Source organism: Martes martes (assembly GCF_963455335.1).
Source record: "Martes martes genome assembly, chromosome: 9".
Lineage (NCBI taxonomy): Eukaryota > Metazoa > Chordata > Mammalia > Carnivora > Mustelidae > Martes > Martes martes.
This window is the reverse complement of record NC_137896.1, coordinates 30,709,431-30,847,702: the sequence shown is the minus strand read 5'-3', so window position 1 is coordinate 30,847,702 and position 138,272 is coordinate 30,709,431. Positions and strand designations below refer to the sequence as shown.

At 41.9% G+C, this 138,272-nt stretch overlaps 5 protein-coding genes across 6 annotated transcripts; 2 read left to right on the top strand and 3 right to left on the bottom strand.

Moving 5' to 3' along the window:
* Positions 1-11,662: 11,662 nt before the first annotated feature.
* Positions 11,663-21,028, top strand: LRRN4 (leucine rich repeat neuronal 4; the record flags this gene model as incomplete). The annotated part of the gene is made up of 4 exons (XM_080813725.1): positions 11,663-12,314; positions 13,474-13,678; positions 17,360-17,497; positions 18,892-21,028. The coding sequence occupies 4 exons, from the start codon at positions 11,663-11,665 to the stop codon at positions 20,144-20,146; spliced, it is 2,250 nt and encodes a 749-aa protein (XP_080669851.1). The 3' UTR covers positions 20,147-21,028.
* Positions 21,029-24,207: 3,179 nt separating this feature from the next.
* On the bottom strand, positions 24,208-48,506 carry CRLS1 (cardiolipin synthase 1). The gene is made up of 7 exons (XM_080813101.1): positions 48,024-48,506; positions 45,001-45,138; positions 40,130-40,259; positions 29,465-29,550; positions 28,604-28,672; positions 26,958-27,049; positions 24,208-25,194 (listed from the first exon to the last, which is right to left on the bottom strand). Exons 1-7 carry the CDS (start codon positions 48,327-48,329, stop codon positions 25,107-25,109), a joined length of 909 nt encoding a protein of 302 aa, XP_080669227.1. The 5' UTR covers positions 48,330-48,506; the 3' UTR covers positions 24,208-25,106.
* Positions 48,507-60,993: 12,487 nt separating this feature from the next.
* Positions 60,994-107,632, bottom strand: MCM8 (minichromosome maintenance 8 homologous recombination repair factor). The gene is made up of 19 exons (XM_080813180.1): positions 107,282-107,632; positions 104,907-105,067; positions 104,505-104,588; positions 102,618-102,700; positions 101,858-102,007; positions 100,102-100,205; positions 99,138-99,336; positions 95,592-95,677; positions 87,529-87,680; positions 87,090-87,285; positions 84,810-84,840; positions 84,137-84,277; positions 80,916-81,057; positions 78,119-78,314; positions 75,139-75,358; positions 74,629-74,838; positions 73,465-73,541; positions 63,606-63,795; positions 60,994-61,303 (listed from the first exon to the last, which is right to left on the bottom strand). The coding sequence occupies exons 2-19, from the start codon at positions 105,052-105,054 to the stop codon at positions 61,211-61,213; spliced, it is 2,502 nt and encodes an 833-aa protein (XP_080669306.1). The 5' UTR covers positions 105,055-105,067; positions 107,282-107,632; the 3' UTR covers positions 60,994-61,210.
* TRMT6 (tRNA methyltransferase 6 non-catalytic subunit) lies at positions 107,391-120,651 on the top strand. 2 transcript variants are annotated; one of them, XM_080813181.1, is made up of 11 exons: positions 107,391-108,027; positions 111,676-111,803; positions 112,994-113,103; positions 113,661-113,752; positions 113,882-113,965; positions 114,234-114,358; positions 115,102-115,460; positions 115,837-115,922; positions 116,737-116,839; positions 116,942-117,028; positions 118,384-120,351. In XM_080813181.1, exons 1-11 carry the CDS (start codon positions 107,900-107,902, stop codon positions 118,573-118,575), a joined length of 1,494 nt encoding a protein of 497 aa, XP_080669307.1. In that variant the 5' UTR covers positions 107,391-107,899; the 3' UTR covers positions 118,576-120,351. The 2 variants fall into 2 exon arrangements, with proteins under 2 accessions (XP_080669307.1, XP_080669308.1); XM_080813182.1 differs by having other exon boundaries at positions 107,754-108,027; positions 113,882-114,087; positions 118,384-120,651.
* A 4,526-nt stretch (positions 120,652-125,177) lies between these two features.
* Positions 125,178-137,215, bottom strand: CHGB (chromogranin B; the record flags this gene model as incomplete). Its single annotated transcript, XM_080813984.1, has 5 exons — positions 125,178-125,567; positions 126,420-128,170; positions 132,849-132,942; positions 133,450-133,496; positions 137,167-137,215. 5 exons carry the CDS (start codon positions 137,213-137,215, stop codon positions 125,484-125,486), a joined length of 2,025 nt encoding a protein of 674 aa, XP_080670110.1. The 3' UTR covers positions 125,178-125,483.
* Between the last annotated feature and the right edge of the window lie 1,057 nt (positions 137,216-138,272).

Sequence of the window (138,272 nt, the reverse complement as noted above, 5' to 3'; positions counted from 1 at the left end):
TTTTTGGAACTATCCAAGACTAAACAAGGTGAGTTATGAGATTGTGACTAATAAAATATTCTGGTGAACAACTGAACAAACAAAAGTAACCCTGGTGATTGTTTTGTGTGTGTGTGAAAAACTCATTCTGAAAGCAATTCCAGAACAAGAATTACAAACATATTTTCAACACTTAAAAGCCTCATTTGCAAAATGACATCATGTACCACATAAATTTGTTCAAGACCAACCCTTGCCAGATACTTTTTTTTTTTTAAATTAGTCTCAGGAGTTGATGATTCAAATATCCTCCTCAAGTAAGACAAACAGGTATTTCCCATGTTCTCTCTTCTCCTAAAAAAGGAAATGATCCCAAGAGTTCTAATCTTGGGTTCTTTCTCAGATTTACTTTATGAGATTAATACTAGTTTCTCCAGCAACAAAATGGAAATGTAATACCATGTGGCTCCCGCCTAAAAGAATTGCTCAGCAACTTCCTAGAATTTATAGTGTCTCAAACAGGTTCCATAAACACTCAGCATAATTAATAAACACCAAAAAGTCATTTTGTTATTAATGTGTTATTAAGGATTAATAATCATGTACTTACAATCTATACTATTTTCGGCAATGACAAAAAGCCATCACTGTTAAAATCTGCCTTTCAAAAGAATACTTAACATACCACGTCTCTGAAATTTTCTTCTCAATCCACCTCACCACCTACCCTCAGCTGATGATTTGTAACATGATGACTTGTACATTATAAATCACAGTGATGTCATCAGATGGGAAGAGCCTCATCTTTTCACTCTTCATCTGTCTTCACAATGTCTTTCTTCCCTCCTGCCCCAGTTGGAAAAGCGCCCAATCCCCAGCCTTCTAGGTATTGTCCCCTCATGACCTCCAAAGGACTTGATTCCTGCCGTTTTTCTTCTCTCTTTGGCATCATTCACTTCTCTCCGTCTCCTGGTACATACCCATCCAGGTTGCAAACACGTTTTCTATCTGTGGAGCTTTTAAAACATAGCTACAAATTTTTTGAGTGTCTTCCCATCAAGAGATGGGATCTATGTCCCTCCTCTTAAATCTGAGTAGGCTTATGGCCTTATTGGCCAATGGAGTACAGATAAAGTGATGCTATGGGACTTCTAACCTTAGGTCATAAAAAGCCATGTAGCTTCTATTTTGTTCACAGGGTACTCCCTCTTGGAGCCCTGAGGCCACCACGCTAGGGAGGCCATGTGTAGGCACTCCAACTGCCAGTCTCAGCAGAGCCCAGTCCTCTAGTCAGCCGCACCCAGGTGCCAGACCCATGAGTAAAGCCATCCTGGGTCCTCAAAACCAGTCCATTTAACAGCTGAATATTACCAGGGACGCCAGTCAATGCATTTGGAACAAAAGAATCATCTAGCCACACTATGACCAAATTCCTAACCCTCAAAAATCATGGAATAGAATATAATAACCTTTGCTTTAAGCCACTAAGTTTTGGGGGTACTGATTGGGTAGCCATAGATAATAACAATATTCTCCACCTTATAAAAGGTTCACACTCTACTTTGCCCCCATTTCTGTTACTGCCCACAGCAAAAGTTCTCCAAATAGTTAGGAAGGCTAGTACCTATTTTCTCATGCTCTTAATTCACTCCTTTCTGGCTTCTGTCCCTCCCCCCACTAAACCCTACACTTGTCCACGTCATAAATGTCCTCCACTACTCACTCTGTCAAAACCTGGTTGGCTAGGGGTGCCTGGGTGGCTCCATAGTTAGGCGTCTGCCTTCAGCTCAGGTCATGATCCCAGCGTCCTGGGATAGAGCCCCGCATTGGGCTCCCTGCTCGGCAAGAGGCCTGCTTCTCTGTCTCCCACTCCCCCTGCTCATGTTCCCTCTCTCACTGTGTCTCTCTCTGTCAAATAAATAAATAAAATCTTAAAAAAACAAAAAACAAAAAACAACCAACAACAGCCTGGTTAGCTGTGCCCTCCTTAATACAATATTTTTCTCTCCCAACTTTCATGGTTCCAAATTCTCCTGATTTTCCTACCACCTCCCTGGCTGCTGCTTCTCAACCTGCTAGACTGATTCCTCTTCCTCTGTTCCACCTTCAGATGCTGGTTTGGTCCTCTTCTCTTCTCTCTCTGCACACCTGACGTACGGAGTCTCAACCAGTGTGCTGGCTCTAAGCACCATCCCTATGGGGATGCCTCCCAGATGTAACTTCCCCGTGCTAACCTCTGCCCAGAATTCCACAGTTGGATGTCCTGTTATCTCCCTCAGCATCTCCCTAGGTCTAACAGACATCTCAAACTTCATATGACCCGGACAGAGTCTGTGATTTTCCTCCCCCAAATCTGTTGCTCTCTTAGGCTTGTCTTTCCCAGTAAATGGCATCTCAATCCATCCAGTCCTCAGCTCTGAGAGCCTAGGGATCATCCTTGATACCTTTTCTCTCATCCCTCATGTATTAGTTTCCTATAGCCACTATAACAAATCACCACAAATTTGGTGGCTTAAAACAACATACAATATTATTCAGCCTTAAAAAGGAATGAAATTTTGATAAATGCTACAACATGTTAGACCTTGGCATAATCATCATACCTAGTGAAATAAGCCAATCCAGGACAAATACCACACAATTCCCCTGACAGGAAGTATCTAGAATAGACAAATATAGAGACAGAAAGTAGAAAAGAGGTTACCGGGAGTTGGGGAGGGGGATTATTATTATTTAGTGGGTTATTATTTAATGGGTAGAGTTTTTGTTGTGATGATGAAAATGTTTCAAGCACAGATAACAGTGATGCTTACATGACATTATGAATGTATTTAATGTCACTGAATAGTTCACCTAAGGAGTGGTTCAAGTAATATGGTTGTTCTGTATGTTTTACCACAGTAAAAACACGGACGATGTACCCATATATTCTCTCAGAGTTCTGGAGGTGAGAATTCTGAAATCAGTTTCCCTGAGCCAACTACAAAGTGCCAGGAGGGCCACACTAACTCGGGAGGGGTTGGGGACAACCCATGTGCTTGCCTTTCCAGCTTCCACACTGCATTCCTTGCATTCCCAGGCCCCTTCCTCGATCTTCAAAGCCAACAACATAGCATCTTCCTTCAGTCTCCACATGGCCTGCTCTGTCGTAAACTCTCCCTCTGCCTTCATCTCATAAAGACACCAGTTGTTCTAGCCGGGGGCCCAACCAGATAATCCCGGATTATCTCCCCATCTCAAGATCCTCCCCTTAATCTCATATGCAAATTCCTTTTGCCGTATTAGTAATATCTACAGTTTCTAGGAATTGAGCTATGTGTATCTCTGGGGGCCATGATTCAGCCTACCACACCTCACTTCCAATCCATTAACAAGTCTTACGGATTCCACTTTCACAACATATTTCAGATGTGAACACTTATCTGCACTTTCACCATCACCACTCTTGAACTGGCATCATCTCCTCCCCCGGGGGACACTTTCAACATCCCCCTCATGGAGCAGTCCAGCTTTGCTCTGGCCTACACCAGACAGAGCAACTAGCGTGACCTTTAACACAACCCACTTGCGTAATCACGTCCCTGCCCACCTCTCCCGTCTCCCACCATCCTCCAGCCACAAAGATCTGCTTTCTGTGATTCATACACAGCAGGCTCTTTCCCTTCCAAATCTTTGCTCATGCTATTCCCTGGAACATCAGTCCCCTGGCCCTTTGCATGTCGGCTCCACCTCATCCTCAGGCCTCGGTGCAAACGAAGCAATCCTTCCCCACCCCCACACTCCTCCCCACTTCCTTTATATCACATCAGCCTTTTGATTTCTTTTATAATTCTTTTTTTTAAGATTATTTATTTATTTATTTGACAGAGAGATCACAAGTAGGCAGAGAGGCAGGCAGAGAGAGAGGGAGAAGCAGGCTCCCTGCAGAGCAGAGAGCCCCATGTGGGGCTCCATCCCAGGACCCTGGGATCATGACCTGAGCCCAAGGCAGAGGCCCAACCCACTGAGCTACCCAGGCACCCCTGATTTCTTTTTTAATTCTTAACTGCAATCTGTAATTATCTTATTCACTTACTTCTTGTCCATTCCCCAATACAGGCACAGCAGCAGCAGGGGAGCTCCGGTCTTCCCAGGGACCCAGGCTGATACAGCAGCCACCTTCCCAAACACTGCCAGTGCCCAAGGGGATTGCCCTGGAGGGTCTCACACCAGCAATTAAATGCATTGTTTGGAAGTGACGCACATAGCTTCCTACTACCACTCATTGAGCAGAACAAAATATGGAAACATTCAACCATAAGGGATCAGGAAGCACAATTCTACTGAGTGACCAGATGGAGAAAGGTTGACATATGTGGCAGATAGCTCTAATGACCACCACAGGGCCTTTTACAAAATAAGCCCAAGTAATGTTTCCAATGTCTTCTCCCTACACTACTCCACCGTGACCCCCGCTAGCCTCCTGCCATATTGAACTGCCTGTTCCCTCAACCCACCATGTCTTGTCATACCTCCAATTCACACCTACTGGACCATTGTACTTGGGATGCTCTTCAAAAATAACCACTGTTCTGACCATGGATTAGTTTTGCCTGTTCTTAAACTTCACATAAATGGAACCATACAGAATGTACTCGCGCCTGCCTTCTGTTGTCTGGGAGACTCATCTGGGTGGTGGTGGTGGTTGTTTTGTGACTGTGTAGTAACCCATTGTATGACTCTACCATACTTTATGTACCCATTTTCCTATTTTCCTATTTACAGCCCTTTGGGTTATTTTCAGTTTGGGGCTTTTTTGAATGAAGTTGTTACAAACATTCTTTCGGTGGATATATATGCTCCTTTCTCTTGACTATAAAGAGTGCATCTGGGGTGCCTGGGTGGCTCCATGGGTTAAAGCCTCTGCCTTCAGCTCAGGTCATGATCCCAGGGTCCTGGGATCAAGCCCCACATCAGGCTCTCTGCTCAGTGGGGAGCCTGCTTCCTCCTCTCTGTCTCTCTGCCTACCTCTCTGCCTATTTGTGATCTCTGTCTGTCAAATAAATAAGCAAAATCTTAAAAAAAAAAAAAAGGGTGCATCTGCTGAGTCATTACATAGACGTATGCTTAGCAGTCATCAAAACAGACAGTTTTCCAAAGTAGTTGTACCATTTGACACTCCCACCAGCCCTGTAGTTGCTCCACACCCTTCCCAATACTTGGTACAGTCCGTCTTTTTAACTTTGGCCATTCAGGCAGGAGCATAGCTGTACTTCACTGTGGTTTGAATTCGCATTTCCACGGTAAGTAGCGCATGGCCACACGCTCACTGGACAACAGGCATTTTCCGTTTCAACAAAGTCTTACCATGTGTGTAGGTCGCTGCAGCAATAGGAAATAAACACCATCCAAGCTCTGCAAGGTTAACTTAAACGCTTTTGCTTTGGGAAGGATTTTCTTTAACGTACTAAAAACCTAAATAAATACGCAGGCAAACCGTCGCTGCTCTGTGCAAAATCCCGAATAAGGAAATAGAGCTGATCGGAAACCAAAGAAGGGGAGGACACAGTTAATAAACACTCATTCACTCAGCAAATATTTCTTAAAAACATGCGTTGTATCCAGGCACTGCCAGGCGCTGAGGTTCAGCAGAGAACAAGCTAGAAACTTAGTCGGCCTAGGCCAGAGCTTGCATCTCAACCTCTCGGGACAAGATAGCATGCTCATGCTGTTAGTGGCTCTTCTCTGTCTTCCGCCCATCCTAGCCTGAGAACTGCCCCTTCTAGTCCAGGTCCCGTTCATCTCTGAGTCCCCATTTCATACGCTGAGCACCTGGGGCGTGCTCGGTAGCTGAACCCGTCTGTTGCTTTATAGATGAAAAATAGGAGATAGAAGCTTCAGAGCACAGATACTGTACCCGATTTTAAAAGTAGCAGCATTCAAATGCCAACCGGGTACCTTGTCCCAGTTTCAGGACCTTTCCCCTCATGGGCTGCCTCAGGCTGTAATAAATTCCAGAACGTGTTTTATAGTAAAGCCCACGTACTGTCTTGTTCCATGTGCTACCTGACAAATAAAGCGGCAGATTCAAGTCTGACCTCTCATTTCAGGTGGGATTTTACCACTGTGGATTTTCACAGAATCGCAAATGATATATATTTTTTTAATTCTAACCATTCTACAAGTCGTTATGCTAAAAACCTAACTGCTCTTGAGGGTTGCCTCAATAGGAAAATACCATGAGTCTCAACCCATGACTATTTTATTCCCTGAAGATCATTTCTTCATAGGCAGGTGGGCCGCGTCAGCGGAGTCCACACGGAGGTCTTGGTCCCTACCACCTGAAGGCCTCTTTTCTGCATACCATTCCCTGAGAGCTGGCTGCCCAGAGACTCGATAACCTGGTACCGACTCCTCCCTCAAACCCCCTCCCATTCCTCCAGCTTATCTCTGCTGTCAGAGAAGAATGCAGCCTCCGGCTTGTACGCTTTTACGTTCCGGCTCCAGCACTCAGGGGAAGGGCCCTCAGCAGAGCCATCTGGCATCTGGAAAGCGGGGCAAGGGTGGCTGGCTGAACAGTCACCTGCCACCCAGACCAGCCCCCTTCAGGCCATCCCAGGCTACTGCAGCTGTGAACAGAGCTGGACAGAACCCCTGGGGAAGCACCAATTCTGGATCTCAGGGCCAACCTATATTATGGGCTTTATTTCTGGAGTTCTGGGGATGGGAAGGGGGAGAGCAGGATCAGAATGCCCAGAAACTCTGCCTAGCAACCTGACACTCATCAGGTGTGTTCACTTAGCCATACCTTTGGGGAACGACCCACAGTGCTGATGCCAGAGCTGGTGAGACCCGGTCCACTATGCAAACGAGCCCAGAGCCCAGTCTAGAATATGAGAATCAGGCCACCCTTCCTTGTCACTGGATTACTGGGATTCACCCCTGTGACCTCAGACAAGCTAATTGCCCTCCCTAGGGCCCAGTTTCCTCCCTCTAAAATGGACACAGAAGAGTGGAACCAGACAAGTTGTAAAGGCACTTTTAAGGCCAAGAATCCACACGTCTGATTTTGAACTAAGTCCAGAAAACAAGTGTGGCCAAGTGTGTAATTAATTCCTGGCTCTTTTCTTTTTTTCCCCCTGCAGGCTTTGGTTTCACTAACACTCTGACCTTGTGATCTACTTCCATGAGATCTTTCCTCCCCAAATCCATTAGAGTGTGGGGAATCTGGGTTGGAAAAATCTTTGTGACTCAATTCTCTCCCTCCACCCCCATCCCACCCACCAGACCCCTTGTCCACCCTCACCTGAGCTCTTTCGATGCTGGGATGTTTACTGTTCGGAGTCCTGCCCCATCCTCCCCTGGCACTGCGGAGGACACTGGGAGTCGACGAGTGGTCTTCCCACACATTTGTGCAACGTTTCTCACAAGTGCCAGGTTCAGCCCTGGGCACCAGGGCTATTGAGAACAACAACGTGGCTCAGGTCTCAGGAAGTTTAATGCCTATATTAAGGAGAAGACTTGCCAACCCACCTGATGGCCGTTAGCCTGAGTCACCTGGGAGAGGCCCACCAAGGGAGGGTCTGCCTGGGCAAAATCATGAAGCGTGCTGTTGCTGACGTTGTAGACGCCCACTCCTATCAGATTTGTTCAACTCGTGCTCAGGACAAACCAGGATTGGTAGGGACTTAAAGACACAGGAAGAACCCCTGAGCCAACAAGAAGCAGAAGCTAGTGAGTAAATGGCCCCAATTCCTCACCACTTCCTCCTGCAGGGTGCTTCCCCTCATGTCTCTCAGGGGGTCCCAGTGGGGTTGACTGAGCTGCTCATTAACACAGCTGCAGTGTCTTCCCTTCCCTGTCTCACTTCCTGCTCCCTCTCCACGCTCCTCCGGGTCACCTCCCAAATAAACTACCTGCCCCCAGGTCCTTATCTCAAGGTCAACTCTTTTCTCTCTCTTTTTGGAAGATCTTATTTATTTATTTGAGAGAGAGAGAAAGCACTGAGGGAGAGGGAGAAGCAGACTCCCCGCAGAGCAGGGAGCCCCTACATGGGGCTCAATCCTAGGACCCTGCGATCATGACCTGAGCCAAAGGCAAACACTTAACCGACTGAGCCACCCAGGTGCCCCTCAAGGTTAACTCTCAAGAGAACCCACAGTAGATATGGAAGAGTAAGCTTAAATGGAGAGTCAGGTGGTCAAGGCGGAGAGCATCTCGGCAGAGGGAGCCACCTGGGTAAAGTGATGGAGGGCAGGACATGGCGTGGCATTTGGCGTGGTATGGTAAACTTGTTCGTCCCAGGACTTTGTTGTGGGACCTTAGCATCCTTGTCCAGAGGGGATGAACCCTTCAGTCATCTTTTCCTAACCTCCCAGAGGTGCTAGAAGAGTAGGGGTTGAAGAAGAAGGCCAGGGCATCCTGAGAGGTACCCAGCAGCCCTGGCCAGGTATCTGCCTCCGTCCTGGGCCCTCGGGGGTCCAAGAAGCTGGCTCTGTTTCTTCTGAAAATGAGCTGCTCAGCTATGAAAAGGAATTTCCCAACTGTCCTGGCTTCTTGCATGAATTGGGGCTATCTAAATATTTGGAAAATGTTCTCTTATGCTTACAGGGCATATCACATGGTCAAATGTTGAGGCCTATGGAATGCAATATAAAGCAGTGGTCAAGCCATACAGACTAGCTAGTTGTGTGCTCCAGAACCTAGGCAGTGCCTGTGAACCTCAGTTTCCTTATCTGTACCATGGGAATAATAGTACACGCATATGGCACTAGGCTCTGACTATAGTAGATGCCGGATTTTTTTTTTTTTTTTTTGAGATGCCAGATTTTTAAAAGATGGCTGTGGTGACAAGCTGAGTGTACCCACTGGGGCAAAGCCAGCTGGCCACCTGGACAAGACCAGGAAGCAAACTCTGCCATGAAGAGTCTGCCACCAACCTCCCCAGCTCAAAATCCCAACTGGGCAGCCCACCAAGGGTGTGTTTGCTTGGGTTGGCTATGACAAGAGCAAACCAGATGGCCAAGCTCAGACATCAAGTCATCCTGCCCAGGCCAGGCCCTTGCCACCATGGGTGAGCTAGCCAGCAAGCAGCGGGGACAAGACGTTAGCTCAGAAGGCCTGGGGTTCTGGGCAAGTACAGGGAAATGACCTCAGTGGGGTTCCTCAGCCCCCTTGCCCCACTGGTGTGCAGAGGAGGACCCAGCATTGCTCCCTGGGATCCTCTTTTATAGGCTTATATGGGGGGGGCAGCTTCCTTTCTCTTCAGGGTCTCTGTTTCATTCAGTTTGACCCCTCTCATCTCTCATCTGAGAGCATTGCCTGAGCTCCCCCAAACCCCTCCTGGCCTAGAGGGTTGACCTGGCTGGTTTAACTGAGAGAAGTTTGGTAGGGAGGGGCTCTGGGGCTTGGGCCCTGGGCTTGCATTGCCTCAGACAGGTTTATGTGGAACAGGCCTCTCCCCTCCCCCACCTAGGACAGAAGAAGGAATGCTTCTGAGCAGCAAGACCTGGGCTGGCACTTAGGCTGTTATTTTGAGGCTTTCAGTAGAGAAGTCCTCAAAGGAGATCCCAGGAGACTTGCAATTATCCAATTAACACAACATGCCAGTTTCCGAGGTGTCCTGGGGTTCCTCAGGGCTGCTCAGATAAGGACTGACAGGAGGAAAGATCCATGAAGTTCTGGTCCTTGTCTGTGTACACAATGCTAGGGATGATTAACCACCGGCTGGGGCTGGTGGGAGGGGGGGTCAGAAAAAGAGATGGGGGATGGAGCTCAAAGGCTCTCAGACAAAACGACCAGTCTTGGATCTCTGGGGGAGGAGGGCTCTGTCTGCACTAAACAAAGCATATTTAACATCAGCACTGCTTTGGGGAGACCTGGGTAGCCTGGGAGACCTCTTGGTAGCCAGTATCAATCGCCCCAGTCACGCATGGGGCAGCAACCTTCTTTCTGCATTTCCGTCATCTTTATGTCTCCTCACAAGATAAACAGAGAAACGCACACCCACGCTGTCACCAAACTGGGGCCCAGAGAAACCAATCTAACCATTCCTGAGAACGCCTGATCTGGTTTAGTCGCAGGATTTCTCTGCCTTTAGAGCCCATGGTTCTTGGTCCCACTGCTTTGAAGAATGAAGAGGTCGACCAGATGAAGTGTAGTGCGCAGCAAAGCAAAGCTTACTGAGCCATAGTAAAAGCTCCTGGAGAGGGAGGGGCGGCCCCAGTGGCGTTTCCCCTTGGAGTTTCTAAGTTGAGGGGTTTTCATGAGCTGTGTTGGGACAGGAAGATCAGATTCCTCTCCCTCACTGCACCCCTCCTTGGCCAGGGAGAGCTGACTCCCTCCCTTTGTCAGGCTCTGGAAAGGCAGTGTAGGGAAAGGTAAAGATGGGGGAGGGCGGGAAGGAAGTGCCAGGCCTAGAAAGGGGCAGGCCCAGGCCCAGCGCAGGGGAGGAGGGAAACAGGCCTTGAGAGTGTTGACTAAGAACCACAGTCTTGGTGGGGAAGGAGGAGCTGCGGGGACTGGAGTATCTCAGGCCCTCTCAGTGGGTGGGGCCCGGAGCAGGGGTACCTGGGAAACAGGCCTCCCTCTGGAATTTGGAGCAGAGCTGCTGTCTAAGTCACGGACCTCTGAAATCTATAAGATAGAGGACTGCAAAGGGGTGCCATACTCCAAAAGGACAGCTTAGGGTGAGTATGACATACTGCCAGACGCATGGACTCCTAGTCCCAGTTTCCAGGATCCTTCTCATTGCCTGGACCCCCAACTAGCAAGAGAGAAGCCCTTCCCCTGGGTGGTTGCTCAGAAACCTGGAGGTCGGCAGAGACAGTGGTAGAGGATACACACCTGCAGAGATGGGGCCATGTGAAGTGGTTTTTGATCTACCCCTACCTGATCTCCCAACTGCTCTGAGAAATTCTGAGGACTCTAGGAACTCCACACCCAGAAGGCTTCACCCACCCCTCCAGGGCAAGGCTGAGCTCAGGGGCTCTGGCTTTCGTTGCAACGACCGTTGAATCCAGGTTCCCAAGCCTCCCAGCTTTCTGGGGGCTCTTTTCTTCCCAAAAGGCAACTCTGAGTACCATCTCAAGAAAGAGCCCTCTGAAGAGAAAGTTCTGCCCTCAGAACTCATTTTAAACCATGACCTGCAAACCAGGTCAAACGCAAATCCAACTCACCTGTGGCTGGGCCGTTCGTTCTAAGGGGAAAAACTGAGGCAACTGAGTTTTGTTGGAATTGACGAAATCTTCTGTAAGTCCCATGTTCCTGTCCCAGCAGAGCTTCTCCTGACTGAGGTCATTCACCGGCTCATTTTTAATAGACGTTTCTGGAGCCGCATCTGTGCACCTGGGGAAAGTTTACGGCAATAAGGACACAGTCTCTTCCCTCCAGAAGCTCAGGCAATGGGGACAAGGGAGGAGGTTACCTGGAAGTTCGGCCCCGAGGGGATAGATGTAGGATGCCTTCTGCAAGAAGTCACTTGTGGATGCTAACCCACAAGTGAATTCGAGGGAGAAGCATCGCTAGGAGCGGGAAGGGCACGAGGTGCCACAGGAACTCCCCCTCGTCCCTGCCCCGTCCTTCAGGGAACAGCCAGCCCTTGTGCTTCTCAGAGCGGGAGGGTAGAGCGCCACGTCTGCCCCTTCGTTCGGAGTTTCTGCGCATTGAAGGGACTGTCCCGCTGTTCTCTCCGCAGCCACGCACCATGTGGTGGGCGCTGCTGCCTCTGCTGCTGCTGCTGCCCATGGCGCTGCGCCCCTGCTGGGCAGGGCCTCCCCAGGAGAAGGGCCCTCTTTTCCGGCTGACTCGGCAGGACTCCCGGGAGAGCGGGACCGCCAACGCCACGGTCTCGCCCTGCGAGGGGCTGCCCGCCGCGGGAGCCTCGACCTTGACCCTGGCGAACCGCAGCCTGGAGCGCCTGCCCGACTGCCTGCCGCCCGCTCTGCGCAGCCTAGACGCCAGCCACAACCTGCTGCGCGCCCTGAGCGCGGCCGAGCTCGGCTCCCTGCCGCGGCTGCAGGCGCTGACGCTGCGCCACAACCGCATCGCCGCGCTGCGCTGGGGCCCTGGCGGGCCGGCGGTGCTGCACACGCTAGACCTCAGCTACAACCGGCTGGCCACGCTGCCGCCGTGCGCCGGCCCCGCGCTGCCCGGCCTCCGCTCGCTAGCGCTCGCCGGGAACCCTCTGCGGGCGCTGCAGCCCGGGGCCTTCGCCTGCCTCCCGGCGCTGCGCCTCCTCAACCTCTCCGGCACCGCGCTGGGCCGCGACCCGGGGGCGGGCATCGCCGACGGGGCCTTCGCGGGAGCGGGCGGCGCGCTCGAGGTCCTGGACCTCAGCGGCACGTTCCTGGAGCGCGGTGAGTCCGGGCGGCGCCGGGAGTTCGGAGCCGGGGTGGGCAGGCGCTCCCGGGGCGGGGCCGTGAACTTCCTCCGGGGTAGGGGGTGGGGCGGCGACCGGGGCACCGAGCTCACCGGGCGGCTCAGAAAGAGCCCCACCTCGGTTTGCAGAGCCCAACAGCCCGGTTCGAAGGGCACAGAGTGGCTAACTTCTGGAGGCCCGAGAGGTGGGGACTGTTAGTAGGGACCTCCGCTTTCCTTAGGAGGGAACCAAGGCACGGACAGGGGAATGAGCGGCCCGCGGTTTAAGTGGTGACTCCAAATCTGAGCCCGGGCATTAGGGCCCAGGGCCCAATCTTAGCCACTCTGTTCTACTGCTACCCAGCGGAGCTGACAAATGCTTGTAGAATGGGGAAGTGGGATCGATCGCTTGGAGGCTGAGTAATGAATGAAGTTAGCAAGAAACACGCAGTTAACCTGAGCATGAATTCATTGATTTTTCTACTTGGTTTGCCTCAAGTTGTTTCTGTGAACGTTGACTCTTCAAACAAGACACACGTACTTGGCATGTTTTGACTGATTCACAAGGGTGTCTTTATTTAAAAACAACAACAACGACAGCACTATATATGCTTATAATCACCTATTCCACCGCGGACAGAAAAAAAGAGCGAGAATGGAAAACAGGGAAAGTGGCACATTCTCCATTTGTTCTGAGAGCCACAAAATTAGGTGTCTGGGCCTCATCCAGCCTTGCTCCTCCCCTCCTCCTTCCTTACCACTCTCAAAAACATCCCTACTTCTGGTAGCCATCAGAGTGAAGTCTGGGGTATTTCCCTGTGAAGTTTAACAAGAGGATGGGCAACAGCGGCCTTGGAGACACTGTCCTGGGTTCAAGTCCTCACGCCATCCCTCCCCAGCTGTGTGGCCCTGGGCCATAGACGTTAGCTGCCCCAGGGCTGGAAGGCAGGCAGGCAGGCAAGCTCGTGAGTCTCTAAGGGCTCTTCGAACTGAAATGGTCTATGCTTCTGAGATTCCCAAAGCTGTTAATTGTCCATGCTCAACAATGACCTTTATGACTCACCCTTGTCTGCCGTCTCCTTCTTTCCTTAATGCTGTGCTGGCCTCATGGGTTTGTGCCTTCCTGGGTAGTGGGCAGTTTCCCCCTCTGTATTTCAGTTCAGTCAGGGTGGATCAGAGACCTGCCAAAGCTCACATCTCTCCACTTGAGGAAGATGCCCAGGCTGCGGATCCTGGAGGGGGCCATTTTCAAGATGACCCCCAACCTGCAGCAGCTGGATTGTCAAGACTCGTCTGCACTTACTTCTGTCCACACACAGCTCTTCCAAGACACTCCTCGCCTACAGCTCCTTCTATTCCAGAAGTAAGTGTTTTCTTTCTTTCTTTTTTTTAACATTTTATTTATTTGACAGACAGAGATCACAAGCAGGCAGAGAGACAGGCAGAGAGAAAGAAGGAAGCAGGCTCCCTGCTGAGCAGAGAGCCTGATTCGGGGCTCAATCCCAGGACCCTGAGATCATGACCTGAGCCGAAGGCAGAACCTTAACCCACTGAGCCACCCGGGCGCCTCCCCAGAAGTGTTTTCTAAGACACATGTGAATCCCGTAACTGATTTCTTCCCATTACACTAAATTGAACACATGTAACCATTTATAGCGCTAACCAGACCTTCATTCCTCTCCCTCTTCTCCTTTGCATCCTCCCTGGATTTCTGTTCTTCCTCCTCCTTTGGGTGATGTCTCGGTCGGGTACCAGATAGTCCATTGGCCTATAACCATGCAACTCAGTCTTGTCCAGAGTAAGAGTAAAACTCCAAACTCTCATGCGTGTAAAATTTCCTTTAAGCCCAGGCTGAGAAATTTGCTGTGGGAAGAGGGCAGGAGGCATCAGAGTCTTCTCTGTTACTGGATCCACCTGCTTCCCCCCCACCCACCTGCAGGGGTTTATGCAGATCAGCCCTTCCGAGGTTTGAATGGGTCTAGGGAGGAAATGTGAGAGGATAGAAAGGTCCTACTTGCAGTTGGGACCCAGGGTCTGTCCTTTCAGGCCTGGTTGTCCAAAGTGTCACTGCACTCACCCTCCTGACCTGACTTCTGCAGGAAGGGCAGCATACCTTCAAAAGTGAGCCCAGGGGTGCCTGGGTGGCTCAGTGGGTTAGAGCCTCTGCCTTCGGCTCAGGTCATGATCCCAGGGTCCTGGGATCGAGCCCCGTGTCCGGCTCTCTGCTCAGCAGGGAACCTGCTTCCCTTCCTCTCTCTCTGCCTGCCTCTCTGCCTATTTGTGATCTCTGTCAAATAAAAAAATAAAATCTTAAAAAAAAAGTGAAGGTGAGCCCAGTCCACCTCCTTTCCTGGGGGCCCACATCTGGACCCCTGAAGCACCTTTGCCCCTCATCACTTTCAAAACAGCCACTTCTCTCTTTTCTCTGCTAGCACCAGCCACAACCCAAATATTCACTTTGGGGTTTGGCGTGGGAACAAAGGCAACAGAACATGCAGAGCACTTAGCTCAGTGCCTGACACATGGTACATGCTGTACCGTTCGTGAAGATGATACGGTGGTGGTGAAGAAGGTGATGGGGATGATGGCCATGACAGTGATGGTGGTGACGGTGATGTTGTTGGTAATGATGGTGAACTGGGGACAGTGAAGGTAATCGTGATGATGATGGTGGTGGTAGTGATGTTGGTGAGAGGGATATTAGCCTCTTGGGCTCCGACTCCTCTTCTGAGCCTCAGACTCATATGGAAGGTATCAGATGTGGAGCCACGCTGGCCGGGCTCAAATCCTGACCCCATCCCTGGTCACAACACCCCGCCTCCGCGGACCCCAGGGTAAGAACACTTACCATCCAGTCACCACATTCAGCCAAAAGGTCTGTCTAAATCATAATCTGATTGAGTCTCCTACCAAATGAAAACCTTGCAGTGCCTTCTGTGGCCTGAAGGAGAAGGTTTAATCCCTTCTGGCTCATCTTAGGCTCCTCCACTCCCACTGTAACACCTGTGTTCCAGCCGGGGGTGGGGGAGCCAGCCACTTGCTTTCTTGGTGTTCTCAAGTGTCTCCATCTGCCCTGCTGGACCCTCTCCCCACTTCTAGCCTGGCCTACTCTCTGCTCTCCTTAGCTCACCCACAGCCTTCCCTGGGGGGCCTGTGTTAAATACCGAGTCATATTGGGTGTCCTGGCATGGCCACCTCCCACCGGTGAGGGGATGGCCACCTTCCTGGCTGCTCTGCCCACCCAGTGTGCCCAAAGCCTTCCACAGTCCCCTCTGACATGCAAGAGGGAGGGGCAATAGTTCAGCAAAGAAGTGAAAAGAGGGGGCACCTGAGTGGCTCAGTTGGTTAAGCATCTGCCTTCAACTCAGGTCATGATCCCAGCATCCTGGGATTGAGCCCCATGTTGGGCTCTCTGCTCAGTGGGGAGTCTGCTTCTCCCGCTGCCCGCTGCTCCCCCTGCTTGTTCTCTCTCTCTGTGCCAAATAAATAAATAAAATCTTAAAAGGTGGGGCACCTGGGTGGCTCAGTGGGTTAAAGCCTCTGCCTTCGGCTTAGGTCATGATCCCAGGGTCCTGGGATCGAGTCCCACATCGGGCTCTCTGCTCAGTGGGGAGCCTGCTTCCCCCACTCGCCTCTGCCTGCCTCTCTGCCTACTTGTGATCTCTGTCTGTCAAATAAATAAATAAAATCTAAAAAAAAATCGTAAAGAGGTTATTTAGGAGAGCAAATGAATCTTCTTTCACACTAGGGCTCTATAAGTTACAATGTGACCCACACCAGGATATGAGCCCTCCCGTACCTCCACGTAGGTGGTGATTTGAATTGATTTCATCGCATGCAAGCTGCACTGGTGGCAGAAAGGGCCGCCGGATAAGGAAAGGATTCATTTTCCTTATCTGTAGAATGAGCAGAATATCATTCTCTCACTGATTTGTCACAATGATGTCACTGAGATAATGACTGTAAAGCCCTGGGCAACCTTACCTGCTCAAAAAGATGACAATCTTTATCCCCTCTCCCCCTTCAGGCAAAATGAAAAATATTTCCTTGGGATGCTGAAGTGCTAAGTAATCTCTGATTCTAAGATTTCCACTCTGGCTCTGTGAAATCGGCTGAAAGCAAGCATGCATATATGTATATATTCATATATGTGCTTTACGTTTCCATGTGGACACACCCCTTTGCAATGTGACTTGGGAGCTCCTTCCATCAAGAACTGGAGTCTATCCTCCACCTCTTGAAACTGCACTTGACCATGTGACTTGCTTAGGCAAGTGGGACATTAGCAAAAGTGACCCAAGTGGAGGTTTGAAAGCAGTTGAGGATTGGAGCTTTTCCCTTCCTGGTTGGTGGGGAGTCCACCTCCCCCCCACCACCACCCTGTGCACTAGGCTGGGCTAGCGTCCTGAATGATGAGGAGTATATGGAGGGAGGCCCCAGCAAACCTAGTTGAGGCTCCATATATGTGAGGCTATCCTAGATCTTCCAGCCCCAGCTGAGCTGGCTTGGACCACAAGAACCACAGAATCAGGAGAAAGAACAGATATTTGTTGTTTTAAGCTACTAAGTTTTGGGGAAGTTTCTACTCAGCAAGAGCTTGATACACTCCAGTGAGGCATCTTTCAAAGGACTAGTGTTAAGTACCATCAGCGACAGCTCAACTGCAATAGCCCATATTCCAGAGTGTTCTCATTAAGAGCTTCTGTCATTTCTTTTGACTGATCTATAATAACAATATCTTACTTTCGGGTAGAGATGTACACTTATAAACAGTTTCATTGTCATAGACTCTTGGCGATATAACACATGGGCAGGGGAATACTGTCTCCATTTGATAGGAGGGGTGAGAGTGACTGAGTTGGTTGGTATCTCTGCTTTACAGATGACCCCCCCCCCAAAAAAATGTAGTCCAAGGTCATTAAAGAGTTTCGTCCAAAGTAGTATCCTCTAAGCCCTAACAGAGTGGTTTTGCAGTGACACCACCATGGCTCTCTGGCAATAGTTTTGAGTTTTTAAAGCCTGACTTGATTTTTTAATGTTTCAGCTGCAACTTGAGTTCTTTCCCTCCTTGGAGCCTGCATTCCTCCCAAGTCCTGTCCATCAGCCTCTTTGGCAACCCCCTCATTTGCAGCTGTGAATTGTCCTGGCTCCTCAGCGATGCAAAGAGGACTGTCCTAAGCAGGTAACACATTTACAAAGCAGATGACTAAGAGGTGAGCCGAATTCCTCACAGCTTATGGCTTGCCCTTCTTGAGCAGGTTGGCAGAGTGGCAGGGAGAGCCTGGAGGAACAGACAGGATGGTTTTAATGGGTCAGGACAGGAGGTGGGGCTTCTCACCTCCACTCGCATCTCATTGGCCAGATGTCGGTCGCAGGCCACACCTACTACAGGGGAGGCTGGGTAATGTAGTCTAGTTTTGTGCCCAGAAGGGGGGAAAATGAGCTAAGTGAACAGCTAGATTGTCTCTGCCAGGACAGGCTTATCTGTGTTCCATATTACCAACCAGTGGGTTGGGGCCCAAAGAGACAAAATGCTTGCTTGGGTTCCTGCAGCTGTTGGGTGAAGGAGGCAGGATCTATCTGCCTCCAAAATGATGCTCTTAACTACTGGGCCTCACTAGTGAGTCCCCAAGATGCAGCCTGGTCCCCTGCATCATTCAGTCCAAGGCCAATGGGCTTACAGAGCTCTTGTGGGACAGGGGAAAGGAAGTCCTTCAAGGACCACCCATTGACTGTTGGCTAGAAGAGCTGTTTTTGCTGTGGGGAGCCATGATCAGGCTGGTTACCAGGAGACCATGGGGGCTGGCTGGGGACACCCCTGGTCATGAGTACCCTCAAACGAGCTCTACCAGCCCCTCTAGCTCACTTTAGGAGACACCTCCCTTCATCCTGTGCTTTTTTTTTTTAATGTCCCACCCAAACCCAGCTGTGAAGTGGGGATCAGTCTACCCCTCACCCCCTCATGTTATCTCCAAAGATAAGGACCCCAGGCCCTTTGCAGAGAAGGGTCTCATTACAGTATTAATGAAGAGGCTGAGAGTGTAGCCTCTGCACACCACTCACTACTGTTGATGTTGGCTGCATTACTGAACTTCTCTGTGCCTCTGTTCCCCATCGTAAAATTGGGAGAATAGTGGCTACCTCATAAGGCTATAAAGATTAAATTAGTTGATACAGTAAAGTGCTATCAGTAGTCACTGGCATATAAAGAACTCAGAAAATGTTAGCTGGTGTGAGTATTATTACTAGTACTCAGCCCAGAAGTAGATAGGTGACAACAAAATGGCAGACTACACTTGGAGAATCAGAACCACCGTTCACAAACCTGCCCTGGGTTTAGGTTCTGCCACTTGCTATCTTGGGTAGTTCGTTCCTTTTGCTGAGCTTCTGTTTCTCTCTCTGCCCAATGGAAATGATGAGGGAAGCCTACTCCACAGGTTGCCCTAGGGGTCAGGGAATTGAAGGATGGAGAGTGTGTGGCCGGTGGGACCTAGCAGATATGTTGTTTGGGTTTGATGAGAGGGTTGTCTGCACTGAGGACTCAAAACACTTCTAACTGATTGGCCTCCCCTCTAGGGCAGCAGACACTGTGTGTGTACCGGCTTCAGGATCCGGAGACGCCTTCTCAGCCCCTCTTTCGCTGTCCCAGCTGCCCACTGTGTGCCATCTGGACCAAAGCACCACCCTCAATTCCAGTTCGCCCCAGGCTGTCTCCTTCACCCACCAACCGTCTACACAGGGTCTCACCACCCCATGGAGCACAGCCCCCTCCACTCGACCTGTGGAAGCTGGACAGAGTGTCACCAAGCCCCCCTCCTTCCCCGTGGATTCCGCTACACAAACCGCATGGTCCCACAGTGGCATCAAGGTGGGGACCGCCTCCTCCACGGCCATCTCCACAGCAGATTCTAGCACTTCCAGCGCTCTGCGCAAGGCTGCAAGCACAGCTGGGGCAGAGCATGGAAAGCAGGCTGATATGCTGGTCCATGCGCCTCACGTCTCAGTCTCAGCTGCTTCCACCCCCTCTGCCGGCAAACACCCTGGGCTCTTCCCCACCCCCTGGAGCCCGGTGCGGACGCCCCAGCCCGACTACAGGGCACAGGACACCCTGCAGGCGCCCCACCCGAGTCCTTCTGAGGGCGCGATTCCAGTCTTGCTGTTGGACGACTCCAGTGAGGAGGAGGAGGAGGGGCAGAAGGGGGAGGTGGGAGTGCCTCCCCAGGATGTCCCCTGTGATTACCACCCCTGCAAGCACCTGCAGACCCCGTGCGTGGAGCTGCAAAGGCGCTCGCGGTGCCGGTGCCCCGGGCTCAGCGGGGAGGACATCCTCCCGGACCCCCCCAGACTGCAGGCAGTGACCGAGACCACCGACACGTCGGCGCTCGTGCGCTGGTGCGCCCCCAACTCCGTGGTGCGCGGCTACCAGATCCGCTACTCTCCCGAGGGCTGGACGGGAAACCAGTCGGTGACAGTGGTGGCGGACATCTATGCCACCGCCCGGCAGCACCCCCTGTACGGGCTCTCGCCCGGCACCACGTACCGCGTGTGCGTCCTGGCCGCCAACGCCGTGGGCCTGAGCCAGCCTGTCCAGGCCTCGGGCTGGACGCGGGCGTGTGCCACCTTCACCACCAAGCCCAGTTTCGTGCTCGTCTTCGCGGGGCTGTGCGCGGCCTGTGGCCTGCTGCTCGTCACCACCCTGCTGCTGGCCGCGTGTCTGTGCCGCCGCAGCCGGACGGCACACCCGCAGCGCTACGACACGCACCTGGTGGCCTACAAAAACCCAGCCTTCGACTACCCGCTGAAGCTCCAGACACTCCAGACGCTCAGTTAGCTCTGCGCACCCTCCACCACTCCAGCTTAGGAACTGGCCTCCCGTGTTTAGAAAAGAAGGGACAGAGGGTCAAAGAGGACCCTGTCAGCTCAGAATGCCTCTGTGAATTTCTGTGAAGCCAGCACTCTTGCGGCACAAGGGGAACTTGCCATGAAGTTTCTCTGTCCGAGGAACCACTGCTTTCCCTGCCGCCTTCTCTGTGCCCAGAAATGTTACAGTTCACACCAGACCACTCCCGTTGCCACAGCACAGCCTTGTGTGTTATTTGTGTTTTTCAGCAATCAGTGCCCCTTGGTGTCCAGTCGAATAGACTGGGTGTGTAAGTAGGAAGAGATAAAACAGTTCACACAATTCAGTCTCTTTTGCCATACTGGAAGTGACATCCTCAAGTCATTTCAGGGATGTTCCCTCTGGTTAAGCTTCTGGCTAAAGCAGGTGGTATTCAAGGAATCAACTCCTGTAGATTCTTCATCTGAGAACTGGGGTAAGGGAGAACTACTGGTTATGTTTCCTGAGGCTGCCTGGGGTTTATTGCGTCTCTTGGCAAAAAATGTGCTTTTAGCTTTGTAGTTAAAACTGCAGTCCGCTGGGAGCCTCTGTGAAGCACAAGGATAAGCTGTCCTTTTTAAAGTCATTGTCTACTGCACCTCTCCATAGTGTAAGTGGTCAAAGAAACTACAAACTCCTTTTCTTAAGAAAGCACAATAGCGGGGCACCTGGGTGGCTCAGTGGGTTAAGCCTCTGCCTTCAGCTCAGGTCATGATCCCAGGGTCCTGGAATCGAGCCCTGCATCTGGCTCTCTGCTTGGTGGGGAGCCTGCTTCCTCCTCTCTCTCTGCCTGCCTCTCTGCCTACTTGTGATCTCCATCTGTCAAATAAATAAAATCTTAAAAAAAAAAAGAAAAGAAAGCACAATAGGACCACTTCCAGGATTTGGTCTTTTAAGAGATGAACAAAAGAGAACCTCAAGGCTCTAGCTGAAGCCAAAGCATTTGCTCTCCATTGCATCAAACAGTGCCTTCATGATTTGTATCTGGAGTGTGGGCAACGCCTTTCAACACCCCTTTTCACTTGTATACCAATGTTAAAGTGTTTTTTATAAAATTACAATGTGGCTCATTACTTCTAGATTTTAATTTTCTAAATTAGTATTTATTTCACTTTTCTGTCACTACTGGAACAATTACCACAAACTAGGTGGGTTAAAACCACAGAAATCTGTTCTTATGGTTCAGGCCAGAAAACCATAATCAAGGTATCAGCCAGAGTGGTTTCTTCTGGAGACTCAGAACTGTTCCATGCCTGTTATGGTTGCTAGCTGTCCTGGGTGCTCCTTGGTTTGCAAAAAAATCCAATCGATGCCTTCATAGTCTTATGGCATTCTCTGCGTCCAAATCTCCCTCTGTAAAAAAGTGTTTCTCCCCCCATCTTTACAGAGATATAACTGACATATAACTTTGTGTAAGTTCATGGTGTGCAACCTGATTTGATACACGTATATATTGGGAAATGATTATAAAAAGGTTCCCTTCACTTCACATGGGTACCTTTTTGTGTGTGTGGTAAGAACTTTGAAGACCTACTTTCTAAGCAACTTTCAGGTATACGTTATTAACTATAATCATTGTGCTGTCTTCTGGGGATCATTATCATTTCCAGAACTTACTCATAACTGGAAATTTGTACCCTTTGACCACATTCACCCATTGTCTCCCACCCCTATGAACCACCAATCTACTGCTGTTTCTAGGAGTTGGGTTTTTTGTTTGTTTTTTGTTTTTAAGATTCCACATATAAGTGGAATCATACAGAATTTGTCCTACTCTGCCTTATCTCACTTTGGTATAATGCCCTCAAGTTCCATCTACATTGTTGCAAATGGCAGGGTTTCCATTTTTATGGCTGAATAATAAACATCACTCTGTGTCTCTATGTATTTATACCACATTTTATCCATTCATCCATTGACACTTGGGTTCCTTTCATGTCTTGGCTATTGCAAATAATGCTGCGGTGAACATAGAGTGCATATCTTCAAGATGATTTCATTTCCTTCCAGGATATACCCAGAAGTCAAACTTCTCTTTTTAAAATTATTTTTATTAACATATAATGTATTATGTGCCCCAGGGGTACAGGTCTGTGAATCATCAGGCTTACACATTTCACAGCACTCACCATAGCACATACCCTCCAAACTTGTCTTCTAATAAGGACAACAGGCATTAGATTATGGCCTACACAAATCCAGTAGGACTTTGTCCTAACATGATTACATCTGCAAAGATCCCATTTCTAAGTTAGGTCACATTCACAAGTACCAGGGCTTAGAACTTGAACATTATCTTTTGGGGAGACACAATCCCAAACAGCATTTATTTCTGTTTAAAAAAAAAAAAAAAAAAATCAAGTTTGGGCACCTGGGTGGCTCAGTCGGTTAAGTGTCTGCCTTTGGCTCAGGTCATGATCTCAGGGTCCTGGCATCCAGCCCAGGTCAGGTTCCCTGCTCAGCAGAGAGGCTGCTTCTCCCTCTCCCTCCCACCCCGCCACCCCAGGCTCATGCTCTAATAAATAAAATCTTTAAAAAAAAAATCAAGTTTGGGTACCGGGGAGGCTCAGTTAAGTGTCTGCCTTTGGCTCCCGTCATGATCCCAGGGTCCTGGCATTGAACCCTGTGTCTGGTTCCCTGCTCAGTGGGGAGTCTGCTTCTGCCCCTCCCCCCTGCTTGTGCTCTAACAAATAAAATCTTTAATTAAAAAAAAACAAAAATCAAGTTTGATTCCCACATATCTTGCTTCCAAAATGTGCTAAGGCACAAAAACCATGCTGCAGAAACTCAATATACCCAAATCTCACCTCAATAGGTGTCTGAAGTTTTGAAAAGGCTTTCCAAAATTCTAAGATGGATCCCAAGTTTCATCAGATATGTAACCAAGAGAATTGGACTAAGCAATCTTTTAAGATACCTACCAGCTCCTGATTAAAAACTGGAAAGCAAAAGCCAAAAATGTGACTACCATAGACTTCAGACACGTAATCATCTCAATGCCTTTTTAAATTTACTAACAGGATTGAATCCATTATATGGAGGCACCAAAATGAATTTGTCGTGCTTGGCTCCATATGAATATACACTCAAACATGCCTAATACAGTTCCAGTGTTTTGTAAACTAGCAGAATTCACATTGTAAAATAGTCCAATATCCAAAACCCTCAAGAAACTTGTACCATTTTTCTAAGGGTTGAGGTTTATTAACCAGAGCCAGATTAAGACCTTCATACTAAAGAGACTACGAGCCCAAGACATGAGTAACTCCAAATAGCATCAACACTGAACCAGGAAATAAACATAACGAAGTACAAAATCCCAATTTTTTCCCATAATTACTTTATCTTGAGTTCTCTTCTCTCATTTTAAAACACCTTTGTGCTCCCACTTTACTGGTGCCAACATGTGTTCAATGTGCCTCTTCGGTGGGAATTCCACCTCCAGCCTAACCGCCACCCAAGCTATGAGACTACACAGGGGGTTCCAGAAGGGGAAAATGGCCAGCCACAGGTCATCCACCTTTTCCCTTATACACCCTCCATCAGATTCAGTGACACTGTCCCTGGCTGCAGGCTTCAGTGCATTTCAAGCCTGGGAACAAGGAAGCCAGGACGAATGCAACAGAGGGGCACGCTGATCCCAGGATGCCACTACCAAGAGGCATGTATTTTGCTTATAACTTTGCGTCTTAATTTAACACAGCTTAATTTAACACATCTTAGATACGCTCACTGCACAATTCCACAGGACACCTAGCACAGTGGGCAGCAAGAGGCCTCCACGGTTAAGAGGAAGCAACCAGCAACAGCCATTGTCTTCCTCGTCACTCTCTCCGTGTCTCCCACCCTTCCAAACAGGACGGTGGAGTGAGAGTAAGGACTTTAAGTCAGATGGTCCCAAACAAATGATTTTTACAATGCAAGTGTAAGTGATGTACTTGAATGGACTTTAGGAATAAAAAAACTTCAACAGTGAGGATCACAGCATGTTAAACAGACCACCAGCACTGAAGGCATTTTTCCAACTCTTTTATTCCTTTAATATCTTAACAAAAGATACCCCAAAATTTAAAAAACCTTTGAAAAATATACAGTTTCTTATTATTTACAGAACATGTAAGTATAGGTTCCAAAATCATACAAACGTTGCTACCTTAGAAACGGCGAAAGGCAGGATATAACTCACTGCCTCCTGGCTGGTGCAGCCTAATGGCCACGCTTTCCTATTTCAACCCCCTATGTCACCTGCTAACCTGATACACAGACTGTTAGGCACCTGAGAGGCTGGAAGACTACTGAACTTGAACTTCAATACCTTCTGCTGTGACCTTATTGTTTTCAAAACTTATTGCATTTTAAATCTCTTCACAAGTCTATTTCATCCGTCACTAAGCTACCTCTATTGTCATTATCCTAAATGATCAAATAGTAACCACGCAAACTATTAATGTGTACACAGTTCTAAAAATCAAACATAAAACTGTGTAGCCAAGTTGTGTCCAATAGATACTTAAACCCAGTAAATTCCCTGGTGCTTTGTAAGCAATCTCAACTCTGTTGAACAGAAGTGGCATCTCTTTAGTTTCCATGCTCTGGACTGTTTCTTAAAAATGTATTAAAAAGTGACTGATGGTAATTGGAATAATTTGGTACCTTAGAAATTAATCAAGAACCCTAAGATACAAAATTCTAAATTATAGTTTTATTTGTATTTAAAAATACATTGGAAATTCTGCATATGCCCATGATCAAGCTTATTTTCAATGCACATTACTTAAATTTTGATGACATGGTTTGTTCTGACAAGTCCTTTTTCAAGCTGAACACCGTATTACGGAAACTCCTGTAGATTTCCACTTGCCCTGCCACCAATGATGTATATTGCTTCCTTGCTAATGATGATAGATGGTTTTCATCTGCCTTTTATCACCTGAACAGTTTTTCGACCATAATGATAGTAACTGTAAGCTGATGCAGCTGTGGTGAAAGCCGTGAAACACCTTTTTTGGAAGAAAGAAAGAAAGGTTTAGTGGTCAAGTCTGAAACACAGTGACCATGAGAATCACAAATAATACATGTAATAGAGTTACTTAAAAAGCAAAAAGGCCATGCGTGTGATTCTTTTTTTAGCTCCAGAAATCTAAAGCTGCTGCTTTTAAGATATTGTCACACAGAATCTAGTTAACGAGCCCAAAAAAAATAATACTAGCTATTGTCACCTTTACCCAGCCGTTATTCTAGGTGTCTTATGCCATCATTTTATGTTCACAAGAACCTTCTCTTACAGAGCAGCAGACGGAGCCCCGGGGAACTTTGCTGAGGGCCACAGAACCTTGACTGAGCCCTGTCCAGAGCCCTGTGCTCTTTCCACTGCTCCATGCTGCTGATGGTGCTGGGCTTTTATTTCCTGCAGAATTCGTGCACCTGAGTCATTTTAAATAAAATCTGTTTTTTTTTTTTTTTTTAATGATTTTTCCTTAAGTGAACTGCTAGATTCACCAGATTCTCTTGGAAGTTCCATGAGTGATGCTCATGGCTTGCTGAATGCTCGTGGCCTACCAGGTTACTTTTTGGTGCACCCGTGTGTCTGCTTCCACCAGCTGAGCGAAGGTCATGGAGACTCTGTTTCTGTTTATCCCAAAGCTGTCTGTGTCAGTTAGATCATCTAAATTCACACCTGAACCAGTGCAACATACATGTAGGAAGAGCTGCTATTTCTGAAAACTAAGTGGAATACTTTGGAAATAATTTATAAATCAAGGTGAGTTGCTAAGAACTACTGTCAAAGGCAATATGATCGTTGAAAGGCTAGAGAAAAATGGTTAAAATCTAGAAAGTTTCTACACTTAGATTGCTTTGTAAATGTCTTAAGTTCTTATATCACTTTAAAGAAACAGAAAATAAAAAGTCAGAGAGGTTGTATTATGGATGTAGTTTAGTTAAGAAAGCGAAAACTCCCAGTTAGACTGATACTCAAAGAAAGGGGCATTGGTCCTCTATCAAAAGACAGAAATGAATAGAATGAGTAGCATGAATCAGAAAAAAATGTACACATATATTTTAGAAAATAAAATGTTTAGCATGTGTATCATCTTTAAAACTTCTTTAGCTAACCTGACTTTCGTTAACTAACCATTTTTGGGCTCAGACTGCATAAAACAAGGCTTTAATTAAAGTGCACTAAAATACGGTGCTTCAAGTTCAGTGTGGCGCATCTGGACTCTGACAGTTTGAATTTGACGTATTTTCAAGGAGATACATTTCAAAGCTATAAGTAAGGATAGTAACATAAAAATCAAACTCCTTTCTCAAGTTTCCTTCCCATTATGCCCTTGCACCACTAGGCTGGATGCACTTTCCCCTACCCACTCTCCTACACCCTACCTTGCTTGGGGTCCGTCCTTCATCTCAGTGGCCTCCTCCAGTCTCTCCCTGTATAAACCGACTAGGCCTCCTGCTCAAATGCCACTTCCTCCCTGAAGCTTTCCCTCTTCTCCCTACCCGGGATCAAGTATCCTTCCCTCCTCCAAAACCCCAATACTTTATCTATACCTCTCCTTCTTTTTAATTTGCATGAAAGCTCTTGTAATTTCTATATCCCATGCATGGTACTAAACTTTAGAACAGTATCAGTCATAAAATATAGCCCCCAACTTTACCCAGTTGGTGCTCCTCAAACACGGTAAGAACCAAGTAATTCTAAGACCATCGCAATAAGCCATTTTGCTGACATTCTCAGAGAGTAATTTTACACTTAGCTTACCACAGTATCTGAAGATAAATGCTGTCAGCGTAATTGAAAACTGGAGCTGCCAAAGAAGCTGCCACCAAGATTAATTGGACTGCTGTGTTTACCTTAAAAAAAAAAAAAAAAAAAAGGCATAACTGAACAGTGCCAAGGAGATCCTGTTTCAAGCTCAAGAGACAAAGGCATAGCCCATCATGCGGTAACATGACATCCTCGGCGTGCCCGGTGCTGGAATAGCCTTGCCAAAGAAGCTGGCATTCACACCCAACCAAGGGGGAACTTCACTAACTGGCTCATCTGTCTGCACAGGTGCCCTTTACAGTGAGGCTAAGGGCATCTGTCAGAAAATACTACTACCTTGAATTTCCACAGCAATTCAATAATGTTGCAATGTTCTTGGCCTTTTTTCAGTTGTCTGTTAAAATAGCCTCGTGGAATGGAAATAATAAAGCTACCTCTTCACGGGTGAAAATGTCATGAGCTAAGTGACTTGCCTGCAGTCATAGCAGGTTACAGGGCCAAACCCAGAACCCAGACTCTCTAGCCCTTCATCCAGTGCCCTTGGTTTGCCCAAATGTCAAACCCTAGGAGGTCAGAAAATTGAAATGCATTCATCTCCACGAGAATAGGCTCTGGAAGCAAGGCGTATGTTCTCTGACCCTACAAGAGAGCATGGAGAACAGAAGGAAGAAAATAGAGCCAAAAAGGTGCTGGAGACTGCCTACTCATCCTGAGAAGCGCACTGGGGAAGAGGGTGTGAGGGATGTAGCAGGGGGACATGTGCACAGAAGCACCCCTATCGTCCATTCTGCAACCAGAAGACAAGGATTCCACTTCATCTTTAAGAAATTAAATAATAAAATTGTCTCAAGAACTTCTTACACCTCTTTGAGTTCCTTTCTAAGCAGTGCTATACTCTGTTATGCTTGATACAAATGTAAGTTACTGGAATCTAAAGAAAAACAGAAAAACAAAAACCCTATAAACTCCACCCCAGGGAGTTTTACGTATAATAGTAACAATCCATTTGTCCCAAAGATGATCTGTGTCCCTAACCTGTTAAAGTACTGTCACAAGGGACAGGGCAAAAGGATGGTAACAACAAACTTATCAAGGCTACTAGGAAAACAAATGTGCCTTGAGAGGCATTAATGGTGTTCTCTTTATGCAAAGACTGGCACAGTTACCGTACTGAAAGGGGCTTGGGGCTCTGGAAAACAGGACGGACAACTAAGAGTAGGAGTTGTTTATTAGTAAATACGTTTTCCTATCCTTTCCACGTAATCATCAGTGGTGAAAACGAAGGGCCTGATTTTATGGTTTTCCCCACAGAAAGGAGGGTAATGAAAGGAACCTCCATAATTTCTCTATAGCTCATCAAGACGCAACTGTATTTCCACCTCATCCACCTTCCCAAAACAGTGACCCTAATACCTCCTTCGGACACTTAAAAGCTCAGACCACCAATGCAAAACATATGCACATACTAAGGACCCAAAAAAGCTCAAAGGACAAGAGAACTGGGTGAATGACCTCACTGTCTATCTCCTACAGTCAGCACACTGAAATAAATCTCACTGGCAGCTGCTGCAGACTGAGGCTTATATTCATTATAACAAACATTTACAAGGGAATAACTTAAAAGGATGTGTGTGTCTTACCTTGCTGATGAAGGTTGGTTTTAACCTAGCGGTGGCATAGCAAGGATTGAAATACTTAGAAAGTGTTCGCTAGCAGAGGACAAAAAGATAAAGTTGATTCAATTTATCATTCACGTTTAAAACAAACATTTTGTTATTATATGTAGCTAACAGTTACTGCATATTCACCATATGCCTGGCTCTATGCTAGATAAGCCCTTTATCTGCATCTTCTTTTATCACCCTAAATGAGCAGTGTTTATATTCCTCATAAATCATACACAGGTTACTGAAAACAGATTTTTTAAAAAATTTGTAGATTACTCAATCCTTAGAAAACTCTAACACAGTAACTATCCTGAAGTCTGCCTGATGACATCTGTTTTCTAAATAAACTCAATAAATCTCTCTTATTGCTATTTTCTTTCACAGACTAAAACATGAAATGAATAAGATCCTGCTGTTTTCTCTGGATTGAGAACCAAAAGATGAGGTGATTATGCTAGGCCTATGTGCTCAAGTATCTGTACAACAATGAACAAATATGCAAACAAACCATTCTACGTTTATACAACTGTGATTTTATAAAAATCTAGTTCCAGACAATCCATGGTTGAGGTGAAATCAGGCAGCAGAGGGACTTGGTCACACAAACATTCCTAACAGTTTGCTGCTAGGGACAGGGCAATTCATTGTGGGGGATTCAAAGAACAAGATGACAGTTATGTGTGGTTTTAAAAAACTCTTGAAAAAAGCATAAAAAAATTACTCCCATAAAGTGAACCTCAAGATATAATAGAGTGGGTCTGGTTTTTTGTTTTTTGTTTTTACGTGAAGTTATAAATAATAATAAAAGAATTTTTTTTTTTTTAACAGACTCACCGGTGTTGGAAGAGTTCGATACCTGACGTAAAAAACAGCAGCAATCAGCATTACATCTCTTGAAATTATCATGTAAGTAAGTGGAACTGAAAATCAAATATAAAATAATTTTGATTGGGATTTTGAAAATTACTGATATTACACATAAAATAAAACCTCATTCAGCCTTATGAACTGGTATTTCACAGAAGTAAAAACGTTGTAAATAAATACTTATTGATGGTTTAGGGTCCTTATAGTGAAACGCTGATTTTTATATTCTTCTCTAACCCACCCTCAAACCAAGTGAAGGACTACGTCTGCCTTTCAGAATGTCAATCCTCTTGCCTTTTTTCCCTTCTTGCCCATATTTTTAAGCTGTAGTTATTAATATTAGTGTCAGCCCTACTCAGCCCCCATATCTCTTTCGTGACCTCTCAGCCTTGTGAATTTAGAAAAATGATCACCATGCTCACTATACTTACATGCAATTAATGAGATGGTAGAGACTGGAAAAGATACTGGAAGACTCAAACTATTATGCCAACTCTGGAGCTCTGATGGCTTCCACATTCTAGGCTATTTTACAAACAGTAAAATTTGCTGTATGTAACACTTGTGAAAAAAACAAATATTTTCATTCTTGTCTGGTCAGTTCCTATCCAGGCAACTGCTATTTTTTTTCTGCTGCCCCATTCATTCAATGAATTCTAATTTTAAAAAGAATCCAATCAGTTGATAATTTTCTCATTATTCTTAAGATTCTATAGCAGGGGGGTGCCTGGGTGGCTAAGTCGGTTAAGAGTCCAACTCTTCAGTTTAGTTCCAAGTCATGATCTCAAGGTCATGCGATGGAGCCCCATGTTGGGCTCTGTGCTGAGCCTGGAGCCTGCTTAAGATTCTCTCTCTCCTTCTCCCTCTGCTCCTCCTCACCCCCTCCAAAAGATTCTATAAAATGGCCCCAAAGCCAGAGCCAGCAAAATATAGATTTAATACCCAAAGAATCGCTGCTCCCTTGTTGAGTAACAATGGGAGGGCAGAGGTCCTGTTTCATTTCACATCCTTCTACACTACAGGAGGTCTTAACTATGAAAATATATTGCTTCTAGTAGAAAAAAAAATTTTTTTAAAAGAAAAAAATCCTAAAAAAAAAAATAAATAAAAGAAAAGAAAAAGAAAAAAATCCTGACAAATTGTTTCAAACTAAAATAACAGGGTCATGCGTATCCCCCTTCCACAATACTTTCAAACAGCTCTTTTATGAATTACTTTTGAGATGATATTTATGGTCCTCTCCAGTTCTGAAATTCCTTTTTGTTTTTAATTTTTAAAAATTTTTTTTAAAAAAATTTTTATTAACATATAATGTATTATTAACTTCAGGGGTACAGGTCTGTGAATCGCCAGGTTTACACACTTCACAGCACTCACCATAGAACATACCTTCCCCAATGTCCATAACCCAGTTCTGACATTTTATTCATTCTGCAACTCGAGCAAAATCTACTTACAGATTACAATTTAAATCTGTGTTGGTTATGGCTATGATGTAAGTGTAGCTCCTTGGCCTAGTCCTGGATGACAAGACTATTTGAAAGAGAAAACACTTATCTACCACTCAAGTAATGGCATTTGAGGTGTACACAGAAGATACAGCTGTATGAGCCAAGTAACAAAACAAGACAGCCATGATTTTTAGGAGACTTCTGTGTCTGTAAAACAGATTTTTCTACAGCAGTCATTAGCTGGCAAAATCTAACCATCAGATTTTAAGATGCAGCACACTCATGCAAATTACATAGAGTAAACCTTCTAAAAACAACTTTAGAAGAAACACTTGTTAGTGTATTTCATCATCACAAGGGAAAAGAGACTAGGACTTAGTCTTAAATAAGAAGTTTCTGCAAGAGATGAGACAATTCAATACACTGCAAAGCCTTGAGTTCTTTTTCTAACTAGTAACACCCACACTACCATTTATTGAGTATCTGGCACTGTTATAAGTATTTCATACATATTGTCAGTTAATCTATACATCGATTCCACAAAATAGGGAACATCATTATTGCCATTTTACAAATAAGGAAAGCAAGCCTTAGGCAGATTATATAATCTGGCCAAGGTTGTCAGTTAGTGAGTAGTACAGCCAGTACTAGTACTGTACCACTAGTCAACAGTAGAGTAAGCAGTACAGCCGGAGACCTATTCCCAGCCTATGCTCAGGCCAGAGTGCGAGGCTCCAGCCCAGGTATGTGAGTCATGATTAGCACCTCCAGATTCCGTTTACCATCTGTAACAGCCTGGCGGAGGAAAGGAAAGTTAACAAAAATCAAGTGTTCTCCAAACTGCCCACCACAGAATCACCTTGGGAGAGATTCACAGAAATACAGATGACAGCTCCCTGGGGGATTCACATGCACAGCCAGGCTGGGACCCTGCCTCACCAGGTGGTCTCGAAGGCCTCTGCCAACTGACAGTATACATACAGGTTTTTACTTTGGTTCTTTGGGCAATTTTATTGGGTTCCCTGGCTTCTGCATTTTCTAACTGCTCCTCCTTTCTCTCTAACCTTCCCTTTTCTTTTCTTCCAGGGCTAAAACAGCTTTCATTTTGCTTATCAGAATATAACAGTGTGTTAGTGAGGGTAGAAGGGTGTAAAATGTGTCAGGGATTGCTCTAAGGTTTTCCTCCCTACTTGCTAACCCTATCTGAAATAGGCAATGTCTGCAACAAAGAGGCACATTACAGACTAATTTTATTAGGATTCAAGAGAAATAAATAAAACGAAGTTACTTTTACATATCACAAGTGGTCATTTCAATATCATAGGTTATTTCACTGAGAATAACAGAATAATTACAGAAATTGATTCAAACCAGCAATAAGAATTTGCTATACAGTAAACCAGAAATAATACAAGATACAGAAAAGAATCGTTATTTAGTAAATGAGGCAGAACAAATGCACCTAAGTACAAATTAACTTAGACTCACATCCCAGACTGCTACAAATATAACAAACCAAATAAGTTATTTTCATTCTTATCTCTCCTCCCATAGAGAGCAAGAAGAAAAGCAGAATTATTTATTATCCTAATTGAGGAAGAAAGCACAGTTCTTACTCTTGAGGAAACAAAACTGTTCAAATCAAGGTGGATGGAACTTTTACAAAAATGCAGGCAGTATAAAGGTAAGAAGATGCAAGATAGCATATATACAGCTCTCCCCCTAAAACCTGCCTAAAATGACAGTGAAGGAATGAAAAGACAAAGTCACAAAGAGAATGGGAAGAGAAGACAAATTTCCCAGTTTCACATTTGTTAATAAGAACTACTTTAATTCAAACTGATTAAAGATATCTTAAAAAGCCCAACAAATCCCAAGCAAGATAAATAAAAAAGAAACTCACATCAAAGTGATCCAAAGGGGGCATCAACAGATGAATGGATAAAGAAGATGTGGTATATATATACAATGGAATACTATGCAGCCATAAAAAAAAAACCCAAAACGAAATCCTGCCATTTGCAACAACGTGGATGGAACTAGAAGGTATTATGCTAAGCGAAATAAGTCAATCAGAGAAAGACAATTACCATATGATCTCTCTGATATGAGGAATTTGAGAGGCAGGAGAGGGGGTCATGGGGGGAAGGGAGGGAAAAAAATGAAACAAGATGGGACTGGGGAGGGAGACAAACCATATGAGACTTAATCTCAGGAAAAAACTGAGGGTTGCTGGGAGGTGGTGGGGGAGGGACAGGGTGGCTGGGTGATGGACATGGGGGAGGGTATGTGATATGGTGAGTGCTATGAATTGTGTAAGACTGATGATTCACAGACCTGTACCCCTGAAGCAAATAATACATTATATGTTAATAAAAAATAATAATAATAAAATAAAATAAGAATAAAGAAACTCATACCAAGATATATTACTATGAAACTGAAGAAAACCCCAAAGACAAAGAGAAAATCTTAAAAGCAGCCAGAGTAAAAACAGTTAACTTCAAAAAAGAAATGGATTAGCAGGTCATTTCTTTTATACCTACAACAAACATGAAAATTGAATGATATGTTAAATGTGCAGAAATGACTACCAACCCAGACTTCTAAACTCAATAAAAATATCCCTCCAGAACAAAGGCAAAATCAGGGAAAGACATATACTGCCCAGTATCCTTTATATGTAAAATTTAAAAAATAATAAAAATAAAATAGAAGTTGAAATAGAAATAGCAAGTAAAAAAGTGGCTGCCAGAAGCTGGAGGATGGGAGAAACAGGGAGAGGTTGATAAAAGCATGCTAACTTTCACTTTTAAGATCAGTAAAGTCTGAGGATCTAATGTATCATACGGTGACTGTAGTTGATTACACTGTATTGTATTAATTGAAATCTGCTAGGAGTGTAGAACTTAATATCCTCACACATACAAAAGAATAAAATGATCTCATAATACAAAAGGATAAAGGCAAAATAAAATTATTTTCAGACAAATAAAAATAAGATTGTACCACCAGTTGATGATATTAAAAGGATTTCTAAAGATGTACTTCAGATAAAAGGAAAGTGATCCCAGATGAAAGGGTTTAAGATACACCAAACAATGTAAGCCAGAAAAAATTAAATTAGAAGATACATCTAAATGAACACTATTAAAACAATACCATGTGGGTTTAAGAAGTATATAAAATTAAAGTACGGCAACAATAACCAAAGTTGAGAAAGGAGTAAATGCAGGTCAAGCACCAAACTTTGATAAGGATGAATAATTTTAAGAAAAACCAAATGGAAACAGAATATAACACAGCCAAACTGGCACACAGGGAAAACAAGTACGATGATAAAAAATCTATACAGATGTAAAAAAGCACATATGAGCCAAATGAAACACATAAAATGGAAGACTGTTATACAAATATTAGTAATCACAGTAAATGTTAATGGATTCAATGTTCCAGCAGAAAGATAAAATATTTTTAGACTGGATAAAAAGAAAGAACCCCCCTCCCAAAAAAAAAAGAAATCCCAACTATCTTCATGCTATTTACAAGAAATATCTAAAATATAAAGACACAGAGAAACTGAAAGTGATTTATCCATCAGGCAAACGCTGACTTGATCATTATTGAAGATATGGAGGGTCACACTTCATAATAAAACATTCAATTTATCAAAAAGACAAAAAAATCTAATTTATATACACTTAACAGCAGGATTTCAAAAGACACAAAGCAAATATCAGACTACAAAGAAAAATAATGGAAAACTAAACACAAAGGAAACTAACCTACTCTCAGTAACTGACAAACAAGCAGACCAAACAAAAAAGAACTCAGTAAAGATTTAAATATCAGGATTTAAAATTTGACCAAATGGATACATACAGAACATCACACCGAACCACTACAACTTTAAAAATTCATTTGAAGCACATGTAAAATGTTTATAAAATTTGACTGTAGGGGCATCTGGGTGGCGCTCAGTCAGTTGAGCATCTGCCTTTAGCTCAGGAGGTCCTGGGATGGAGCCCCAGGTCTGGCTCCTTGCTCGGAGGGAACCTGCTTCTCCATCTCCCTCTGCCTGCCGCTCTCCCTGCTTGTACTCTCTCAGTCTCACTCTTTCTTTTTTTTTTTTTTTAGATTTTATTTATTTATTTGACAGAGAGAGACACAGTGAGAGAAGGAACATAAGCAGGAGGAGTGGGAGAGGGAGAAGCAGGCCTTCCATAGAGCAGGGAGCCCGATGTGGGGCTCAATCCCAGGACCCTGAGATCATGACCCAAGCCGAAGGCAGATGCTTAACGACTGAGCTACCCAGATGCCCCACTCTCACTCTTTCTGTCAAATAAATAAAATCTTAAAAAAAAAAAAAAAAAGACCCTATACTCGCTTGAAGGGCTAAAATCGGAGCATGTTCTCTGGATATAAGGTAATTATGCTTGACATTAGTAATAAAAACATACCTAGAAAAACTCACAAATTAAGAAATAAATTTTTATTAACCCCCCTAAGTCAAAGAAAGAATTATAATGGAAACAGAATATTTTGAACTCAATAATGGCAAAAATACTTCTATTGACACAGGAGATTCAGTGAAAGGGATACTTAAGACAAAATGTACAGCCCTAAATGCTAACTTTAGAAAAGCTGAAAGGAATGAGTTAAATATTCATCTACAGCTGTGCTGTTCAATACAACAGCCACTAGCCACATGGGAAAATAAAGCACCTGAAATGTGGCTGGTCTGAATGAGAGATGCTGTAAAATGAAAACTACGCTTTTGAGAGCATAGTATGAGGAAAAACTCACTAATTTTTTATGGATTACACACTGAAATGATAATATTTTTGATTTAGTAGGTTAAATGTTATTAAAATTATTTTCACCTGTTCCCTTTTATTTTCAATATAGCTACTAGAAAATTTTAAATTACATATATGGCTCCCATTATATTTCTACTAAACAGAACCGATCTAAAGAACTTGGAAAAAGAACAGCAAGGGAAACCTGGAGAAAGATATAAAAGAGCAAGATTTAATGAAGTGGAAAGCATATCAGACAAAGCCCCAAGTTGGTTCTTTGAAAAGATTCATAAAACTGATACACCTCTGTTAAGACAATTCAAGGGAAAAAAACAAAGAAGGGACAAATAACTAATAATCAGGATGAAAAGGGGGACAGCACTGCTACATATCCTAAGGACATCAAAAAGTTAATGTGGATACCATAAAGAGTTAATGGTAAATCTTCATAAATGTTGTAATGGACAAGGTCTTAGATAAACACCACAACTTACCAAACAGACAAAAGATGAGCCAGAAAATCTGAATCATCCTATAACAAAAAAAATGAATCACCTATTTGAAAACTCTTTCCTAAACTCCAGTCCTCAGTGCTTCAATAAGTTCTACCAAACATTTAAAGAAGGAATATTGCAATTTCACACAAACACCTCCCAAGAATGGGGGGGAAAACCCTAGACTTCCTAACTCTTATTATGTGATCAGTATAAATTTAATAGTAAAACTTGTGCTCGCTTCGGCAGCACATATACTAAATTTAATAGTAAAACCTAATATATCCTTGTTGGATAATCAGAGAAAAAAACTGCAAACCAATCTTGTAAGTACTGATACAAAATCTTCAACAAAATATTAGAAACTAAATTTAGCAATATTTTCATAATCTATCATGAGCAAATCAGATTTATACCAGGAATTTCATGTTGATTTAACATTAGAAAATCAAGAATGTAATTCATAACACATTAAGAACTTAAAAAAGAAAATAAATGACTAATACATGAAGAAAAAGAATTTGATAAAATTCAATATCTAATTATAATAAAAACTCTTAGCAAACTCCCAACAGAAGTGAACTTCTGTAACCTGAAAATATCTATATAACCCTATAGGAAATGTCTTATTTAATAGTGAAATGTTGGTAACTTTCCTTTTCAAACTGGAAACAAAACACAGACACCATTCCTATTCAACACTGTACTGCGCAGTATGGAAAAGCAAGGAAAAGAAAAGGTAAAAGAACTGGAAAAGAAGAAATACACTATCATTAATTACAGACAATACATAATTGAGGATGTAGAAAATCCAAGAGAATTTACATTATTAGAGTAAGAGGTTTTAAAAATATTTTATTTGGGGGCGCCTGGGTGGCTCAGTGGGTTAAAGCCGCTGCCTTCGGCTCAGGTCATGATCCCGGCGTCCTGGGATCGAGCCCCGCATCGGGCTCTCTGCTCAGCAGGGAGCCTGCTTCCTCCCTTCTCTCTCTGCCTGCCTCTCTGCCTACTTGTGATCTGTCTGTCAAATAAATAAATAAAATCTTTAAAAAAAAAAAAATAAAAAATAAAAATATTTTATTTGATAGAGAGAGCAGGAATGGGGGGAGAGGGGCAGAGGGAGTGGGAGAAGCAGACTCCCCAATGAGCAGGGAAGCCCGACATGGGGCTCGATCCCAGAATCCCAGGATCATGACCTGAGCTGAAGGCTCAGCTGAAGATGTTAACTGACTAAGCTACCCAGGCACCCCGAGAATAAGAGTTTAACAAGTTTTGCTAGCACAAAAATCAACAACAGAAATAGAACTGATTTTAGTTATTACAAAATGAAATAGTAAAAAGCTACCATTTAGAAAAGCATCAAAATTACCAAGTAATAAATACCATGTAATAAATCTAATAAAAAATTGTTCATTACCTCTCTGAAGAAAACTAGTAACATTGTGACATTTTAAAAAGACTAAATAGAGTAGATATATCATGCTCATGGACTGGAAGATCAATATTATAAAGATAATTAATTCTTTCAAATCGAGCTACAGACTCAATGCAATCCCAATTAAAATTCCAACAGGCTTTTCTGGGGGAACTTGAAAAGCTGATTCTAACATTTACATATAAGGGGCGCCTGGCTGGCTCAGCTGGTAGAACATGGGGCTCCCGATCTCAGGGTCCTGAGTTTGAGCTCCATATTGGGTGTAGAGATTACTTAAATAAATAAATATAAAATACATGAAAAAAATAAAATTTACACACAAAATGGAAAGGGGTAAGAACATCAAAGGTGGAAGGACTTCCTCTACCAGGTATTAAGACTTTTAGCAAAGCAGTAACAATTAAGGATGGTATTAGTATAAAAACAGACAAATCAATGGGGAACTAAGACAACCCAGAAACGGACCCATGTATATACGGACATTGCAGTGAGCGTGGAAAGTACAGACTTTTCCATAAAAAATGCTGGGATGGGGCACCTGGGTGGCTCAGTCGATGAAAGTGTCTGACTCTTGGTTTTGGCTTGGGTGGTATCTCAGGGTTGTGGAACTGAGCCCCAATCTGGGCTCCCACACACAAGAATCCCCTTGTTCCTCTCTCTTTGCCCCTCCCCCTGCTTGCCCTCTCTCAAAAGAAAAGAAAAGAAAAGAAAAGAAAAGAAAAGAAAAGAAAAGAAAGGAAAAAGAAAGAAAAAAATCTGTTTTTAAAAAGTGCTGGGATAATGTGATACCCGCAGAAATAGCTAGAAAATTAATTTTTAGGAGATAACTTTTTTCTAAAATATCAACTAGAAAAAATGAAAACAAACAAAAAATCCTAAAAACTTTCCAATACAAAAAATAATCACATATAGGAAAAGGTATCAGAATGGCATGAGACATCTCAACAGCAAGATGGAATCTGGAAGTCTACAGAACAGGGTCTTCAAAATTCTGAGTGAAAATGATCTGCAATTGAAAATTATGCCCAATTAAAATCTCAATCAAGTATGGAGGATAGAATAAAGACATCGTGGACCTCTGAAACTCTGGTTGCCACACTACATTCTTATACAGGAAACAAGAAAAGGTTGCACTCCACCAAAAGGAAACTCTCAACAAGGAAGCCACGGAAACTTGGACAAATAGACCCAACACAGAAGAGAGACAACAGAAATTCCCAGAATAACAGCAAAAAAGAATTTTCAGCTTACAAAACAACATATACCAATTATTCAGGTAAATCTCACAGGAACATTATCTATTATACTAAAACCTGGATACAATTTCTTTGTTCAAAAGGGAAACATCTGGTCAACCTTTGTAAAGTAATACAACAAAATACAAAATAACTCTAAAAAATTGGAGGCATGAAAGTACGTGCACACATGCACACAGATACAAGATCATCTGGATCTTGAAAAAAATCAACAGAATGTTGCTTAGGTTCCTTTCCCCTCCACAAATTATATTAGAATGAGAGTAATCCTGCCCCTTCAACATCCCCAACCATATATAGACCAAAATTCTGACTTTCAAAGAAACACATAAACATAAACATTAATCCAGTTTATTTTTTAATTTGGCAGGGGAATTTAAAAGCCTACAAATAAAAGAGATAAAGAGCCTCTAGATTGAGAAGACTACACTAGACTGAAATGCCATTATACTTCTTCCTATCAAATGGCAATAACAACATGCTATGGAAAGACCATGTGGCAATGTTTGCTTTATTCTCGGATTCTATTTCTAACACTTGGAAATTAACAGTTTAATCTAAACCAAGGGAGAAAAATTAACAAATACAGCTTAAGTAGAAAATGAACAACCAGAAAAATGCATGCAAAATAAAAAGCAAAAGATCGTAAAATTTAGTTAGAAAGAGTATTCAGATAATGTAAAAACTATACATATTATATATATATATGTATATATATATATGATTTGAAGTTGCATAACAAGGTCTAAGTAAAACTAGTAATGTGAAATTTTATAAACATTTTCAGGATTTCAGAGCTCTCTTTTTTTTATGATTAAACTGTACTAAATAAGCAACAGACTTAAGAAAACTTTACATTGCTTTCAAAAACCAGGCACTAAGTAAGAATATAAAATACCATTTCAAAAAATTCTAAACTAATATGAATTAGCAATGCAAAATAATATTTGCTTAAATTTAACTTCAGACAATCTAAAACAACAGATTCTACTAATAAAACAAGAACATAAATTCTAAAGTAAAATAACAGCTTGACAAGCAAAACAGTTCAATGGTTTAAAATTAGGGAAACAGTTTAAAGTTGAAAAATGTATTTTTAAAACAAAAATTGTTTGTCTCTCAATCAAGAGAAGTTCTAAACTGACTAATGTCATTCTTCCCTATGCTATTTAAAAGCACGCAGGATGGCATTCTTACCTGGAATAAGATCTGCATAGGTCAAGCTAACATATAAGATACTGATAAGTATTTTATCAGCAAGTGGATCAAGAGCACTTCCCAAAGCTGATTTTTGATTGGCCCAGTTTCGAGCAATAAATCCATCCAACTGAAAATAGAAGTTTTTTTTAAAACAATTGTCATAATAGATACAGAGTAGATATCTTGAAGGTTAATAGATACCAGAATAACAAGTATATTTTCATAAAATGTTAATAAAACCTCTTCTGTTTCTTACCCTCAAACCTTCTCATTCTTTCACTGGTTTGGTCTAAAAACAATTTCACTTTTCTACAGTACTTTTCTTTCTCAAGGCCTTCCGGTATTTCTTTTATTTTCATAAGGCCCTGTTGTGGGTTGAATCCAAACACAAACTTAGAGATTTAAAGGACCCCCAACAAAGCCATAGAAAGCATGGTGGACAGAACACGGACTGGCAGCCACTCCTTTGAGCCTTGGGTTATTTCACTACAGCCAAAATAGCTGCTTTTGCTTGCAAGGACTACCTGTTAACTCTAAGACTTCGAATTTCACTCCTACCTACTTTTCTATGATAAGAACCAACACAACAGTTCTCACTGTTATTTTTTGTTTAGTGCAACTGTTAATTCCATGTTTGACTGTATGTGAATAAAAAACTCAATCCTCAGGGGCGCCTGGGTGGCTCAGCTGGTTCAGTGTCCAGCTTTTGGTTTTTGGCTCAGGTCATGATCTCACGGGTCATGCGATCCCAGCCCTGTATCGGGCTCCGCATTCAGCTCCACATTCAGCAGGGAATCTGCTTAGTAAGACTCTCTCCCTCTGTCCCTCCCGCCTCACCTGTATGTGTGTGCTTTCTCTCTCCTCTAAAATAAATAAATCTTAAAAAAAAAAAAAAAATCAAACCTCTGTACCTGGCCTACTTAAAAATCTTCATATGAAAATTACTTACTCACTATTCCTGGAAGCCAATCATATTTTAAAGCAGAGGTCATACATGGTTATCAATGGGCCAAATGGGGCCTGCATGCAGCTTTTTGCTTAACCTGTCCAGAGCTTTCAAAACCATAAATTAGTTGCCAATATTTAAATATTCAAGTCTTACCACAAAAGTCCAGATCTCTAATTTCATTTGAGAAATGGAAAGATCTGATTACCCTGGGGCCACAAGATGAATTGAAACCAACTATCTATCACCTACTCCCATTAAATAAGGGAGGTTATTTTCTGGCTTTCCAAGTCTCTACCTGGCTTTCATTCACTTTCTTTAATTTCAAGCTTCAACAAATGTTTGAATTTTCCAGTCCTATTTCCAAGGACAAAGAACCAAGGAGAAATTAACTTAGACATAATTTAACATGTACATTTTAAAGGATAAATAAGTCCTCTGTATCTCAAGTACTCCAGTGAGTGAGTTAGAGGTCTATGGTTAACAACTTCCTCTTTGGAAGCAGAACATAACTGGTTCAAGTCCTGGCTCAGCCCTTTACTATGTGACCTTGAGGAAATTATTTAGCCCAAGCTTCCCTTTCCTCATCTGTATAACCTACCTCAAAGGGTTTATTGTCTTCAGCACATAATGGAATTAATACTATTTAGTACTCAGTAAATCCTCAAGGAAAAAAAAGCAGTTACTAGCTTTTACTTCAGCCACTGAAAGAAATATACATGTAAATATACTACATGTAACAATGTCTAGAACTGGGCACTGGGGCCTTGGAAGATTCAGGTTTCAGTTCAGCTTTTGATCTCAAGGAACTTAACCCTCCACTTTTTCACTAGCATTCCAGTCTGGTCCTCCCTGTTCTTCTACCTACATTAGATTCCAAGGTGACCAACATCACCGCTCCTTTGCAGACATCTGTAACTCTCTCACTTCACTCTCTGTCCACCCTTACACAAAACCATCCATGTACTTTCTCCAGGCCTGCACCTAATCAACTGACCACTGCTCGAGAACACGTAAGTGGGCTAAACTGGTCTCACTTCAAATTCGGAATCATAAATCTCCCATGGGCGCTCAGTACTGCCTGGCAATCCCACACCTGCCTGTTTATCTTTTCTTTTCACACTGTCTGCTCACACTTCAAGCCTACTCCTCCTTCACTCCCAAAGCCTCTCACTCTAACTCATGATCATATCTATACTTTCCTTGAAAACCAGAAACAGATTGTTAGCACTCCCTTATAGTCCCACCCACAAATCCACCACCTACCTGATGTACCCAGACACATTCTCTGCCTTCCCTGATTCATGATCCTTGGCCCTCTCACCTTCTCTGATTTGCCTCTCTTCTCCCCCATCTCTCTTGCATCATCAATCTCCTCCTTTCTGTCTGGTCACTTAATTAACCAGGTAATTAACAACAAAAATTTCCCCAGTACTACCTTCCTTGACCCTACTTCTCTATACCCCTATAAAGCAAAACCTTCTCAAAGCAATGTGTATTGTCATCATACCTCACATTTGTCGCCAAACCACTCTGACTGTCCCCACTCCTCTAGAGATGGTGCTCATGAAGATCACCAATGAATTCAACATTTTTAGCATACTTGACCTCAACACAATTGAAGCACTGTCTTCACTTAACTTTTGGGACACCTGATGGCCTAATTTTCTTCCTTTCTCACCAGCTCTTCTTTCTCAGTGTCCTTCACGGGCTCCTTTTCTATTGCTTCACCTACTGCTCATTTCTCTGACCCCTTCTCTTCTTTAACCCAGCCAAAAATCACTTCACCTAGACTTAACCATTCATATGCTGATAACTCTCAAATTTATCTCTAACCCTGACTTCTTCCAACTCCAAACTACTACTACCCAACTGATTACCTTTACGTTGACAGGCACAACTCTTGGTACTTTCCTATTCTGTCCTACTCTGAGTGTTGCTCATCACAGTAATTGTTACCATCATGCACTAGTTGTTGAAAAGAAAGCAAAAAGTACAGCCTTTCAGATGTATTTCTCTCACTGCACATATGCAATCCACTGACATATCAACTCAATCTTCAAAACATATCCCAACTCACTCATTTCTCTCCAAACTCCCACCCAGACCAAGTTACTACCACTGCCACTCCCCTAGGTAACTGTAAGCCTCCTAACCAGCCTCTCTGCTTCCATTCTTGCCTTCCTACAACCTATTTCCCATATACAAAATCAATCAGGCCTTGTCATTCCCCTGCTTAAATTCCCCGCGACTCCCACTATCTGCCCAGTGGCCAATCCAGAGGCACCAAAACCTCCATGAAGTAAATGTGAAATATGGTTCCAGATAGCTCAGGTTTTCACATACACTGTATATTTAGAAAAATGTAAATGAGGCCTGAGTTCAGTGAATACTGCAATCTCATGTGGCAGCTAAAAAAAGGTATGAGCAAAAGAAGAGCAAATCCAGTAACTAAAAAAAGATCTTTTTACATTAAAAAAAATCCATTATCAATATAACGTCCTTTGACAGACCTGGAGTGTGTCTGAGTAGAGACCTTCAGGCTACAGAGATAAAAGCAAGGACAAAAAGAAAAAAAAAGAGAGAGAAAAGAAAGAAAGAAATTGTGAGAATGGGGAGAAATAGTGACAAATAGGAGCTAAACTCTGAAAAAAAAAAAGTGGGAACCATTCTGAGATGCTTATTTGGAAATGCTATATAATGCAAATGTCTTCCTTTGTTTACCCTGCAAATTCTTCACTTAATCCTATATTGTTCACCAGTTGCTAATGGGCAGGTGGAATTTTGTGTCTGTGAACCTCAAATGGAGTAGGTGACATTACAGATACTATACAACTGTTATTTATAGAAAATTAGTTTATCTTCACTCTCACTAAATAAGTATCAAGCTATACTTTCCAAACACAAATCAGTCTGAAGAGGCACCAAATCATTATTGCTTGTCTGGGTGCTCACACAGATCTCAGACCAGGCTTGTATGAGGATATAATGTATTTATTTCTACATGCGAACTCTGCCCTGATCTTAAAGTTCTCCTCTATCTTTCCACCACTTTCCTCAACTGCGTTTTTGTAGGACGTGTAATTTTAAAAGTCATTTTAAATCCCTTATGCAACAAGGTGGGTGATAAATACAAGTAATGTCACACATGCTGATGGCTGGTCAGTCCACAAAAGACTATTTCACACATATGCTGCCTTCCGTTATAAAATTATTTTCCAAGTTCTAATTTGATATAACCCGAATAAATCCTTCCCTCCTCTGAAACTGACACAGTGATATAAAAGGGCTATTTTTTCATCTGTCCATCTACTGGGGGAGTGGAAGAAGGAAGGATGCCTAATCCCTGGCCCAGGGCAGGATTTTCTGCTGGGTTAGTCAGACAGACATTGCAGAGCAGGGATCAGAAACCAAATCTGTGTGGATGCTTATAGCCTCCCACCAGCATAAACCTGAGTAGAGCTCTGACCTCTACAAGCTCCCTCCCTGGTCACAATAACTGACCCACTGTTTCCACCCCCCCACCAGCCAAACCAACTGTTGTTAAAGATCGGAGTATTTCTATTACAATAAACAGAAAAATAGTCTCATAACTTCTCTCCTTTATTTCTATCCCTAAAGCAAATACTTGGCTTCTTGGGAATTTCTAAGGGTTTTTCTTTAACAAAAAAGTTAAAAACCAAGAGTAAAAAGCACTCCTCATACGCCTCCCAATAACTTTCACTTCCTTCCTTAGATCACTTAAAAAATAAAGAGTTCCACACAGACGTTAAAGACAAGTCCTTATACAAAGTACTGGGTCAGATGCATCTTGAGGATTTCCTTCCAGGAAAAAGCAGACTAAGTCTGTGCTATTTCAGTGTACCAGAGACCCTGGGATTTGAAAGGAGAGCAAAACAGGGGGAGTACATTTACAACTTACCAAATCAGTTAGCCCAGCTAAAGCAAAAACTCCTAGTGCAATATTAAAATCCTCTTCAATAATCAAATAGCCCAAAACTGGGGCCAAGCCAATTCTTGTCATTGACAACATATTTGGGATTGTCCATGGGTTTTCATACTGAAACACAAAGACAACAAAATTTAAATTAAATGCTAGGAATTCATACTTTAACTATATTAGGAAATATTACATATTACATATTATACCAACTTAGGAGTCAAAAACTATATAAACTTTAAATTTAATACTTTGACTTTTAAAATCCATTCTGTTGTTTACAGACCATAGCTCTAAAACTGTCAGAAATACAGAAGATATGTCATATGCCCATACAGTAAAGTGTCTGCTATATGTAGAGTGTGTGTATGTGTACGTACACACACAATTTCCTAAAGAGAGAAAAGAACAAATATGTATTATTTACCATATAGGTGAAGGCTTTAATATAGGACTTCAGGATTAGAATTCAAACCTTACGGGGCACCTGGGTGGCTCAGTGGGTTAAAGCCGCTGCCTTCGGCTCAGGTCATGATCCCAGCGTCCTGGGATCGAGCCCCGCATCGGGCTCTCTGCTCAGCAGGGAGCCTGCTTCCTCCCTTCTCCTCTGCCTGCCTCTCTGCCTACTTGTGATCTGTCTGTCAAATAAATAAATAAAATCTTTAAAAAAAAAAAAAAAAAAAAAAGAATTCAAACCTTACAACACTCTGCTTTTAACAGTATAACTTCAAAAAGATCTTATACTTTAAGTAGACAGCCTAAAGGAAGTGTCAGGGGAAAACAAACAAACAAAAACAAGCCAAATTATCAACCCTAGGCATTTTGGCCTAAAATGCTTAGCAAATAACTTCCCTCCCTCCCCTGCACATACCCATCAAAAGAAGGCTATATGCTATACAGTATATGGACATATGATGAAGAGGGAAAAAAAATTCCATGATCTCATCACTGAATGGATAATTGCTGGAAGAAAATGGGGATAGAAATAGGGATTGAGACCTTTAGGAAATAAAGAGAAATCACGTAAATCTGTTCAAAACAGCCATGAAAATGAAATGTTAAAATTTCCACCAAGAATCTGAGGGCTTTAATATTCCTTAAAACTTCATTTGGAGCCAAGCTGTTTGAAGTTGGCACTAACAAAAAGGCTCTTTGGCAGCTACTATGAAGAACATTACTTACTTGCCAAACAAAATCTGTTGCATGAGAATATTTCAACTTTAAAAAGCCCCACCCTAGTGGAGCTAAGATACCCTGCCCAACAGGATACAGAAATAATACCAAGAAAACGTCTCCCTAAAGCCTGGACTTTTTCTCTACTGGTGAAGGTTGCCAACTCCTACCCCATGGGACTATCTCCTCACAAGACTAACTCTACTCTTAATTAGTAACCAATTAATCTGAACCTTAACTTTGATTTTTTAAAACAGTGACAGTTTCCATTTCTAAAGAAATCTTTTAAAATTCCATGAACTGTCCCATTAAAAAAAGCAGTTCTCTGAAGATACTAAATCTGTGTTTACAAACAAACTGGTAAGAAATGTTCACCTTAATTTGAAAAGAGAATGGGGTCGTTATGGCAGAATACTGCCATTGAAAGCTACAAAATTCTCCAGAAACAAATCACCAAACAAGAAGCAGTACAAACCTCTTCTCAAGGACCCTTTATTGAAAGTAGAACACATTATGTAATGAAATGGGAAAATTTTGGGAACATATTCCAAATTCAAGTTCAAAGGTCAGAGTGTTTCAGAACCCAGAGAAAAAAGATAAGTCTGTTTACCATAATGTGGTACCAAATAAGTCAAACACTGATCCAATATTACAGCAACTCGGGGGGGGGGGGGAGCTCACGACTGAGAAAAAGGAATCACAAAACAAAAGGTCAAAAGAGAGTCCCAAAATTAATGTCAGAAATACCCACAGGGCAAAATTAAAGACAAAGTTGCAAACAGTCAGATCATTTCATTTGGCGAATTAATCAACAGAACTATACTGTTGTTGGAACAGTGAAAGAGAGTTCTTTTTAGCTCCACATAAAATATTTTAAAGTACCTCATTAATTTCTAATCATTACATTTGCAAAAGTTTCTAAATTACAATTAAGAGAGCTAATCTCAGATTACCCAACCAGATAACCTGTGGCATACTCGACCAACTACTGCCGCTCTGGGAAGGACTTCAGCCACCATATGGCAACCTCAAAGCATCCAGCATTCAAACCCCGACATACTTTAGCTATTAGTGGAGCTGAGACCCCGGCCAGGATGTGGCCACCTCAACCCATGCTGTACAACTGATGAAAGCAGTACAGGGCCCACTGAAGACATAACAATTGAAGATGTAATAATTGCATGAGCCTTGCTAACATGACATCAAAAGCTCTCCCACATTCATGCTCTGGTGTCTTCTGCTTGGGCAGTATTTCAAAAGGTAAGCGGACAAATATTTCGTTCCATTACCTCAAAAAGAGAGTTGTAATCTTCTTCTATAATTAGAGGTTAAAGAATCCTTTAATTACGATTATTTAATTATCCTTCATCTTGTAATACATAAGGTTACCAAAGGTCAAATGATAGTGAACCAAACCTGCACAAGCCAAAAGGCTTGTATACTTTTCTAAAGATTCCTACTGACTTGCCCTAAACATTGGGGAATGGGTTCCGAGAATTAAAAACAGACTTAATAAGACAAGTGAAGGCTATTTTTACCAATGCAATATCCTGTGGCCGATCCCGCTTAAGGTGCGGACAGAAAGGAGGTAGGGAAGGAGGAATTCTAACTTGACCGCCGAGACTAAAGGTGGACTCAGCTGGCACCTCTGAAATTCATCCCAACTGAATGACCTGCCCGTTACTCCTCTTCAGGGAACGGTTTACAAGTTCTGGAACGGAAATGTCTGACTTGGGGCAGTCAGAGCACGTTATTTTCCTCCAAGTCCGACCTCCGTGAGGGCCCGCGATCCCGACCCAGGGTTGCCCCTCCGCCGTCTCTTCGGTACATACCAGGCTGGTGGAGCTCGCCTGGCCCCATCGGCCGCCCCGGGCCTCCGCGGCGGCGTCCCCTCCGGCTGCGGGCCCGGGAGTCGCCTTCCCCGCGCCGGAGCAGTGGCCCCGTGGGCTGGCCCCAGGCAGCCGCAGACCGAGCGCGGCGGGGCGCAGCCACCAGCGCTCCACCAGGCAGCCTAGGCAGCCAGGCACCGAGCGCAGCAGAGCCCCGCGGGCGCGCCCCTTGCCCGGCCGCACCCCTGGCGCCCATGCCGCGCTGCGAAGGAACCCCCACGAGCCGCGGGCCACGCGCGAAGCCAACATGGCCCTGCCGCCGCGCCGCGAGGACACAGGCGGCGAGAGCTCAGCAGCCTGGGGCACCGGCGAGCCGCCTCTCCATAGAGTGCCCACAACGTCGGGGAAGCTCAGCCGCCTCCATAGCAGTTTTCAAACGCCCGCACGCTTTGCTTATACAGGTGGCCCGGAGCCGCCAAGGACGACGCCTTCGCGACGCTTTTGCGACACCGTCGGCGCTGGCCTTCCCAGCGCCCCCGGCGGTAGCAGGAGGAGCCTAGCGTTAGGCACCGTGGGGTTGCGGGGAGCCGTAGGTTCGCGGTGCTGTAGCTTTCTCGCTGCCGTGGTCGGGAGCTGAGGTCCGTGGGGAGGGGAGCACAGGAACTAGTAGGGCTGGGTGACTGCCTGGCCGATGTGGCCCGAGAGCTTAGGAGCCGTTTCGGGTCTCGGCCTGAAGCCCTCCGAGGCCCGTTGGCCTGCAGAAGACCCCCCTCCGAGGTGTCTGCGGCGCCCCGGGAGTCCTTGTGGGAGGTTTAAATATTAGTAAAGTGTCTGGTACAGAAGTCATTAATACAAACTCCCTGCCTTTTTCCCTCTTCTGAGCGTTTAATACGCCAAAAACGTGGGTATTAGAAAATGACAGTTTACCAGGAAAGTGTTTATTACAGCTAGGTTCTAGTGCATTCTCCCATTTAATCCTTCCAGCAACTCCAAAATAGGTTTACAGATAAGGAAATTTAGGCTGAGAGAGGTTAAGAAACTTGCTTATTAGAGGAATATCCAAAATAAGAATCAGCTCATCATTGGTCAATATTATTATACACTAATTATTAATATTGCAATTATATTAATTGCTGACATATTTTGCATTAATACTGCAATGTTGCAGAACTGTTTTCTTAATTGAGTTCTGTGTCAAATTGGATTTGAATGGGTCTTGACACCTCGGCACTATTTCCCCTCCACCCCCCACCCCAGCCCTGTCTGTGATGACAGACCCACTTTAAAGTTGATCTTGAACTCTTAGTTCAGGTAGTTAGGAAAGAAAAAGACCACCTGAATTTGAAAATCATTGTAGATCTGAGTATTTATCAAAAGAAATCTTTGATTTAATTTAAATTAATTTAAAAGAAATCTTTAATGTGCATATTGAAATACTGACACTGTGAGAAAAGTTAAACTTTCTGTACTAGCAATGTGAAAATAATTTTTTTAAAAACCAAAAAAAAAATTAAAAAATGAAAAAAAAACCATATTGGAATCAAATACCTACAATTTTCATAGACAGACATTGGATAATCCTGTGAAGTGAGAATGGGCAGTATTTCAATCTCTCCTGTGCTTTTCACTCACTAAATTGCCTTTATTCACACTTTCCACTTCTTCCTAATTTAAGACAGTTTCTCACGGTTTCTTGGGAGTTTTCTTCTCTATGCTACATCTGCCTGTAATAGTTGGCACTATGTGGTCTTTTATTGTGGTAATCATTTTCCAGTATATACTTGTTTCAAATCATGTTAAGTGTATACAATGTCAATTACAGCTCAAATAAAACTGGAAAAAATGTAATATGTATGTATTATATATATAAAATACATATATATTAAGCCAACTTTACTATGGACTACTGATAGTACTGCCAAGTATAAAGTAGGACGGTAAAGGGTCTGGCATTTTGGCCTAAAGGACAATGACAGGCTAATACATAGGACTAAAAAGTAGGGGTGCTTGGCTGGCTTGGTCAGTGGAGCATGCGACTCTTGATTTTGGAGCTATGAGTTTGAGCCCCATATTGGGTGTAGAGATTATTTAAAAATCTTTAAAAAATAAATAATAATGAGTAACAGTGCTTCTAGCAATGCATTTCCCTAACATTTTAAGACAGGATAATATCCAAGTATTAATCTCTGATTTCATTTTCTAGAACATGACAGGTGTCAATAAATTAACAGGTTAATCTGGGATGAAGGATATAGAAAATGCAGAAACCCCAGAAAACAATTCCAGGTATAAGATAGTAGGTACATAAAGTAAATAAAGAGTGTAACGTATTTCCTAACATAGTTTGGAGGAGGGCAAAGGAAACCTTAAAATTCTACAGTCAGTATTTGTTTTATAGTAAGTTCATTTTCTGTTTTATAAATCTATAATTGTTCATTTCTATCCAGTAAGATTAAATAGGTGGGCAGCATACATGTCTGAGGGGATTGGGAATCTCTGTCACTGAACTTTTCCCCCAAATTGGGAAAAAGTAAGTAGAGAAGTCTGTAACAAAAATCCAAATGTAGGGTCGCCTGGGTGGCTCAGTCAGTTAAGCGTCTGCCTTCCACTCAGGTCATGATCTCAGGGTCCTGGGATCAAACCGTGACTAGTTGGCAGGCTCCCTGCTCAGCAGGGTGTCTACTTCTCCCTCTGCTTCTCCCCCGCTCTTACTCTCTCTCAAATACATAAATAAATAAATAAATAAATAAAAACCTTTTCTTTAAAAAAATCCATATGTAAACCCTAAGTCTCATGCTTGAAATTAATTTCAAATTTTTATCTCTCTACTCTTTTTATTAGAATTATTTTTTTTTAAAGAGCAGAAAATATGCTAGTCAGGTATCTTATCCCAACTTCTCTAGTCAATCATATAAGTGCCTACATTAAGAGAACCAAAGAATATGAAAAGAAAAAGGACTGTAAATAAATAACCTTGGATAATTAGCCAAGTTGACAGTATACTTTAGTTCTGTGAAAACATAAATGCTTTTAACAGCCACTAATATATATAGTGCACTAATATATATAGTGCAATCACAGCGATACTGTGTTTGGCCCGTATCCTTTAATTGATCCTTTGCTGAGGAAGTTGTAAAAATAAAAATCCCGCCCTTAGAGAGTAGTAGTATCTTGCCACATTTATGCTTTCCTTAGTAAGTTGCAAAGCACTAAAGGTCTGGCTGTGCTACCAACACATCTGAGGCTTTTGAAAAAAAAAAAAAAGACTCTATCCCAAATCTATTAATATTTTCTATCGATAAATTGACAAACTAGAAATATGTTTGCCCTCCCCTTATATCAGACATACGATGAGGCATAGGTGTGTTATTTATAATAATTTTTTTAGTCTGGGACACACTAAACTTGAGCCACTTTCTGTTTCCTGGGACCAGAAGAAAATAGTGATAATGCAAAGAAGTAGCTTTGCAAATGCATCTTACATAAATATAAATAATAGTGATTGGAAGTTAAAGAAAACCAGAAAATTGAAATTGTTTCTCTAGGAATCAAGTTAAATCTTGTAGGAGTGAGCCATTAAGTATTGACACAAAATCCAGTATCTAGTAACTAGTAAGGCACAGGTTTCAGTCATTGTAATAAATACACCAACAGCCTTAAATAGAAAGGAATAAAATGATTTGATTTAGATTCAAAACACAAGAGAGGGAATTCATTGTAGGGCCAACCTCCTCAAGACTTGCCAGAGATTGGCTCCAACAAAACTCTGTAATTTAGCTTACTCTTTAATTTATTAAGAGATTAAATTATTAAGAGATCTAAACTAGGGGCACCTGGGTGGCTCAGTCGGTTAAGTGGCTGCCTCAGGTCCGGTCATGATCCCAGAGTCCTGGGATCAAGCCCCACATCACGTTCCCTGGTCAATGGAGAGCCTGCTTCTCCCTCTCCCTCTGCCTGCTGCTCTGCCTACTTGTGCTTTCCCTCTCTCTGTCAAATAAATAAAATCTTAAAAACAAAAAAAAGAGTGAACTAAAACTATTTCTTTTTTTGTCAACTTCTAGTGCTAATTTTTCATTATTCCTTCCTGCAAAAGTACTACTGGTACTAAATCTATCAAGGCTTTACCTAAGAGTTTTTAGGCAGTCCATTCTTGTAGGAACCTCTAAAAGAAATAAAAGTGCTCACATAGACAGGCATTATCTACAAATGAGGAAGTAAAAAAGGTTGGTTTCAATATATTTACCCTCTTCCCTTTGCAATAGTTTAAAAATAACAAAGGGGTTTTTAACATTATTTAGTGTGTGACTTGCTTTATTTTCCATTCTAGTTCTCCTTCCTGTCAAGAATTTAAGAATCTTGTTGTCCTTTTTGTTTCTTAGGGTACCCTGTTTTTTTTTTTTTTTAAGATTTATTTATTTATTTATTTGACAGACAGAGATCACAAGTAGGCAGAGAGGCAGGCGGAGAGAGAGGGGGGAAGCAGGCTCCCCGCTGAGCAGAGAGCCTGATGCGGGGCTCGATCCCAGGACCCTGAGATCATGACCTGAGCCGAAGGCAGAGGCTTTAACCCACTGAGCCACCCAGGTGCCCCAGGGTACCCTGTTTTAATGTTTTTATCTATCCTTTCTATTTCAGGACAAGTGGCTGAGTTTTGGAAGGTGAGAAATCACCCTCATTAACCACCAGAAAAAAAAAATTAAACCAATGCTGTGGACTCCTTCAGTGATTTTCTTCTGAGAGAAGCCTTCAAATATGAGCACAAGGTCATTTTTTTTCCTCCACAGAATCCTAAGCATTTTAGTTCATTTTAAAGGGGTCCATGTAGGGGCACCTGGCTGGCTCAGTTGGAGGAGCAAGTGACTCTTGATTTTGGGGTCTTGAGCTCAAGCCCCACATTGAGTATAGAGATTACATAAGAACAAATCAAGGGGTTCATGTAATTACTGAAAATGGAATGCAAATATGAGAATTTTTCAAGTGTTTTGTGTTTTGGGGGGCACTTGGGTGGCTCAGCCAGTTAAGCATCTGCCTTTGGCTCAGGTCATGATCTCAGGGTCCTGGGATCAAGCTCACATTGGGCTCCCTGCTCAGTAGGCAGTCTGCTTTTCCCTCTCCCTCTGCCCCTCCCCACCCACTCCTGCACTCTGTGTGTGTTTCTCTCTCTCTCTCTCATATAAATAAATAAAATCTTAAAAAAATAAAGTGTTTCTGAGTATGTACATATTCTTTAGCTATTAATTTCCTGCACATATTTCATAGTCCTTAAGAATTGAGCAGAGTTACTATTCATATTTTTATAAACCATGTCTCCTTATAACTCAGCATTAATTTTTTTCCCAGTTAAATCAGGTTATTTAATAACCTTATTTCTGGTGCACAGGCTGATACATAGGATAAGAGGGGACAGAGCTGGGCAGCTCAGTACTGATCGCATTAAAAACAGTTGTGTTTCTTGGCAAAATTGCAGTTAGACTAGGTCCCTTCTGACATTATGGACAAAGTACAGGGCTGGATCCCTTTTGAAACATTTTTCACTGCTTTCTTATTAAAACGCAGACTTTACGCAGTAAAACTAGGTATTACCAAAGTAAGGTCAACTTGTACAGATGTCAGCCAGAGTCTGGGATGGATTTTCTGGTACTAAAGCCAACCCTCTCTTCTGTTCTTACCAATCCCAAGCCCATTTCCCAGGAGGCAAATTAGCCTAAATGTATTCTTTCCTTTTTTCCACACTTAGAAAATTGTTGTATACCAGTCATGTCCTAGATCCTAGGCAACCCGCACATGTCTCTATTCTCAGAGAACTTACATGATTGCACACTATCTAGACTCCAGCCCCTAAAGATAAAAAAAAGTCTTCTAAGAAATGTTTTCCAGATCTCCTATAGAATCGGGTAAAAGCTATAAAACATCTGCAACACAAATTCTGTGTAAAATTTAAAGGATTCCTGTCACCCAGGAGACCCACTCACCAACCCCAAGGTAAGAACCACTAGGCAGTGCTCACTCAACCCTCAGAGCTCAGAGTTCAGGTGGTCTTATGAGCCGTTTGCCGTGTTCCCAGGAGTCAGGTCTTGTGCTTGGTCTCTGCAGCCCCTAATCTCATATATTAGGTGGAGAAAACACAGGGCTGTCACCTCAACTTTTCTTTTAGAGCCATTGACTTAGCAACCCAGAGGGGCACCTGGGTGGCTCAGTCGCTAAGCATCTGCCGAGGTTCTGGGACCAAGCCCCGCATCAGGCTCCCTGCTCCGCTGGGAAGCCTGCTTCTCCCTCTCCTACTCCCCCCTGTTGTGTTCCCTCTCTTGCTGTCTCTGTTTCTGTCAAATAAATAAAATCTTAAAAACAACAAAACAAAACTTAGCAACCCAGAAATTCTCCCTTTTTGTTCTTGGCCTTGGTGAAGGTATGTGACCTTTTTCTGAGAACTGCCCGAGAGGCATCTGGTCCCTTTCGAGAACCTCTAGTCTTGCTGCTGTTTAGGTAACCTCTGATGGCACGGAACTACAGCCAAAGGGCGGGGGGCGGGGGGGAGGGGTGGTGGGAAGGCGGCATCTCATGGTGTCATAGGGGAGGTGTAAATAACAAAATATTAAAAAAGCCTGGGTGCCTCAGTGGGTTGAGCCTCTGCCTTCAGCTCGGGTCATGATCTCGGGGTCCTGGGGTCAAGCCCCGCATTGGGCTCCCTGCTCAGCAGGGACCCTGCTTCCCCCTCTCTCTCTGCCTGCCTCTCTGCCTACTTATGATCTCTCTCTGTCAAATAAATAAATAAAATCTTTAAAAAAAATGTTAAGTAAACCTGGCGATTCACAGACCTGTACCCCTGGGGATAAAAATACATTATATGTTTATTAAAATAAATAAATTAATTAAAAAGAACTTTAAAAAAATGTTAAAAACTTCCACAACTGAAATTTTAGCTGAGAGTTTTTTTTCACCAAGCGATTATCCAACATTCAGAGAGCAGGAGACAACAGAATGACATGACTTGCCTTTTTTTTCCTCTATTCCTCTAGCAGGTTTTCAGCGTCATGACTACATTTTGGCTGCTACTGTTAGAATACCATGTACGAGATGTTGTATCAGTGTCCTGTTGCTACTTGCAACACATTGCCACACGCTTAGTGCCTTCACACAAATTTATGACCTTAGAGCTCTGTAGGTCAGAGTTTGACGCAGGTCTCCCTGGGCTTTAAACGTCAAGGCACTGACAGGGCTGTGTTCCTTTCTAGGCGGTTGTTTCCTTGCCTTTTCCAGATTCCAGAGCCCACCCACATTCCTTGTCTGATGCCTCCGCCCTCTGTCGGAAAAGCCAGCGTGTTGCATCTGTTGTGCCTTTTTCCTGCAGTCTTCTCTCACTGACGCTGTCATTCTGCCTCCCTCTGCCATTTTCAAGGTTACGTCTGATTATATCAGGCCTGTCTCCCAATTTTAGGGTCAGCTGACTAGCAACCTTAATTTTCCTTTGCCATGTAACCCATCATAGTCACAGGTTCTGGGGACTAGAACCTGGGGACGATCGAAGCTGTATATACACATGGTAACTAATTCCACTGTGGAGAAAAGCTGATGATGGAAATCAATAGGTACACTCTACCTTCCCATCCCCAGGCCGACTCCCCAGAGCAAACCCTAATACATGTTGTCTGTTTTTAGTTCTTCTAATGGTTACCTCCATAACTTAAAATAAAGCCAGTATGCAGTTTGTGTGAATTAATATTGCCCTCTAACCATAAGTATTGTGTAATGATCTGGGTGGAATGCTTTGGATAAGGATGAATCCGTGAGGGCTTAGTTGCTGGAAACACAAACGACGGTAGCCACAGTAAGAAGGATTGTACAATGGAATTGGGTGCTTGTCATGTTGTTGGAAGGGTGGAGGTGTGGGCGCTCTGTGCTGGGTCTCCAGAACTAACTCCCAGGAAAAGGTTGAAGGTCTGGCTTGCCCCAGGAGCTGCTACCCCAACAACAGTGAGGAAGGTGGAGAATGGGGGCTGCTGCCATCACCCCACAGCTGCTTCACAGCTACTGCTAGGATTCTGGTGCAGAGAAATTAAATGTCTCAACTGCATATGCCATGTTGGAGGAAGATGGCTCTCTCCTCACTTCCACCTTCCAAATCCCACATAGGACGTCTCATCAGTGCAAGCCAACTTTCAACTCAGAACGCTAGCTGCAAAAGGAGTGTGGAAATGTCAAGTTTCTTTGCTTCCTAGTCTCTGTGTGATAGGAAGGCCTACCAGGAGGTAGGAATGAAGGTTGGATATCAAATCGCTGTATTCACAAGCTTCACCTCTTTGGCTCGGCAATATGCATATACAAAATTCTACCCATTCATAACCTTCTGTATAACAATAGCAACTATAACACATTAATGCAAGAACCCTATTTCCCTCCTTTATAAAAGGAGAGTTATTCATACAGGCCCATCACTGACTATGTGGTACATATTCCTCTTCTGTTTCAGCTGCATTCTCACCTTGATTACCTCTATCCTTAGGACTAAATTGTCAAGTTAATTATCACCAATCCACTTAAAACACTAGAGGGAAATAAGAGGGGAAGGTAAATTGGTTAATGTACAGTGCAGAGCTCTCCCCAACTGGTCATGAGGGCCATGAGGTTGTTGTTAATGTTTAGAACTATCTTCCTCCATTCCCATTCCTTACTCCCTTTTTACTCAGTCAGCATCTCAGCTGCTCCGAATTCTTTACCTTGTGGAGTGACTCAAAGCTTCATTCCTGAGGGGTTTGAGCCTACAGAGATCTTGCCTGTAGACTTCCATCATCCCTTACTGGTGGATGTGAATATAGTAGGAGCTGCCCCAGAAGATTCTTTTTGAGATTCAGAAATGTCCCCCATGCCCCCATTTAGAGGAGCGACTCAGTTTCCCCCTCATTCTCAGGTAAACCCATTAATCCTCTTTTTGTTTTCTACTTCCGTCTCAACTTACAGTTCAGTGGGCCCATTGCTGTGTCCTCTGACAGACGTATTCCTCCTTCAGATAGTAAGGCCTGTAGCTCATAAAGCCCAGTTTTATGGGGATGCAAAACAAAAACCTTATGGTCATTAGAAGTAACAGTGAAACTGTTCTAAAATTTGTACCTTGGTTCCTAGGCCCGTGTCTTCTGGCTGTGGGAGAAACAGAACCATAAAGTGGGCACTAGCTTGGAGAAGTTCACATAGGATGGTACCCCAGACTTGCAAGGTATTGTCACCTAGCTGGTACCATAACTGAATCCTCATGGTCCATTCCAATGTTCCCTAAGGCCAGATGCTTTGGGGTATCTGCTATAGAGACTGGGGACTTAACAGTGAAGATAATAGTAAAAAACTCCTATCCCTGTGGAGCTTACATTCTAGCCAGACTAAAGAAACATAAAAAAGATGAATAAACTACACAGTATATTAGATTGTATTGATTGCTACAGAGAAACAAAGCAGGAAGGAAGGTAGGGTTGGCGGTGGGGGCGGGGGGGGAGGGGGCGGAGTTCAGTTTTAAACAATGTCTAGGAAAGATGGCACTACGAAGGTGACATTTGACCCAGATGAGTTGGGAGGATGAGCCATGTGGCTCTCTGGTGGAAAAGCATATTGGATGGTAGAAACAGCATGTGCAAAAGCCCTCAGATAGGAAGTGTGCCTGGGATGTTCTAGAACCAGCAGAGACCATCATGACTGAAGCAGACTGAGTGAGGAACAGGGGAGCAATGGGAATCAAGGTGAGAGTGTGAACATGGGGTAAGATGTGAAAGGCGTTGTTCTATTCAGTAGCTACTCCCTGTAGCTCCACCACTCCACTCTAATCTACAGTAGTATTCTGAGTTTCCCGGGATTAGAGTTAGCTTGCAGATAATACATGACATTTATTTAGGTATATCTTGCTTACAACAGTTTGTGAACCGATCTGAAAATCTTTTTGTTTCAATAGATGAGTTGAGTCTATTTGCATTTATTAATGTGACATACTTAGGTTTAAGTTAACATCATGATTACGTTAGGCTCTTATTTTAAAAACTTTTCACCACACTGGGTGGCTCAGTGTGTTAAAGCCTCTGCCTTCGGCTCAGGTCATGATCTCAAGGTCCTGGGATTGAGCTCCGCATCAGGCTCTCTGCTCAGCGGGGAGCCTGCTTCCCTTCCTCTCTCTGCCTGCCTCTCTGCCTACTCGTGGAAAAAAAAAAAACTTTTCATGATGTAATGTTTTCTTGCTGTTTTTGTTCTGTTCTAAAATTTGTACCTGAGATTTGTTTTAATCAGGTATGATGAGTTGACAGACAAGAGACAACCACTTTTGGAAAGCATTAATTACATTTACTAAGAGAAGGGGGCATACCATGTCACAAAGGGCCACATGGGGAAGCACCCAGGTTGGTCAGGAGACAAGAGTGAGGGGAAACCTAGACCTTTATTGCTATAGTTGTGGGAAGTTTTTAGGTGGGGATGTCCTTTACTAGGGAGGAAGTGAAACACAAGTGCTGGGGTTTGTGGTTGGAGGCTGTTAGTTGCAAAAGCTGGGATCACAGAGGAGATGTAAACAATTTTGGCTGCTAGTTTGGCCTTGTGATTAACTGAGACAAAATAGACAACACAAGATGGAAGAAAACCAGAGATTCTTCTGATAATTTATTATCATCTTTTCCCCTATAACTTTCTCCCTATCATAGTTATCACATTTGACTTTTTAAACAGTATTTATTTTCTTCTTCTTTGAACAATACAATGCAGCATATTTATATGGCTATATATACTATATATTCTAGTACATAGTATAGGCTATATACTACAACCTCTCTTCATCAATTTCTGTAGTCCAGCAAGATCCTGAGAAGCTGCTGCTGCCAACCTATATGCCATATCCACACTACTGCAAATGGGGTTTTACTTTTTGCCCCAAAAGGTGTGTAAAGTACATTTTAAGAAATGCTTTGTTGGTTTCTTCTACAGTATTCACCACCAGGCACTATCTCAGCCTCCTCCCCCTTGGAAGGCTGTCTGGGTCATCCTGATAGCTTTTGGCAGCTATTCCTAGTGTGTTGGGGTTTGGGGATTAGTTGTCTTCTAGTTCACAGAAGATGGACTATATATTTTTATTTTTCAGTTTCCTTTTTGGTTTTGAGCAACTTCACAGGAGAGAAAGGGGAGAATGCCTCCATCTCTTGCTATAAACCTTTTTTATTCTCTTGAAAATTTTCATATTTTTAAGATTTTATTTATTTGACAGAGAGATCACAAGTAGGCAGAGAGGCAGGCAGAGAGAGAAGGGGAAGCAGGCTCAAGCAGGCTCCCCGCTGAGCAGAAAGCCCAATGCGGGGCTCGATTCCAGGACCCTGAGATCATGACCTGAGCTGAAGGCAGCAGCTTAATCCACTGAGCCACCCAGGCACCCCGAAAAAATTTTCATATTCTTAAATCAAGTTGCTTACCTACTTTGGTTAAGTTCTGTGTCCTCATTTATAAGGGATGTAATCACCCATTTATGTGTATTGACTTCATGGCGTATGTGTCAGAATCTGTTTTACCTGTTGGGGCAGCAGTTACAGAATGAAGCAAAGTCTTTGTCCTTACAAAGTGAGACGAGACATGTGGTTTGGTCCAGGATAGTGGAACTAGAAGTAATTAAAAGTGCTGAGTGAATTTGTTGATGGACTAATATGAGGGTAAGAGGAAAAAAAGAGGTAAAGCTAACACCAATATTTTTGGCATAAGAAACTACCAGGATAGCTATTAAACATAATAAAATTTCAGAATACCTGGGAAAAGGGAAGATCCCAGTACCTTCTCAAGGTAAAAAAAGATCACATGCCAAGAATAAAAACGACTAATGGCCTTGCATTTCTAAACAGGAACACTGAAAACTAGAAATAGAGCAACATCTATTTTTAGTTTTACAAACTAAAATTTTATGCTCAAACTATCAATCCAGAGGTAAGGGTAGAATTTGCCTAATGAACTGTTCTCAGGAAGCTACTAGAAGATGGGTTCTACCAAAAGGAGGCAGTGAAACAAGAAAAAGACATAAAAGTTAGGAAATGAGACAGAAAATGAGAAGTCCCAAAGTGAGAGCTTATGTAGTTCAGACCGGAAAACACTAGAGAGAGCCAGGAGAAAGGTCCCCAAGAAATTAAAATACACTATTTGATTTGTTTGCATGTTTTTTTTTAAAGATTTTATTTATTTATTTGACAGAGATCACAAGTAGGCAGAGAGGCAGGCAGAGAGAGAGGAGGAAGCAGGCTCCCTGCTGAGCAGGGAGCGCAATGTGGGGCTTGATCCCAGGACCCCAGGATCATGACCTGAGCCGAAGGCAAAGGCTTTAACCCACTGAGCCACCCAGGCACCTCTTGTTTGCATGTTCTAAGAGGAGACATAGACTTGCAGTGGAGCCTCTGGGCCAAATTAGTGGTAGATACAGAGAAAGCTAAGTGGTTGAATAACTAATTATTAACTCTAAGGAAAACAAAAAGTCCGGTACAAGAAAGGAAATGAGTAATATTCAATAGTCATAATAATGTTGAGGCTAAATACATATTTAACATAAGATCACAACATATAACTAAATTGGAACGAAATGGGAAATTTTGTGTGTGTGTGCATGCAGAAGGGTTTAGAAGAGCATTTTCACTTTCTGCGTAGTAAGTTAATGAGGCTGCTTGGTTTTTTAATATAAGACTTGTACAGCTGCTGACTTAAAACAGGTACATATTTAGCTTTGGTAATAGAACATAGTATCATTTAAACTTTTTTCAGTAGCTAAGATGTTCAGTATGTCAATATAATATTTCTAATTTTTTTTGGAATTGAAAGTTGGTTTCAATTTATTTCTGAAAGATATTCAGTATTGGTATGTCAGAACTATTTAAACTTTAAGATGTAACTTTGCAAATACTTACCCAGATGGAACATTTAATATTAAAAAAAAAACTATCAAATATTTCTAAGAATAAAAGAGGTCAAAAATAAAACTACATATCACTTAAAAATATAAACAATTTATTTTTAATCTTTCAGAAAAGCTATAAAAAATAAGCAGCTGACTTTGTCACTTTTTAAATTAACACTCTTTTCCTATTACTTTTAGGAGGTCATTTTCTAGAGAACAGTATTTTTTTTTTTTTTAACATATTCTTTATTACTGAGATGGTTTTAAACTGCTAAGAGTCCCAGGAGGTGCTGGTTTGGTAGTCCTTTTACATAGTTTGAAGCTGGTAAACCTTTGGGCCTTTTTTTAAGAGGTAACCTTGGTCATTTAGTGATCCAATAAAATTTTCAAAATCAGCAACCTGGAATAAAATATCAAAAAACAGCCCATTAAGTAATATGCAAAAATATGATTTATAAAATGACTCTCTCAAACAGAAATATACAAATCTCAAGTTTCTAGGGCAAATAAATTTATTTGTATTTCCTCATAGACAAAATTGCTTACATATGAGCTTTCAATTCTATTATGAGATTCTATCCTAGTTGATTAGCTGAGCCAATAAAAAATAAAAACTCCAGGATCCAGAGTATTTTTAAGATTTTATTTATTTATTTGAGAGAGACAGCACAAGCTGGGGAGAGGTAGAGGGAGAAGCAGGCTGCCTGCTGAGTAGGGAGCCCGATACAAGACTCGATCCCAGCACCCTGGGATCATGACCTGAGCCAAAGGCAGAGGCTTAGCTGACTGAGCCACCCAGGAGCCCCCAGAGTATTTTTTATTTTTGTTTTAGATTAGCTTCAAAACAAAAACTAGACTAGTTTCAATTCTGAAATCAAGTGGGCAATTTTCCGTATAAACTTCTGTGTGCTTACATCCATTTTCACTTTAACTTTGAAGTATGTAGACCAGGTGGAATCATGTCTATTTAACAAATGAGGAAACTGAGATTCAAAGATGTTAAGATGACTTGCCCACATGGGACTGTCAGAGAAATATGCAAAGTGAGTCTTGCCATGTTTCTCCCAATTGTCAAGATACTGAAAAAAAGGTAAGTATGTGTTTTAGATAACTTTTTAAAAAAGCTCTGAGCAGCTCATTTCATAGCTTAAAGAAAATAAGCTTATATTTTCAAATCCTCCAAAAAATCCTATTCCATTCTTTTCATCCAAATATTATTTTTTTCAATCTTCACTTTATTTTTTAAATTTTAATTCCAGTAATAGTTAATAGTGTTATATTCATTTCAGGTGTACAGTAGAGTGATTCAGCAATTCCACATATTATTTAGTCCTCCTCATAATACATGTACTTTTTAAAAAAAGATTATTTTTTTCTAAAGATTTACTTATTTATTTGAGAGAGAGAATGCACCTGTAATTGAGCACATACGGGAGTGGGAGGAACAGAGGGAAAGGGGGAGACAATCATTTTTTAAAGAAGATTTTATTTATTTATTTGACAGAGAGAGAGACAGTGAGAGAGGGAATACAAACAGGGGGAAGTGGGAGAGGGAGAAAGGGGCTTCCGGCAGAGCAGGGAGCCCAATGTGGGACTCAATCCCAGAACTCTGGGATCATGACTTAAGCTGAAGGCAGACGCTTAACAACTGAGCCACCCAGGTGCCATGGGAGACAGAATCTTAAGCAGAATTCCTGCTGAGTGCAGAGCCAAACTTGGAGCTCAGTCTGAACACCCTGAGTTCATGGCCTGAGCAAAATCAAGAGTCAGATGCTTAACTGACTGAGCCACCCAGGCGCTCCTAAAGATCTTTATTTTTAAGTTATCTCTACACCCAAGTGTGGTGCTTGAACTTGCAACCCTGAGATCAAGAGTTGCATCCCCCACTGACTGAGCCAGCCAGGTATCCCTGGTAAAGTGTACTTTTAATCCCCTTCACCTATTTTACCCATCCCTCCCCCAACCTCCTCTCTGGTAACCATCTGTTCTTTATAGTTAAGAGTCTGTTTTTGGTTTGTCTTTCCTTCTCTTTTTTTGTTTGTTTCTTAAATTCCACATATGAGTGAAATCATATGGTATTTGTCTTTCTCTGCCTTATTTCACTTAGCATTATACTGTCCAGCTCCATTCATGTTGCACATGGCAAGATGTCATTTTTTTTTAAATGGCTGAGTAATATTCCAGTGTGTCTGTGTGTGTATACACATACTGTGTCTTCTTTATCCATTCACCTATAGATGGACACTTAGGTTGCTTCCATAATTTGGCTACTGTAAATAATGCTGTGATAAATATAGGGGTGCATATATCACTTTCAATTAGTGTTTTTGTATTCTTTGGATAAGTGCACAGTAGTGTGATTGTTGGATCATAGCATAATTCTATTTTTAATTTTTTGAGGAAATTTTGTACTGTTTTCCATAGTCGTCCAAACCTTTTAAAATTTAAAAGTTCTATACTTACTAAAGACCTCATGAGATTGTCATAAGAAAGATTTATTAAGGGGCACCTGGGTGGCTCAGGTCATGATCCCAGCGTCCTGGGATCGAGCCCCGCATCGGGCTCTCTGCTCAGCAGGAAGCCTGCTTCCTCCTCTCTCTCTCTCTGTCTGCCTCTCTGCCTACTTGTGATCTCTGTCAAATAAATAAATAAAATCTTTAAAAGAAAAAAAAAAGATTTATTAAGCATTTGGTTTATCATACCTGAATGTTTAGTTCTTTGGCAATCTGCCGAAGTTGTTGAAATTGAAATAAATTATTGTAAGTTCTTTCAGCAATGTTGTTGAGAGCAGAAATAAATCTTTTTGCTGTTGACCTGTTGCTCATTCCAGAACCGTGCTGGGATCGCTCAAAATCTAGGTTCCCAAATTCATCAGAATAAGTTCCTAGCATGCTTAATGAGAGGAGAGAAAAACAAAGTTACCCAATGTGGCATGGCTACAAAAATTTTTGTCTCAGGTTGTAAGAAGAAAAATGTGTACATAACCATGAGGCTCATGTAGCAAAAATTTAAACATGTACTGACTGAATGGCCACCATGAAATTCACTATGGTTTGAACCATGTGGAGATAAAGACATTTTTGGACATAGTTACCACTTTTAAGAAACTTGTACATTTGAGAAGAGAAAAATTTAAGAATACAAAGTTGATAAACTGTGATATAAATACCTGGAACATTCTTTTTGATTCACGAAAAAAAGAAATTCTAAACATACTAAATTTAGGCTCTAGAGGATAAAGATATGTTCCCAGTTCCTAGTGAAGCATCTGACAAATGAAAGATGTTTAAAAATACCATGGGAGTGAACTAGAAGGGTTCTGCAGACTTGCAGTCATGACAGAAATGAAAGGATCCACCAGTTCTCTGCTTCCTCTTATTTTCACAGTATCATCAAAGAAAGACATATGTACTTTATAGTAGATTTTAGCCAGAAGTCTGAAAACACCAGAGATACAATTAGCCATCATCCATAATCCAGCTCTGTCGCTGATTCCCTGCCTGTACAATGGAACAGATCATGGCTTACAGACAAAAATGTTATTTAAATCCGGAATTGGTTAATTAAATACAAATTGGTCACCTGCTAAGGCAGTAGACTTATAGTGGTGAATAAAACAGATGTAATTCCTGCCCTTAAGGAGCTTTTAGCAATGAGTTTACAGGGTTTCTAAAAATATAGCTTCATTTTGTTCCCTGAACAAAAGAGCCCACATGAAAGAGAAAGCTGTACAAATAGGAATGACTCACCCAAATAAGATTGTAATAAATAATAAATGTAATTTTATTAATGTAAATAAATGTAATGAACTGATAAAATCTGTGTTCTGAGGTGACCGACCAATCCAGCAAAGGAATCCCAGTCCCGGCCCCAGGGACATTCCAGGTCTTCCCCAGCCCCACTGGCCACAGCCACAAGAGTGGCACAGATACGGAAGTGGAAGTGTATAAAATACCCCTTTGTTTGTGCTTGGGGTTAAAACCATGAGAGATTACTCTCCTCTGAGCTTGCCGATGTAAAATAAACTTCTGATCCTCCAAGGTCTCTGAGTGCCACGTGATTTTTTTGGCCAGGACCCAGTCTGTGTTCCGTAACATTTGGTTCCCTCAATGGGAAACCCAACTGCGCTGGCCCATGGTTGCCACCAGTTTGGGGGCAATGGTGTGGCAGTGACGGAACAAGGGGTTGTGATGGAAAAAACACACCCTGCCTAATCTTTGGCAGTCTCCCACTTGGTCACCTTGGACCGGCCCGACTCTGCTGTTCCTGCCAGACTCAAAAGAGACTTGTCAGGTGAGGACCTGGTCCTGACCTTGGATTCCAGTAAGGCCTGGGGCCCCAGGACCTTGTCAGGCCCTCCTGTCAGGGTGGAAAGGGAAACCGATCACTTCCCAATTTCTAAAAGGAATTCCACATATCAGGGCCTCCAGGGGGGTGTGAATGCATGAGTGAATGTGCAGTTTGACTTGGCTTGTCAAGTGGACTGATGCTGTGGCTCCACGGTCTTGAGACGACCAAGTCTGAGTGGGCCCCAACCTGTTTCCGTGGTGACCTCACAGGGTCTATGGCAAGCCTTTAGGGGCACCAGTCTGGGATTTATATGGACTTGCCATGGCTTAGAGGCACACAAGTCTCCTCCGTGAGGACGGGCGGGCAGGCATCTGATCGGTCTGTCCTCTGGAGGGGCACCCACCCTTTGTCTGTCTCTGCGCCATTGCACATGGGAACATCACTATGGGATCAAGGCAGAGTAAACCTATAGTCCTAGACTGTATGATCAAAATTTCAGGAAGGGGTTTTCAGAAGACTATGGAATTAAGATGCATCCCGGCAAATTGAGAATGTGAGTTAGAATGGCCCACCTTTAATGTCGGATAGCCTTAAAAATGGACACTGGATGTTCCAACAGTTCGTCAGGTGTAGCTAATTGTAACAGGAAAGCCAAAACACCCTGACCAACTTCTGTACATTGACTTCTGGCTAGGAATTGCCCAGACCCTCCTCCATGGGTGTGACTCTCTTGCAAGAGGTAGGTACAGGCTAGGGTCTTAATCACCTCATCCAAGTGGCCCAAAAAGACCGACAGAAGCCACAGCCTCCACAGATCCTAGCTGGAGACCCCAAGAATAAACTGATCTTGCCCCCTCCATATGCACTCCCAAGGCCATCTACACCTGGCCCCCCACAGTTCCAGACACTACACCGCCCATCAGTCTACCTGGCGCCCCAGGCCCAGAGGATTCACTTTCCCCGGGACCAACAGCCAGGATGCACCCCATGCCGGGCCAAGTGCCCTCCAAATGCCGGAACAAGAGAAGCAAGAACCCGAGAGGCAAAATAAACACAGGACAGTCCAACATGGCCATTCCATGACGTATTATCAACCTTTTTCCACCACCAACACCCTCACCGACACATAGGCCTACCTGTTCATTCTGGAAAAGGGTTTTCAGAGTGGCCCTTTTGGCAGGTCTCTAAGGCAGAGAGGTCCCAACCAATGAAAGGGGGGAAACCCAGAACCCCCTTGGCCAGGGATCAATGTGCCTACTGTAAAGAAAAAGGGCATTACAAAAAAACGTATTTCCCAACTGGGGTAAGGCTCAAAAGCCCAGTCGCTACAAGAAAGAACCCTGAGAAGGGGAACTTCATAGGCCTTGCAGAAATAGACTTAGACTGAGGGGGACCGGATTCTCTTCTCCTTGGCCCCCATGAGCCCACGGTCAAAATAAAAGTGGGGGCCCAACCAGGGACTTTTATGGTTGATACTGGGGCCAAGCACTCTGTGTTACCTCCCCAATGGTCCTCTCAGCAAAAGGACTGCGACCATCCTTGGGGCTACCAGGACATAGGAAATACAACAGCCCTTTTGCCAGACTCATTAGTGTCAACTCAGGGGCCACAAGGTCGGACAGAAATTCCTTTATCTACCTAACTGCCCCATCCCCCTCCTGGGCTGAGATATACTCTCCAGGCTTGGGGTTCAAATAACCTTTGAGCCCACTGGGCACACCAGCCTCCAATTGAACCCAGGGCAAAAGGAGATAAGGTCTCTGGTACTAGCAATTACCACACCAAGGGGAAAAAAAAGAAAAAAACAGAGGCTGTTCTGCACCCAGTCCCAGCTGAATGGCCCGCCGGGAGTTGAGGCTCACCTTCCCTTCAGTATGGGCTGAAGAAAACTCACCTGGACTAGCCCAGAACTGGGCCCTATCATTGTTGAACTGATCCCGGGAGCCCAACCCAAGGCAAAGGCAATACCCTCTTCCAGCAGAAGCTAAGATTGGCATTCAAGAAGATCTGGCCGGACTTAAAAAAGCAGATACCCTAATCAAATGCCAGTTGGCCTGGAATACCCCACTCCTGCCAGCTAAGAAGCCAGGAGGGGGATATGGACCAGTCCAAGACCTGTGGGCCATCAATGAGGTAGCTGTCTCCCTGCACCCAGTGGTCCCAAATCCATGCACCCTCCTCCAGTATGTGGATGACCTCCTCCTCGCCAGTGACACACAAGAAGACTGCACAAAAGGCACAAAGGCCCTCCACAGCTCCTGTCAAACTGGGGATACCGAATCTCATGGAAGAAGGCACAAATCTGCCAAGAACAGGTCCAGTCTCTCAGTTTCCTCCTCACCAAAGGGAAGAGAGAACTAGGGCCAGAGAAAAAGAAAGTCATCATCTCCTTGCCATAGCCCTAGAAAAAAAGGGGGGCCTACAAGAATTCCTGGGGGCTGTAGGAGTCTGCCGCATCTGGATTCCTGGGTTCTCAGCAATAAGACAACCCCTCTATGATCTCTCAGGGGGACCTTATCGAGAACCCCCTGCCTGGACTGAGGAAGCAAAGGCTGCCTTCACAGAGATAAAGGCTTCCCTGGGGTGGGCTCCAGCCCTGGGCCTACCAAATAAGAAAAACCCTTCAATCTCTTTATACACAAAAAAGAGCTCGGGGTACCCACCTAGACTGTTGGGCCCTGGCAAAGGCCAGTTGCATATCTGTCAAAGCAACTGGACTCTGTGGCAGCAGGATGGCCACCATGCCTCAGGGTGCAAGCAGTCACAGTCCTACTCATTAAGGAGGCAGACAAGCTCACCCCAGGGTAAGAACTTAATGTCAAGGTCCCTCATACAGTTGCGACCCTCATGAACACACAGAGGCACCGCTTCCTTTCCAACTCTCGGCTAACACAATACCAAACGCTCCTCTGTGAGAATCCAAAACAGTAAGGACATTAAACCCAGCAACCTTTCTCCCCATGGAAGAAGGGGAACCAGACCATAACTGCTCCAAAGTAACTGATGAAGTCTACGCAGGCTGTCCAGGCTTACAGGATCAGGTCATAAAAAATCCAGAGCTCGTGCTGTTCAGTGATGGCAGCAGTTACCTACAAGAGGGTGCCCAGAAAGCAGATTATGCAGTGACCACAAGCACTGAAGTCCTAGAGGCTAAGACATTACCAGCTGCACAGTCAGCACAACAGGCGGAACTATATGCCTTAGTCCGAGCCCTCACCCTCAATGAAGGCAAGTGTGTCAATATCCACACTGCCTCTTGGTTCATCTTTGCTACTGTGCATATACAGGGGACCATCTACAAGGAGAGGGGCCTTCTAAATGCCACAGAAAAAGCTATTAAAAACAAAGAAGAGATACTAAAACTCCTCGAAGCCATCTGGCTTCCAAGAGAAGTAGCAATCCTGCACTGTAAGGGACACCTGAAAGGAGACAACCCCATAGCATGGGGAAATCACCTGGCAGATGAGGCTGCCAAGACCACAGCCAGTAAGGACATGGCTGAGGGGGTCACTCAGACTAAAAAGAGTTGGTGGATGATGCCAGATGGGCATGTCTTCATCTCAACAGCAACAGGAAGGCATCTAGTCAAAAAATACCACAAACTCACCCACCTGGAAAAAACTGCATTAGAGGCTCTCCAAAAAGTACTACTACATCAGCCAGCAGCCAGCACTATGCCGAGCAGCCAGTAAGCAATGCATAACATGTGCTAAAAATAATGCTCGACCTGCACCGCGGCCCCTGCCAGGTGTCTGGGGATGGAAGTAACCCCTTTCAAAGATCTAGAAATAGACTTCACAAACATGCAGCCAAGCAGAGGATTCAAATATCTCCTAGTAAAAGTATACATATTCTCTGGAAGGGTCAAAATCTTCCGGATCAGGACAGAGTGAAGCCGGGAAGTAGCCAAAGTCCTCTTGTGGGAGATCGAGCCCCAGTTCAGCCTGCCATTAACAATCCATAGTGACAGTGGGCCCACATTGTAGCAGACACTGTACAGGTCTTAACCAAGTCTCTCAGCATCACCCGGAGACTCCACACTGCCTACCAGCCCCAAAGCTCAGGGAAAACAGAAAATGAATCACACCCTCAAGGGAACCTTAGCAAAGTTTTGTCAGGAGACTAGCCTTCCATGGCCAAATCTGCTACCCCCTCTTCTACATGCTTGCTGTACACCTGGGACTCTACATTACCCCCCTTTCAAATTAGCATATGGATGGCCTCCCCCATGCCTGGGGAGCCTTCCAGGAAACTTACATCAAACTGGAGATTAAAACACACACACACACACACACACAACCTTCAGGCCCTGGGGCCACCTTAAATAAATTACAAAGGTACACCATTGAGAGGGCCCCAATCTCCTTAGGGTCCCAGGTACACTCCTTCCAGGCAGTCTAGATCAAAGATTAAAAAAAGGACCCCCCTCAAACCACAGTGGACAGGGTCTCACACTGTTGTTCTAACCACCCTTACTACCCTTAAGGTTTCTGGTATCACCCTGTGGGTCCAACACTCCAGAATGAAAAAAAGCCCATCACTTGGATGAAGAGCCACACCAGTGGAAAGTCCAGTCAAACCCTACAGATCTGCTCTGGCTTCATCTCCAGCGAGACCCCACCAAATAATAGACATCTGCTTGCCGTGGTCCCTAGCTCTCATCAGCACGATATTCCTCATCCTAGGGGTTGGACTCTATACTGTTGCCCCTTCTGACTGGACTTTCCCCCAGAGACTTGCCATTATTGTTGTTTACTAAGTAACCCTAGGGTGTTTTACTGCCCTTACTTGTCCACAGGTTTTATCTGCTGTCAGGCTAGCTACAATGGCTCCCTCTAACTAAGGTTGTGGACCCACAACTGCTGTCTACTCCTAAGCACATTTCACTACGGTTTTCCTGACCCCAGTCCGTCCTGTTCTTCTGCTATGTGGTGTGCTGTTCCTCCTCACTGCCTTTAGCTTGCCCGACCTGGCATTGGCGGGGGCGGGGGGACCTCTCAACTCTCACATTACCATTATTAGCAAATGGTTCCCTTGGTTCACCACCCCTATCGGCCCCCTCCTAATGCTCCTCCTCACAGTAGCATTTGGTCCTTGTATTTTTAATGCCCTTACCAGGTTTATCACTGCTCACATTGCCAAGATCAGACTCCAGCTGCTCCTTACTATTGCCCCATAGATGATAAAAATGATGCCCTCTAAACCAGGTGTTTAAAAGGGCATCAAAGAGGGGAATGATAAAGAAAATAAATCTGTGTTCTAAGGTGGCCCACCAATCCAGCAAGGGAATCCAAGTCCCGGCCCCAGGGCCATTCCAGGTTTTCCTCTAGCCCCACCTAGCCCCACAGGCCATAGCCGTAAGAGTGGCACAGATATATCGAAGTAAAAGTGTATAAACTACCCCCTTTGTTTGTGCTCAGGGCTCAGACCTTGCGAGATTACTCTCCTCTGAGCCCGCCAGCATAAAATAAACCTCTGACCTCTGTGATCCTTCAAGATCTCCAAATGCTGCTTGTTTTTTTTGTCCAGGATCCAGTCCCCATTCCATAACAGAACAAGAGCTTATTTCTCATAAGATACTTTTCAAAAATGCTTTATGCTATTATGTTAATTATTAACTTATAATGTTCACCTTAATTATATTTAACCACCATATCCTATCCCAGTTAGCCCAACAATCCTCTGATTTAGGGACTATTCTTATTCCCATTTTACAGATGAAAAAGGAAAGTCTAGTAAGGTAAGTGATTTGCCAAAGCTTACAGAGCCAATGAGTGGCATATGTAGGATCTGAATCTGAGCTATATGGATTCAGGTGTGAAGATTTATAAATATCTGAGCCACTTTCCTGAAAGAGAAAAAACTCAATTTTCTTTCATCTTTCAAGATGGCTCTATTCTCCCGTACTTCCTAGTATATTTAAAAAAAAAGACTGATTTATTTGAGAGAGAGAGTGAGAAACAGCATGAGGGAGGAGACTGTCAGAGAGAGAAGGAGGCTGCCCATTGAGGCAAGAGCCCAATGCCAGACTCAATCCCGGGACCCTGGGATCATGACCTGAGCCAAAGGCAGTCTCTTAACCAACTGAGCCACCCAAGTGTCCCTTTCCTGGGATATTTTTAATTTTAAAGAAAACTTATGTAAACTTTTGCCCAGAAACATTTAGTTTTTATAGCTATGTGCTTTGATAACTATGATGAACTGTATCACAGTTTAGATTTTTCTTATTTTGGCTACTGCTTCCAAGTTAAAATGTAATTTTACAGGTTCAAAAACACCTTAAGGGTTGGGGCGCCTGGGTGGCTCAGTGGGTTAAGGCCTCTGCCTTTGGCTCGGGTCATGATCCCAGGGTCCTGGGATCGAGCCCCGCATCGGGCTCTCTGCTCAGCAGGGAGCCTGCTTCCCTTCCTCTCTCTCTCTCTGCCTACTTGTGATCTCTGTCAAATAAATAAATAAAATCTTTAAAAAAAAAAAAAAAAAAAAAACACCTTAAGGGCAAACATTCAAAAAACTCAAGAGAAAGAAACTCTGAAATGAAGAGTTAATGAATGAAAAATGATTACTATGGTTAACTTTACTATCAATGCAGTATATTTACTGAGGGCATACTGTGTGGTAGGTATGATTCTGGATCCTGGAAGTACACTGGTAAATACAACAGATAAAGTCCCTGCTCTTACAGAGTATAGACTAAGGTCAGAAAGCATGGAAAGTTTAATTCGCAATCTACTCTCAATGTGTTTAACTGAGTCTTGAGATATACTATGGAAATAACAGCAGGTAATTCCAATCACTAGGAATCCGCCTATTCTCATTATCTGAAAATTTTTATGAAAGCCAGTAAAGCACATTCAATTCACAGAAACAACCTGGTAATGTCACGTAGGTACTGTTTATAGTTAAAAACGAGGTAACTTTTTTTGAAGCATAGAAGTAAACTGACAGCCTAAAGCTAATTCAGAGTTACCAGCAAGGCAGTTTTGAGAAGTAGCAACAAATATAAAGTTCTACAGAAAATGCTACAGAGCTCCTCTTGGATGGAAAAGTACATGTAACATCTGTCCAAGATGAGGATTCAGACATGCAGAACCAATTACAAATTAGCAATATACCATTTTTATCGAAAAGGTTGAAAGGGTAATTTAAGTGTAATGCTCAGATATGAGAACAAATCAGACCAGTGGACTTATTGTAGAGAAATACCAGATGGCTGCTTGAGGCAATGTCTGGGGTCTGAGGCCTATGGAAACTAAATAAGGGTGAAGCTTCAAAAACAGAATGTTACAGGTAAAAGAGGGTGACAAGGTAGTTTGATCCCTGATTTGCTTGATAGCCAAAAGTCTATGAAGTAGAAGCACATGACACTGTTCCGCAGTCAGGCCAGAAGGCCCGAAGGGTGAGAGATCATTAAATGGAAAAGGAAATGTTAGCTCCACCCACACAGATGGAGAGTTGAAGAGCAAGATGTTCGGAAAGAATGTAAACAAAGAGGCAACTTTTTGTCATTAAACAAGAAGTCCCTACTGCTTGTCCTTGTTTTTAACTGGGAAAAAAGTTTAGAATACAGATTTTCTGTAAGTTTGGTTAGATTCACTGACTTAGTTTTCTAGTGAAAAAAAAAAGGATCTCTGTTAGGGCAATCTCTAGGTTTCTTACTGGTCTGGTCTACCAGAAGTCAGGCAGACAACCAGTATTTGTGGGCACTCTTCTATGTCATATGCTAGTACACTGAACCTCTGGCAGCATGTGGTATGAGACAGTCTTGTAATTCCTAGACTACCTGGTTGCTTAATGGCAACTGGAGAGTCTCCAACACAATGAAGTCAACTGGAGAGGGAATGAAGCCCAGCTTGGTAAAAATTTCATCTACAAGACCCCTGAAAACCAGTACTGAATCATGTAAAAGAGAAAATGGACAGTCCAGGCACTGTGTAATACTAAACCAATGCATCAGACAAAAGATAATATGTTAGGAATTGGTTGAAAGGGTTAGTAGTCATTAAGTGCTGATGATTTTACCTATTATGACGTTGCTTTTGAGCATTCTCAAAATACATATTCTTGAATTTATTTTAGAACTATGTGAATGTATTACCCATTCAAAAAAACACATTTTTAATATAAAGATTTACACAGATATTTTAAACCAAGAAAGTATAGTTTGTTCAGAGAATCAAATGGGCTACATAAAAATAATTTTGCTTTGCCTAAATAAATATATAATTTGAGATGAAAAGATGGTATTTCATTTAAAACAGCAGCTAATCTTACCTATATTTCATAACTTCAACTATATCCTCAGCATCTTCTTTGGTTGCTTCCTCTCTTAATTCCAACCTTGCTCGTGCCTTTGAAAGAAAACAAGCATTTTTACATAACAAAAGTATATTTACACTGAGCAGATAGTATATCAAAGCTTATTTCATTTATTCATTTTACACAAAAACTGATTTGGGGGGACTAAAATATGAAAAGTCAGAATAAAATTATCTGAAAACTTGAGTATGAAAACAATCACTCGTTTAAAATCTGGATGAAAATCTATTTGTATCTACTAACATATATCTTTCTAAGTGTTCATTTCAGAAAAACTGATTATGAAATACATTTGGTTTTTCCTTGCCTTTTACTTTCAGGAAATCATGCCTAACCAATTTGTTAAAACAACACAGAAGGATAATCTGATTTTAAATGCAAAAAGCCCAAACTCCAGCTAATTTTAACTGCCAGAGTCTCTGAGCATTCCGAACCTGTCAGTAAATGTTACTGCTGTTAGAAAAATAGGTACTATCCTTATGGACCTGTCATGTATCAAATCAAATACTGACACATTCCATGTTTCCATATATTCAACTTAGAATCTCAGAATCCTTAATTAACCTAACAACTTGTCATACTCCAAGAGTCTAAAATGTCAATAAAAGGGGGAAAAAAGAAAAACTTGCATGGTAGGTGCTGGTCCCATGCCAAGAAAGAAGTGGCTATACTTTGATTGGTTATGAAAAAGATATGACCAAACATTTTTTTTAAAATGGTGGTGTGGAAGTTTTGTTGCCTTTTTTTTTTTTTTTTAAGATTTTATTTATTTATTTGACTGAGAGACAGCGAGAAAGGGAACATAAGCAGGGGGAGAGGGAGCGGGAGAAGCAGGCTTCTTGCTGAGCAGCGAGCCCGACGCGGGGCTCAATCCCAGGACACCGGGATCATGACCTGGACCAAATGTAGACACTTAATGACTGAGCCGCCCAGGCGCCCCTGGCCAAACATTTTTAAAAACTTTTATACATCCATTTCTAATGTCTTTTAGTTCGAAGAAAAATTGAGTTAATTATATGCAGGAAATTGAGAGAAATCACATCACTTCTTCCCCTCATTTTTTTTTCTCCCCCTCATTTTTAAGTTAAAAAAAAAAAAAGTCATGAACTTAAAATAAACCTCTGTTAGACGAATCAGAGATTCCAGCTGCCTAGTGGTGATGGGTGAGCTATTTAACCGCTGGCTCTGTTTCCGAAGCTCAAGGTAAAAATCCTGAAGAATCTGAGCAGCTTCTGTGGATAGCCTTGGATAGACATACTGCCGAGCATAACCAATGTACTTTCTCAATAGCTGGTGGGGAATTAGATCTATTGTTTCTCCAGGAGCTACCTAAAGCATGATAAAAAGGCCCAACATTACAAGGATAGCAAATAAAATCTTTCTGTTAAAATAACTTGTTTAGATACATAAAAAAATTCTAAAAGACTTTCCAAATAAGACAAACACTGTAGTTCTAGCTCTGAGTCTAGCTGGCTTAGATTATTTCAATTGAAGTTTACATGAACCCTACTATTGCAATATAAAAGGTTTCAGTATGAAAGCAACATACCACTGCTCTACAATAAGCAACATACCAAACACTGACATTCAAACACAACCAACCTGAATGATTAAGAAACAGAAGCTTACCTTTAATCTTTCTGATAATGGCTTATCAGACACCACTTCAAGTACAGAAGTGTTTGAATCCTGACTATTTATGCGAGCTACGGTGGCACTGCTAACAGTTCTCTGCTTTCCAGCCCTTATTGAAATCACATGTTCAGAGAGTAAGTGATCATGATCCTCATTTGGGGTATCTAACAGGATAAAGACCAAATCAAATCGGGACAGCAGGGCGCTCCCCATTCTAAGAGGTAAAAAGAAAGAAGAAACGGATTAGAATCAAAACAAATAGAAAATGGTTTACTCACTTGTTTTCTATTCAAGTTCCATGTCAATAGAACTTTTAAAAAATGAAGTTTAGGTTGAAGAAACAAGCAATAGCTTTTGGATTCGATAACACGCACCAACTCTGGAGAGACACCAGGCCACACACCCTTCAACATGTAAACAAGCCATATATGTACCTACCTTTCGTAAGTTGAGGATAAGGCCCCTTCTCAATCTGTTTTTTTAAAAAATTAATATTTATTCATTTGTGTGTCTGTCTGAGAGAGGGAAAGCCCAAGCTACAGGTAGAGGGGGAAGCAGGCTCCCTGCTGAGCAAGGAGGCCAATGTGGGGCCCAATCCCAGGACTCTAGGATCATGACCTGAGCTGATGGCTCAGGTACCACCCAGGTATCCCATGATCTTTTTTCCATATTACTACCTAATGGTAAGCTTCACAATGACTTTGAATTCTAAGATACATGGTATATGATTCACCAGAGGTTTTCTAGTTGGGTGGTTTTAATCTTTTGCACGTTTCCTCTCACCAAAAGAGTCTCTCAATGCATCCATGATCACTTAGAAAAAAAGCCCACTTTTTCCTAAACTGGGTGCCACCTCAATTTCAGCTCAGGTCATGATCTCAGGCTGTGAGATCAAGCCCCTCATCAGGCTCCATGGGCATGGAACCTGCTTAATATTCTCTCTCTCCCTCTCTCCTCCCCTCACTTAAAAAAAAAAAACCAAGCCATTATAATCATTATAATAAAAATGCTGTGTTCTGCCTAGTCATCTTGTCATCTTCCCTGATCCCACCAATCAGATAATCCTTCTATTTGAGACAAGAAAACTAAAATCCAGAGTGATTAAAGAATTGGCCAAGGCCCCAAAGCAGGTGTGGATACCTCTAAAAACCAGAATCCAAGTCCTTGTTCAATAGGATCTTTTTGATTTTTCCAATATAGCACTTTTTCATTTTACTAAGAAAAACCAATAGATGGACTTCTTGGGTGGTGGTGGTATAGCTTCTCCAAGTATAACTGTACATTTTGCTATGTATCATTTCTATAGTAAAGGTATATATTATCATCAAACATTAGGCATTAGGAAATCTGTTTTTTTTTTCCTCTAGAATTTAAGTTTTTTCCAATTTTTTTTTATTTTTTCCCTTTTTTAAATTAACATAGAATATATTATTTGTTTCAGGGGTACAAGTCTATGATTCATCAATCTTACACAACACAGTGCTCACCACAACACATACCCTCCCCAGTGTCTATCATCACGCCACCCCATCCCCTAACCCCCTCCCCTCCAGCAGCCCTCAGTTTGTTTCCTGAGATTTGTTTGTTTCCTGAGATTAAGAGTCTCTTATGGTTTGTCTGCTCTCTGGTTTCATCTTCATTTTTTCCTCTCCTCCCCTCTGCCTTGTTTCTCAAATTCCACATATCAGTGAGATCATATGATAGTTGTCTTTCTCTGACTGACTTATTTCACTTAGCAATAATACCTCTAGTTCTATCCACGTCGTTGCAAATGGTAAGATTTCATTTTTGATGGCTGCATAATATTCCACTGTGTGAAGCTATACCACATCTTCTTTATACATTATCTGTCAAAGCTTCCAGTTTTTCACATGAGGCATCCTTTTGTCCTTTTTCTCACTCCTGCATCATTTCAATCTATTTCCCCCTTCCTATACTTTTTGTCCAATGTACACAGAAGAAATTAGAGGAGAAAGCATATACAAATGTTGTTTTTGGAAGTGGGATCACACCCCATTTATAAGAATATAATGTGCTTTTTTTTTTTTTTTAAGATTTTATTTATTTGAGAGACACAGAGAGTATGCATGCACAAACAGAGGGTGCCCAGAGGGAGAGGGAGAAGCAGGCTCTCTGCTGAGCAGGGAGCCTGACACAGGGCTCGATCCCAGGACCCTGAGATCATGACCTGAGCTGAAGACATGCTTAAATGACTAAGTCCCCCAGGCGCCCCTGTAATGTGCTCTTTTAACAGTAAAGCACAGAACTATCAGCACATACAAAGCTACTTCCGTTTCTGTAATTGTTACTTTCCACCATACAGCCTTGCCATAGTTTAACCACTTCCTTATCAAAGGGCATTTTAAGTTGTTTCTGATTTTTGGTTGTGATAATGCCATCATACCCCACCTCTAAATATATCTCTGTACACTTGCATGACTACTTCTGTGGGTATGATTCCTAAAAGTAGAACTGGCTAAAACAAAGTGAATGTACTTTTAAAATACTGATAAACGGGGCACCTAGGTGGCTCATTTGGTTAAGCGTCCAACTCTTGATTTTTGGCTCAGGTCATGATCTCAGGGTTGTGAAATCAAGCCCTGAGGCTCTGCATTGGGCATGGAGCCTGCTTGAGCTCTCTCTCCTCCTCCCTCTGCACCCCCCACCACTTGCTCATGCTTGCTCTCTCAAGAGAAATAGTGATAAACCTGCCAGTTGTCCTTTCGTATGCTAACTTGAATATGTGAGGACCCGTTTCTCCAATCCTTTGTCAATGATTATAAATATTTGAAATCTGTGACAATCTAAGAGCTATCAATCGTACTTCATTGTTTTAATTTGGGTGCTCAAACATGTTTTTGTACATTTACTGGAGGGTTTCATTTCTGCGAACTATTATGTCTTCCATTATCTTTTTCTTATTGATTTATAAGGATTCACTATATTAAAGGTATAAATATCTGAAGAGACTTACTTTAAATTCTCAGAAACTGTCCGGGCTTTATTGTAGTGTCCTCCAACTGGATTTGCAGCAGCAACGATGGATGTTCTTGCAGGGAGGCTACAAACCATGCCAGCCTTAGCAAGACTAATACTTTGCTGTTCCATAGCTTCTAACAAGGCTTGATGTTGATTCCCCATCTTATCAAATTCATCTATCCCACAAATACCTATAATCACAGTAAAATAATACAGACAAAAGCTTTCTTTGGTCAAGCTCCAAATCTTACAGGATGGAAACTGTTTCATAATAAAGAATTATTTGTAATTGTTTCCAGCAGTTAAAATTATGAACTGTCAGGGGTGCCTGGGTGGCTCAGTCGTTAAGCGTCTGCCTTCAGCTCATGTCATGATCCCAGGGTCCCAAGATCCAGCCCCACATGGGCTCCCTGCTCCGTGGGAAGCCTGCTTCTCCCACTCCCACTCCCCCTGCTTGTGTTCCCTCTCTGGCTGTTTCTCTCTGTCAAATAAATAAATAAATAAGTAAAATCTTTAAAAAAAAAATTATGAATTTGAGAATTTGTGCCTGTTTTACAGCAAACAAAACACTCCTTTTAACTAACTTTTATTCAGTATTTTCTCATTCAGCATTTTCCACAGGCAAGTGTTGTGAGGGCTATAAAAATGAAGATATGAGAGTGACCCTCAAAAAGCTCAAAGACTTACATTCAAACAGGTGAGATAAGATACAGTCATATAAAAAGATAGTATTATTTCAACAACTGCAAGACACGGGCATAATTATGTAAGATCAGTTTTCTGGGTAAGGAGAGGACATTTGAGCAAAAACTTCAAGGTGGAAAGGGACCAGGCCTTGCAGACCTATCTGGGGTAAAGAAAGCATGAATACAAAGGCCTAAAGCAGGAATGTGATGTGCCTGGAGTGCTGGTTGTGTTCCAGGCATAGCCAGAAGACTATGTAGCTGGAGAATAAGAAGGGAGTAGTAGATGATGAGGCAAAAGAGGTGATTTGAAGGCCAGAATGTGAATAGCCCTGGACCACTGTCAAGCCCTGGGCTTTCACTCTGAGTGAGACAGGAAGCCACTGGAAGGTTCTGAGCAGGAGAATAACTTGATCTGAGTTTTTGTTTTGTTTTGTTTCAAAGATTTTATTTATTTATTTGACAGACAGAGATCACAAGTAGGCAGAGAGGCAGGCAGAGAGAGAGAGGAAGGGAAGCAGGCTCCCTGCCGAGCAGAGAGCCTGATGCGGGACTCGATCCCAGGACCTTGGGATCATGACCCGAGCCGAAGGCAAGGCTTTAACCCACTAAGCCACCCAGGCGCCCCTTGATTTGAGTTTTAAAGGGATAGCTCTGCCTTGTTAAGAACAACAGGAAGGGCAGGGGTGGTCAGAGGCACTATGAGATTGCACTACTAATCCATGTAAGAGATGACAGCAGCACTGGAAAAGAGGCTGGATGGTGGACATATACAGAAGGTAGAACCCACAGTAATATTTGTTGATAGACTGGATATGGGGTATGAGCAAAAGTCAAGGATGACTGCACATTTTCTGATTTGAGCAAACAGAAGGATGGAATTATCACTGACTGAGATAAGAAAGCCTGTAAGAAGAATTGGTTTGAAGGGAAACATGAGGATTTCAGTTTAGGACATGTTAAGTTTGAAGAAGAGATATAAATTTGGAAATTTTCAGCAAATAACTAGGCAAAGCCATGAGACTAGGTAAGATCAAGAAGGTAAGCACAGACTAAGAAAACAAAGGTGCATGAACGAGGCATCTGGAGGTGCCAACCAGTTAAGGCTGGGGAGATATAGAACAAGACTGAGAAGGAACAGTCAATGAAATGAGAAGAAAACCAGAAGAGTATAATGTCCTGGAAACCAAGGAGGTAAAGTATCAAGGTGGGAGGACAGGGGGGTGGCAGGCAGGTGAGCGTGCTGAGAGGATTCAGAAATATGGAGGTCTTGACAAGCAAAGGAATGAAAGACCTTGACTGGAATCTGCTCAGTGCCTGACACATGCAAGGGAACATGCTTTTCAGTAGGGTTAGAGCATCACCAAGAGAAACTTGGGTAGCAAAGCTCAATTAGAGATCCCTTCTTGTTGAGCCCTCTAAGTGGATTTCTTATAAACTAGCAGTCAAATCCTGAAAAACATCCAATGAGATGGGCTAAAAATACAGCAAAACTTCTAATTATAAAGTAATAGTTCTAAATTCTTATTTTAAGTCCTCTGTGAGTAAAAGGGTAACATTCACCTTATCCTTGAACTATCATGATGCAGATGATATGCTGGGCTAAGTAATAGTAAGGCATTCAGCAAATATTGACTGTGCACCTATGTATTGGGCAATGTGAATATGGCAGTTAATAGGATGACCAAATCCCCCTGCTTAATGTAAAGTTTTAAAACAGGCTTTAAACAAATGATCACAAATGTGATGGTTGTTATGAAATGGGAAGTACAAGGAGCAATATATAATTGTGTCTATTGCAGGATTCTGAAAATGAATGACAGTAAGTACCAGTTTCAGTTCTGCAGTATAAACTGTATTTCCAGTTATTCTTTTCTGGTACTCATTTTCAACTCACTGGTTGATACAGAGCTGTCCAAATGCCTCTTGAACAGAATGTAAAGAAATTAACCGGAAAGAGAAAGTCTTAAAAAAACAGCCCAAAGCTCCAGAATTACTAATTATTTAGATGTGGAATAATGCCTTTAAAAACCTTGGCTCAATTAAAAATAGAAGCTGTAATATTAGGGAAATTAAATGTTGTCAACAGTGGAGAGTTTGGTCTCTTACCTTGATCACCAAGTACAAGGGCACCGGCTTCCAAAGCAAAATCTCCAGAGGAACTATCTTTTGAAAGAGTTACAGTCAAACCAGAGGTGGTTGTGGTATTACCACAAACATACACACCACGGGGAGCAACGTTGCATACTGCCTAGGGAAACAGAAGGTTTAAAAGAATCAGCCAGGGGTATCTGGGTGGTGCAGTTGAGCATTGGACTCTTGATTTTGGCTCAGGTCTTGATCTCAGGATTGTGAGATCAAGCCCTGCACTGGGCTGCACACTGGGCATGGGGTCTTCTTGGGATTCTCTCTCCGTCTCCCTATGGTCCTCACCCACCGTGTGCTCTCTAATAAATAAATCTTAAAAAAAATTTAGAAAAAGAATCAGACAAAGTAAAAGGGAAAAACAGCTAATAGTGACAGCTCACAAATGTCAGCTATATGCCAAGTACTCTTCTAACAGCTTTACTGTATAATCTTTACTACCACAGTTAATAGCAAGGTATTATTACACCCCCATCTTGTGACATAGAAAACCAAGGCCTGCAGAGAGTAACTCACACTGCTATGAAGGTGTAAACCCAGGCAGCCTGCCTCTGATATCTGTGGTCATATGAACACACACAGTTTCATTTTATGCTTCATTTTCAAGTTCAAACAGAAAATACATGAGGGCCAATTTTAATTTCAAAGGTTTCAATGCTTCTTTGTATAGCAGGTAATAAAACAGCTCAATAATGCTTACCTTGTGAGTAAACAAGCTATGGCAGGTCAGAAAAGTGGTTAAATAGCACAAGAATTAAAAGCCTGGACTTCCAGAGTCAGGAAGACCTGTTTAAATCTTGACTTTACTGTATACTGGCTATGCTGCTCTCAGATCTCTCTAAGCCTATTTATGTTTTATCACCTACATCCCTGAGGAGTAAGTGAGATTATGTATGTAAGGCACTTAATCTGGTACCTGGCACACATACCCAATGAAAGGCAGTAAACAATTCATAACTGTTAGTGTTAACCTAATTTTTAAAAACTCTGGTTTAGCAGGGCTAGAACACTTACATACAACACACTCCACCATTTACAACATTTAATTTCTATTAATATTACAGTTTCTATTTTTAAATTAAACTAAATGGCATTATCCCAGGTTTTAAAAAACATGAAAAACTGCCAGTGTCATTCCTTGGTATTAAATTTTTTTTCAGTACCATTAAATGTATTTTGAAACCATCATCTGCCAAGAACGATTTCTTAAATTAAAAAGGAGTAAGAGAAGGGTATTTGGGTGGCTCAGTCGGTGGGGGCTTCCGACTCTTGATTTTGGCTTGGGTCATGATCTCGGGGGTTGCAGGACTGAGCTCCATGTCAGGCTCTGCACTTGGATAGGAGTCTGCTTGGGATTCTCTCTTTCCCTCTGCCCGTCCCTGCCGTGCTAGCAGGTGCACTAGTTTGCTCACCTCTCTCAAATTTTTTTAAAAGTCTCATTTATTTATTTCAGGGAGTGAGCAAGAGAGAGCATAAGCAGGGGAAGGGGCAAAGGGAGAAAAAGCAGCACACTCACTGCTGAGCAGAGAGCCTGATGTGGGGGTTTGATCCTTGGACTGTGAGATCATGACCAGAGCCAAAGGCAGACACTTAAGTGACTGAGCCAGCCACCCCTAAATAAGTAAATCTTTTTTTTTTTTTTTTAAGATCTTATTTATTTGACAGAGAAAGTGGGAGAGAGCACAAGCAGACAGAGCAGCAGAGAGAGAGAAGAAACAGACTCTCCACTGAGCAGGTAGCCCGATGCGGGGCTCGATCCCAGAACCCTGGGATCAAGACCCAAGCTGAAGGACAGTGGGCTTATAAATGCAATGATGAGGTCAAAGCTGTTCTCAATCCTGGCTGCCCAGCGCAATCACCTGTGGAAGGTTATACACGCACAGATATACTAGAACCCTAATCCAGAGGTTCTTAATTTAGTTGGACTAGGGCAGGCCCCAGGATTTTCAGAGTTCCAAAGATGATTCTGATATGCAGTCAGAGTTCCCCTGAACAAAGATTCAGTAGCCACAGGACTACTTACAAAGAGATCCCTGGTCTGGTCACATTTTCCTTCCTTCCTTTTTAAAAAAAAAAAGATTTATTTATTTGACAGAGACACAGAGAGAGGGAACACAGCAGAGGGAATGGGAGAAGGAGAAGCAAGCTCCCCACAGAGCAGGGAGCCTGATGCAGGGCTCAATCCCAGGACCCTGGGATCATGACCTGAGCTGAAGGCAAACGCCTAATGACTGAGCCACCCAGGTGCCCCTCTGGTCACATTTTTCTACACTGGGGATGGTCCGAAGGAAAGGGACACATGGGCATTCCCAGAAAGGACATTATGACTGGCTTACCAGGTGTCATTCCCAGGCAACCAAAAGTATTCCAACAAGCAGAACCTACTAGGGCCATCATAAGCCCTGGCGGGAGAACCACTAAGCTCTGACTGGCAGAGGCAGAATGTTCTTGGGCACCAACAAGAAGTTGGTCACAGAAGTTGCCTTGCTTAAAACTCACAGAGAAGCAGTGGAGATGCATACAGATCTCTTATCTTTATCAGACAGTTCCTAAAGCTCAATAGTGTTTTTTTTTGTTTGTTTTTGTTTTGTTTTGTTTTTTTATATTTTATTTATTTGACAGAGAGAAATCACAACTAGGCAGAGAGGCAGGCAGAGAGAGAGAAGGAAGCAGGCCTCCTGCAGAGCAGAGAGCCCGATGCGGGGCTCGATCCCAGGACCCCCGGGATCATGACCTGAGCCGAAGGCAGAGCCTTTAACCCAGGAGCCACCCAGGTGCCCCTCAATACAGTGTTTATGTAGTTTTGTGAAGAAAGAAGGCATGACCCTGCTTCCCTGCTCTTGACTTTCTCAAACTATTCTGTTCATAGGTGAAGCCACAACAAAATAGACTAGCAAAGCTGATACCAAAAAAAAGGGGTTAGAGAAATGGTTAACACTTCACAATAGCTGACATCTCAACAGATCACCATGTCTACACAGCCTGTGTGACAGAAAGCAGACTCTATTTGAAAGGATGGCCAGAGAGAAGTGACACATTACCCACACAAACCCCAATTCACTTTTACCACCAGACTAACTCTATCCTCTGGAACACAAATATTAGAAGCTTTGAGAAAATTCACTTATGAATCAGTCATACATTTCATAAGGAATACATCAAATATTAGATGACTGGTTTCCTACCTGTAGCATCTGACTCTTTCCCAAGCCTGGATCTCCAACAATAAGGACATGTGGATCTCCTCGAATCGGAATTCTGTTTTTGTCATCTGCGTATTTTTGGCTTCCTCCGAAAAGTGCTAATGCCAAGCCTGCTTTAACAAGCTCAAGTGTGAAGGGGGGGGGGGGGGAGAAAAACCTCAAAACTGAGAAGGACACAAAGACGAATAGCAAAAAAGGGATGCTTCTCCTTCCATATTTACATTTACTTGAGAATTTTTTTAAAAAACATGGTTGAACTTTACTTTTTTTCCCTAAAGAAATTAATTTACAATATAAACTTCTATAAGGTAAATGATTAGAAAGCAAAAACTAGGAAGCATATAAAACCAAAGAAGTACCTTTAAAAGTCAGTGAGTAAAGACCTACCTTGCAAGGCATGAATCTACTCCACAAAACTGGGAAATACTTGCTAGCTTCTGCTTTAACACTTAGTGCCCAAAGTCACTTTAAAGGTACCTCATTCCCATTAGCTCAAATTAGTAAGAATCTTGTTCATACAATGAAGCTGCAGTTTGCCTTTCATATCATTCGCTTATCAAGAGTAATGACATATTGAAATACAAATAAATGGCTTATAAAAATTAGCTCTTTTTTGCCAACTTTATATATTTTTGGGTAAAGATGAAGTACTTACTTCATGACCAAAAATGACAGGGCAAAGTGAGCTGAAAAACAGAATACAACTTATAAATTCTTATTTATGCTTCATCAATCCATTAGAAGATCTACTTTTTAACTTGCTTAAGTTGCTTTATTCAGCATCAAAAAAGGGAAAAGGCAAACATAAAATTTAAATCCCTCAAACAACTCAAGACATTTTACTCTAACAGTAAGTTTCTCGAAATTCTGGTTAATTCATAAAGGGAAGAATGCTTTAAAAATTGTGGCTGTGTAAGGGAAACAGAATACTTGTAAAGCATTTTACTTTTTTCAAAGAGTGAGCAACAGCAGGGGCAGGGAGGGGCAGAGAAAATCTCAAGCAGGTTCCACACCCAATGTGGGCTCAATCTCAGGACGCTGAGATTATGACCTGAGCCCAAATCAAGAGTCAGATGCTTAACTGATTAGGCTACACAGGTGCCCCTTTGCAAAGCATTTTAAAGTTCTACTGTTGATCTATCACCAGCCTTTAAAAGACCTCATAATCACGGTCTTCTACTTTAGGCACCATACATGGATTACCACCCCTTCTCACTCTCCCATTCCCTTCCCAGTATTCCTGGGGATTACCTCCCAAATAAATGCTTACCCAAACTGCTGCTTCTGAAGAAACCTAAACTAAAACAACCTTCCACTGTCTTCTCCATTCTCCTTTCATGGTCCTCCACTTGTTAATCTAGCAAAGGTGGACAAACTTTTTCTTAAAAGGCCAGAACAGTATCTTTTCAGCTTTACTGTCTGGGTCACAGCTATTTGTACGAAAGTAGTTACGTCGATGAATGGATGGCACTGTGTTCAAATAAAATTTTATTTATAAAACCAGGCAGCCTGCCTAACTTGCCACACCCTCCAAGATTAACAAATGGACAGCCATGAAAAATTCTAGTTTTAATGCTGAAATCCCAAATATAGAACTAAAGGGTAAAAATAACCTGTGGGAAAACCTTTCTAGTATGGCAGAAGGACCACTGCAAAGATTTTCCTTATTCAAAATGGGTAAGAGGGACCAATCGAAGTGGTGTTTTGATCTTCAGCCAGGTGGCTCCTCCCCATCTGCTCACAGCCCCCTCACCACAATGTCCATGCTCCACAGATCACACCCTCACTCTAGCTCAGAGCACCCCTTCTCCCAGAGTAGGTCTGGATGGCTGCCTATTCAGAAAAGTCTCTGAGGGTTTAAGGACAAAGACCCCCTGAGGAACTCCATACTTTTCTCAGCTGACTAACATATTAAAGGAAGAAAGAGTCAAATTCTCTTAGTGTCCTAAGCCCAAGTAAGGAAAACACAACGGGGTTATGTGTTCTAACACAACACATTTCAAAACCTCACTTCTTTACTACTATTAGGTACATCTGTTTTTCAGTCTCTCTTGTTTTCCTCTATTTCTTCAAAATCATCCAAAAAATTGTTTAAAAGCTTTTAAAATAACAGCATGCTGTGTTAACTGTGTTAAATATGTTATAAAATCTCATGTAATCCTTGGAACAACCTTCTGAGGCAGGAATTATTTCTATTTTAAGATGAGAAAAATGAAGGAGGTATAAGTAACATGCTTCCAAACACACTGGAAGTAAGTGCTTAAAGTGGGATTCTAATTTAGATTTAACTAAAATTAAAAAAAAAAAGCTCTTAACCACTAAAGCAAAAGTTGCCTCAATTTGCATCTTTTTATAAAAGAATATTACGAATATTTACTGAATATAAGTGACTTCTATCTGAATCTCTTTCTTGCTTTTTAAAAGTAAACAAACAACCCCTTACATACAGCTAACTGAAATGACTGGAGTTCAAAGTCCCATCACTTCTTCTGCTCAGTGACCAACTTCTAGCGTGAGATAGTAAATTTCCTTTAAGGATTAAACACGGAGATCAACAAACTTTTCCCTAGAGGTACAGACAGTAAATATCTGTGAGCCATTCCCTGTTGCAACTACTCAGTTCTACTACTGCAGCTGGAAAGCAGCCAGGCACCTCATATATGAATGATTATGGCTGTGTTCCAATAAGTTTATTTGTAGGAAGTGAAATCTGAATTTTATATAAATCTGTGTGTCACAAAATAGTCTTTTTTTCAACTATTAAAAAATGTAAAAACTATTCTTAGCTTATGGGCCATATAAAAATGGGCAGTTGGATGGATTTGACCTATGAACTATAATTTGCAACCATTTTGACTAGTTTTTGTTACTTGTAGCCAAGAGCACCCCTATGGCATACATAACATAATAAAACTTCAGATAATCTCATACATACTTGACAATGAGTTTAAACAGGTTTTCTTCAGCTTGAATCTCTTGGATGGCATAAAGGTCTTTAAGTGAGAACTCCATCAACACTCCATGCTTACACCCATCCTCAGAAGTCTTCGTTTTCTGTCCTTTGCTATTACTAACAGAATTTGCTTCAATGTACAAAAGGAACATGCATTTGTCATTCTTATTTCGAGAACCTGTAAATTTCAAAGTACGAAATACAATAATTGGTATTTTCATTTTCTCTACAAAGACTTAAACGGAATGAAAAAAAAAAAAGGCACACTAAGCTACAAATAAACCTTTATTTTAAAAGAAAAGTTTCACCCATGTAAGAAATAAGGAATTCCCTGTATTAGTGGAGATTCAAAGGTATCTTCAAAAAAGATGCTGGCAAATTTTTAAGAAACAATCAAAATGAGAAAAGCATTATATAATACCTTCTTCAGCATTTGAGACTTTCACAACTCCAGTAATGGTCACTGTGTCTCCTGGGACACAGCTATCCACAAGATCGTGAACGAGTTCACACTCTATTGTTCGTGGAATCCGACCTGCTTCTCGCTGATCATCAGACATCAGCTCCTGGATTCTAAAAAGTTAAACAATTTTCAATGAGTATAGATACTGACTTTAATTTTCTCAACATGTCATCTATTCATGACCCACAAGGTACCAAGCTAGATAAAGAGCAGATTAGTGGGGTGGGGGGAAGCTCAATGGTGTATCTAATATTACTTCCGCAGTTTCCCATTAAGGATGGCAGGATGAGCATATACATTTGCCTACCCTCTCTCCAAAATGTCCACCAAAATGGCAGTTACTACATAGGTAAAGAGAAGTTTTAGGGTGTGCAGAGGTGTTACCAATAAATAAGACCTCTTGACATTTTAGAAAACAGCAAGTGGGAAAGTATAGATGAATAAAACAAAGTCCAAAATATACACAGGAAAAAGTTACAAGGATCTAAGAGAAGTGGGAGCCTCTAGGTTGGAGCTGGCAGGAATGGAGAGTAGGGAATTCTTGTTTCTTACATAGGTGAAACATCCTTTCAACGGCTGGCTAAAAGGAAATAGGATAATCAACTGAAAGACAAGTCACAGAATAGCTGTTCAGAATTCTTTGGTAGGTGGTTGGGTAAGCAAAGAATGAGGGCATTCCAGCAAACCAGGCTTTACTGTTTAACAAAAACCAGAGCACTGTTCTAGAGTAATGGCTTTATCCATTGTGAGGGGAGCTACAGCATCTAATGAGGGCATCAGAGCTCCAGAACAAAGCCTCCTCATTCTGGCATCTGAGAAACCCAACTCTGATTCAAAAACATATTCACAGAGCAAAATTTGATAGTCAAAACCCCTATCTTCTTACCAGGAGGCATGCTTCATGAGGAAAACTCCTACTTTATATAGCAAAAGAAATCTATCCTACTTAACCCCCCAAATTTCTCATTGCTCATCAGATATTTCAGGATGAAATGGCAATAATTCAGTGAAAAGAAGAGCACTAGAAACAAACAAAAGCTGCCTAAGAGTTTCTGAGAAAATCTTATCATCATAAAACAATAAGTGGCTATAAAAAGGGAACTATGAGAAAACAAGTGTGATATCATGAAAATTAAAAATACGTATATAAAAAACAAATATTTATAGGAAACAAACAAAAAAGTCAAAGAAATCTAGAAAATGGCACAGAGAAAGCAAAGGGTGAAAAAAGTTTAAAAGACAGATGAACAGTCCCAATGAATGTATCTGATAGGAAGCTCAAAGACAGAAAACAGATGTTCTAGAGTCCAAGACAACTCCAGAAGAACTGATCACTGTCCAGCAGGATGAAGACATTTAGATGTACTCTCATTACTTCAGAACACCATAGACAGAAAGATTTCAAAAAGTGGGAAAAGCACTAAACAACACAGTCCAAATATGAAGCACACTAAAATAGGGAAGAAGGCAAGAGAGTAAAAGAAAAGAGAATTCGCTTTGATTTTGACACATGGATCATTTAAGGGAAAAAAACAAAACAACACAATAACATAAATTACATCTCCTTTTCTTGGCATTTGACCACCTTCCTTGTTTCTTTGTTAAACAAAGATGATCATAAAAATATAAATGCTCTTGTTTTTGTTAGATATGACCTATAGATTAAACAAGGAAGACAGTTATGATTGGAAAAGAGAAGTAAACCTTGACAATGTAAAATTAACATCATGCTGAAAGAAGTCTAGCAGTAGAAGGGGGATAAGTAAAGGCAAGTGCATCACCTCTAATATCCTTGGTTCAGAGAGTGGGTGAGTAAAGAGAGGGAAGCCATGAAAAGATGTCACCTAAAGTTATGTATAACACAATAAGCAGTTGTGGGAACCGTGGCCTACTACACTGATTTTTAAAAATATTTACAGGCATTACCTTAAAATTTTTTGTTGTTGTTGTTGTTTGGCCACACTCACATTCCAATTTAATTATATAGCAATTATATAGCATGAGGTCAGGGGCTTAGGGCCTCTCATCCATTTTTTCACCAACTGAATTAGTATCTCCCCCTGCAAGTGCTGCTTGGCCCCCAACCCTTGGGGATGGCCACCTGGAGCCCATCTGCTGAAGCCAGTGGCACATGTATTTTCCCATTCCACAGAGCCATCCTGATGGCTTCCACCGAACTTCATAAAATCTTCTGGGTCAGTGGATTTTTGTTGGCATATAATGGGAACCAAGGCTTTCAACCAACCATGGCTTTGAAAGCCCAACAGTTACCAGTCCAGCATTTGTGATCTGTTCCTAGCCTTTTTTTTTTTTTTAAATTCCAGGATAACATACATTGTCATATTAGTTTCAGGTGTACAACATAGTGATGCAACAGTTCCATACATGACTCAGTGCTCATGTTGATGAGCCCCTATTTCACCCATCCCATTCACCTCCCCTCTGGTAACCATCTGTTTGTTCCCTATTAGTTAAGATTCTGTTTTTTTGGTTTGTCTCTTTTTCTCTTTGATCATTTGTTTTGTTTCTTAAATTCCACATATGAGTGAAATCATATGGTATTTGTCTTTCTCTGATTGGTTTATTTCACTTAGCATTATACTCTCTCAATCCTCCATGTTGTTGCAAATGGCAAAATCACATTCATTTTTATGGCTGAGTAACATTCCATTATATTTATACACACACACAGACAGACGCCACATCTTTATCCATTCATCTATCAATGGACACAGGCCGCTACCAATTATTTTTAATTCTCTTAACTTACTTCACAATGGCAGTGAGCTGAATTATGACTCCCAAAAGATATGTCTGGAAAGTTTCTGTTCAACAATCAACTGATAGCCTTATGGGGTTTCCCCTGTATGTAAATGTTTTCGTTCTTTTCTCTCACAGCTTTTAAAACTTTCTTTATCACTATTTTTTTTCTAACCATTTTAACTACTATGTGCCTTGGACCTCCTTAATTTGATTTTGTTTAGTGCCTTCTGTGCTTCCTATTTCTTTCCTTCCTCAGATTTGGTAAGTTTTGGGTTCCTATTTCTTCAAGTAATTTTCTGACCCCCTTATCTCTCTTCTTCTTCTGGGATCCCTACAGTAAATGTTATTATGCTTGATGGTGTAACTGAATTCCATAAGTCTATTTTCATTTTTTATTATTTTTCCTCTCTCCTGTTCAGCATGCTTCTCATTACTGTCCTTCAAGTCTCTGACCTGTTCTGCTAGTCTACTATTTATTCCCACTAGTGTATTTTTAATTTCAGTTACTGAGTTTTTCATCTCTGATTTATTCTTTTCTATATTTTCTCTTTGCTGAGGGTCTCACTGAGGTCCTTCACCCTTTTCTCTAGTACAACAAGTATCTTTATGACCATTACTTTAAACTCTCTATCAGGCATATTGTTTATCTCCATTTCATTTAGGTCTCTTGCTGTGATTTTCTCCTGTTTTTTCACTCGGGACATATTCCTCTGCTTCCTTATTTTGACTAACTCTGTTTCTATGTTAGAAAAATCAGCTATGTCTCCCGCTCTTGAAAGTAGTGGCTTTATGAAGAACGGGTCCTATAATGCCCTACAGTGCAATGGCTCCTGTTCTTAAGAACTTGGCCCTTCAGGGGTATCTCCTATGTGTGTTCCATGTGCCCTATTATGGCTGAGACACGTTTTGTCTTCAGTCCAGTAGTCTATAATGGTTCTCTCTGCCTGTTGTGGGCAGGGTTTGGTCCCTGTGTTGTTAGTGGGCCAGCCTGGGCCACCCCAGGCTTGAGTTGACTGAGGCCAGGTGTTTGCCACCCTGCAGGAACATCAAACTGCAGGGTGCTCTCCCTGTATTATCCCGAGAAGCTTCTCTTGGTGGGCAGGGCCTACAGTCAGACCAGATGTCTGTCCCAGCCCACTGCTGGGGACACAGCTGGACTGGTGTGAATGGTTATCTTCCCCTTTCCCTGGGGTAGGAGTCACTTTGGAGTGCTGCTGGCCCTTGTCAGGGCTGCTTGCTCACTGCCACACTGTGGTGCCACTCTGGATGCTCTCCTACAGGAGAATGCAGGGAGTTATGTGCACAGTGCCAGCAAGGTCCACACCAGCTGGCTGCACGAGGGGAGCTATAGTCACTGGGAAAACTCCTGCTCTACTTGGAGGGGCTGAGTCCACAGAAAAGTAGATGGGTGGGGTGTGCCATTAGCAAGCTAGGTGGAAGGTGGAGAGTACTGCACTGTCCTGGTTCCCACAGGTGTCTCTATACCTAGGCTGGGCATCGGGGAGGGGAGATAGCAATAGCTATCTTTTGTTCTTCGATAAATCTCCCAAATACACCTGCCCCTCCAGTATATGCTCTGAGATTAGTAAACAAATCTCCCTCCTGTATAACAAGGAATTTCTTTTGAAGCCCTTTTTGTCTAGGTTTTTAAAAATAATTTTTAAAATTTTTTATTTTTTTAATTAACATAATAATGTATTATTAGCCCCAGGGAAAACCAGGAATTTTTTAAACTGCTGCTTCTATGTTGCATCTTAGCAGGGCTGTTTGTTGCACTGTCTGTTTAAAGGCAGGGACTCGGCTTCCTCTCACCATCCAGCCCTCCCAGAGCTGAGCCACTGATTTTTTTTTTTTTTTAAGATTTTATTTATTTATTTGTTAGAGAGAGAGAGAGAGAGATAGAGAGAGAGAGTGAACACTGGCAGACGGAGGCAGAGGGAGAAGCAGGCTCCCTGCTGATCAAGGAGCCTGATGTGGGACTCGATCCCAGGACACTGGGATCACGACCTGAGCCGAAGGCAGCTGCTTAACCAACTGAGCCACCCAGGCATCCCTGAGCCACTGATTTTTAAAGGTCAGGTGTTAAGCCCAGCTGATTGTAAGAACTCACAAAATGAGGCCCTTCTGGTTTTCAAAATCAAAGGTTATGGGTGTTTGCGTTCCCCATGCAATTTCCCTGTGCCTGGGTGCCTGTTGTGGAGGTCTGCTTCTCTCCCCTCCCTACAAGTGCTGCTGAGTCTCTCCCCCACATAGTCCCATGGATCCGTTCAGCTCCTGACCACATCTTCACCCTTCCTACCCTCTTGTGTCCTCTTCTCTATATTTAGCTGTGGAGAGTCTCTTCTGCCAGTCTTCAGGTTGCTTTTGGGGTTATTTACACTGATGTGGGTGTTACCTACTTGTATCCATGAGACCAAGTGAGCGTAGGATCCTCCTACTCTGCCATCTTCCCCAGAAGTCTTTAAAACTTCTTTAAATAATGAATGTAAGTAAAAACCCTGAATGTTAAAATAATAACTTTGGAATACATTCGTTATCCATCTGGATTAACCTCCCAATTTAGACTTTTCTTACTAAAACAGATAAACAGAAAGAGAAATTAACGATTACTGTAATCTCATTTCCAAGAGTATCTTCTCAACATATTTTTGTATTTCTTGCCAGTTTTATCACTAAAAACACTGTACACGTTTTTAATGTCATTTCAAAATATTCTTCTGCAACATCATATTTAATGGCTACACAATACTCTTGTACCATCCTACTTAAAACATTTTCTTCAGATGTTTAGGCTGTTCCCCATTTAAACACACACACACACACACACACACACACACACTGAAAACATATACTTTTAGCAAGCTATTTCTTTGCATACTGTGACTGTTTTTACCAGGTAACCTTTAGAACTGGGACTGCTTCAAATACAAAGTTTCACTTTGATGCATTCAAATATTTCAATGCACTAGCTGAGAAACAATAATTCTTTATGACCACTCCAAACTAAGCCTCAGAAAAAAATGAAATTGAATTTACTCTAAGTGCAGGAAGACCTTTCACCTAGGGCACGTAGTCGTTTTATGTATCTATACATTAGTAGAATAAAACCATAATGTAAGCTAATACTATACTAACAAAGTGCTACTATAACTCAATCAAAATGAACTTTAGCAATACCTTACATTTAAAGATTCAAGAAAAGGGGTGCCTGGGTGGGTCAGTTGGTTGGGCATCTGCTTTCAGCTCAGGCCATGATCCTGGAGACCCAGGATTGAGCCCAGCGTCGGGCTTCCCACTGAGCGGGAAATATGCTTCTCCCTCTGCCTTCACCCTGCTAATGCTCTCTCTCAAATAAATAAATAAAATATTAAAAAAAGAAAATGATTTAAAGATTCCAGAAAAGGATTTAAATGGCCTCCATTTTTTTTAAAGTTTATTATTTTACAAGGTGGGGAGAGACCAAGGGAACTAGGAGAGAAAGAATCTCTAACAGACTTCCCAGTGAGTGGGGAACCTGACTCGGGGCTCATTCTCATGACCCTGAGATCATGACCTGAGCCAAAACCAGCTTAACCAACTGTGCCATTATGCACCCCTAAATGGCCTCCCTTTCTAAATCTGATCTAATATTAAGAGATCATCATTCAAATCCAATTAAAATATTTAAGCCTATTTTCTTGTCTGCTATTTTTACCAAAAAGCAAAAAGATTTTGTTCAAATAAATGAATTACCATAGACCTTCTATGCACCTATCCTACTGTGAGCCACAGCTCCTTTGAGGCCCTTATCACCCCCTTCAGTAGTGAAAGCCCTACAGTCTTTGCAGACCCTTGTAAACTAAAAGGGCACAAATCACACTCAAGAGTCTTAAACGTAGCCCTAAAAAAGAATGAAATCTTTCCATTTGCAACAACATGGATGGAGTTATCTATCTGGTATAATGCTAAGTGAGATAAGTCAATCAGAGAAAGACAAATACCATACGATTTCACTCATATGTGGAATTTTAGAAACAAAACAAATGAACAAAGGAAAAAAAAAGAGAAACAAACCAAGAAACAGACTCATAACTATAGAGAACAAACCGTTGATTACCAGAGGGGACATGGGTGGGAGATGGGTGAAACAGGTGAAGGGGATTAAGAATACACTTACTGTGATGAGCACTGAGCATCACTATATCGTATATCTGAAACTACATATAACACTGTTATCTACACTGGAACTAAAATTTTTAAAAATAAAATGTAAAAAAAAATTCTCAAACATTTCTTCTTTTATAAAATGGAGAATTTGTGAAGATCTCAGCTTACTGTAGAATTACGTATGTTGGTCTTAGTTTTTACAGAACAGAAAGAGGTGAAGGTAGGTAGGACGGGGCTTGGTAGCAATCCATCTCACTTTTTCTCTAGGTTCTTAGTTTTTTTAAGACCATCACCTGTTTTAACTAGGTTTCTTGGTAGCACTCTGACTTCAAAACTACCCATTATCGGGGTGCCTGGGTGGCTCAGTGGGTTAAAGCCTCTGCCTTCATCTCAGGTCATGATCCCAGGGTCCTGGGATCGAGCCCCACATTGGGCTCTCTGCTCAGGAGGAAGCCTGCTTCCCTTCCTCTCTCTCTCTCTCTGCCTGCCTCTCTGCCTACTTTTGAGCTCTGTCTCTCTGTCAAATAAATAAATAAAATCTTAAAAACAAAAACAAAAACTACTCATAATTCCATATTCAGGGATGACTTATGGGACTACAGCCAGATAAAATGGAATAAATTATTGGGTTAAAAATAGACACACACACAACCATATGATCTGCAAAATACAGCTTAAAAAAAAAACAAACCTATAGTAAAATGCCTCACACATAGTGAGAACATGAAATAAAACATGCCTGTTTCTAAGGGATTCTTTATTTTAAAACTTCCAAACAACATTTCTATCACAGCATGGAAAGAAAAATCATACAACTTTGTTGGTGTATATCCAGTTCAATGAATCAAATAAGTGAGAAATAAAATGAACTATATCTCAGTAGTAAAAGGATGTGATAGTTGTACTTAAAATCTTTTCTGGAATCTAATATAGAACAAATTTCAAATAAAGGCAGTAATTTCAACATATAAACCCTTAACCAAATAAATCCTTTATTATATACTTTATCATTGTCTATAGATAAGACTCACGGTATAATACAGGAATATTCTAGATTTACTTGGCAGTATGAGAGATCTAAAACCTGTGTATTATTTAGTCTGGTTACTTACTTGATTGACTGCCAGTCCATCGTAACCGTAAGAGGTGAGCTACGGAGAGCAGTGAATGACCTCCCTCGACATGTGGGCACAGGACACTGCAACAAGATTAATTCACATCCAGATTTTGATAAACTACAATTACATCTCAGGAAAATGCAAATTAAAATGCTTCACTTAATATTGTTTTAAGTTGCTCCCAGAAGGGTGTTATAATAAAATGCACTACAAGCTTAATGACTTTCTATTTCCACCTGTACCAATTCTGTATTACAAGCTTTTGAAGTATTTTTTCAGCTGGTCCCTCTTGATCACTGCTCTTATTCTTTCGGCTGTGGGTGTGCAAGGCTCCTCACAAGCCTCTCACACTGAGTACATATTCCTTCCTTTGTGTGCAGTCTCCTGATCCTTGAATGCCCTCTTGCATCCAGTCCCACATATCCAGCCCAATCCTCACCTTTTCCAAAGTCTTCCTGGGTCTCCTTTAATCCATAGCTCTCCTATCTCACTTCCTTTTGCACTGTTTGTATAATATTTACTGCACACAGAAACAATACTCAAAAAGTAAGTAAATTGTGCTCAAATTTTTAAAAGTCACTTGTTTGCTATTTGGACCTCAAGATGCATTTACAAATTCAGAGATTGTGGTTGACTGTATTTTCCAAATATGGTTGCAACAGTATCTCCCCATGAGCCTTTCTAGAACTCCCACTCCCCCATCAAGAAATGGAGTCTAATTTCCCTCTTCTGTGATCTGGACAGGCTTATGACTCACTTTGTAACCAACAGAAGTGATGTCACCTGATTTCTGAGGCTAGCTCAAAAGAGGCAAAGCCATTTTTTCATGAAAGCTGGACCTATTTCTTGAAGTTCTCAGCAGCCATGTGAGCAGACTAAGTTGCCATACTGTGTCCCAGAAGCCAAAACCAGCCCAGAGAGACTCATGGAGAAGAGATGCCCAGCTAGCCCCCAACCACTCGCCTCTTGCTGTTCTGCTTTATCCACCGTTTGATTACAACTCTGTAAGAGACGTAGATGCAGAACTACCCAGCCAAGCAGTTCTTCCAAACTTCAGACTAACAGAAACCATGAGAAATAATTAAATGACTGTTGTTATTTTAAGCCACTAGGTTTTAGGGTGATTTGTTATACAGTAATAGTGACTAAAACACGATCACCTAAACAACCATCTTTCTGGTCACTTCAATTCATGAAGTTCAGACACATGTAGAACCCTTTTCACACTAGCACTCATCTTCCCAGTCAGCAATACTACCCATTATATTGGGAGGCCTGGAAATACCTTGATCAGATACAGTTAACAGAAATTACCCAGTAAGTCAGGATTGAAATTCTGGCCTCTGAACTAAAGGCAGAGCCTGAACGTTAAGCCCAGACAAAGAGTAGACGACACTCGTTCACCAATACCACTGATTATTCGGAAACAATAACCAAATCTCACATACCCTGTTCTTCCTGTAAGAGAAGGAACCCTTAAAAATTTCAATTTGTGTAAAAATGTAATAAATGTAAAATTTATTAAAGTCCAACTGATAAAGGCAACTCTGGAAAAGAAGAATAGATATGGTAAGACTCCCTGCCATTTCAAAAGTTTTAAAGAGATCAATGTAAATAGGACTGTATAGAGCTGGTACAGGACCAGTGAAAAGAAATGCATTCACATGTCTACAGGATAGTGTACCATAGAGAAAACAATACACATCTGTAGGAATACAGGGCTTAATAAATAAATAAATGGTGACAACTGGCTTTTCACTTACAAGAACAAAATTAGATCCTCAGCTTTATGCCATTCCCAAGATTAAATTCCTGATGGACAAAAATCTAAATACAAAAACGAAACCTGGGGCACCTGGGTGGCTCAGTTAGTTAAGCATCTGCCTTCGGCTCAGGTCATGATACTGGGATCCTAAGATCGAGCCCCAAGTCAGGCTCCCTGCTCAGCAGGGAGCCTTCTTCTCCCTCTCCCTCTACCCCTACCCCTGCTCTTGTGCATGCTCTCACTCATTCACTCCCTCTTAAATAAATCAATAAAATCTTTAAAAATAAAAATAAAAATGAAACTTAAAAATATTAAAAGAAAATATAAGAGATATGTTTATAATGCTCAAGTGAAGAAGGCTTTTTAAGCAGGGCTTTTTAAAACATAAAAGTTATAAGGGAAAAAAATCTGATCAATTTAACCACGTCAAAATATAAAACTATAGAACAAAAAATATACCACAAGGTTAAAAGATAAAGCAAATACTGGAAGAAGACATCTGTAATATATATAATCCATGGTTAGTATCTAGAATTCATAAGGAACTCCCATCAATAGTATAAACAGAAAATAAGATTTAAACAGAAAATTCAAAAAAGAAGGAAATTCAATGGCCAATAAAGATGTGAAAAGATGTTCAACTACAACAGAAATTGGTATAAGTACTACTTATACCAATCAGCCTGCCAAAATCTAAAGAGTCTAACAATACCAAGTGTTGATGAGAATACAGAGAAATGGCAATTATTTAACACTACCAAGAGGGGTGTAAGCTGGGACCAACAACTCTGGAAAGTTGTTTGGCAACATCTCATAGTTAACAATAAGTATATCCCACTACTGAGAAAGTCTTCTGCTAAGGAGACATGTGCAAGAATGTCTCTGCAGCATCATGTAACTGTAAAAAAATGGACACAACACAAATGTCCACCAGGAGAATGGATAAATAGTGGCTATTCATTCAATGGAATACTCCACAACAGTAAAGATGAAAGAACTAGGTGTGTATTAAGATGGGGTAAAGTCCAAAATAACCAAGTGAAAAAAAAAATTGGCAGAATGTTACATTCAGTCTATCATTTTTGTAAAAACAAACACAACAAAACAAACCCTCCAGGTACATAGTCAGGTATGAGAATGCAGACTGGAAGAATTCATGCTTATTTCAGAAAAGTGGCTCCCTCTGAGGATGGAAAAAAGTGCGTGGAATTGGGGAGGGCAACAAAGAAGAAACTTTAACTTTAACTCTAATACTTGGTATTTTACGTTTAAAAATTTAAGCTAAAATTATAAAATATTAATATTTGTCAATTCAAAATGGTGGATATACAGATATTCTCTCCACTTTTCTATGGCTTTAAGATCTATAGTCTAAAAAAAGTTAATAAAAAAGGAACACCTCACTTTCAGACAGCAGAATAAAGAAAACTTGATGTGTATACCTATTAAAGTCCAAATATAAAAATATGAATAGAAAGAATACACATCAACTTCAGGATAATGATTATTTCTAGGAATGGTACAAGCAAGAGGCTACAAGAGATACTAATCACCATCAGTAATGCTTTTATCTTTAAGAATATATCTGGAACTGGCAAAATGTAATTTCTGGGTAGTGATTAATGTTTTATTTCTTCATTTTCTATACCCTGAAGTATTTCATAATTTAAAAACTGAAAGTTAAAAATAAAAATAAGCTGTGTTCAGAAACACTGGAAAATGTTTTCTGTGAACTGATTTGCCAAAATAAATAATTTAGTTAAAGAACATATTACCTTTGTGGGAAGATTATATTTTCCATCTGGAAGAGAAAAACCTTGAACTTCTCCACATGCAGCACAAAGAAAAGCCATCTTGGTGCAAAGAGGCTTTATATTACTGACTCGAACAACTGTCCCTCTCAGAGCAATGTATTTTCCATAGTAATTTGCCCGGACATTCTTGAGCTGTGTCAACGGCTCATAGTTATAGACCCTAGAAACAAAAACAAGAATGTATTTATCTGTGAATTTACAAATGAACCAATAGGACATTATCTCTACCTTCACAACTTCCTTTTAGGAGCAACTGGATTACTCCAACCACATCATCCCTTTACATCAGAAATTTCACAAGAATTAAATCATTCTTAAAGATTAAAAAATGCTAAATCTTCCCTTTTCTTCTTATTTCATTGGCTGTTCTCTAAAGGAAAAAAATAATACCAACAGAAAAATTTTGGCAACAAAAAAGTGACTTTTCAGTTTCTAACTTCTTTTTCAAAAACGGTTAGCACAATGTCTTCTATAAATTCCGGAAAAGAAAAAACCCTGGTAATTATCTTATTCATTTCTTCTAATGAGAATTTAAAATCTTAAAATAAAGATGAATTAAAGAAAAACAAAATGCAATTTGCTCTGTGTTTAACAGAAACCTAGTAAATGCAGCAAAATATAATCACACCACTTAGTGTATTACATAGAGTATTAAATAGCAGGGACTTGATAAGCATACACCCAAAATCAATGTTTATAAAAATATGAAGGTTGGGAAAACACCTTATTTAGAAAGGAAAAGTTTATTTTTGTCATGATCTCTTAAGAATGCTCAGGGGGTTCACTTGGGTGTTATAACCAATGAGATAGCAAAGAACTCATATCCTTTTTACCAATTTCTTTGGCTTTATGAAACAAGGTTCTCATTCTTAAAAGTCTTAAATGCGAGATTCTAAATAATACTTCAATACTAGCAAATCCTCACCTTGCATGAATATGTGGCACATTTACCATTGTTTCCCCATCCCTAGACAATCCTTCTTGGGCTTGTAATTCAGCTGCATGCCTTTCAAGGTCCCTTGTTAACACCTAAACAGGACAAGTATTTACTTAAAAGTTGGAAAACAAAACACCCTCTTGAAGCAGAACTCTTTTACAGAAAATACAAAGTTTATGAATATAAACAGTTCAGAGCAGAATATTAACAGAACTCTAACAACCCTTTAAACTCTGATACTTAATTATGACTACTTATTTTATAGTGGATTGTTTTACCTGGGATTTTATGGTCCCTGGACTGGAAAACTCCAGCATCCCTATCTACTACTTTCTGTCCAAACTAAGCTTAATAGTAAAAGTCATTACAGTGGGCCCGAAAGCTATTATTACCTCCTGGACAGGCTCTGGTGAAAACATTTTTCTATTTCTCCATATTCAGTGATTTATTAAGACAGAGAAGATAAAGATGACTTCTGAAATACTCAATAACTGCTCCCTTGGCATCGACATTAAATAAGTATTTAATAACCTCTTGTATATAAAGCAGTATGCTGACAATCTAAGAGTGAAAATGAGATGCACATACATAGCTCTGATTGTTACAAAGACCATAAAGATTTAGAGACAAATGCAAATTTTGAAGAAAAGGTCATGAGAAAGGTTTCATGGAGAGACAATAGCATCACACCCCCCAAATTTGGACATACAATGCAAGGGGCATTCCATGGTTAAGGGACAGCATGTGTAAGAGATCAGACTATTGAAAAAATCCTGGGAAGAACTCAGCTGAATGGTAGTGAGTGAAAGTGGAGGAGGAAGTTGAACTAGATCATGGAAGGCCTTCAATGCCACAGAGTGGATTTAGATTTCACTTTGCAGAAAAGTCACCAGTTTCCAAAGACAGATCATGTTCTACCAGGTCTAGCAAGTATAGGAAACATAATGAAGGTTTAAGACTGATGCAGTAAAGGTGGAAAAGAGGTGGATTTAAGAGATGTTTCAGAAATAGAAATGAAAGAATGTGGTGACTTGGACTCAGAGAACTAATGAGAGGACTCTGAAGACAACACCGTTTCTGGTCTACGGTAGCAGCAGTGTACACATCTTTGTAATGAACTCTTCCTTGCGCCTGGCTACCATTACCTCCTCTGCTCTATGTGCACTTCTCAGTACACCTTTAAGACCCATCATAACTGTACCATCTCTACAAGGTCTTCCTCTGAGCTTTCCCCATTCCTCCCCACTCACTGAGGGTCTTATCTCTATCCCTGAATACAGCCAGTACTTTATCCACAGACAATACTTTAACCGTGCCTGTTCTGAGATTTACTATTTATTTTGAAGCATTTACCTCTTTGGCAGCCTAAATACTTACACATGTGTTTTGTCAACTAGCCTGAGAAAAAGTCAGGCAGACACAGCACATATTATCATTTTCAGTTTATATATGGAGATGCTCAGAGAGAGTAAGTGACTTGCCTCATGTCATAGAACCTAAATCTGAGGTTGCTTTCCAAGTTCGTAACTGATAACACGATCCTTGTCTTATCTTCCCTATGAGACTGTTTCCAAGGAGCTCTTTAATTTCTGTATTATCTTCAATAGACTAAACTAAGTAAAATAAATGTTGTATTTAGATAAGCTGTTGTATACAGAATGAATGGTATCATTTAGAAAGTGTACTGTTACTGTAAAATCTTCCTTTAAAATTTTGACAGAGTCCGGACAAGATAAGTCTTTACCTGATGTATTGCCAGACCCATGCAAGCCAAGGTTTTCTCAGGTGTATCCCTCAACTCATTTGCTATATTTGGTATCAAGTCAGCCATTTCATCGTCTTCTGTCAGTTCTTTAAAATCCACCAAAATACTTCCCTTTCTTTCTATTTCATCCTAGAAAATATTAAGGCATGAAAGCAATGATGGTTTTAAGTTAACTATCATAACTAAACATTCAATTACACACTTTGAAAAAGCATGTTTATATAGTGATAACAATGAGTAAGTACAGTAAGCTTTGTACCACTTAAAGTATTTAAAATATATTAACTTATTTATGCCTTTTTAAAAAAGATTTTATTTATTTATTTGACAGACAGAGATTACAAGTAGGCAGAGAGGCAGGCAGAGAGAGAGGAAGGGAAGCAGGCTCCCTGCGGAGCAGAGAGCCCGATTTGGGGCTCGATCCCAGGACCCTGGGATCACGACCTGAGCCAAAGGCAGAGGCTTCAACCCACTGAGCCACCCAGACGCCCCTTATTTATGCCTCTTAACAGTCCTTGGTGGTATTAATACTATTATGCCCAACTGATACATGAAAAAACCAAGGTACAAAGAATATAAGTAATACACTCAAGTCCACACCGCAACGAAGTGGCAGAGCTGGGATCTGGATCAAGGCAGTCTGGCTGCAGCATCTACTGATCACTAGCACCTCAAATACACTGTTCAAGAAAACAACACATAAATGTGGACTAGTAGCTTTGCTGTACAGGAATCTTACCTTATCATATAGATCAATACGCCTTGTGAAAAAATGTTCAAATGCTTGAATCTTCTGAATCAAAGGAGAGCTATTGCTGTAAACTAATCCAACAAAATGGCATTAGCACTAATAATCACATGTGTACACAGGTTAAAGGACTTTTTCCAACTACTTTGCATTCTGATTACATTTATGTAAGAATATAGGTAAGTACTGAGTGAATAGTTAAGATTCTAAAACAAGTTTAGGTCAGCATAATCTTAATGCAGATAGGAAGTGACTCTCTCTAAAAGCACCAACATCTGGGAACCTTTGTACTGAACCTTTGACACTTAATAGGACCCAGTAGTTCAAATAGCTTACATAATAAAGCTTAAAATTAAAATTATAACAATTATAACAAATTATATTATAATTATATTATAATCATAATTATATATAATATAATTATATATATATTAATATATACAATTATAACAAAGCCAAAGCTAGACACATGATTAATATATTCTTATCTTATTATTTTGCAAAGTAAATTCTACTAGTCCAAACTGCCACATCCTGAAATCAGGGGAAAGGGATCACTACACTTCACTCTGGTCATAAAACCTTTACTGGGTAAAGTTCTAGAACATTTTCAAATTGGTCTTCCACAGAGAAATAATACTGTGAAGCAGTTTGTAAGTACAGATGATTAAACCTAAGGCATCCCCTGAACTCATCTTTAGGACCAGTCTAAAGATCACTTCTAGTGTTCTGGGCTAACTGCTAGGTACATATTGCAGGTGCTGGTAGTTAATGCATCCTAAAGCAACAAAAGACAGATTACTTATGAAACACATGTGTGTATATAATAGAAAAAATAAAATGACTCTCAATACAGAAAACATTTGTAAAGCACTTTATTCATTCACCAAATGAATACTGAATGCTCTCTATGGGCCAAGATCCTTGCCCTTAAAGAAGTACACAATCTAGTGGGAAAACCCACAGATATATATGACCATGTAACCCATAACTAATAAAAGATATAACATAGAAACTGTAAGAATGCAGAAAAGGCTAGTCTCCAAACCAAAAAACCAGGTATATGATGTTAGCTGATGTTCTTGATTATTAAAGGGGAGATCCCTTAAGTGTGTTTCTACACAAATCACTGTTGGTGGTCTCTCCATTCCAAGCCCGCTGTTCTATTTTCTGCTCTGTGATCCTATGATTGAGATCTGCACAGTGCATTTCCCAGATTTCCTCTAGGTTCTGCCAACTGAAGGCACTTTAAGGACTGGAAGGTGGCAACAAAAAAGGATTCTATTTTTGTTTCTAATTCTTTTCAGCATCTCTCCAGCTGCAGAAAATAGCTGTAGTTCCAGCCTCCAGCTCTGCACATCAGCCGTTTAGTCCTCCCACCAGAGCTACCAGCCACAAGCAGCTTCATTCACTGCAGTGGTCTGAGCACAGGTGTGAAGGGTAACCTTCAGAGGTCCAAGCACAGCTTTGTAGGGTGCCCTCAGAGGCTGAAGTAACAGCCCTTCCTTTGAATTCCTAGGTCCTGGCAACCTCAGAACTTCTTACCTTTTGTACCCTCAGCCATAAGGATGGTTGCTGCTTCCAGAAGCTACTATTATCTGGGGGCTTACCTCAATGTTCCCCTTTTGCTCTTTCAGACTTCCATCTGTATATTCAATTCCCTGTATTACATCCCCTTTTTGAAACACTTAGAGTGGTTTCTGCTTTTCTCATATAAAACCTAAAAATATTCTTGAAATAAACACGATTTGTTTGGGTGAACTAAAATTAAAGAAGGTGGTACCTATCAGTAAGCCAAATGAATTATAATAATATGAGATGTCCAAAAACAAGTTATGAAAATAGAATTTATGGTACTTTTTGCACTTTTAACTCTACCTTCAGAGAAATAAAGCTTCCAGCCTTTATATGGTATTAATTGGTCCAATGTTGATTGTAGTAGCAAAGACTGTGGGGTTTGTTCTGAAAAACAAAAAACCCCCAGAATACTATGTTAGCAAAAATAGTATATGTGCTGTCGAAGCAAGCACTAGGTTAGTAGAAATATATTACATTTTTTTCCAATTTGCTTCTCCTTCCAGCAATGAAAAGCTGACAAAATACATAATAGTTACAGATTAAGTTACACGTTTCAGTAAAAATATTTTATCTTAACGTTTAAATGCCACTTTAATGAATAACATCAAATAAGAATGAAATTTAAGTTAAACTACTTTGTAGGACAGGCATAGTTTCCCTCATGAAGGAAAAAAAAGTTGAACAATATTTGACCTCCCCTACCAGAAGTATGCTTTCTTGTGGTTTTATTCAGGTCAGGTCTACGTTCTCTCTCTCTCCATTTTCCTGTGAAACTCCCACCACCTCTTCCTCTTTTCCAGCTTTGAAATCTTCCTCGTCCAAATCCTCGGCCTCTACAGTCTCCATTCATATTTTCTAAAAAACTAAGAAAAAAATCTTCATCAAAATAACAGTGAAAACAGTGCTCAAAATGTATTAACATAGTAAATAAGAGAAAATTAACGTATTCTAAAACTTTTTTTTTTTTAAAGATTTTATTCATTTATTTGACAGGCAGAGATCACAAGCAGGCTGAGAGGCAGGCAGAGAGGGGGTGGGGGGAAGCAGGCTCCCCACCCAGCAGAGCCCAACGCAGTGGTCGATCCCAGGACCCCGAGATCATGACTTGAGCAGAACGCAGAGGCTCAACCCACTGAGCAACCCATGAGCCCTGAAAATTTATGTATTCTAGTTTGAGATTAGCAAACAGGCCTGCAACAGTGTACACTATGGTAATATGAGATGTAGCCTCAAACACTCTGCAGATATCCTTCTAATTCCCATCTCTCTCCTTTTTTTCCTTCTTTTTAATTCCGATTAGTTAACATGCAGTGTAATATGTTTCAGATGTACCACACAGTGATTCAACACTTCCATACAAGCCTGGTGCTCACCACAACAAGTGTACTCCTTAATCCCATTATCATCTGTTTCACCCATCCCCCTACCCACATTCCTCAGGTAACCATCAGTTTGTTCTCTCTAGTTAATATGAGTCTGTTTCTTGGTTTGTCTCCCCCTCCACCTTTGCTCATTTGTTTCTAATTACACATATGAGCGAAATGATATTTGTCTTTCTCTGACTTACTTTGCTTAAAATTATACTAACTCTATTCATGTCATTGCAAATGGCCCCATCGCTTTTTAAGGTATATCCATGGTGTTTCACCAAGTATACTGAATGTTCATGGTATAAAAACAAAGTACTGTACCTGTTTGCAAGGAGTGCCTACTATAGAAATGAAAATAACACAATAACTCTGAAATGACTTGTTTATAGTGTTTTAGACTTATAAAAGAGCAGCACTGGCTGAACATAATCCTGACCTGTGACACTAGGAATACATCACCATCACAGCCCCTTATACATAGTCAATCCCGTATGTCCTATCCACTTTTATCAGAGATACAAGGATATTCTTACATAGGCAACTAATGTAGACCTTTCTGGAGAAGCATAGGAGTGGGACATGGTATATACACATTTTAATCTCTCCTCTCTGTAGGGGTGAAATGGGAAAGAAGTTAATTTTCTGGACCTTAACTTCTTAAAAAGACAACCAAAGAAAGATCATTTCTAGGTGAATATTGACTAGATAAATTTAGTTTTTAGATAAATTTGCTGAAATGCAATAGTTTTTTTTGATAATACATCTATATTTGTTAATACAATCCTTTTTATTTTGCTAATTATCTCTTCACATTTTGTTTTGTACATAGCAAGATCCTCATTTTTTTTTTTTTAACTCAAAGATAGTTCTGGCTAAGTATCAAAGATTCAAAATATAAGTGACCTATAAAATGGGTTTTGAAAGAATTCATATGGGTGGAGCACAGGGCAATTTTAGGGCAGTGAGATGATTCTGTATGATCCTTTAGTGGTGGATATACAATATTATGCATTTGTCAAAGCCCATGGAATGGTAGTACAGAAAGAGTGAACCCTAACATAAACTCTGGACTTTAGCTATTAATAATGCACCAATATTGGTCCATTAATTGCAGCAAATGTAGCACACTACTGCAGGGTGTTAACAAGGGGAACCCGGGCTGAGGGGAGGGAAGAGAAAATTATAAGGAACTCTCTGCAATTTCTGTGCCATTATTTCTGTAAACTAAAACTGTTCTAAAAAATAAAACCTATTTTTAAAAACAGTTCCTATCCCACGGATTAAAAAAAAAAAAAGAATATATCCGAACACTGGGGTGCAATTCTTCACAAAAGACTGTATCCAAATCTGTCTGAAGGGATTTAATTAATAAGTTAGTACCCAAACAAGTTCACGATGTTGGGACAAGACAAAACTGATAATCGTCCAGACCATATGGCAAGTTAGGAAACTGAAGCCGCAAGAAATTGATCAAGATTCAAGTTGTTTGGTGGCAAACTCCGTCTTCACACTCTCAAGACGAAGTGCCCCTTCGAGAACGCTACATACCGTATCTTTCCCAAATGAGAACAGAGTGAGCACAACTAGTAAAAACCCCAACACAAACGCAAGAAATACGACTGCAGAACTGAGTAAAGGAGCCACCCGGGGTCTGCTGTGCTTCGTTAAATATCCTACTTCATTTAGGTTTCCTCACGCTGTTCTTACTTGCAAAGAATAGAGGTCCCAGAGCGCTCTCGGTTCTCAGTTGGGCAGGGTCCTGGGTGGCAGCTGGCGCGCCCCGCCTGGCTCTCCCCTCGTTCCGGAGAGGGGTTGGGGGAGACGGACGGGGACAAGAAGAGACTGAGGTCTGAGCTCCTCAGGTGACTCCTGTCGAAGTCCCTTCGGTCGCAGTCCTCCTGACGTCCTCGCGCAGGGGCCAAGTCTCATCTGTTGGAGCAGCTCGGGGACCTGTTTCCCCTACACCTCAGAGGCTCGCGGGAAGATGTTTAGCTACTCAACCTGAACTCTTCGGCTTCCAAATTCTTTTTTGGCGCGTCTGTGACGCAACTTCCGTCCAAGGAACGGCGAGACGAGAGGGGCGGAACGGAGTGCAGCCAATGAAGGAGTTCGGCCAGGCGGAAGCCGTGTGGCCGCCGGAAGCCGTCCGGAGGTTCCGACCGGAAAGCGGAAGCGGCGCGCAGCACGTGGGGGCGGTGCCGGTCGGAGGGTTCTGCGTCCTCTCGGCTTGTGGTAGTGAGGCTGGCCGAGGCTACAGCAGAGCACGAGGGGCGGGGCGCTGGGGGCCGGAGAGACGCTGCAGAACCCGGAGACCGGCTAAGCTCCATGGAGGGCTCAGGAGAACTGCCGGGCCCACAGCCACCGCATCCCGGGGACCACCGCATCCGCGACGGCGACTTCGTGGTGCTGAAACGGGAAGATGTGTTCAAAGCAGTGCAAGTCCAGCGGAGAAAGTAAGTCAGGTCGCTGGCCTTAGGGGTCCCCGTCCCCATTTTCTCGTTACTCCTTCCCCTAGGTCTTCCCCCAGAGCCCCTTCCACCAGAGTCCCATTCTTGATTCTGTAGATCCCTAACCTCTTTCGTTATTTCCTTTTGGTCTTCCTACAGAGGCCTTTCCCCCCAACATCCCATCCTCGGCCCTTGGGGTCTCATCTATCACTCCTGTCTTCCCGCAGAGTGCTCCTTCCATGATTTCAAATCTGGTCTTCTGCCCTCAACATCCCTCTCAATCTTTCCACAGGGTCCCTTTCCCATTCTTGCCCCTCTGGTGCTCAGGTGCCCTCCCCGCGCCCCACGTTTACATTTCCTTCTGTCCCAGGGTTCTTCCAAGTCCGTGAGATGTTCTCTCCCGTTACCTCAAAGAACCCATCAATCATCCTCTGATATCCTTGCCTCTCAAGGTCTTCCCCTCCCTTGCCTTTTCCCCACAGACCATCCTTTCTCCCTATTTCCTGAGCAGGATCAATCCCACAAAAAATGAAACCTCTCCGACCTTTTCTGTCCCTCAGGCTCTTCTCTCTGTCCAAACTGGAATAACTGTTAGAAGTAATAATGTTGTAGAATAACTTCTCATAGCCCATAGGATCACTCTAGCGTTCCTTCACTTTACAAGAAGGGATGCCAGGTCTAGGAAAGTTACATTTCTCAAAAGCAGTTTGCTCAAGGTCTCAAAACTTGAAATTATGCTTGATTTGTGAACCTGTTGATTAGTTACAGCTCTGTTTTAATATTAGAAAAGTGGGAATTTTTGGTAGCTTCTTGGCAGGGGTGGTAAGGTTGTTACACCCTAACAGCTCATTAATGCTGAAATGTATTGAGATGTTTCAGTTAATTATCTGAAAAGTATAACCAAGCTTTCTTTTGAGTTAGGTTATTATAGTACTTTTGACAATGAAATAAGTTGAGTTCAGTGTCAAGAGAACAGCTTTCTGCAGACCATAGGCCACGTAGTGGTAGATTGGGAGTTTCTAAGTGTGCACATGAGGTGAATTATTTTACTCCTCTGTGAATCAAACTGTTGATTGGTATTTAAAGTGAAACAGGTGTCATTAGAAAATAGTCAAGTAACAGTCCCCAAAGCAGCATGCTGGTGACAGCCAAGTCTTATTGCATAAGAATCAATTTAGGAGGACGCCTGGGTGGCTCAGTTGGTTAAGCAACTGTCTTCCGGCTCAGGTCATGATCCCGGAATCCTGGGATGGAGTCCCACATGTGGCTCCCAGCTCCACGGGGAGTCTGCTTCTCCCTCTGATCTTCTCCCCTCTCATGCTCTCTCTCACATAAATAAATAAAATCTTAAAAAAAGAATCAATTTAGTAAAGACAAAGAAATATGGGGGGGTTCCTTTAGTCCACAAATATAATATCTGCACCATTTTCTCTTTAGAATTTCTGATTTAAAATATGGGCCAGCCTTCAAGTATATACTTTTGGAGGAAAGCCAGTGCTAATTATTTAAACTATTTAAGTGAAGTACAGCAGTGCAGCACAGTCCTTGTAAGTTTGATGAAATGATACCAAAGTTTACACGGCTGTATAATGACCATGTAGGTGAAATCTTCGTTTTTCTTCCTTTTCTTTCTCATACTTTTAAGTTGCTTAATTTTAAAATGTGGTTGTTAATGTGGTGTTTTTTTTTTGTTTTTGTTTTTTTTTTTAGACAAAGCTTTTCCATTAACAACAAGGCAGGTAGTAACATCTTCATTTCAAAAAGTACTCTGGAAGCACTCGAGACATACTTATTTGGAAACACTTTTCATTACTTTTCTTGGCAGAAGCCAGTGCATTTGTTGCCATTTTATTTAGTATATGACCCTCTGAACTCGTCTACATCCCAGGGTAGACTCTCCCTTCACTTTTCTTCTGGTCTGTACGCATCTGGCTGGGCAGAAGCAATCTGACTTATTGAGAAGAAGACTCTGCAAATCCCACTCCTTCTCAGTGAAGACATGGCATCACATTCTTCTGCCTGGCCCCATTTTCCTGACTGGGGCAGTGACCTCTTGCCACGCATCAGTTTGAGCGACCCACCCTTCTTTGAATATCAGACCAGCCTCGAGAAGGGTAAACCCAACCCAGCTCAGTGTTTCCTTAGCACCAGGGTGCTCAAGGGATGAGCGTACGGAGTGCGCATCTGGGCTGAACTGAGTTTCAATTGAATTGACTGGACTTATGTCAGCAAATATTTTAAAAGTCTGTTATATTGTTATGTTATAGAAACTGGGCACCTAGCAAAGAATAAGAATTGACCCTATCTGGATCACTTAGGATCTCACAGGAGTTCACTTGGATGATTCAAGTGAGGAGATTTAATGAAGATGTGACACATACACATACAGTGGTGTGGGAAGCTTTAGAGAACCAGCAGAGAATGGTGATGCACCAGGGTCTAGTAATGGTGGGAAAGTTTTGGCAATGGAGTCTGGGTGATGTGGTCTATGCATCTGTCATAGACTCCTGGGGCACAGAGAAAGGAGAAGAAGGTGTAGGTGGGGGACAAACAAACAGTATGTGTCTTCCAGGATTCAGAGTTCTGTAGACATGGGTCATGTCCTAAAATTAGGCAGGGCTTCCTGAGATCCGTTAGCCTTTTCTGGAGCAGACTGTGTGGTATGGTAGAAGGAAGCAGGCTTTGGGGTCAGGCAGACCTGGATTTTAATCCCAGCTTCCACTTTGTAACTGAATATTGGACAAGATACTTTTCCCTAAGCTCAGATTGCTCTTCTGGAAGGAGCTATGTCCTAGGATTACTGTGAGAATTAAATAAAAAAGTATGAAACACACTGGCACATACTGCCTAGCCACTGGTCAACACTCAGTGGATATTAGTTTTCTTTTTTGGGAAAAAAAATTTTTTTTGTTTTTGTGGGATTTTCCTTTTAAATGAAAATATAAAAATCCAGGTGATGGGGAAAGCTGATGTTGCCCGATCCTCAGTAGAGCATTGTCAGTGTTAAGCACCATTTCGAAATGTATAGATTGTCAATGATATTTACTTGTAAATATAATTTGCCTTTACTAGATAATTTTGTTTGTTTGTTTGTTAAGTAGGCTCCATACCCAGTGTGTGGCTTGAACTCATGACCCTGAAATTAAGAGTTTCATTCTCTCCTGACTGAGCCAACTAGGTAACTCTGTTTTTACTAGATAATTTTGAAAGAAAATAGCCAGTTAGACCAGGGAATTTGTTGAATCCCTGTCATCCCAGTGATAGTTCACTTTCGAGAGTTTTCTAGTTAGAGTTGCAAGTAGTGTGACGGTGTGTGTGCGGTGGCCTGGCAGTCTCGGTGACCCTTTATGCTGTACAGGCAATCCACAAAGCTGTGAGTCTGGACATCCTGTCATTGCAAATTGGAGCCAGACCAGTGCCTCACAAGAAGGTCTTCTGTCCTTGTTTCTCCTTCCAAATTCAGTGTTTTTATATGTTCTTACTAATTTTTCTGTCTCTGCCCCAACCCAGTTCTTTCTAGTTTGTCAGTTTATGTTCAGAGGTAATGCTGCTGATCATTCTTTATGGAGACCAGTTTTGAAATAAACTTGATTAAACCTTTCTTTTCTATACTGAATGCAAATGAGATTCGGCTAATTGCATTTTCTTCCCTAGAAAAGTAACTTTTGAAAAACAGTGGTTCTATTTGGATAACGTCATTGGCCATAGTTATGGAACCACATTTGAAGTGACCAATGGAGGAAGCCTTCAGCCTAAGAAGAAGAAGGAAGAACCTGCTTCAGGTGCACTACTTTGGGTATATGAAATAGGTGCTCTCGAGCTGGCTAGTCAGAAACCTGTCAACCCCAATTCTAAAATGCTAACTCAGGCTATCCCCAAAGAAATTTAAACTTGTAATCTAAGAACTGGAGCTTGGTGTAAAGAAGCAAGGTCTGCCTTTGGCTTTGGGTACCTGGATTCTGGCTCCAGCCCATCATTAACTGGCTTTCTGACTTTGGGACAAGTTTTTAATCCTAGAATAATCCTTGCTATTTCAGTGTAAGGTCAGGTAGACTCCTTTCAGTGCGCCGAAGTTACATAACAGCTGCAGGCATTTAAGAGTCTGGCTTCGAATTTAACTGACTAGGTTTAACTTCCAGTTTCATCACTTGCCTTGTAATCTTAGGCAGGTTACTTGGTTTCTCTAGGTCTTCTATCTACATTTGTAAAATGGAGCCATAAATACATTTAATGCCTAGGCTGTAGACAGTTTCAGTCACATAACACATGGGAAGTTCTTAATAGTGCCTTGCCTATAGCAAAGACCCCATAATTTTAGTGGTTATTGTTAATTAAAATTAAATATTTCAACATTTGTTGAAATAAATGTATGTAAAATAGTTTATTAGTAAAAATAAAAATAATTAATTTTTAAAATCAAATAACTGCTGTTGAAGTTTTGGTTCGAACCAGTTAATTAAGTACTTTTAAACTAACCTACATTATTTTTATTGAGCACCAAATCTGTGCCAGGCATGATTAGGCATTGTCTAAATCATCTCATAAAGTGTACAGAGCAGTGGGGAACACCAAGAATAAGTAGAAAAGCAAACAACACACTTGCAGATAGTGATGTGTGCTGTGAAGATGGTAAAACAGGGAGGTGTACTGGAGGCTGATTGGGTGAGACGTGGTTGAGATGATGAGCTCAGTCCTGAGGGCTGGAAAGGACCTAGAAAGTGCCCTGTCATGAGGGCACTCGCAAGTGGAGGGAGCAGCAGGTGCCAAAGCCTCACAGTGAGCCTGTGCTTGGTGTGCTTAAGGAACAGAAGGGCAGCATGGCTGAAGCACAGGGGCCAAGAAATGAGGTCAGAAAAGGTCATTGGGGGCCAGAGCATGTACGAGATGGGCTGGATGTGGACATAAACTTAGAAGAAGAAAGATTTTACATAGTTTCAGATCATCAATGTCATTAAGCAATTTCCTTCCTTAGAGACCAAAGAAGCAGGCACTGATAATCGAAATATAATTGATGATGGGAAATCTCAGAAACTTACTCAAGATGACATAAAAGCTTTAAAGGACAAAGGCATTAAAGGAGAGGTAATATTCAAAGGATGTTGTGTTTCGTTTTTGTTTGGTGTTGAGGAAATTGCTTGGATTTTAAAGCAGGATTTATTAAAGTAAAATGTAAAAATACGCTTTTCTCTTAGCAATAGCTTGACCTGTACATGCCATTCAGTAGGTGAAAGATTTCATTTCTTATATACAGGAATGTAAGTGAGTGACAACTGATATTATTAGCAAAAGAGAATTTAATAACTTAGTGACTATCAGAGCTTAACTTGGTTCATTTTCAGTAATGTTTTCAGCCAGTGTCTTCAGGAAGGACAATTTCCTTTATATCCCTTCTCCCTTTATTATGTAGCTCTGGTTTTTTTTTTTTTTTAATCCTGTTTTAAGTATAGTTATAAAGTACTTGTATTTTAATACAAGTTCTAGACAGAGGTAAAAAAAAATGCAGTTTATTTATTTAGGCTTCTCTGGAGAAGGGATTGGAAAATCAGACCTTTGGATACATTCTAGGGTAAGAAACCTTTGAAGTTATCATTTCCATGGAAATAAAGTTTCAGGAAATCTGCTTGCTCCTTTTCTTATAGGAAATAGTTCAGCAGTTAATTGAAAATAGTACAACATTCCGGGACAAGACAGAATTTGCTCAAGATAAATATATAAAAAAGAAGAAAAAGAAGTAAGTGGATTTTGTTCGAAAAGGATGAAAGTATTATATCTTTATAGGTTTATAAAATGTTTATTATTAAAAATAAAGTATTTTTAAGCCAGTTTTTAAAAACTGATGTCTTCTTTTTTCTTCCCCCAGGTATGAAGCCATCATTACTGTTGTGAAGCCATCCACCCGCATTCTTTCAATTATGTATTATGCAAGAGAACCTGGAAAAATTAAGTACGCTTTGTTTCCTTTCAAAAGTATAATTGGGGGAAAATATATCTTTAAGAACAGTCATGATTTTAAGTAAAATGAAAAACTTGCTCACCTGCATAAAGTGTCCTCCTACCTCATGAATTGTAAGTTCTTTTTACTGTTGCCTCCAAAACAATCTATAATCTTATCAACATAATTTTTATGAAATAAACAAACAAAACTTAAAAAAATGATTAAAATAGCTGCTTCTGCTTAGCTAAAAATAAACAAATCACTCTTTTTTCCTTAGCCACATGAGATATGATACACTAGCCCAGATGTTGACTTTGGGAAATGTCCGTGCTGGCAATAAAATGATTGTAATGGAAACCTGTGCAGGCTTGGTGCTGGGTGCAATGATGGAACGGATGGGAGGTAAGATTTACCATTTTTGGGTTCATTAGACCACTATCGTGATGTGAGTAGAAGGGCTTAAAAATGTAAGGGTACAGAAAGTGAGGCTGAATTACTGCAAGATTCATGAAATGGCTTGGGTGGGCCCACACCCCCCCTAGTCCCTGGGACCTTCTTGCAGAGTCTACATCTTCCAGCCAGTGCTGTGTCAGTGCCACTGCATGGCAGTTGCTCTTTCCCCAACTTCAGTATCAGTGGGGGTGTTTAAGAAGTCTTTGGCCGGCTTGGACCTCCAGGACAGTGATTTCAGTAAATTCTTGGATAGCTGGTTCTCATTTTATTGGCGAGAATTGAGGGGATTGGATGAGAAGACTATGTGGGGTATATTTTGTCCTGGAGGAACGCACACAGCCTGGTTTGCCTGCCCTCCCTCTAACCCTGTGGCAGGTAAGAACTTCGAGCTGCCCTGATTAAGGTTCAGACTGGGGGAAAGCTGAGAGCCAATTGCCAATCACGTGACACCCAAATTTGCAAGATCACACAGTTTTACCATGGTGTCACATGGAGGTTCATGTGTTCTGGAATTGTTATTTCTTTCATTGGGAATATTCATGGGTTAAATGACCGCCAAGCGGAACTGCATTATCCTGCAGCCCCTTCAAAGAGTACAGACATTCAGTCTTCTTACAGTGGAGGACCCTAAAGGTGTACTGAGTCTAGGATCCCCTCCATCCAGCAGACCTTTATTTTTTTAATCTCTTCAGGTTTTGGTTCCATTATTCAGCTGTACCCTGGAGGTGGACCTGTTCGGGCAGCAACAGCATGTTTTGGATTCCCCAAATCTTTCCTCAGTGGTCTTTATGATTTCCCACTTAACAAAGTGAACAGTCTCCTAAATGGAACATTTTCTGCGGAGATGTTATCTTCAGAGCCTAAAGACGGTGCTTCAGCTGAAGAAAGTAATGGCACCCTGGAGGAAAAACAGACTTCGGAACAGGAGAATGAAGACAACGTAGCAGAAGCCCAAGAGAGCCATCACCCACCAGAACAGGAAACAATGGAAATCGTCTCGCAAGATCCAGACTATAAAGAGTCTAAAGAGAGAGGAAGCAAAAAGGATTATGTAAGTGTTAAGAGTCCCCCTACCTTCGTAATATTCCTCTCCGAGTTTCCTTTGGCACTGAGATTTGGTGTGACTTTGGAGCATCAGTGCCCAAGATAATAAATGTCAGAACAGACGGAGAAAATGTGTGCGTGGGTGTGCACACGTGTGTCATGTATTCTTTGGGACAGAGCTTTGGGATCCAGAAGCATTGTGTAGGTAGCTTACTGATGGTTCTATAACAAACGGGTTTGTGTGTTTCTGGCTTCCTCATGAATGACCTTCTGTTGCTTTAGTCCAGGTTGATAAATACCGTTGAAATTTTTGACAGACCATCATTTCCATAAGCCTGATTGAATGACTTCAGTACGCTAGTTTCTTCTTTTTCTTCTTGAAGATTCAGGAAAAGCAGAGGAGACAAGAAGAGCAAAGGAAAAGACACTTAGAGGCTGCTGCTCTGCTGAGTGAAAGAAACTCAGATGGGTACGTTGATGAAGGAATACAGATACCTGGGTGTCCATGGGCTGCGCTTCACACGGAATTCTTTGTGTGTCTGCTTCGATTATAGTGGGAGCAGAGATGATGATTCTATGTTGGGTTTTTAAAGACAGGAGGCTGCATCTGGTGGATGTGGGAAATTGTGTTGGTTTCAGAGTTCTAGAATAAATTTGAAGTGTCTCCAGTGATAGTGTATCAGATGAGTCTGTGTGGTCCTGCTATATGCAGGGGGTAGGCCATTCAAATTGATATGACTCTGGCTAATGGTTAGGCTAAGGAAAACCTGACAGGAGATGTAGATTCTGATATCTGCAAAGGCAGAATTACAATGTTGGATTTGTTTCCAGATGATTTTTTTTTTAAGTCAAGAATGTCATTAAATGCTGTTTAGCGTTGCCAAGCACCAAGAGAGCTTTTAGTTCATTTTGTGTTTCTTAGAAACACATGATTTTATTTTGGGGGGGGATTTGTAGAATGTGGTATTTAAAGCTCTTCCTTGTGTGAGTCATGGCAAATGAATAGATGATCATTTTTTCTGAAGACTTTACTTACTTGAGAGAGAGAGACTACAAGCAGGGGTAGTGGCAGAGGAAGAGGGAGAAGCAGGCTCCCCGCAGAGCAGGGAGTCGACACAGGGCTCAGTCCCAGAGCCCTGGGATCATGACCTGAGCCAAAGGCAGATGCTCAACCAACTGAGCCACCCAGGCATCCCAGGAGATGGTCATTTTAAATGCATTTTAAAATCTATGCTCTGCCTTGCCGAGGAGAGAAATAATTTTGTCTAACGTTTTCTTTGCAGTTTAATTGTTGCTAGTCGTTTCCATCCCACTCCACTCCTGCTGTCTTTGCTGGACTTCGTGGCCCCTTCAAGACCATTTGTGGTCTACTGTCAGTATAAAGAGGTAATGCTGACATGGAAGGGCTGGGAGTTCTTGCATCTGTGTGTTAATACTCAAATCAAGCCCTCACAGGCATTCTTAACAGAATTTTGTTTATGCCTTTAGCCCCTGTTGGAATGCTACACAAAACTGCGGGAAAGAGGAGGGGTCATCAACCTCAGGCTGTCGGAAACCTGGCTCAGGAATTACCAGGTACGTGTTCTTCCCGCTGCTTCCAGGGGCCTGCTCTCCTGAGTCACTGGCTCTCTGCAGTGGTGCCAGAAGCTGTTAAATAGATGCCCGTATTTCCATCTACAGATGAAAGAATCTCCTGCTTGTAACTCAGACAAAGTGCCCTGGCTCTTCCTGACCCTTTTTCCTCCTTCATGTCAGGGTCTGTTACTCTGAAACTCCAGTCCAGAGCCACTTAAAATGCAAACAGTTATGGTTCGTGTTTCTCCAAGGCCTCAAGATCACTGTGGAGGGAATAACTGATGATAGCAAAATCCCTAGGCCAACAAGAAAGTGACTCTGCCCTCTCAGCTGAGATGTCTTTGTAGCAGATTTTCAGGACTTACTGGTGGGTCCAACATCAGTTCAGGTCCTCTGGAAGGCATACGCTAAGATGGAATTAGAAGTGTAAGGGATTTATGGGGGAAGATGCCTCTGAAAGAGGAGAAGGAGAGGGAGCAGAGCCAGGTAGGAAAGCCCTCAGACCGTGTTGGAGGTCTGACTGCTGCAAAAGGAGGGAGAAAGGAAGATGGGGAGGAAGAGCCTGCAGTGCTGCCTTCAGAAAGTCTCAGCCAGGATGATGGGGAACCCCAGAGCAAAGCTTGCCCAATAAAGGAGCCCTGTCTTGGGCAGAAATGTTGCGGTCCTGGGTACCCATGCTCAGTAATCGACTTGGAGCAGCCCATGGTCTCCCTGTGTATGAATGCTGCTCAGAATCCCAAAGCAGCAGCAGCTAGGGGCTTTCTGCTCCTCGAACTCCTCACAACTGGTTCCCTCTTGAAGGGAGAACTGAGGGAGTACCTCCATGGCCGCCACAGGCCCTGCCCTTCTGCTTGCACATCTACTGCCTTGATCCAGGATTCTCAAGGCCCTGAGCAGACTCCGCCCTACATGGCAGTGATCTTCTTGAGCTATGGTAACAGCAGAGAAGAGATTTTGTCGGAGTTAACAAGGTATCAGGGGAAGGAAGCTCTGGATATGTCCAGTAGCTACTTCTCCGTGGACCCACACTCCACTATTGGCTGTGAAGCTTCCTAGAGCCGGTAGGAAGAAAGCTATGTGCAGGCCCAGAGTACTACACAGACATTTGCTCGTTCGCCAGTAGAAACTTGCCTCAGGTTTGAGAGCAGCAGCTTTAATTTTATTTTTCAGAAGAAAATCCTTAAAACCAGTTTCTACACTTTAATCTGCACGTGAAGGAAGGCGCTCTTTAGAAATTGATTGGATTAAATCTTCAAGAGAATCTCTGTCATTTAAATTCTGATTTTTGGCATGTGTATTGTTAGCATGTGCTTTATCTGCTTAGGAAAACATGAATGTCTTTCTGTCTTGATTAGGTTTTGCCAGATCGAAGTCATCCCAAACTACTGATGAGCGGAGGTGGGGGGTACCTTCTCTCAGGCTTCACTGTCGCCATGGATAACCTTAAAGCCGACCCCAGTCTCAAATCCAACTCAAGCACTTTAGAATCACACAAGACTGAAGAGCCAGCAGCTAAAAAACGGAAATGCCCGGAGTCTGACTCTTAACCTTTCAGAAATTGCTCTGATTTTTTTCCTCAGGCGTTATACAGTTAGTAATTAAACTTTAAATGCCATCACTAATTGTTTTCTCATCTTCTAAAAGTAAGTCTATACATTTGTTCCTGGGAAGGACAAGTAAGCCTTTTGTCCACCTCTGGAACAGATAAATTTGGTCTATAAGAACATCGAGCCAGAGCACCCAAGCCTGGAGTGTACACAGTGGACTAGTGTGTATGTGGCCAATTCTGTTGATTTCACAAAAATCCTGTAAGTACTTGTAGTACTCTGTGAAAATATCTGGAGAATTTAGACATCCTAAGCATATCTTTATACAAGACTTTGTTTATACGTTAAACTAAGTGGAATGACACAACATATCCAAAACTTGGGTATGGAAAGAAAGAATTTGTGGAAGAGATTTCTTGTGTTCATTCTACTCTCTTCAACCGAAGCAATATGGATGTGTGAGTGTATGAGATGGACAGCACCAAAAATACCCTCCCTGTTCCCTCCAGTGGAATAAACTTTTTAAAAACACTAGATTTTTTTATTTTAATAGTTGACAACTTAGGAAAGTTCTGAGTATTTATTGTACTGCTTTTTTGGGTCAATACACAAAGGTATAGTAGGGTACTTTTTTGCATTAATTTGCCCATCTCCTCATTCTTTGTTCCGAGTGAAATGCCTAGAATTTTTGTGTTTTATTAAAGGAAACAGCAAAGGTTTTTTCCCCCCCCATCCAGAGACTTACGGAGATAGACACACGTGTTTATGGTTGTTGGTATATACACACATATATATTTATATATACGTATGGAAACCGAGAATGCACTATTTATATGATCTATGACAAAGTTTAGTGCAGGGCTTTGACCAGTTCTCATTGCATTAGCGTCACTCCTTGTCAAGTGTATTTTAAAGTGCCTTTTTTGGTGATTATTAATGCTGGTCTGTTGAGCTCTGGCATGATTAGGTGGTCAGCCTTTCTAAGCTCTGAAAATGTATAATCAAATTTGGTCATCTGCTACAGCCAAGGAAAGTATTTAGAGTAAGCTGTGGCCCTTGTCTTGCTCACTGAATGTGCTTGTAATGTGTATCGTTGACATCATTATAGCATAGATGCTGATCAGCAAGGAGCATCTCAGACAGAAATTACATTTTCCTAATAGCATGTACTATCCTGATAATGATCAATGTGATCACCAACCAGTACAGTTTTGATTCCTTTTTCTTAAAACAATGGCTTTTAAAGAATAAAAGTGTTTCCTATTATGATTCGTCTGATTTACATTAATGATGGGGTCAGTGACACCACATTCACTGGCTTTCAGCTGATTTTGACACGTGGTCTATATAAGAAAACAGGCCCAAATCGACACCTCGCTGAACATGTCCTTGCAAACAGTCACCACCCACATACAACCTGTCCCGGTTTGTCCAGGAGAACACGTGTGCACAGACTGGATTCTGTAGTAGCTGGTCTCCACTGGTTGCTCTTGTTTAAATCCTCTCCTCGGGATTCATCCAGTTTTCAAGGCTCAGCTCATTTCATTCATTCTGGACGTCTGCGCTATCAAGGCATGTGCCCATGGAGCCACCCTTGGAGCTGACTTGTGAACTCCTGTCATGTACCAGCAGCAAAAGTTAACCTTAACCTGTGTTATTTTTTTTTCTCTTGCATATAAGGTACTTCATCTTTGAGGACTGATTGCTTAATTCAGTAACTTGAAAACTTAGTGTGTGCCAGAATTCCCTGGTAGGCTTATTAAATCTGGATTGTTTAACACCTCCAAGTTTCTGATTCAGTAGTTTGGGGTGGGCAGAAGATCTGCATTTCTAGGAAGTTTCCAGGTGATGCTGCTGGCCCAGGAACCACTGCTTGAGAAACACTCCTGTGTGTGCACTCACATCAAGAACGCCAGCAAAATACATGAAGCTGTTGTCCTGTTTGTAAAGTGGACATCCACCTTTGGAGCAGATGAATGGATAATTCTATGACTTCTGGATATCTAGCCACCAGGAGAATTATGTGAAATAACACTTTAATGAGTGGCAGTCAAAAAATAAAGACAAAAGTCATTTAGTGATGTCTACTTTATTTCTTCACTGGATTAGGATAATTGGAAATATACAGTGGTGCCAATTAGATGATTTTTTTTAGCTTAGAGGTACACTAAAATTGTGTAAAGCACCCCCCCCAGCTTTATTGAGTTGACATATAACATTGTATAAACTGGGACACCTCGGTGGCTCAGTTGGTCAAGCATCTGATTCTTAGATTTGCCTCACGTCGTGATCTCAAGAGCCTTGAGATCGAGCCCTGCGTCAGGCTCTGCACTCAGTGGGGAGTCTGAGATTCTTCCTCTCCCTCTGCCCTTGTCCCCACCCCTGCTCATGTATGCACACGTTCTCTCTCCCTCTAAAATAATCTTTTAAAAAAAGACAATATCATGTAGGTTTAAGATGTATAACTTGTTATTTGTTATATTTATATATTGCAAAGTGATTACCACCGTAGCCTTAGCTAACACCTCCATCCCAGCACATAATTACCATTTCTGTTTGTGGTGAGAATGTGTAAGATTTACTCTACTAGCAACTTTCAGTATATAATGCAGTATTGTTAACTATAACCACTATGCTGTATATTAGATCTCCAGAACTCACTCGTCTTCTGACTAGAAGTTTAGTCTTTGATCAATATCTCCTCAGTAACCACCATTCTACTCTCCATTTTCATGAGTTGTTTTTTTTTTTTTTAGATTCCACATACAAGTAAGTTAACACATTATTTGTCTTTCTCTGTCTGGCTTATTTCACAAAGCATCATGCCCTCAAGGTATCCAAATTGTTACAAATGGCAGGATTTCCTTCTCATCGAGCTAATTAGTGTTGCATTGTGTATAGACACATCTTTATTCATTCATCAACAGACACTTAGGTTGTTTCTATATCTTGCCTATTGTGAATAAGGCTGCAGTGAACATGAGAATACAGATACCTCTTTGAGATACTGAGTTTGTTTCCTTCAGATATAATCCATACACAAAAGGTCTATATGTTTACACTCCCTGTGTTTTATTATTTTGATTGCACAATTTATTTTTTTCATACTGTGTATATTTGTATTTACAGTTATTTTTAATCCTTTTGTCCTTTAACCTTTGTACTGGAATTATTAGTGATTTACCCACCACCATTACAATATTGTGAATTTAACTATATAACAGTGAGTTTCATACTGTTCTCATTTCAGTTAGCTGATTAGTAGCTTCCATTTTAGTTTAATGAATTCCCTTTAACATTTCTTGTCAGGCTAGTCTAGTGCTGATGAACTTCAGCTTTTTGTCCGGAAACTCTCTCCATTTCTGAAGGACAACTTAGAGGATTCTTAAGTAGAGTATTCCTGATTGGCAGTTTTTTGGTTTTTTTCAGCACGTTGACTATATCATCCCACTTTCTTCTGACAGGAATTGGTGCTGAAAAATCCACCAGCAGTCTTAGAGGGGTTCCTTTGTAGGTCACAAGTTGCTTTTCTCTGGCTCCTTTTAAGAGTCTCCATATCTTTAATTTTTAACAATTTAATTATAACGTGTCTCAGTGTAGCTTCATCTTATTTGGTACTCTTTGGGTTTCTTGGATGTGGATGTCTGTTTCTTTTTCCAGGTTAGGGAAGTTTTTAGCCATTTCTTTAAATAACTTTTCTGCCACTTTATCATTCCTTCTGGGACCCAGATAATGTGTATGTTTGTCCACTTAGTGGTGTCTCATTAAGTCCCTTAGGCTATCTTCACTCTTTATAGTTTTAAAAAATTTTTTGCACCCCTCAATGGATGAATTCCACTGCCCAGTCTTTGATTTCATTGATCCTTTCTTCTCTTTGATCTATCTGCTGTCGAACCTCTGCATTGAATATTTTAGTTCACTTATTGTGTTATTTAGCTCTGATTTCTTTATGGTACTTACTTTTATTTTCTGTCTTCTGAAATTCTTACTTTGTTCATGACCTGACCATGGTGAGCATTTTTATGACCATGATTTTGAACTCTATAAGATAAATCTCTTATCTCTGTTTCATTAAGATCTGTTTCTGGAGATTTATCTTGTTCTTTTGTTTGGAACGCATTCCTCTGTTTCTTTTTTTTCTTCACTCTGTATGTTGGTGCTTACATATTGGATATGACAGCAACCTCTCCCAGTCTTGACAAATTGGTCTTGTGTAGGAGATAAGTCTCACCAATCAGCTCAGTCTTGAACTCCTGGTTGTCTGTCAACCCTTTGTGATTGTCAGGGTGCCTGGATGGCTCAGTTGTTTAAGCACCCAACTCTTGATTTCAGCTCAGGTCATTATCTCAGTGTTGTAAGATAGAGCCTCACGTTATGCTCTGCACTGGGCATGGAGCCTACTTAAGAGTCTCTCTTTCCCTCTGTCCATCCCCCACCATACACACAAAAAAGGAAAAAAAAAACTGATTGTCTAAGCCACCATCTTTGTTCTTAGTGATCCCCAGTAATTGAGGGTGTGCCAAGACCTGCTAGTATCCCAAAAGGGAGAATTAAATGTGTTGTCTCACAGTCCTGGAGGCCAGAAGTTCCAAATCAAAGTGTCAGTGGGGCCATTCTCCCCCTGGCAGTTCTAGGGAAGAATCTTTCTTTTCTCTTCTAGCTTCTGCTGACCCCAGATGTTTCTTGGCTGGTGGCAACCCAGCTTCAGTCTCTGCCACCATTTTCACATGGCCATCTTCTCTCTATGTCTTCACATGACGTTGTCCTCTGTATCTATCCACATTTCCCTCCTCTTTTAAGAACACTGGTCATATTGGATATGGGCCCGCTCTAACAACTTCATCCTAACTTGATTGCATCTGCAGAAAATCTTCAAATAAGGTCACACTCACAGGTGCCAGGGGTTAAGTCTTCACCATGTCATTTTGGAGGACACAGTTCAACCCACTATATGCCTTTCAGGACTACTTGATGTTTTGCCATCAACATACATGACTTTGATCAAAAGAGGAGAAAACCATGGCCTGGGTAGTCCTTGAGTTCATCCTAAGGAAATGGTGGCATGGCATCCCCAGAAATCCTAACTGCACTTTGCTGGCACCATGGGTCAGGTGGGATTTCTTGAATGTCTCCTGTATCCTTGATAGGTCATCTGTGCCTACACATTGCCCTGCCCTGAAGTGTTTGCAAACTAAACCAAAAGGATGTGTTAGTGCCCGGGACATCACCAGGAGGCCAGGACCGTGCAGTGCTATGCTTACCTGCCAGCAGCCAGCAACTTCTCATGAGCAGGGCTGTGTGCATGTGTGTGTGTGTTGCTTGCCAGGCTAGCATTTGGTGCATTGCAGTGTTTTGTCTTCCCTTAACCAGTGAGTAAATCGCTATTCATCTTGGGCCCTTAAATCCTTTTTATTAGTGATTTTGTTTTCTGCCGAGCTGCAATAGAGAAAAAAAATCTACTGCAATGTGTTAAGTATTTCTTAGTAACTTGTATTAAGATGTGGTAACACAAAGGGTTATAATGGTAGTACATTAAAAACATTTGCCATAATACAAGCCTCGCTTTGGATGGTTTCTTGGGTTGGGGTCCCCCAGAAGCAGATCCTGAAATAAGAAGTTGAGAACAAGCTGTTTATTTGGGATCTGATTCCAGGAAATACCTGCGAGGTTACCAGTAAGAAGTAGTACAGGGAGACAAAGACAGCCTAGAAAGGGTATATTACCAAGCAGCTCACTGCTGTGGCACCTGGGGCTCAATCCCTTGGGAGGCACCACTGGTGAGGGATGAGATGACAGGTAAAAGGAAGGAGAAGAGGACACTTTCCACTTGTCTTGCCATAGGAAGCTAGCTGCGGGGTTAGTAATGGTAGCGGCCAACATTTCCTGCGCCATGCCATATGCCAGGCACTATTCTAAGAGTTTTGCATACTCATTATCCTCGTGACAACCCAATAAGGCAGGTATCCGTATTTTACTGATGAACCTGAGGTCCAGAGAGGGAAAGCAACTTGTCCGAAGTCATACAGCTACTTAGTAATAGAGCCAGAGCCCCATCTTCTTCCACGTCATCAAGCAAAACATCAAGTAGTCCTGAAAGGCATATAGTGGGTTGATCTGTGTCCTCCGGAATGACATGGTGAAAACTTAAAAGAGACCGGCCCTGAGGGTCCAGGAATCTGTCTGGATCAGCCTACCTGTTCTGATTCCGAGTCCAGAGTTTTTCCCATTATCCAGACTCTCTCCTCCTTAGCCCTGAAAAATGACCTGTGGCTGACTACTCCCAGAGCTTTCCAGATAACAGGATTTTAAAAAGTAAATGTCTTATGGTCATTTTTGAAATAGGTTCTTCAAGTCTCTTTAATAATCTTTCTTTACCCTGGGGGAACAGATGTCTTTTCCTGTACTCTTTTGCTTTATATCCCAGATGTTCTTTTACTTCAAAGTTTTTTTGTTGTTGTTTTATTTTCTTTTTTGCCTATTCTGCATCCAAAGACCAACAAATCCTATTGCTGTCTTTTAAAATTTACTTTAGAGAATGGGTTTGAAAATCACACTCTTCCCTGTTAGCCCAAAGGAAGCTAAGAACATGAAACTTTGGCCTTAGGTGAATCTTTTATTATTTCAAACCAAGACAAATGTATTTCTTTTTCAAGGATTACAGCACAGTCATTGTCACGAGCATGTTAATGTGTCTATTTTGCGAGAAAGGATATGTTACAAGTCATGCTATTCATATTTTCAATAGCATTCTGGCAAAAATTAAAGCATTTCCAATTGTGTCAAACACTGAATGAACAGAAAATTCTACTTTCTGCTTTTGGGTAAATAAATGGTATCTTTCAGTGAAATGGTGGAAAATAAATAATGTGAGGACTGCTTCTTAAAACTGCCCTTTGCTCCAATGGCCATCAGCCCCTTCGGTTACCACTGAACTTCTCAGCTATCTTCTGTAGTTCCAGATCCATCGCAGCCAAGTTCTCAAGTTCCTTTTCCTAAAAAATACAGAAAAGGAAAAGTGGAGGCATGAGGTCCCAGATCGATTAATTTTATTGTGGTTTGAGGGACTATGAACAGAAGGGAATTTTTGATACGTTAGAAGCCATATGAGACACCCTACATCGGCGGTTCTCAAAGTGTGGTCCCCTGACCAGAGACATCAGCATCACCAAGGAACTTACCAGAAATGCATTCTTGGGCCCCACCCAGGATCTACTCAATCAGAAACTCGGAAGCTAGGAATCTCTTGAGATTCCGATGCACATTCAAGTTTGAGAAATGCCAATAGCATAATTCAATATTAGGAAAAAATGATTGTTTAGGCAGGTATGGTTCTGATCATGTTAACTTTCTGAGATGTAAACTAATTTTTATAGTCCAGTAGCTGAAAAAGATAGACTAAAGCAGCAACTAATTTCTGTATCATCTGTTCCTTCTTACCCTGGGAAATAGCGATGAAAATTTAAATGAACAAGAAGGCACCAAAAGAATGATTGTCAACCTTGGCTGAACACTGAAACCACCTGGAAGCTTGTAAAAATCCTGATGCCCAAGTAGCACCCAGCACCAAAGATACAGAATCCCTGGGGGTGGATCCTAAACGTCACTAATTATTCAAGCCCTCCAGGTGATTCCAACATGCAGCCAAGGTTGAGAAGCGCTGCAGTAGGGTAAGTGGGTAGGGATATGGACAATGGAACTCCAGCCCAGAGGTTGTTGGCATTCTCTTACTAGGGCTGTATCCTCATGGTAATCAATTCCCACTAGTTTCTCCACATTACTTTCAGATAGTCTTGAAGATATTAACATTAACTATTTTAATTTTAAACAGAAGTCCCGCACCGTACCTCTTCCTCTGTCAGAACTCCCTGGCCAGCCCTGTCCTTTTCATTCTCTGCTGCATGGCGTGGGGTTATCTGCTCCTCAGAATCATAGAAGTCTGGAAATTCGGCTGACTTCTTCCGGTAATGAAGAAGCTGGTCTAGTTCAGCCACCCGGTCATACTGCCTTTTCAGATCCAGTTTGGGGGAGAGATTTCTCTTCTCGTATCCCCAGTTCACGTCCTCCTCGAAGGGCTTTTTCTCCCACAAGTCATAGCTGTATTCTGGGAAGAAATTCTTCTCATTCAAGGTCAGCCCATTTTCCTCTTCCCCCTCAAGAAAATTGTCATCCATGTTGTCTTTCCTCTCAAAACGGCTGGTCTTCCACTGGGAAGGGTCATAGTATGGGTTGAGCAGCTCCCCTAATCTCTTCCTCTTGTCAGTGGTGTAATGGGGACCGTACTGTTTGCCTTGAAGCCTAGCTTCCTCCCTGCTCTCTGTAGCATCTTCTAGATCCTCCTGCTGTTGCCATTTCCCTTGGGCTTCTTCATCACCCCTTTCCTCGCCATAGTTGAGGTAATTTCTGTCCTGCTCCTTCCACTCGCTTTGTGGGTGCCTCCTTGCCTTGTCCATCTGGTTGTCTTGGACACGGTGGTGTCCTTCACCCAAGAACCGTTTTTCTTCTTTGTTGTCTGGAATGGAATATGCACCTGGTTCCCCTCCCCTGGCTCTGTGGAGATGTCCCCCCTCACGGCCCCTCTCTTCCTCACTTTCTTCGTTATATCCCTGTGCTATGTTGTCAAGCTCTGAGCTGGGGCGATTTCTCTTATCCTCCTCCTGGCTCTCCTCACTGGGAGGTCTTGGAGCCCTGTACTCCTCACTTCCTCTGCCCCCATATCGTCCCTGCTCCAGATCCTTGGGAGCCTGGACAGCCTGGTAACTCCTCACTTCTTCCCCATATTCGGGTTCTTCCTCTGAAGCCCTATAGTGGGTTGGATGGTGGTCCCTCTTCTCCCCTAAACTGACTGTGCCCATGTTTGAGTCTTCAGATTCCTCACGGAGGTGTCCCCTTTCCTCAGAGGGAGGTTTCCCTTCTTGAGAGGACCTGTCAGGCCTGGTCCTCCCATGGTGGTGTCTTGGCTTCCAGCGTCGTTTGTCCACATCAGGCTCAGCATCTTCCTCACTTTCCTCAGATTCTTCCTTGCTCCCAACTTGGCTTTTAGACTCTTGAATGTGTTTCTCCTGGCTTCTTGTATCCTCTCCACTCTCCTGGCTGTTCCTCTCCCGGCTGTGTGTCTTCTCCTCAGGGGGCCCAGCAGAGTGTAGACCATATCTGGCCTCTAACTCCTCTTTTTTCTTAGTGGTAGCCTGGTTTCTTTTGTTGAGAAAGGCATTCTGTGTCTCTCCTAGGTCTTCCACGTTTTTGTCTTCACTGCCGTCTTCCCCATGCTCCCTTTTCTGATATTTCTCCCCCTCTTCTTCCTTCCTGTCCTCTTCCTTGGTTTTCTCAGAATGGCGTGGCTTTGCTTCTTTGGAGACTTGTCTGTCAGAGGGGAAGAGGTCCCCTTGGGGTTCGCTCGCTCCTTCTTGGCTGTGCCCACCTCCCTCTGTGTCTGCCACTGTGGGACCTTGGGTGTCCTCCTCTCCTGGGGCTCCTGCTTCCTCCCTCCCAGAAGGCCTATGGGCTTCTGAGGCATCAGCTGGGTCTCTTAACAATCTTACTTCAAACCGTGTGTTTTCATTTTCACTTTTCTCTTCATCTTTGACTTCTTTTCTACCTATAATGAAAATAAAGAAGTATAAGTGTAACTTCAAAATTGCTTGTGGTTCAACAAGCACCAGTGTCAGTGATTACTACAAAACCAAAGGGCCTGAATTACTTGGATAATTTTTTAAGTTAATAAAAATTATACTCAGATTCCTTTTAAAAGAAAATGGTATGAAAGCTCCTTGGTTCTGTTTAACTATAATTTTAAAAAACCCTCTATTTTTACTTTTTTTATAACAGCCAGCCAGCATTTCTCATTGGTACTATTTTTTTTAAAAGATTTTACTTATTTATTTGAGAGAGAGAGAATGAGAGTGCACACAAGTAGCAGGGAGGAGCAGAGGGAAAGGGAGAAGCAGATTCTCCACTGAGCAGGGAGCCCGATGCGGGCTCAATCCCAAGACCCTGGTAGTGACCAGAGCCAAAGGTTGATATTTAGCCTACTGAGCACACAGGTGCCCCTCTCACTGGTACTATTAATGATCAAATTAAAATCCAAATAGAGATTTGTGAAATGTTAGTATTAAGAATCAGAAGAAACCTTAGAATTCCTCTAATTCAATCTCCCCTTTTTACAAACGAGGACATTGAGACTCAGAGAAATACAATTAGGGACCCTTCTTTCCATATTTGCTTTAAGTAAGGACTAAAAAATTAGCATTATGTGAATAGTTCTAACTAGAATCCAGCTAAATAAAGTTAAATAGCCAAAATGGGAAGTATCAGGATTCAAAGGAGGATTTTGAATTTTAAATTGTTAGTTTATCAGCCTTTTTAATCCAATTCACTGTGTAGACTCAATGTAGCAGTGGCAATATAATTTAGTAACTGGTGATAAGAAGGATGTGTATTTCTTCCCTGAGAAAACTGCACAGCAGTAGAAAGAACCATTTCTTCCATCACTCAGGTCCCATCTGCCCAACATATTCTCAGATGCTGAGGATGAAGATCAGTATACTGAGTTATCTTTGTGTTTCATTAGTCAACAGTAGATGGTATAACTGATACTTTTTTTTTTAAGATTTATTTATTTATTTGACAGAGAGAGATCACAAGTAGGCAGAGAAGCAGGCAGAGAGAGAGGGGGAAGCAGGCTCCCTGCTGAGCAGAGAGCCCGATGCGGGGCTCCATCCCAGGACCCTGACATCATGACCTGAGCCGAAGGCAGAGGCTTTAACCCACTGAGCCACCCAGGTGCCCCTATAACTGATATTTTAATTGAATGTGTTCTCTCCTATCTTTTCCAAATGTCAATAGCTTCTTTACTAAACCCTCCTTAATTCAAGGGCGTTTCATGAAAGGAGATATGCAGCTAGCATTGTCTGATTGTTAGCCAGAAAGGCTTGGATTTCAACTTACGTCACTGAGTTCAGAGAGAACTCCTGAAGCCAAGGCCTCTCATAGCTCTGGGTCCAGATCTGTACTGTCTGTTGTGGGATCTGCCAGCCCTTTGTGGCTACTGAATACTTGAAATGTGGCTGGTCCAAACTGAGATGAGCTGTAAGTCTGAGACACCCACAAGATTTTGAAGACTTTGAAAAAAATGGAAATACTTCTATTTTTCATATAGATTATATATTGAAATAATATTTTGGATGTATTAGATAATATATATTATAAATATATTGGTTGTGGGTGCACCTGGCTGGCTCAGTCAGAAGAGCATGTGACTCTTGACCTTGGGGTTGTGAGTTCAAGCCCCACATTGGGTATAGATATTACTAAAACAAAAAAAAAAGATAAACTTTATAAATAAATACATAAATAAATCTGTAAGTATGTATATAAGTATATAAGTATAAATAAATATGTAAGCATTATATATGGAATAAAATACATTGGATAAAAATAAAATATATTATTAAAATTAAATTCTCCTGTCTCTTTACTTTTTTAATGTGGCCACTAAGAAATCTGAAATTATATCTGTGGCTCACATTATGTGTCTACTGAATGGCACTGATGAGACATTTTGAACTGACATTTGCAAAATGGAAAAATTGGTCATTGTAAAAATGTCCAAGAAACAGTGGATGGTCTTTCTCCTTAAAGGGTAGCCTGGCATGATAACATTCTCATGTTTCACGGATCAATTGAAATATCTCTGACCTCTTATACCCAGACACCTGAGAGCTGGTCCCTCCCCAGTGATTTTGTCTTTTAAGAGCCATTGCAGCATTGAAGCAGGTGGGGCCATCGATCCAGGTAAGCATAGATGAGCAAGGAGGCTTTGGGCAGATACTGACATCATTCTGAGAGGCAGCTGACATAGCCCTAATCATACAGGATCTCAGCTTTCCAGGGTGGGGGCTGTGCCACCCCTTTCCTACTGCCTACTGGTCAGGAACAGAATATTTTTATTTTTTCCCAGTTAAATGTGCGCTCCCTGTAGCAGCTTGTGCGTAAGTCTTAGCACTTTTTCCTAAATTTAGCTTTAAGTCCCCGCAGGTGAGATCAGAGGACTGTGATTAGCCACACATAGTCATTGTCAGTCTGTGAAACCAAGGTGTTGAAGCTCATCCTTGATTTCAAGTAAAAAAGGGGGAAATGCACCTTCCATCCTTAACTCTCCGTTGCCAGGAAGACCAGATTAACCTGGACAAAGAGATTCTTGCACCTATTAGGAAATTGGGTTATGTAAGCCCTAAGGTCTCTTCAAGCCAGAAAACAATGATTCTCCTCTATTCCCCAAGTGCTCGTTCACTCAACAAGTGTATGCTTGCTCCACAGACACTCTGGAGAGAATGGGAAGTGGAGATGATGGTGCCCCAGGGGCAGGAGGGAGATTTCTCCTTCCAGCTGGCCAAAAAGCTCCACCCGTCTTGGGGTCAGTTTAAGACATATCAGCAGGAGAGAAAACTGAACTGGGCAGAAGCCACAAATTGGTAACCCAGAGGTGAGTTCTGCATGGCCTAAATAGCATTATTAGTTATTTCACATTCAGAGGCAATGCTTAAATACCAGGAGATACTGCTTACAAATCCAGATTTTAACTTCTTTTGAAAAATCTCAAATCTGATAACAAAGTCTGTATTTCTCCGCAGTGGGGCTAGAACTGAGACACCACCCCCCACCCCCCACCCCCGCCCAGGACATGTATCCTTCCAGTTTGTGGTCACTTCCTATCCTCCTATCCTGCCTTACTCCCTATACTGTCTGTCCGGCCTTGGCTGCTGTCTGAGTCTGCCACCAGGGGGAGCTCTTAAACCCTCCCGATCTCAGCATTGTATAATTCTCTGGGTAGAGTGTCACCAGGGTCCTTCCTGAAGACAGGAGTCATTTGATTTTAACCAGTTTCCCTGGGTCTCTCTGAACAGACATCAAAAGACTCCAGGGCACAGTCAGTGTTAAGTAGAGGTAGAATCACTATAGCCTCAACCAATCTAAAGGCTGAATCTGATCTTGGCAGGCAAGCAGAGCCCTGCGTTCAACAGCTCTTCCTAAGCAATCACAGTTCTTCAATGACCGACTATGGCAGACCCCACACTTTTACATCCATCTAGTAAACGAAGGAAGGGGAAGGGAGATAGTGAGACAGGCTTGCCCAGAGGAGCTCTCTTTAGTCTCTGCCTGAAGACTCATTCTGTCTGTGTTCATTCCCTGTAATGGCTGAAAAAGAAAGTTGGGGAGAAATTCGGAAAGACATGTAAGCTGGGTTTGGTAAGGAAGCTTCCTCCCACTGTTCATGGGGTCTGTAGAGGTTCAGGTCCCCACATCTGTGATTACCCTGAAGCCCCCAACGGTGGACCGAGTCCTGCCAGGTAACTCTTTTGGTCAACTGCCAATACTTACTTTTACCATTTTATGCACGAGGGCTCATGTGTGGCACTAGCAGGAGAGTACTATCTTGCAATGAGAGATTTTGGAGGTGACAGGAAAAACAAATCCGCTATTCCCAGCCTAACTAAAAATTTAAAAGCAGAGAAGGTGTTGAAGAGAACAGTGGTTTTTGGATTTGAGTCAGGTTGACTTCATGCATAAGAGACAGCAACTGATCTCAATATCAACTCCCAATGGATACTGCTTGCATTTCTCTTCAAGTTTTGTCTTGAACAGAAGTTGATTGTATAGAGAATGCATCCCACTCTAGATTCAGAAGGTCACTGCTCTGACTCACTAGCTGCTCCACTTCTACCCTCCCTCTTCTAGTTCTCTGCCATTTGGGAGTACCTCCCATTCTAATCAGCTCTAAATTAAGATGGCTTGAACAATCTGTCGTGTAAAGGGGCCAGAAGTTCCCAAGTCATTCTTCAAGCTTCTAACATCTTACTGTCAGAAGAGCAGAAGGCAAAGAGAAGAATAATTTTAAGGTCTCCTTCTATCCTTTCATCTTCCAGCATTCCCAGAACAGTTCCACCCAAGTGAAAGCTGTTCTAAAAACCCAAAGTCTGGAACCAAGGAATTTAAGAACTGATAGCTAACTCAAAGGCTATCATTGAGTTCATCTCCCTCATTTTACTTTGAGAAAATAAGCCCAGAAAGGCAAGCAGTCCTTCCCCATAGCCACATAGCTGTGAAGTGGCAGAATGGGACTAGAAGTCATTATCTTCGATCTCCCCAGATCCTCGTCCAGTCTGCACTCTTCCCATTGCATTATGCCCTTCCCGTGCCCTTTCATTTGGTGGTAAATTGGAAGGTAATGAAAGCAGGAGGAAGGACAAAGATTTCCTGCAGTGTAGGACACTTACTCTTTTTCAGGACTTGGCGACACTCAGGGGTGATGGGTGGAGCGTTGGACTTCGACAAGGCATTTGAGAGAACCTCAATGATGCAGTGAGTCACCTGGGGGGAAACCCAAGAGCAGGTTGGCAAAAGCTGGTGTCACTGGGATGACAGACTAACTCAACCCAGAGTTGCTGTAGCAAGAGGCTTGGCTCTGTGGCCTGTATTGATGTGGGATCCTTGGGGCAGAAATGTAGATTTACAGGACTACAGTGAAATTTCAGAGGCTTCTCCACAGAACAATGCAAAATAGCACTGGGTCGAGATTACACAAGGGAAGAGACATAAATACCCACTTCTTGCAGTTTGGAAGGAAAATGGTGATCACAGCTATCCTTAGGGGCACTGAAGACATCCAGAAAGGAAGTGAGAGCCCAGAGCAGGAGGGACATTCTTTGCCTCCAATTCCCTCAGGGATGAAAACCTGGCTTTATAAGACTATATTGTAGGTTTCCTGTTGCTGTTTGTTTGTTTGTTTGGTTGGTTGGTTTGGTTTGGTATGATAAGGAGTGGGAGAATCTAGAGTCTAGATAAAAGTCTGGATTCTGGACGTCCAATTAAACTTACCATTTCTTCATTGTGGTTCCTGTTATCCACTGGTACAGAACTGACTGCTTTGAAGGAGAAAAAGAAATGGGAAGACTTCAGTTGATTTTTGGAAGCTGTGTGGCCCCAAACTCACAAAATCACCCCCACCCCTTGCACATTATTTGGAGAGGGGGCAGTCACAGCTGAGCAGAATGGAAATAGTTGAAGAAAATTGGTCCAGGAGCCATAATTGCCCCAGTGCACGCACGCACACACACACACACACACACACCCATACCCCACAGCTGTTTTCCCTAGCAATGTCTTAAACATGATTTGGAAATGAATACCGTCTTATATAGATTATAATTCAAATCCAGACCAAGACACAGAGAGCTTCTGAGATATTGGCAATGTTTGCTTTCTTTCTTTCAAGATTTATTTATTTATTTGAGGGAAAGAGAAAGAGAGAGGGAAGAAGTTGGGGGAGGGGCAGAAGGAAAACAAGAGAATCTCAGGCAGACTCCCCGCTGAGCATGGAACCCAAAGTGGGGCTTGATCCTAAGACTCTGAGGTCATGACTGAGCCAAAACCAAGAGGTTCATGCTCAGCCAACTGAGCCACTCAGGCACCCTGGCAAATTCTGTTTATTGATCAGAGTAGCGCTTACACAGATGTGCTCAATGAGTGAAAAATTCATTAAGCTGTGTGCTTATGATCTATGCAGTTTTCTTCATGTGTATTACACTTCAATAAAAAGTTTAAAACTTAGTTTAAATGAAACCAGCAAGAGTGAAACTCTCAGACAGCAGAGATGAAAGCTAGGCAAATGCAGTTTATTTTTAACTGGCGACCTGACCTCTTCTCACAAAATGTTTGCTCTCCAAGTCTTTTTAACTGCTTGCCTCTAATCAGTTACAGATCATAGAGCTCAATCTCGAAATACAACACCTATTTCGTGTACTCACCTTACTGAATTTTCCTTCTTCAAGCATGGCCTGGGATCTACTTCAATTGTTTCAAGAAGCCCAAAGCTATCCAGCATGTTAAATTCATGTGTAAACTGTTTGAGAAGTGGTTAACAAGGTATGAAGACCCCACAATCTTCCTGAAATGTAGTTCAGACAAGATCTGGATGGCCTACCTTTGGCACCCAGGGTCCATTATGCTAGGCCATTATTTTATCCCCCAAATGGCTGTTATTTGAGAACATTTCCACTCTGGCACTTATTCTTTGGACTTAAATCTGTAAAATTCCCCAGAAAGAAATAACTAAGAGAATTACTCCTCTAATGAACTAGAAGGTGCCTTTTAAAAATCTAGCTTTACTAAACCTTCTTTGTAATGCATTTTCTTGCTAATAACATTTTTCCCCACAAATGTAAAAATAGGTGCTTTTATTAACTACTGACATTGCCAAAGTATTTACAGTCATCAGATTTTGGTGGAGAGAAATATTTTTCTTTATCACTCTAAACAATTTATAGCTCATGTTTGTTATTGCAAGACAGTCTTGTTTCTCTGACTAAGGCTCTTCCGACCTGTTTCTGTTGGAAAGGAGCTAAGGTCTCCTTATAAAAGTGCATTATGCATTTTGGTGAGACATCTAAGTTCTACTGTATTTCCTCCAATAGAATCTGTGACAGCAAAGTAATAACCAAAGATGCATTGATCCCCCTAAGGTTGTTTTAACTTATTTTTATATAAATTAGGATTCAGGAGGCACCAAAGAAAACCCAAAGATTATGATAGAAATGAAGTATTCAGATGGTAGAAAATCTTCAAATTATATTGTATGATAAACCTAAGAATAACTTCCAAAGTATTCTATATCATAAGACTATCAAACTAAGGTTTGATTCCAGAATAAAAATGCAGCTATAATTTTAAAAGTTAAACAACCTCATCTGAATGCAGAAACTATTTTACCCAGTATAATGTGGATATCATTGAGTTACTTCACTCATATTAATTTTTTAGAGCGCCCAGTAGCTACTGTAGAAAGGTATGGATCTCCCTTCAGAAGCTCTTAAGGGTAGGAAATGAACCAGATGGTTTCCTGAGGGTTTCTTCAGCCCTGTGATTTTGCTAAATAGCAAGCTTTGCTGGAAGGCTACCATGTTTCATTTCCAGGTATTTGTGGAAGGTGGGAACAGGAAATGACTGCTAACGGGTATAGGGGTTTCTTGCTGCATAATGAAAAACTTCTCACATTTGATAGTGATTACAGAATCTGTGAATATACTAAGTCACACACTTTAAAAGTATGGGTTTTATGGTGTGTGAATTATAGCTCAATAATTTTTTAAAAGAATATAATGTCTCAAAAAAATAATGTCTCAACTTTAGCCAATATTAAAATGTGAACCCTTCTTAAAATATTCTCTTGCATAAAGGAGCTATAAATATTTCACCACTATAGTTAAATAAGTCTCACAAATGACACTGTTTTGTAGTCCAAAGTCAATGCATAGCATAGCTATAGCACTTTAAGCAATCTCTTTCTGAAAATATTTTTGACTGGGAAAGACTGTAAATATTCATTTAGTTTTCTTTAGATTAAGAACATTTATAGACAATTTATAAGAGTGACAAGAATGTTAGAAAATTCTGAATGTGTGTAGCTTGCAATAAGATAAATTATCATTGGTTTTCATCTTGTGTCTTTATATTTGGAATCCAGCATTTGCTGTCAATGAAAGCTTCATATTCATGGGTGGCAATACCTCAGTTCCAGTTAGGAATTGCAATCTCAGATAAGAACAATATCCTATGAGATTATTAAAACAGCCACAGAAAACCTCCAGTTTAATCTGGTGATAGCATATTTACTTCCTAATGGTCTAGTGATTTTACTTCAACACACACACACACACACACACACACTTTTTAAAATCTTCAGAGATTATTTCTTCAAGATTCAGAGTAGTTTGAAAGATTAATCCTATAGTCTTCCACACATCAAGAGACACTGTCAAATACCTGCTACTTAAAATTTCATTCTCCCAAATTGACTGAAATGATGTTTTTTGTTTTTTTTTAACTTCTTCAAGGATATCTTTGTGGTTATTTTATAATTGTTATTTTCCTGGACTACAAAAGTCAAAATATCTACTGCAGTTTCCATTCATAACTTTAAAATGCATTAATTTGGGTATGAAATTACCTCTCCCCAGAAATGGAATTATAAAATGCAAAAAAATTTAAACTTGTACACACATATACGTGAACACATAGAGGAACATGTTAAGAGAAAGATATCTGATATACATATGAGACTTACTTTCATCTCATCATATTTAAATAGTAATAAAGGAAATTAAGCAGGTGCCAAGTAATACCATAATACATGTACTCTTTTGTCTCCATAGTCCTCTGGCTTTGAAAAACCAAACAAATACTTAATTCCAGTTACATATTAAGGTTTTAGCAGGTAGAGAGAATGTGACATATTAGAAGTGAGCACAAAATGTGGGGTTTCCTTAGAGGCACAGGCACGTTTCTCTCTATCTACAGGAAAACTCAGATATGAAAAGACTGAGACTCTTCTGGTTGGGCTAGGAAGCCCTCTGGCTTTTTCCAAGTCAGACGATGAAGCAGGGAGTTTCAGTAATTAAGACTGTCAAGCAAGAAGGAGAAAGCTTATCTCAACCCTTCCTCTCTCTCAGTGTATATACAAGCTAAGCTTTCCCAAGGGTCAGGAAGACCCAGGCTAGCGCTGTCCACGGTGCTGAATAGCCGGCTGAACCCACTCACCGGCCACCACCGCCGCTCCCAGGAGGCCGAGAAACACCGCCGGCTGCATGGCTCCGCTCTCCCGAATCTGCACGGAGAAGAGGATGGGGGCTGGACCGGTGAGTGAGATGCGGGCCGAAGGCGAGAAAAAGGTGCTCCGGGAAAGCAGCTGCGGGTCCGGGTCCCGGCGGTGTGGCGCGGTTGGCGCAGGCCCCCCGCTCTTTTAAAGGGCAAGCCGGACCGCAGGGACAGGAGGGGTGGGAACCCAGGAGGCGGCGCCCCCTCGCTCAGCCCTGACGTCACGAGGCTGCCCCCGGGGCCGCAGCGCAAGTAGGAGGAAATTTACGCCAGTCCAGTCTCCTGGGTGCTTGAAGTCTGGAGCGGGGGTGGGGAGTAAGGCGGACATAGGAATGAAGGGCTAAAGGGCGGGGGGGGGGGGGGTAGTGCAAATCTGACGCGAAGGGAGAGACTGAGGTCCCTCTGAGATTGCTCAAGCTTATTCCTCATCTCGTTCCACCCCACCTCCAAATCGGAAAGCGAGTGTTAGGAGGCTGTGTATGGTGTGCGGTTTTGGTGAGAGGGACTGAGTCTGGTTTGTGTCTTCATTACCCAGCGGAGGATAAAACTGCTAATAACTGAAGAGGACTAAAGGGTGGGGGGGGGGGGGATGTGGAAAAAGGAATGATGGCTTTAAAAATAAAAGGTGTAGCTGGAGAATATGGAGCCTGCTGTTCCTTCAAATTTTTGGTCTTATATTTGTCTACCTACCCATTATTCTATCTGTGTCTACCTACCTACCTACCTACCTACGTGGTATTCGTGATTTTCTCTCTTTCTCTCTCTGAACACATAACATATACACATGGTAAACAGTTTTTAAGTCAGATGGTACAAAAGGGTTTACTATAAATGTCTCTCTTCCACTTCTATTTCCTCAAGTTTTCTAATTACCCTCTGCAGAGTCTGTACTACTTAACCACTTTCTGTTGTTTCGGCTTAATTTATTTTGAAACATACATAGCCGCATCTTCTTTTGAAAGGCTGCACTATATTACATTGACTGTATTAATAGAATTCATTTAACCAGCCCCCTTTCTGATGGTCATTTATTTAGGTTATTACCCTTT

What these genes read in the sequence shown, in the direction of transcription:
- CRLS1 (XM_080813101.1), bottom strand. Translation starts at nt 48,329, where the DNA reads ATGTTGGCTTCGCGCGTGGCCCGCGGCTCGTGGGGGTTCCTTCGCAGC. An exon ending in AGGCGAGCTCCACCAGCCTG is followed by an intron (nt 45,139 to 48,023) that starts GTATGTACCGAA and finishes TTTGTGTTTCAG; the next exon opens with TATGAAAACCCATGGACAAT. An exon ending in AACCAACCTTCATCAGCAAG is followed by an intron (nt 27,050 to 28,603) that starts GTAAGACACACA and finishes TTTTTTTTTAAG; the next exon opens with GTAAACACAGCAGTCCAATT.
- TRMT6 (XM_080813181.1), top strand. Translation starts at nt 107,900, where the DNA reads ATGGAGGGCTCAGGAGAACTGCCGGGCCCACAGCCACCGCATCCCGGG. An exon ending in ATAAAAAAGAAGAAAAAGAA is followed by an intron (nt 113,753 to 113,881) that starts GTAAGTGGATTT and finishes TTCTTCCCCCAG; the next exon opens with GTATGAAGCCATCATTACTG. An exon ending in AATGATGGAACGGATGGGAG is followed by an intron (nt 114,359 to 115,101) that starts GTAAGATTTACC and finishes TAATCTCTTCAG; the next exon opens with GTTTTGGTTCCATTATTCAG.
- MCM8 (XM_080813180.1), bottom strand. Translation starts at nt 105,054, where the DNA reads ATGAATGGAGACTGTAGAGGCCGAGGATTTGGACGAGGAAGATTTCAA. An exon ending in ACAGTTTCTGAGAATTTAAA is followed by an intron (nt 75,359 to 78,118) that starts GTAAGTCTCTTC and finishes TTTACCTCTTAG; the next exon opens with AATGGGGAGCGCCCTGCTGT. An exon ending in CTCTGATTCGTCTAACAGAG is followed by an intron (nt 73,542 to 74,628) that starts GTTTATTTTAAG and finishes TTTCTTTCAAAG; the next exon opens with GCACGAGCAAGGTTGGAATT.